This window comes from Phalacrocorax carbo, chromosome 7, assembly GCF_963921805.1.
Source record: "Phalacrocorax carbo chromosome 7, bPhaCar2.1, whole genome shotgun sequence".
NCBI lineage: Eukaryota > Metazoa > Chordata > Aves > Suliformes > Phalacrocoracidae > Phalacrocorax > Phalacrocorax carbo.
The window spans coordinates 34196088-34329250 of record NC_087519.1 but is presented as its reverse complement, the minus strand read 5'-3'; the positions used below and the strand labels follow the sequence as shown (position 1 = coordinate 34329250).

General features: G+C 42.6%; 3 protein-coding genes across 4 annotated transcripts; 1 reads left to right on the top strand and 2 right to left on the bottom strand.

Moving 5' to 3' along the window:
• Nucleotides 1-25110: 25110 nt before the first annotated feature.
• On the bottom strand, nucleotides 25111-47656 carry MOGAT1 (monoacylglycerol O-acyltransferase 1). The gene is made up of 6 exons (XM_009508691.2): nucleotides 47420-47656; nucleotides 36906-37084; nucleotides 36277-36478; nucleotides 33393-33567; nucleotides 29664-29863; nucleotides 25111-26599 (listed from the first exon to the last, which is right to left on the bottom strand). The coding sequence occupies exons 1-6, from the start codon at nucleotides 47511-47513 to the stop codon at nucleotides 26445-26447; spliced, it is 1005 nt and encodes a 334-aa protein (XP_009506986.1). The 5' UTR covers nucleotides 47514-47656; the 3' UTR covers nucleotides 25111-26444.
• A 1026-nt stretch (nucleotides 47657-48682) lies between these two features.
• FARSB (phenylalanyl-tRNA synthetase subunit beta) lies at nucleotides 48683-88036 on the top strand. Its single transcript, XM_064457363.1, has 17 exons — nucleotides 48683-48795; nucleotides 50032-50087; nucleotides 51270-51424; nucleotides 51948-52020; nucleotides 52509-52624; nucleotides 53073-53223; nucleotides 54487-54595; nucleotides 55976-56046; nucleotides 57369-57430; nucleotides 57517-57568; nucleotides 59091-59152; nucleotides 59577-59784; nucleotides 60213-60293; nucleotides 63230-63322; nucleotides 65357-65474; nucleotides 72532-72684; nucleotides 87763-88036. The coding sequence occupies exons 1-17, from the start codon at nucleotides 48738-48740 to the stop codon at nucleotides 87912-87914; spliced, it is 1770 nt and encodes a 589-aa protein (XP_064313433.1). The 5' UTR covers nucleotides 48683-48737; the 3' UTR covers nucleotides 87915-88036.
• A 4922-nt stretch (nucleotides 88037-92958) lies between these two features.
• SGPP2 (sphingosine-1-phosphate phosphatase 2) lies at nucleotides 92959-132009 on the bottom strand. 2 transcript variants are annotated; one of them, XM_064457361.1, is made up of 5 exons: nucleotides 131687-132009; nucleotides 117300-117458; nucleotides 104914-105093; nucleotides 102291-102380; nucleotides 92959-95777 (listed from the first exon to the last, which is right to left on the bottom strand). In XM_064457361.1, the coding sequence occupies exons 1-5, from the start codon at nucleotides 131906-131908 to the stop codon at nucleotides 95232-95234; spliced, it is 1197 nt and encodes a 398-aa protein (XP_064313431.1). In that variant the 5' UTR covers nucleotides 131909-132009; the 3' UTR covers nucleotides 92959-95231. The 2 variants fall into 2 exon arrangements, with proteins under 2 accessions (XP_064313431.1, XP_064313432.1); XM_064457362.1 differs by lacking the exon at nucleotides 131687-132009 and adding an exon at nucleotides 128437-128505.
• Between the last annotated feature and the right edge of the window lie 1154 nt (nucleotides 132010-133163).

Genomic DNA, 133163 nt, shown 5'->3' with positions numbered 1-133163 from the left:
GACAAAATAAATGAGCACCTGCCAAAGATAAGTAAAATAAAAACAACATATGGGAAGAAGGTTTCAAAGCCCAGAAGAAAGATTTAATTACAGCGGGTTGTGTGGTTGTACGTGCAGTGGTGGCAGCCACCGTTGCTGGAAGGGCTGGGTTTGTTTTGCTCGGTACGCGCGCTGCTCTCGCACAGCCCTCAGGGCTGAACAGCCCAGCGGTCTGAACTGCGTGGCACGACGAAGGGGAGAGTTAGGATTACAATGCTAAGGGCCGTAGTGTGAACACAGCCCTACCTACGGATCACCAGACAGTGAGTTACTTTGTACCATTTATAAACTATGCAGCAGACCACTGCACGTGACATGTGTCCCACAAATAGCCCTTCCTCCTTTACCCTCACAGATACCGACGTTTCAGAGGAAGAAGCGCTGTTTACGTTTATGGTCATCTGCAGAGTCCTCAAGTGGGAGAGAATATACTGACTCTTACTAAAAGCAAATTAACAGGGTACGTACTTCTAATCCAAAGACCAACAAAGTCGATGACCTCAGCTACTGGAAAAAATGCTTCCAAGTGTTTAGAACTGGAACAGAAGAGATGGCCACTGACAGTTCTGAAAAGCTATGAGAACTAATATTATGCTAGTGTACTAGTATAATATGCTGTTATACTACTATACTACCATGGTAGCTAGGTCATGAGCTACCCAAGCAAAAGTGATGCTAACTGAAATATGGGCAGGAGTATGGCAAGGTTGCACACTCACTTAAAAAAGTGAAAAAGGGTAAGCAGACTTGGAAGGAGAGGAAGCTCATTTTTCAAAGGTGGAGAATGTGGGCATTTCTGCAACAAGAAGGAATTGAGATGGCTTTCTGCCAAAGGATTCACCTACATTGGTAGAGACAGATTAAACTTACAGTGTGAATATTAGCACAGGGAAGGAGTCCTAGATTTGTGTCATTCAGTCCTTCACATTTCATTGAAGACAAGGAAGGTTCAGGATAAAACTGCAAAAGCAGTTCTGAAGGAAGATGGGAGATAAAGCACTGGACAGCGCAGCGCTCATCTGCTCAGCATTGGATCTCATGTTGTGCTCCCGGTTCTCTTGTTTGCTCCCAGGTAATCACCGCTGAACAGTAAAACACCTTGGCAAAAGCCTCCCTTTGAGAAATGCATGGAATCCATACGTTGAAATTAAAGGTGACCCTTATCAAACTGCTAGATCTGAATACTATCAAGTTTTATGAGCAGGAGATTCCAAAGAAACTTTAACTCCAGATATGGATTTGTTGTGAACTTTGTATTTCAGCCTTACCTTTATTGCAGGGTGCATCGATGTGTGTGTTTTAAGTTTGCCTGAACTTTTGAGTACTTTGAAATCCAAAAGCTAACTGTGTAACTACCTATATTTATTCCAGACACAGCTGTTGGCTGTATCCCTCATAGTCTTCAGGGTAGGTGAGGAGTTCATGATACCGTACACTCCAGCAAGATGTTTTTTGAAGAATTGTAAGGCCTTTGCTGTTGATGTCCCCCAGTTCTTACTGACTTTGTCTAGAGTGAGGTAACAGCTACATTTTCTAAACTAGTACTCCTTGCCTATTAGTGAGGAGCTTGCAAGCTTGTTACAGACACCAGCACAGCTAAAGTACTTCCACTGCCCTGCAAATACCAGCCATCCAAGCCCACCAGGATCTTCCTGTGTGCTGGACTGTGAGTCAGACGTTCATCACAGAGCATTTGTTATGTCCCAGAAAGCTGTCCAGTGAATTCCACATCTGAAGATAATTTAGGTAGGAGTAAGCCATTCAAATAACAACAAAAATACTGAGAACTAACTAGTAAATCCTAACAGGTTTTGAAGCTTTCATTCATTAGTGTTTAAACCAATTTCTAAGGAGTTATGATTAAAAAGACTAAACTGTGTCAAATCCACTAGTTTACAATGACATTTATTATGTTTTTACCTGTACCGTTTGGTGCCGGTGGCTGCCAGAGATAGTACCCCAGGCTGGATATCCTGGTCCCTGGCAATATCTGAGGCTCCTAATTCAGCTCAGCGTCAAGAGGTGAAAGATTATCTGCAGCCCACACTGATTAAGCAACTTCAAATTTAGAAACAACTAAGGTTTAAAAATATATACTTATATACACAAACAACAACATACCAATTCAAACCAATTCCTACATGCATTCAGTATTTTCTTGAGCTTCTTTATAGATTCCTGACATTTACATATAGCATAGGCAAAGCTTTTCATTATATCAGGGATTTTACCACATCTTTTTGCTTAGATGTAGTTTTTTACAGGGCAGGGCTTGGGAAGATACTGGTGTCATTTACACTGTCATACTTTTCTTGTATGGGTCTATGCTGAGTATCCCATAAGGAAACCAAAGAATTGGGGGATTTACAGTAGCCACAATAGTAACCTATAAAATTATGGATAACCTATGTTTATTATTGGAAATTTAAACCACACAAGACACATACACTAGTGACTGTGGGAGAGAGTGACCTTTCCTATACAGGGTACACACAATGATAGGAAATTATAAGTTAACATAGAAGCTGATTTATATTTTACATAAAAAGGCACAGTAGCACAATTAAAGGCAGAAGAGAAGTTCTTGTATCACCCTTGAGCATTCAGGCTGGGAAGGAAGGTCTCTGAAAACATTCATGGCTCCTACTAACCACATTCATGTATTCACAAATGCTTGTTTGGTTTTCTTTTAAATTTCTGGAAGGAAAAGCTCATTAACTTTTCTCACTTTCCCTTTTAAAAAGTTTCAGGCATCCAGTCGAGGGGGAAAAAACACTGCCACATGTTTTGATCAGCAACAGAGGATGAATAGCAAGTAGTAAATAGCAGGGAAGATTGCAAGTGATCTTATGAAAATACTGATTTGGGAGTATAGTCAACTGACTCATCAGGAAAGAGAACAGAAAGCCAATGTTATATTTGGCCAGTTCTAACTAATATCCAGGGGGAATTAACAGAAACAAAACCACAAGTCACACTGAAAGAGGAGAGTCTATGAATGGGTAAATATGTGTGGAAGGTTGACTTGAATCTTTGATGAGCAGGCTGCTGCCTACTGATACTCAGGAAGAAGTTAGAGCGGGGGAAAAAACCAACACTGTCACAGATGTAACAGATGTGAGAGCTTTTAGCTAAAAATCCCTGGAGGGATACAAACAAAATTAAGTACTTCAAGAAGGTACATATGGTTAAAGTAAAACCAAATTGACTTATGCGAAATAACAATTAAAGAAGGGCTTGGGTAGGATGAAGCTCATGGTCTGGATAGAATATATTTCATGGCAGCCTTCAAACTTGTGAAAAATAAATGACTATAATTAGCCAGCTTTCTCCATGACTCGTTAAAGAACTGAATGCTACAAATTAATACAGTATTACTCTAAATTAAATTAAATTAATTTTAACTAAAAAGAAGATAACGTTTTTAAACTGTTTCCTTAGAACTTATTTTGCTTTAGCTACTAACAATAACCAGTTCAACAAAGGGACTCATATCCCTGGACATTTTTAATTAAACAACCAAACCGGCATTGTAATATTCTATTTCTAAAGATATCCCGGTTGTATGCATTTTGAATGCCCTCTGCAAATGCAGAGAGGGCTGAGCTAATACTGAGGGATGTGGGTGCTGGCAGCAGAAACAGCTCGTGTTCCTGAAGTGATCATTCCGAGAACTGTTAATTTTGGGGTGTTGTTTTAAAAGATGGAAAAACATTTCTAGAGCAAGCAGCAGGGGGTTTCAATGCTAAATAGACTCCACATTCGTATCAGTATATTTGACTCATTTTTATCTGTGAAGCTTTTTGTTTCCGAATAAAGGAAAAAATGAGTAAGTTGTTAAGATTCAATTGGAAAGCTGCAAACCCTGGCAATGTGCCCCAAATGATTAATTATTTAGTAGAACATTTGGTAATATGGGCATGCCCAGAGCCACTTTTCACAGAGAGAGATTGACAGCGTTACTAACAAGGTGATCAAAGGTATAGTGTAAAATTTATCACCACTTGATACAGTTCAGCTTTGGTAATGCTTGAGTACTTTAAATTCCTCTCTTGTATTTTCTCATACCGCAGATATGTTGCCGACCTACTGCAATAAATCAGAGCGCCATTCAGGTATTAATAGTACAACTCCCCGAAACTGAAATTTCCAACTAGGGAAAGCATGTAAATGGGTTGAGATCTGTAAAACAACCTGCAAGGCATGCTCTGCAACACTGCCACACCCTGGAACTGGCATGCTATGAGAAATTGTGTCGCCCACGGAAAATCAGAGACAGGATTAAAAATAGAATTTATTTCTGCTCTTGAACTTTCTTGCTCAAAAGCCGCCTGTCATTTTCTAGGCCAATGAAACATTACAGTGGAGCTGACAGCATCAAAGGCAGCCAAGGGGAATCAAAAGCATCAAACAACGACCAGTGACTCGAGGTGATCCCCATGGGCCCCAAAGACAGCAATGTCCTGAGCAACCAGTATTTTACAATACAATTTAACCATCAAATAGGCTGTAAAAACACCCACGCACAGGTCCGAGTCCACAATGCTTGTTCACCAGTGGCCACCCAGGCCAGGCTCCCTGGCACCTCGCTGTGTGCCCGGGCTTTGCTCCTTGGGCACGGATGCTTTGGGCATGCTGCAGCCCACTCCGCTGACACCCCTTCCAGCCTTGGCTTTCCTGGGCACAGCACAGATTTAAGATTGCCTCTTAAAGGAGCACTGGCCATGGAGCCCTTCTGTTTTTTAGACCACCATAGTATGACTCAAAAGATTTGTCTGAATTACCCTGTATCTACCTGATACTTGGGAAGGAAGAAGGGAAAAAGCCACTTCCCAGGACAGACATGCTTTCTTCTGCAATTCTGAATGTATAAACACGGTAAAGAAGTATTGTTACAGATAGAGCCACTGGTTACAAACCCTGTAATGCAACAGTGCGTGGTTAAAACAATCCAAGAGTACCTTCCTGCTGTAGCAGGTGAACACAGCAGAAGCTTCTGATAGTCTGCTTTTCTTTAGTCAGCTACTGTGCAATGTTTTCATAAAAGAAAAACATTTTACAGTTTAAGTCTTCAACCAGGAAACAAACATGGCCAACGTTTCCAAAACAGAAGCTTGAATTCGGGCTTTTGTGCAAATCAGATGTTTGGGGTTGTTTCGGAAAATTGAGGTAAAGCACCAAGTATTTGGCAGTTTGGGAAATACTATTTCCCAATTTTCCCAAACTTAACTAGGTCCCTGACTGTACCTGAGATGCGTTCTGGGAAAAGGTCCCCCATTTACGTGTCTCCTGTGCAAACAACGTTCATGGTGGAACTTCTCCCCCTCATATTTGCAATGAGCTTTTTTTTGTCTTGAGAGGGACAAGGCTGTTTAACAATTTCATTAAATAAGTCACTACTACCCCATCATATTTGTATAACGTTACTTCCAACATTTAAATCTGAGAATCCTAACCAGCAGGAAAATTTCCAAGCTGAGAAGCAGAAAGAGGGTGAATGAATGTGTTTTCTTTCTCTGGGATATTAGGTGAAGCTAAATAACAAAGATGCTTCAGAGCAGACCAAATTTCAGACACAAAGTTGTGACTAAGTGTAACAGTACTGAATTAATGTATACTGAACTTGGTTATACTGGAAATTAATACAGAATTACAAAGGTAGGAGTGAAAAGATTTAGAGTCCTGCCAAACTATGAAGAAAGCTGTGAAATCATTCAAACAATGGATGCAAACACTGCAGATTCATCAGAAGGTGAACATCTAACTATAAAGAAGATATTCCTAGAAAAACAAAGGTGAATTCTGTATTCAGACAGGAATGTGCGTTGTCTATCTTGTGATGTGTAAGAACTAAAAGTACAGTGTACATTTTGAAAAAGAAAGCTATTGCAATAAGTCCCAGGCCTGGTGTGTAAAAATCAAGTGTTTTGTGACTCACATACTCCGAGGTGCTGTCACTCAATACACTCGGAATCTGATTATTCAGACTGCATGATGCATTCATAAATTAATTCTATTTTGAATCCAGGGTTGTTTGAATCCTAACACCTGCATCTGATTTCATTTTGGCATAACAATTCAATCATTTTAATACGTGTGAAATTTAGTCCGCAAAAATTAGAACACACTTGGATTTCCTTTGTAGTGGAGTACAGCAACACTTCAATAAAATTGTGGAACTTCAAAAGAATGGCTTTGAGTGTGCTTCATACAGGAGGGAACAACTCCTTTCCCCCTGCCAGAGACACGGAAGGGAAGCCATCCCACTGATTTCACTAAGCTCAAATAGGGAATCCTTCAAAAGGTTAGGGATATAGCAGAGGTGTCCAGTTTTGCAGGCTGTGCTGATCACTGCCAGGCTGTCTGCGGCTTGACACCTGCAAGACAATGGTTTGTTGTATTTAGTGCAGTTTGTCCATCTCACTTCTCCAGAGCACTGCGGAGACATAGCGGAGTAGTAGACCTGAGACATGCTGGTAGTGGATGGGAGGGGAAAAAAAGTTACCTATTTTCTTAAAGCCTCATTCAGGACATTTGTACATGTGTGGAAACAATGACTATTCGGGGGCTTACATGTCCTTGGGTTCTTCTGGGCAATGCTGAGCGGAATGTCAGATCCACTCAATTATACATTTACGTCGTTCCTTACTGATTGCACCAGACAATCCATACAACCTACTGCTTAAGGGAACTTTCGCTCTTGAAGTTACTCCTCAGTAATGATAAGAGGAGGTATATTTAAGTTTTGACTGATGGACATACTCCTTTGCTGCATAGCAATTACTTAGATATCGAAAATCTGGTATCAGACGCAGCAGGCAATGAAAGAGAATTTCTCTAGCAGCTAGATTTTATATGCCTAATAAAGAGCAATTGCCAAATTCAATAAATTCTAAGGCTGTTCCATTCCAGTACCAGATACAGGGGTCACTGGTTTAAAAACAAAGAAAAATAAATTTTAAATCAAATACTAATATGCTTAAGTACGCACTAACATTCTATTCTGTATTCTGAAAGCATATTAGAAAACATATTAGAAAGCATGCAAAGCATATGGAAAGCATATAGACCTGAGCACTCACAATAACAAGTAAAATCAGAAAATATAGAGAGAATAAAAAGAAAATATGCAGAGAATAAAGACAGGAGGATTTAAGAGAAAGGTCTCATTCAAGAATTCATAGCTGAAGGTGCAATAATGAAAGTATGATTTTATAATCCTCCTACGTCTTGGCATTATTCTGAAGTAAATCTAAGAAGGCATAAATAACTGAAGACAGTGTGATCTCTTTTATGGTTAAAGTGATATAACACTCTGAGTTCAGATATAGGGTGGTTTGGATTTAGGGAAAATAGGCCAGTAATATCTGGGAGCACCTGGAGCATTCATCCTCACCTGACACAGGAAAGGTCTAAGGATTAGAAGGATTAAGATTAAGGAAGACAGTTCATGCGTGAGGAAGAGTACAACCATGCTTGCTTAACAGCACGTAAGGAGGACATCTGTGTACCATGATCTGCATCACTGCAAAACGTTTGCTTCATCAGCTAATGGATCATTTGTGTGTTCTTCAAAGTACTGCATTTCATACCTCTTCTGTCCTCTGATATTTAAAAAACATGAGCATTTCTAAGAAATTAAAGTAGAATATATGCCAATGTCTATAAAAATTAGAAACAGCAAATACTTTGTATGTGCAGGAGTATTTTTTAGGGATTGTTCCCTTAAATCTTTCCCTCAGGAGACCAGAAATCTATTAAATTTGCAGGCAAACATCATAACTCAAAGAAATCTTAAGTCCCGAAAGGGTGATCCAGTTTAAACATGAGCAGTATTTCCTCCTGAATACTGTACGCTGGACCTTTCTGGAGACAACCCATGCCAAGAAGTCCTAACCCCAGTCCAAATATCTGTTGCCTTTGCAAGAGGACAACAAACATGAATTTATCCTCTCAAACTATAAAAAACTCACAAAATACATTTTGGGCTTGTCTATGCTAGCTGGTTAAGCATGGGAAGGGCCCAATGTGCCCAGTACTCAGTGTGGACAAGGACCATCGCGTTCCTGCGCAGCCAGCTGTCAGCCAACAACATGATAATGCAGGTATTCACAGAGAACTTCCATAAACAAAAATATGTGTGGTTTTAATATATTAAGCTTTCATGCTTATACCAGCTTGGGGGAAAAAAGTGGACATACTTTAGCTAGTGATCACCTAGTTACTCACTGTAAAACTTTTAAACTGTGTCTACACTTTGTTTAGTGTTATCTGGGTTGGTTTTAAAGGCATTTTGTCTCATCTATTTCTCTAGTTTAGTCAAAAGCCTGGAATTTTAAATGATAGTCATTAGCACAGCTCGCCAAGGTCATGTTCTCACATAACCTGTTTTGCTCCTGGGAGACAGTTCTGAGTGCTCAATTGCACGCACTGAGTCAGCTCCCTTTTCTTCCAGAATAGGTTGTTAACACAGGCAACAGCATTATTTTTGCTTGCAGTAATGTATTGCTGTTTACTGTGGGAGGGTTTGGCAATAATTATTTCTTATGTAAACAAGTCAAATGAACAATGTTTTCTGGAGGCCTAAATAAAAGTCTTGTTACTTTATTGAAAATATGCATAGATGTAGAACCTTGCGCCTGATAAATATGAAGTCATTATACACTTAAAGTTCTATTTCATCTCTTAAGTTGAAGCAATAACTGCAATTAGTTTTGTAGCACGCTGATGCGTAGCAATATCTGCAAACTCTAGGGCTGGTTTAGCATACAGTAGTCTTAGAATAATTAGAGCACTATTTTTTCAAAATTTTAAGTCCGCAATAGACAAGTAGTCTACTGTGATGATACTGTAGTTAACAGTGATGCAAACGTAATAGTGAATGATGAATGTACTTACTGAAAGTATATTGTGGAATATCTAACCAATGTGTGAAATCTGGATGCCTGTAGGATATGATCAGCTAGAAGAACTGTCATTAGGTGTCATTTGCTTTGCTCCTGCTGAAGCAAAGAAAGCATGACACAAACCATCGAGAACTAACATTTATGAAGAAACTGATTTTTAAGAGCTTTAAACTCTCCTTATTACCCCCTTATTTTTCTTGTGCAGGGGAAACCAGATTTTATAGCACTATTAAGTTTCCTCTGACTATCTCAAGGAACAAAATTCTGAGAAAAAAAGGATGCTTAACTGACCCATCTTTATTTCTACCTTCAACAGTTTGCAATACCAATTCATGAAAACCTTTATACTTTTTTATTACTCCATCCATCTCCTCCTCAATACACAGCACTGAAGGTAACAATCGACATCATAGTCTTTACACAATGAAAAGGGCAGGGTTCTTTTAAGCAAGAAAAAAAATCCAGCTTGCAGTTTGATTTTAGAAGTTGATTAGTACTATTCTGCAAACATACAAAGAATCACGTAGTGTGGCACAGAGTACACACCATCGCCCTTATTTAATAGCTTGATATTATATTTAGTAATATCTTTTGCCTGGAGGAATACTAGCCACGCTCTTAATTCTAAGGCACCAAACAATCTCCCAACTTGCTGAAAAGCACTGCTTGCAAAGCGCTTCTAGCTCTTGCAGTCAGCTTTGGGGGAACCTGTGGTTTTCCTACATTTAATTTACCAGAGCCAAGCACAAAAGAAAAACTAGTCTTCATCTTAAAAAAACCCCAGCAAATAAAACATCAGTGCTTGTATAAACAAAGCTTGAAATCTTGACAGGCTCCGAATCCAGAATGCAAAGGATGCAATCTTAGATTTACTATTAACATTTTTTGGATTTTCTGTGGCACAAGTAAAGATTTTTGGTTGTTTTTTTTTTTAATTTAGGCTTACAGTGTGGCTTTTGAGAGACACTTATTGTCTACAGAACCCAGTCCTTGATTTAGGAAATATATATATGCTACGTTAGCCAGTTCCCATGATATTGTAAGGCCCAAAGAAGTCATGTTTGAAGAGCCAGCTGCAAAGCAGCCTGGCTGGAAACGCAGGCAGGAGAACTGCCACTGCCATTTCAAGAAGGTGGTGTTATATTTCAACAACAGCTCTTTTTAAAGAGCACAACAAAACTGGTGCCAAGGAAGGAGAGGCCAACACACAGGTAATCCTCCTGTTTAACTAAACTTTTGGTGTCCCTGAAAATTTTAATTTTTCCCCTCCTGCAGGAACTCTAGTCCTCATGAGCAACTTTATCTGGAGCAGGCTTTTCCCAGGACATAACTCAAATGCTCCAACCCAGCTGCTGTAACCCTTGCTCTCCATCACCTTTGCCCTTTGTCTTCATCGCTTGTTGTGGTACATGGAACAGAGCACCAGACTAGGATCAAAGTTTAGAGGCTGGCAAATTAGCGTAGGAGACTCCAACCACAAGGAAAAGACCTTTTCATACTTGAAAAACAACATGCATACTTCTGCTGCCATGTAACTAAAAACATAGTTATGGTTTGACACATGATGATGAGTAACAAGGATACAGATTACTAGCTCTTGAGTGCATGGAGATGTGTTCATGCCACCCGAAATGCTGACAGTGCCAGGATTTATCACTTGATTTTAGTGACACCTCCCCCTACATGCTTTTATTTTTCCATCATGAGCTAAAATTTCAAAATGTGACAGTAAGAGCTAGTTATGGATGTCCTGAACTGACAAAAAAGTGGTTATCCACAGAAAGCTGGATATATTGAAAAAACAATGGGAAGCTCATGCATCCATATCTCGTCGGCACTAATTTTTGTAATAGCCCCTCTTCATGATGGGCTTAATGATCACCTGTCAACGGCTGCATTCCCTGCCCCTTAGCTCGGGTAACCGCTGGCTGACCCCTTGTGCTGAAATGAGACAGGCAGGGGAGTTAAAACCAAGTCTGGTTCCCCAGCTCTTGGTGGCTTAGAACAGCTCTTGCTGTTGGTTTTCATTCGGTCCTTCAACAGGTGACAGAAAAGCCCGGATAGTGGGCCTTTGATGTCATTCTCAGTAGTAATTCTGGGACCTACACCCGGTGTTGGCAGGAGGACAATTCTCACTGGGATCAGTGGAGGCACTGCTGCTCCCCAAAGCCAGTTATTTAAAGTCACATCTAAACAAGGAATTATCAGATTAAAATCAGCCTTTCTCCCCTGCAGCAGGTGCAACACTTGGTAACTGAAAAGCAAAATTATGTCCCTCTCGCTTGAGCCGGACTCCTGTTGGCTTCGGTGGGTGTTGGCTCCCGCTGAATTGAAGAATTCACAGCCTGGCTGCAGGTATGTGGATAAACACCTGGGAGGGTGACGTGCCTTGTGCGCCTGTTTGCATAGCTGGATACCAGCCACAGAGGCACAGCAGCCTCATTTCAGACACTACTCTGCGTGCTAATTACTGACATCCTTCCTGCAGGAGGGTAGGTGACTCTGCACCATTTCTCGTACCACCCGTCTGGCACCACATTGCTTTCCGGTGGTAGTTATTTGCCTGCTCTCTAGCTCATCCCCTGAGCAAAAATAACCAAATACACCAACAGAAACTATCACCGGACTCTTTACACTTCACAGCCTGCCCCATACACACTCATTTTCCTCCTTGCTCTCCATACCCTGCATTTTCAGTGGGTATTTGCTGCTCCAGGCATCATGTATTTAGTGGCAGCATATCTGCACCAGCGGTTTACATCTGTTACACGGCTATAATCCAAGCAGAGGCTAAAAACCCATTGCAGCCAAGGTCTTAGAAACATGAAGAGGCTTGCAATAAGGAAAACAAAACAAATTAAAAATGGTCTTAACACATCGGGGTTTTTTCTACGGACCTATTTTATGGTGTTTTTTTTTAAATCCATCACTAGGTCACCTATACAGTACTTTTGCCCATTAAATAAAGATTTATGTACCAAAACAAAAAGACATACTGTATTTGCTAACAATGAAATCCCAACATCTTTATTTTTGCCAGGCCCAGCTCAGGAAACCTCTTGCTGGGCTGAATGGCTAAACACCATCCAGGGCGTGTTGTGTTGGAACAGACCTTTAAAGGTCATCTAGGCCAACCTCCCTGCAATGAGCAGGGACATCTTCAACTAGATCAGGTTGCTCAGAGCCTCACCCAACCTGATACCACCCGATGGTGACAGCCAGCTCCAATGAGTGAAGCTCGGCCTTCCTTTCCTCACCACTGACCTAAAGAAAGAGTGAGTAAATCTCCTTCTCCCATAAGTCAGAGCATTTCTATTAACACCAGTTGGGTAAAGACTTCACACTATATCCAAATACCTCTGGAGTTCAGGTGGGTGCAAATCCAGGGGTGTCACTCATGTCTTGTTGACATCCATGATATTGCTCCTCAGCTTCCTTGCAGCTTTACCAGTCCACATCCAAGGCTGTGGCTTCACTGAGCATCTCCTCCAGCAAAGGGTGCTCACCCAGAGCCGCCTTCTCAGCTGATGTGCCCTCACCCCCGGTTAACCCCCTCAGCTCCTCCAGGTTGCTCCAAGTATGTCCGTCGTCTTGGCCAGATTTCTGAAATGATTCAGTTTAGGAAATAAACAAAACGGAGCTTCCTCCCTGGGGGAGAGGCATGAGCAATAGGTGAGCAGCAAGAATACCAGCAACCTGCTGTCACAGCCTAAGACTGTCATTACCTTACATTGCATATAATTAAGTCCGTGGTTTAGCCTCACCGAATTAATTTGTTCAGTCCTCATTCACTTGCTTTTATTGGAGGGGAATGATCTGAAAGCAGCTGAAGTCACAGCACTGGGTCACCACATTCAACTACACGTGGGCTTCAGCCTTGAAGTCAGGTTCCAGATTTGTACTCTTCAAACTTAAAACCAGAAAACTTCCATCCAGACTCCTCTCTAGTTCTTTGTGCCTATTTCTTTAGTTGCAAAGATTTGTTTGAAATTGATGATGAATCGGGAGACTTTTGAGGACTCTGACCAGAACAGAAATCCAGGTGAATTTTGTGTATATATACATTTTGAAATATTTCACTTAATTTTGTCAATATTGCTGTACTAAGCACAATACTTCTGAGAATCCATGTATGCACTTCATATGAAAACCTAGGACTGATGATGAGAATGTTGATAGAACTATTTAATGTGTAAAACATAAACCCCTTCCCTTCAGTATTACTCAATTTGATCTGGGATATAGTAGAGCAATGGCAACCCTCAGATTGCATTATACACCAGCGAGCGCGTTTCAAGTGCTTTATGAGAGAACTAAGAAAATTCATTAAAAGAAAAGCCATCACTCAAAATTTCTAAGAGCTATTAGGCATGGAAATTAGCTACAGGAAGTTCTACCATTTTATTACATATATGCACACACTTGCATTTAAAAAAATATGAGAAAGAATTGGAGTGTAATGTACAACCATCCCCAGTCAATGTTCCTGGGCTCCACCATGACCACCTGCTGACTTTTTCCCTCTCCAGCCCTGACTACAGAGGGGATTTGACTCCTCCTCCGTTTTCAGCTGCAGCCTTGATTGCACATGAAAACTCTTCTCAGAACTTATTAAAAAGCCACCAGCCGACCCTCTGTATCGTTTAATCTGTTCTCTGATCGTGAACAGTACAGAGGTATATTTTCCATGCGCCAGGACTGACATTTGAGGTAACACCAAGCTGTCCACCTGCACACTCCCCAGTGACAGCTGGTTTTGCCTTCTCACAGATTAAATAAAGCCAGTGAGTCTCTGCAACCCATTGAGACCACTGCCCATTGATGTCAGTTCCCGCTTCAGCCCCATTCTCACTCCACCCATTGACTGTGAGCAGCAGGTGACTCCAGTGGGACACCACCACGGCAAGTGCAATCTAGATGACTTTGTAGATAGGCCAAGCTGGGGAAGCTGTGCCTGGCTGCTTCTCAACCACTGTGGGCAGAGCAGCCCTCCCATTGCGTAGATGGTGTCAGGAGTGGCATCAAGCTGAGCAGGAATTGTGAATGAAGCCAATAATATCGTACCTAACAGCCTCACCTTTGAGGAGCATCTTAAATCTCAGCACACAGCTGAAATTATGCCCTTTTACAAATACCACTTTGTGTTAAGCAAAGAAGTTGCATTTACGTCAGAAGGTGTCACAAGTGCTCTGCAACATGAAACTTTACTGGAAGCAGAATCAGATTTTTTTCAATGCAACTGTGCAAAAAGTGCAATGGCATGTGATTAGCAATTTTACATGGAAAGAGCCAGTTTCATGCTCTTGTCTATTTTTTCCAGCTCTTACCATCTTGCACTGTGAAATCCTACACAGCAAACTTAGCAATATAGTCAAGCAATATTAGAAGAATATCTTTCCAATACTGAAAAGGTTACATCACATACAATGTTATCAAAATTGGTAGTAATGCCATATAAATATTAAGCATGGCAACATTAATATCCAGCTGCTGCCGTGAAGGACTGTAGACAAATAGTGTAATAAACATTTTTAAAACTGGGGATTTCCATGCAGGTATCCAAACCAGTAACCTTTTTCCCAAAGGTTTGGAGTGCCAGGCTGCCATCATACAAAATCAGGTGAGGAGGTTCTTGTAGAAACAAGACATGGGGTTTAGGATTCCAGTTTGTAAAGCAATTAGTTGAACTTCAAAGTCATTTTATGTTGTTACATTCATACTTTTGGTTTTGTTCTTTCAAGTGTGGATCATTTTCTTACATACTTTGTTTTTTACTAATGGCCTCACTGTAAATAATGCATCCATTTAATTTTCCCATCTCTTATAGAAAAGATCAATCATGGAGTTTATACCAGCTTTTCAAACAAAAATTACTGTCTAAAGGCGGAATCCAGGAACTCTCTATTCTATGAAGGTAAACTTCAATGCTGAAAAAAGAAGACCCAAGTTGGTGTCAATATCACTTACTAGTTTTACCTCCTCTGACAGTATGCCCAGACTGAGATAAGAATCAGAGCTTTTCACACTCATGAGTGGTTTGCTTCAGAGAGAGATGAGCTTCTCAAGGTACCCCTGGTAGGGCTACTCACCTTGCAGTGAGGGTCAGGTTTTCAGCACTGGATTCAGAGAGGCAAAGAAACTTAGCGTTCTCTGAGATCTGGCTACTAAAGTGCCTTACTCTCTTCTACTTGTTACACCAGTGTTTGTACAGCCTGGTTATTAGAAGTGGGGGTCCCAGATGCCACAGGGGGAGCAGCCTGTGACACGGTCGTACGTGTCCGTGAGTGCCAGCAGGCTTTGGCACCTACACTTTTTGCAGTTTGCAGCAGTGGATGCCTGGGAAGCAGTAACGATGCTGTGGCCAAAGAGGTAAACCGAGGCACAGAGGACAAGGGCCTGGTCTGAATCCCAAGGCAATCAATTAATGAACTCTAATTGGTTTATTAGAAAATGGCCAGCCCTTTGTGAACCTGTTCCCTGTTTGACAACCCACTGTCCTGACTTGTGGACTGTGTCCAGACTCCTGGATCAGACCCACTTTTACCTGGTTAAAAGGATTGAGAAGCCAGCAGAAGATCAATTTTCCCATTTGAATTTGGTTTTAAACACATAAAGGAAGTTGTTGCACCATCAGTAACTGTTACTGGAATCCTCCTGAGCTGATTATTCATTGATGCAAGTAACTTCTCCCAAGGTTACTAAGAGTTTTTAAGATTGAATTAGACTGTCTAAAGTGCTTCATTCCCACAGGGTTTGTGGCGTAGCGCTGAAGTCCATCATACCTAAGGTTTCTGTTTACTTCAGCAGTACACATTTTCTCAACGATTCCTAAGACATCTGGAGTGGTATGGGACTATCTGGGCAATGAGAAAGCTTCAAGTGCTTTGCTCTGGAACATCCAATCTCTGAAGACAACACTTCCTGAAAGGCAAAAAGGTCTTGAGAACACATTCCTGCGAGGCTTGCAAAGTCAAACAAACAAGAAACCCAGATGGTCTATGAGACAGACTGGATCAGCCCGTTTTCCTTGAGCCCTACAAATTTCTGATGACCTGCTGATGACTGCTAACTTTTACCTCATGTAAAACTGAAATCAACTTCAAACATAAGACCCAGGACAACAGGTTATCTACTGGGAGAGTGAAATCCTCTGAAGTTTTTCTGCTGACTTCAAGACCTTTCCCCTGGCATATGTTTTCACAGAAAGAGAAAATGCTACAGTCAAATGCATTTCAGCCTTCCCTGCTGTTTGACTGATTCAAAGCAAATCTGAATTAGCTGCATCAGATATATTTAAGAGTTGCCATACACCAGTGAAAAGACATGTTGCTCTGCACTTTTTTCTGTAGTACTTCTCGGGATGGACGCCTTAAAGGCTAGAAGATGCTTGGTCACTGAGCAGAGTCCAGAACCTGAGGATAGCGGCTGGGGGAAATTATTGACGTCTGCATTAGCATTTCAGTTCAGTTTAGGGTTGCGCATTTGAGCTGAATCTCTGAAGCATAACAGTAAGAATTAGTTAAAGGTATGATTTGTGATGAGTAAACACTATAAAACTGAAGGAGTAAATTCCTAGGTACGACTTCACTTCTCACCCCGGAATAACACTTAACATAGGTTTGGAAATGGAGCCGTTTCTTCCATAGTTCTTTGGATTCAGTGAGAGCTGTGGATACCAGTGGCCACACTGCCTTTTCAATACACCTGTAGGACAACCAGCATACCTTGATTCCTCAAAAATGACAATGGTTATTTGGGCTTGGCTGTGCGCATTTTCTCTCTCCCTCTCACTGTTACTTGCAGCAGAAATTTCAGCTTCATTTTCTTCTCCCCAGCTCCTCCGCAGCTTCCCACCTTACAGAGGCTCTGCACCACAATATACAGGACACACTGTAATTCAAAGGCCAAAAGTTACTAAAGCGCTTATGTTAGTTAATTACTGTGCCTGTTTAATCCCACGTAATGCAGATTAGCGCTGTCAGCTACTGTTCGGAAAGCAGGTGATGTAACAGGCTGGCCCGTCAGCAGGGAAACCGCTTTCTTCAAGAGCAGTGGAGTTGCTTCAAGTGAGCAAACACTAACCAGCACTCGGAACAGAAACCTCTCATGCTGTTCCCTGGTTGCTGTCAGGACGTAGGAGGCAGGTGCAAAAGCTAGATATGACAAACAGGCAGGTTTAAAGAAAGTATCACACCCCTTGTTTCAAGAGAAAATTGTCAGCCTTGACCCCTTGCCCCATTTCTGCATGCTCAGATGAAAAACTTCTAAGTTTCAGAGAACAGTCCGACAAAAGACATTCTTACATCAGGACATGAGCCAGAATGAAGTCGAGACACTACCCACTACTTTCATATCAAACTAAAAATCCTAATACATGTTTCTATCAAAATGAATACCAATAGGGCAAAGAAAGCCGTCCAGTTTGAACAGACAGTCATCCCTATGGGCAGGAGAAGGTGGAAGGTGAAGGGCTTCCGGGGAACTTCAGCTTCTCAAACCTGAGTCCAATCTAATTGGATTAATTTACAGTCATCACTCATGTAAAATGTCCTTTGGCATCAACGTGTGTTTACATAGGGCCTGCTTATTCCCCAAAAGAGTGCAAATACAATGTGTTCAGATGGGCAATTCTAGAAATTAATGGCATGTCATACTTCAGGATTTCCAACAATGCTTTTCCTGTTCTGGAGGGGTAAATAATACCGGTTATCTTGATTTGTAAGTGGTAGCCAGGACTACAGCATTTCATATGACACCATTGGTAACCGAGCTACGATAATAACCCCCATTTCTTCCACCCATGCATTATATGACAGTTAAGCAAATATTTTCCACCTCAGCAGATTTTATGGTCAAATTACAGACTTTTCTCTCTCCGGTTCACAGCTGACAAAGCTTTGTTTGATTGAGGTAATAATGACAAAATATGTGCTACGGCTGTCTACTGCTGGCTGAGAGTCAAGGCATGGGATACTAAACTTCCACATTTTTAAAAGCCTTTCTTATTCCACATGACTTGTAGATGCAAATTGAATCGTTATTTTAAAAGAAAGGATAATTAAATATAAATCACATCAATATTTTTTTTACATTGGAAATCTAAGTCTTCTGTAGTCTAAAAAATGAGATTTTGCAAGCAAGAGATGTGAGATTAAAGATGAACAAGTCTAGAAATTTTTAACCTCGCGCAACTGGGACAACCCCATGTGTGGCATCGCAGTGATGCTCTCCTGGGCTGACGCTCACAGGTGAACACGTACATCTTGGCAGCAGCCAGAGACGTTCCTGCCCACACCTGCCTCTTCCTCGCGCCTCTGCCAGTTGCTGCCAGCCTGAGTTTCAGTGATGGCTTGAGGAAAGCTGCCAGGCTGAGATGTGGACTCGCATCTTGTCCTACCAGCTCTGCAAAGGGAGTGCTGATGTCCGTCAGGGAAGTGGGGCAGGCAGCAGAGGGGTGACGTCTCAACCACCACAGCGAGACCTGCAGCAGCTCGTGTACCAGACACTCCACTTCTCTCTGCTTGTCCCCAAGGACAGTGTGTATCCAGAGAACGAGGGGACTTACCTCCGACTGTGCAGTAAGAGAAAGAAGGCAAGCATATCAGTCAATCATTAGCCACGCCACTCACTTCACACAGCACTGGAACAGAAATTTGCAGACAGGGAAGGCAAAAGCTTCCTGCAGAGGCAATGTGGCAAGTACAGCACAGCAGAGTGGGGCTTGGGAGAGAGGCTCAAAAGGGTAAATGCACTGAAAAATATACCCTACTGTAACATAAACAAGTTTCCAATTTGAGACTATTAAATATTTTTTCACAGTGTATTTTTTTTTCCTTTTTGCTGAAGATATATTTCAAATAGCTTCCAGAGCAATAACAGTTGTGTTACCTTTTCTTTGCCTTCCTTCCCCCTCCCCAGCCTCAGGAAAAAAAGAAGTCAAGCTACAAATATATATAGAGAGAAATTTTTCAGGCAAAACACTGAACCAGAAAGAAAAAAAATGGAAGAAGATGAGGTAGTGGCAGGGAATTAAGGCGTTCGAGCGGCAGCACCTTCCTCAGCAAAGGAACACAAACACGCAAACTCCCGAGCGCTCAGGAGGCGAAGAGTCTGGGCACAAGCTCCGTGAAGCTTGAGCAAGCGTCAGCCCCATTGCTGCCCCAAGCAGGAACAGCCAGACAAACTCGCCTCCTCGGCTGTTCCCTCTCATCCCACCTGCCTCGACTTCCTGCTCCGGACGCGAGGAGAGCAAGGAGCCGCTCCGCAGGCACGCACGGCAGACCACAGGCCTGCGGGTGCCGGGGAACCCTGCGCGGGCACCGTTCGTCCTGCTTCAGGCCTGCGAGTACGTGCCCAGTCCTGGTACCCAGGCACACATACTCAAGAACATCCCGCTCTCCCCTGTCCCTTGGTACTGGGGACTGGTTACTGGCTATTCTCAAAATACTTATTTGTGCCTCTAGTGACCAGGTTAACAACAGAATTCAGCACCGTTTTTAAAATGTGTTCATTGATGTTGGAGAAACCACAAAGCTGGGCCCTTAAGAAAAGCCTGAGTTCCAGGTCTTAATTTTCACAGATTCTGAGGAGTGACGATTTATATTGGCTTCACCTGGAGTTTTTTGCAGTGATCTCTGCTGAAAATCTGCCCCGCACACACCTCTAAAAGTACGTGCCAGCGGAAGGCAGGCGAGCAGCAGACCCCCCCCCGCAAGGCCCGGTCGGGGCAGCGCCCGAGCCCCCCGCGGGGCCCCCGCCTCCGAGGGAGCTTCCCAGCGCCCGCAGCGGGACGCGCGCCCGCAGCTGACTGCCTGAAGCGTTCATACGCCTATAAAAATCCACGGCTTTGGAGCACGCTGCAAGGCGTTACAGGCACGGCCGTGCAAGGGTTCAGCGTCCCGGTGGCGCACCCGGCGAAGGGATCCGTGACCCCGCGATTTCGGGCTCCTCGCTGGAACTCGCCGCCTGCGGGCGGGGCTGGCGCTGCCCGCACGCCTCCGCGCTGCCTTCACCGGTCCGAGGGCTCAGCCCCAACAGCGCCCGCGAGCAGCCAGCCGCCCCCCCCCCGGCGCCCCAAGAGCCCCCCCGGGGGGTGCGAGCAGCCAGCCGCCCCCCCCCCCGGCGCCCCAAGAGCCCCCCCGGGGGGTGCGAGCAGCCAGCCGCCCCCCCCCCCGGCGCCCCAAGAGCCCCCCCGGGGGGTGCGAGCAGCCAGCCGCCCCCCCCCCGGCGCCCCAAGAGCCCCCCCGGGGGGTGCGAGCAGCCAGCCGCCCCCCCGGCGCCCCAAGAGCTCCTCCGGGGGGTGCGAGCAGCCAGCCGCCCCCCCGGCGCCCCAAGAGCCCCCCCGGGGGGTGCGAGCAGCCAGCCGCCCCCCCCCCCCCGGCGCCCCAAGAGCCCCCCCGGGGGGTGCGAGCAGCCAGCCGCCCCCCCGGCGCCCCAAGAGCCCCCCCGGGGGGTGCGAGCAGCCAGCAGCTCCCCCATCCCGCCCCCAGCCGCGGCGCGGTGGCGCCACCTGGCGGCGCGGTCGGGCCACGCCCGCGCAGACCCCCGGCAGCCGCTGGCGCCGGTTCCTCGCCGCCCCCGAGGCCGCCCGCCGCAGCCTGCGGCCCCCGAGGCCGCCCGCCGCTCCCGCGCACACACGGCGGTGAGCGGGCGCCCTCACAGAGGCGCCGGGGCAGCTCCTTCGCGGGCTGTCAGGGGTTTCATACACCTTTCCTGAAACTGCTTTTAAAGCCGATGCTTTGTGACGTACGGAAGAAGCTACTTTTAAACGGTAGAGCCTTGGGCCCTCATTTACCAGAAGCACACGAACCGGCTCCCCGGGCAAAGCGCGCGCGCATCTCCGCGGCGAGGGTCGCCGCGCGAGGCCCAGGCCTCGCCCGCAGCCAAAGCCAGGAACTGCCTCTACCGGGCAGGAGTAATTTGGGGAAAATCATGAAAATACTTTTTAAAAGGTTTTACTTTGTACGTATGCAGCAAACAAATGCAGAGAAACAGCACATATATTAGCAACAAATAAAAACACCTAGGTTCTGTTCTAGTGTGGGCTTTTACTTCAGTGCATTTTAAAGCACAGATACATCCATATTATGATGCCTGAGAATTAGTCATACGCAATTTCCCCAGGAAAACACTATAATTCATGTACCTACAGGACATTCTCTGCCCCACAAATAGGTAGAGAGAATGCCCGTTTTCCAGTCAACAAACCCATCCTCTATAATCAAAATACTGCTCGCTGACAGTAGAAGGAAAAGATCAGACCGGTGTTGATTCGTGTTAGCCAAGAAAAGCTCACAGCCAACGTAAGCTCGCTCTTTTTCTGTTTGTTAAATTTCATCATAGCCTTTCAAAAAGCAACAGGGCTCCATTCATGTCAGCAGGAAATTTAACTGGAAATAAATTGTACAAACAGAAGGTGTCATTTGGCTGACAGTTGTAATTGTTACTGCTGCCCAAGGTGGAAGAGAATCCAGGTTAGATGTTGGCCAAACCGACCATACAAAGGCAACAAGTATTTCTCGATCCTTAAAGCACACTTTAAGGGAAGCTCTTCCTCTATGCACTGCAAAAGGATCTTCCCAAGCTTCTGCTATCTGTGAAGCTTACTGTTAGGGTATGGAAGGCAACCATAAAGGATACGGTTCCTCACCTTCTTTTAGTTGCTTTTTTAGGTGGACATACTTCCCCAGCATATGAACACATGAAGTAAACAAATGTCCTCTTTTTTTTTTTCCCCCTCCTCTTCCTTTTCTACAGCTCTATTCAGTCTGTTGAACTGAGAAAAGACAAGGAACTGACGGGCTCTGCAGCACAAGCAGTGCTCCAGCAGTTCAGCTCATGAAATTGATACCAACCTTAAGAAACATCAGCTGAAAAACCGTCCACATCCTTCAGTCCACCCGATTCCCTTTGGAGCCAGCTACTCGGGTATGCAGGTAACGTCACTTACCTATCACAAGCAGTCGTGATCAGGATTAGTGTTCCTACAGCACTTGGAGAAGCGTGAAGATTCACTTCCTCTCAATTACTCGTTTTTCTCCATTTCTTGCCTTGTAGGTATAACCTGCTTCTTTTCAGTATTTCAGCAAAACCAGGATGTGGTGTTGATCCATCAATAAACCATGATACCCATGTGTGCATAAATGGCAGGTGTATCATGAGACTACTTCAAAGCAATCCAAGGCCACTTTGTTACCCATTTTTCCCCTTTATAGTATAAAGATGCAAGGTGGGATCGTTCCATAAATAAAGTATTAAAACACTAACAAAACACAGTTAGCCTTTCCCAGGCTTGGGAATTCACACTTGTCACTGCAGCTGTTAGTATAAAACAGTGCCATACTTTTAAAACATGCTAAAATACATCATGGTTTTAAGGTGGCTGTTTTTCCTCTTCCCAACAGACAAATGCAACACTTCACTCCAAGCAGCTATTTAGTGCCCTAGTTCCTAGAGTGAAGCAGATCCTCTGCAGGGTTTGTTCTTTCTAAGGTACAGATACTAAGACTTGGACTCCTTGGTGCAAGTTTCATTTAAATTCAAACATAACCTTAAAAATTAAGCTGAATTCAACTCCAAAACCTATTATTTCACCAGTTCCTTGGAGGAGTAGCCCACCCTCCTGTGCTGCAGCTTCCCTTGGCACTGCACTCCTGGTTGTGAGCTGCTGCAGCCCAGCCCCTCCCCGCTGTGGATCACTTCTTCCTCAGACCCTCTGGAACTGCCAGCAGGAACCTGGCTTCAGGTGATCCCTTGGGAGACTGTTGTGAGCAATCCATCCATCTTCCTTGCCCCCTGATTTCTCTGCATGCTATGACCACAGCCCTATAGCTAGTCTAATATGATCTCCTGAGTTCAGTCAGGCTCCTAAGGTCCAAGGGATGAAGCCCGTACCCAACAGCAGTGATGCACATTTGAATTCCAATCAACACAAGCACACTTTGGTACAAACCTTTATTAACTCACACCTCCTTGCCACAGCTATCACTAAAACAACTGACATTCATATTTTACAGGTACCGTAAAAAGTTAAAGTGTAAAATATGCTTTGTAGTTCACAAAGCAAAAATTCTTGAGCATTGACTTTCTGTAAACAAAATTTGGCAGAGATGTTCACCCACAAGGGAACAGGCAGGCATCGTCATCCCGAGCATGTTGGGGCGGCAGTGATTTGCATGGTGTAGAGGCAGAGTATCTATCCTGTTGATAGATGACTGGCTTCCCTGGGATTACCCGTGTCATTGAAAGGCACAGAGAAACAGAGCACAAAGCAGGCCCCGGTAAGTACAGACACCCCACCAGAAAGCTGAGCACTACCCGATTCTTCTAAATCACAGCCGGGGAGGGGGGTGTCACCATTCCTACTAGCTGCTTGCTCTTGCTTTGTCAAGCATGAGCTGCAACTGAAGCCTGTGTCGGTACTTACTCTAGCAAACATGGCAAGCCTCCTCGTGGCTGCAGCAATGGCAGGATTGGTGCCTGCAGTAGCCGCGACAGGTCTACAGCTTCCAGGGCTCTGGCCTTTAAGCTCAGTATTGCAGGGCAGTTTTACAAATCCACATACTAACACAGAGGTAAATATTTTAGATGACACCCTGCCTATAAGGCTGATATTCTAATTTAAAATAGTCCTAGATACACTAGACAATTTGTTAATAAAAGGTAGTTTGGAAGGACAGTCATAAGCAATATGCAGCAGTTACTGAGCAATAATATGTATGAAGTACCTTGGAGATTTTGTTTTCTTTTTTCCCCCTCCATCTTCCTGTGTCACAAAGCAAGGAAAATTTCAGTAGAGTCACACAGCTTACTTGTTCCCTACTTGTTCTAACTGTCAGTTATGGATGGTATTCAGAGCCCACAAATAACCTTCTCAGGGAATTCAGAGGTAAGCCTGTTTGTAGGGTACCCTCTGGACCAAATATTGTCCCAAAATCGGTATCCACATATTCCCTAGAAGTTTTGGCTAATTCAATCAACAACAATCCATTATTATTTCCCATCCTCAAACCAATGCTAATGCTTTTAAATTTACATCCTGAGCTTCTATATCATTAAGGTAATGGGGAAAGAGCAGATTGAGAATGAGAGGAAATATCTCATTAGAGCAGATGATCTAGGAGAGAACAGTCTGACACAGATTCCACATTCTTCTTTCATGAATAATCAGCACTATTCATCAGGGCAGGCAGCATAACAAAAAAAAAAAACCCAACCAAAAGACAAACCCCAAACAAATCCAAAGGAAATTTCACACAGCTGGCTAAGCAAAAATGACTGCTCAGGGGTCATCACTTACTACAGTCCTTGGGATCTCTTCCTGGATATCAAACCTGCCATGTTTGACCCCCCTAGATACATGCCTTTCCAAGAGCTGAAACAATCCTGATCTAAAACTCGTGTTAAACTTGCAATCACAGTGCTTCCTCTTCTCAAGCCCTGCTCCTAAAACCCATTTCTGCTGAATGATAAGCCACCACTCATTATTTTGTGTGCATACACAGTCCTTCAGAGATCTTAACCCAGGGGAAGATGGACAGAGAGTGAGGAAGTAAGATGTCACGCACACAGTGATCATCAGGCAGCAAAAGCATGGGAAGGGAGGGCAAGCACATGTGGCACCAAGAAAGCTCAAGTAGAGTAGAGGTGAATTGTGGGCACATTGACAGCAGTCTGTCAGGGAAAAGGGGGCTACTTCTTCAGGCATCACAAATTCCAGCCCTGGCTCCCAGAAAGACATCTGCTGTCCTAGAGAAATAGCAGGAGCCACTGGCACAGTGCTGGTCGCATCAGAAGGACGGATAGGCACCGGAAGGAACAGCCCTCCTAAGGAAACCAACTTGTTGCTCGAGGTTTTTTTGAAGCACAATCAGCTGTTTGGCAAATATTTTTTCGGCTTTGGTTCACTAGGAGTCCACTCCATAGGAGTCATGATATTTCCACTCTTTTCTTTAAACACCTTCATCTTGCTAAGGGCTTTTCTTCGCAGAGTTTTAACTTTTCCCCAAAGTCCCAACAGTGTTTCTTCTAAGGAGAATCCAGCTCAGCAAGCACAGTGTGTCCAGTACCTTTTTGGAGCCAGTGCTGCTATTCCTGGAGCACTGCAGTGCTGAACTGACCCAGCTGCAGGTGCCCCAGGCTGCCTGGCAAGCCTGTGCTTGTCCTATCAGAGCACCTAACTGATGTAATATTCAGGCACCAAAACTGCTTAAAGCAAACCAAACACTTCCAATAAAACCAGATCTCCAAAGTCCGCATGCAGATAGAAAGCATTTACAAATACAAGTATATACCTCGTAAAAAATTCAGTAATATACTATAATTCTCTTCATATACCATAATCTCCAAGACCTGGGCATTTTAACTGAAAGAGTTTGGCTAAGATTTTTTTATTTTCTTAACTGGATATCCACATTTAGGATAAACGCTCTCTCAAGTTTAGGCTGCTGGTTTGTATATAAATCATCCTCTTAACCTGCTGCACCCTAGAGCTGTGCTCATGCTGACACGGCAATTACAGTTGTGTCACACTGCAGCACAGTTTTCCACATACTTCCCCACATCTATCAGTGGGAAAGAAAAAGGCATAGATCAAGTACACTTTCCTTGGTGAAATTTCAGAACTAGGCTGAACAAACTGGGCTCCCCTTCCTTCTGTGGAAGTGCTAGGCATATGATAATTTTTAATTTGCAAAAGATGTAAAGGTCACATGATTTTCTCCCCTAGCTTCCTCAGTACACTTCTGTCCTCTACCTGCCATCTCCTCTGAGGCTAGAACTACCAAACAAAGCTGCTTCATCTTCCAAACTGATGATCCAAAGCACAGCTTGTCCAAAAAAAAATCACATCATTCAGTGCTTCCCACCACCCAGCATATACATGCAGAGAAAACAACACACTCTTCTCCAAACAGAGGGTTTGCTCTGCTCCGTAACTTGGACAAACAATTTTTGCCAATATCCTACACAGGGGAGAAAGCTCCTATTTACTCTTGAATTTACATGTAAATGGCTTGTAATAGCCAGCTGCTGAAAACATACATCATTTCTATGGAAGACCAGCAGGGGTTTCTGATATTCAGAGAACAACCTGATGTCATGTTTGATACATGCTGGTAAGTCTCTCAACTTGTAATCAAAGACTTCTCAGGTTTATATTCTTCCATCTTGTCATCTCATGCTAGGGCAACTTCCTCTCTCAAGCTATGGTTAGGTACCATGGTGGTAAGAACATCTGTGTGGAGTTTCTCACTAGCAGTTCTGGTACGGATGAACCTAAAAGGACAACTCAAAACAGCATTGGCTTCGAGGCTCACACCCTAGGAATTTTTTTTTCCCCCCAGATAAGATAAAAATCAATAAATCATCTAATAATCCCTTCTTAAAATTATTCCTTACACAAGGATAATTACAGATTGCAAAATACAGATTGCAAGAAAGATATCTTTCACCATACACTGTTTTTTTTCCACGAGATTTGGAATTACAAATTTTAATTTGCTACTCGAAAATGAGAGATTTATGCTCAGGGATCCCATAATTTCCTTTGTGTTCTTCAAATAATTTTCTTAGTTTCTGGAGATACAATGCATGTAGCTGTTCAATCTCTTCAGTTGTGGGGTTCAAGTTCCTTTTTACGGGGATGGGGCTTCCCACTGTAAATCAAACAAAACAGCAGCATTAGCTTCATTGATGTCTCCTTTTAAGTAGGACTGCTCTCCCTCCTGTATCAGTTCCCCCACAGCTCCCAGCGAGGTGGCAGAATCACAGCACAGTTCTCTTGCCCTGAGGCCTGATCTTGCCTTTCACCAACCTGAGCCTTGGGTCTGGTTCTCCTCTTCTCTTTGCTCAAGTTCAGATAAAATGAATTTAAAACCCCATAATTTCAGTTTGGCAGTGAAAGAGAAAATGAGAAGGGGGTTAAGCTCTAACTTGAAGGAGCAGTTTACACTTCAACATACAATCCCATGGGCTGTGTGCTGTCTTGCCATTGGGTTAGTACTCCATGAGTTCAAAATAGTGTTTAAAAAAACAAACTACCTTTTCACCATCTTCTGTTCTAATCTGAATACTGAAGGTATTCAATGTAAGGGACATGCTTAAAAGGACAGTGTTCCCCTCAGCCACACAGCCACATGAACAAGACTGAAGAAAATACAGGTATCTTCCAACTTATTCAAAATGGGTAGTAGTCGCACATAAACCCCCCAGCGCCTGTAAGGTGTCTCTGAACCTACAAATGTCATTCCAATCAAAACGTTCTCCAGGCGCTGTGCAAAGCCTGCTACTGCTGTCAGAGAGCAAGAGGGAACATGGGAGGCAATTCCACAGAAGTCCAGAGGGCAGCCTCCTCCTCCACAAAAAGCTATAGCTAAAATGCCTGCAATATGCTAGGAGAAGCTTCCCATGATCTCAGTCTGTGCTGTTCAATCACTGCAGATTTTGACAGCTGTTCTTGCACTGGAAGCACTGAGAGCTTAAATAGACCTGACCGAGATCACAGAGGAAGTCTGTAGAAAAGCAGAGTTAAAAGCACCCCCCAGGAGCTTTTACAAAGGCACACGAAGATCCCTTTCAACAGATGTTGCCACTTCAAATTGGATGGTGTTGACTAAAGGGAAGGGAAGTCTAGCCAGAACCACAAAGGGGCTGATTCTGCATTTTCCTCCAGCAGCTGAAGCTGCCAACAGTTCTCGGGCCCTACACGGTGCTGAAATTCAGACTTTAGGTGGCTAGGGGTGGGAACCCAGCCCTGGATTGAGCAATACCTTAAGGAGGTGTGAAGTCAATAGACATCCAATACAGGATTTCCAGAAGCATGACTGGAAACACTAAACAACCCCAAAGCCCTTCTGCAGCAGTCTCTTCTCCTAAGAATGGAGATTTCTTGTGGAACTGGAAACTACACTCAACTCTAATTTTCTGTGCAGCTTTAAGCAGCCTGCTTAACTTGGTATTTCAGATTTGATTCTATTTCTGAAAAGCAGTAATAATTTTCAGGAAAAAACCAAAAGTACTTCACTTGTCAGGATCAAAACACTCAGACTCCACAGACCCTGGTTTTGCTGAATTGCATCTCCTCGCTTTAGGAACTATGGCTTCTGAACTAGGAGGAAACTCATGGATACCAGGCCACATTGTCACCACAGCTAACCAGCCTGGGTGGAGCTCAACATGACTCTGCAGCTTTCAGGAGCTGAGCTAATACTTTCAAAGCCATGTTGAGCCATACTGAGACCACCCCCTCCCCTGCCCAAGCAATGCAGGGACATGGTGATAGTTTTCAAACATGACCAAATAGAGGCACCAAAGGTAAGGGATTTCTTGAGATCATACAACAAATTCTGTTGCAAGATACTGGTCTTGCTGATTTGAAGTATTCCCGTGCTTTAGCCATGGACCACCTCTGTCCTTGCAGTAAATATTAAAACGATGAAGATTTGCCTCTAAGTGAAAGACATTTTAAGCTTCAGAACAGGCTTGATGTCATCAGCCCAAGGAAAAACTGCAGTAAATGTGTTGCTCTCCTTCCAATACTTTGAAAACTCTTTGGCTCTAAAATAATTGACTTTTTTAGCCTGCCTGTGCACAAAGTGGGCTTTAAAAATTAAATATTTTCTAAAACATTTAACTATATGCACTGATAAGATACAGAGTGGCATGAAATGTAACAGAAGAGCTACATTTTTGTCTTAAACACTTCGATCCAATACAAAATAAAATCAACCCTCCATTAAAGGGAGGGCCTTCTTAAATGTCCTCTGTGGAATACTAGAAAAGCTCAATTTACTTGTCTGTAGAAATAAGCTTCATTAGTTCACTCAGCTCAGAACCTGTCTAAAAATGATTTATCCAAAACAGCCAGCTACTCCCTTAGCATGACGCCCAGCACAACTTTTTTTTAAAGGTGTGGTTGTCAACAGCACTAGTTAAAGCCATTTTAAAAAATAATTAAAAAATCAAGACGTTTAGTCCTACACTCCAGTGAGAGCAGATAACCAGGGAGGAAAGCTTTTGGGGAAAAAACCCTCTCTTCCAAACTGCCTGTCAACATGTCATGCATGCCCTTAATCAAATATGAACATACTTTCCATGGGCAAAAGAAAACAAAAGGGAAAGAAACATTTTAGGGAGCAATGCCATCTAAGCAGCAGATGCAGGGATGCAGCAGAGCTGCCACAAGGTGCCCTCTCCGTTCCCTCCTCTGTCTCTCCCCTGTCCCAGTGAGCGCCGGGTCAGGACTGCACCAGCTCCTTCCAGTAGCCTTGCTTTAGAGCACCGATGTGGCAGCTATGCGTCAGCTGAAACACCCGACTGCTGCTTCTCTGCAGGGCTAAGAAATGAAGGTGCTGGACATCTTACAAAACTGCAGCATCCACAATCCAGAGCAACAGTGACAGAGCTGTGGCAGCCCTCTGGTATGCGCTGGACTACCCCTTGTGGACTGCTGAAGATAGAAGCCTGTGAATAACTGCAAATGAAGAATAAAATTTGGCCTGAAACAGAAAGGGAAAGGGAAAAAAGAATCCCCTCTTTTAACTGGGGGAGGAGAGGAATTAAAAAAAGGAAATATTTATTTTAATCCTCACATACTCACTTTAGATGCATAGTAACCAGTTGTTTCTGTTAGAACAGATGTATAAATTTACACAGATATTAGTAGCACAAATGCATTTTTAAACATCTGCAGAAGCATTAGAAAAGGCACAGGGAACTTACCAACAGTATGAATAGGTTGCCTGTAAGGTATTAAGCCAAAACTGTATTGAAATACTCCTCTAGCATGAAACAGTGGTAAAGCAAAGCCCATTATCTTTTGCAACTTCTCCTGTACATTTCTGAGCCATGAACCTTTAGGGTTTGCAACTTGCTTGAATAGTTCATTTTCACCAAAGGAAAACACTGGGACCAGATGAGCCCTGTAAAACAACGAGCACACTGAGAATCCCACTTCAGCCTACACTTGCACTGTAGTTTGCATCAGCAGCGTGGAAGTGGTTTCACAATAACTAGCACAGAAAGCTTTGGCAGCTCTAGACTTCATCAGCAACACACATTCAACTCTTCTGATATGCAGATGCTTTGGTTTTGGGGTTTTTTAAAAAAACCAAAGTGATTGATATATAACTAGCAACTAACTTTTGGGCAGTATTTAGCTGGTTGCTCCCCGTCACAACTTATTATGACTGTTCATAATCATAAAAATGAATAATTGTATATATCATAATTATTATTATTATGATCTTACCCACCATTATTTCAGCAAGTCCACCCTTGTTCCACTGCATTTTCTCCCTTGGCAAGCAAAGAAGCCTCATTGCTAACCTTACAATGCTCCCAGCTGGGTGGCGTCAAAACCAGATCTTGGCTTTCCGCTGCCTTTTGACTGGAGTAATGCACGCACTTGATTTCAGCACAAAAACCGTGATAAAAACCAGACATCCTTACAGTCATGAGTGCAATGCCAAATTCCTCTGCTGTCCAATTCCCAGTGAAATCCTGCTTCCTCCAGACTTCTTCAAAAACGCTAGCCTCAATACATGATTACTGGAGGTCAGATCCTACCCACAGAAATTATACTAACTCACTCTGGCTCCTAAACATCCTGATGAATTCTCATTCAGTTCATAAATTGGCTTGGGAGGAAAGGCACTGACGAGCTCCTGGAAAAACTACTAAGGCTGATGGAATCAGCGCAGTTGTCTCCAACAGACAAAAACACCACTATATTTAAAACCTTCACTGCAGTATGCTTTTTGATTAATACTTAGTTTCATTAAACAGTACTCTACACAGTTTAAAGAAAAAGAGCAGAGTAATCCTAAGCAGTCTCTGAAGGATACAGAGCTGTTTTATTTCCTTTAAGTCTTACCTTCTATATCTTAGCTCCATTCAACCCACACTATCTTTGAGAAAAACTTTTCTGTAAAATAATAGCAGCATTGCTATAATATTGTCAGGATGAATTACTGCAGAGCTCTGAATGCCTGAGGAGGACGCACTGAGGACAGAGCTTGCTGGAAAGTACTGTGGGCAATCAAAACCCACCTGTATGGAAAAAACAACTGCTTCTACAGCTTCCCAAGCCTGAGGACCCCCAAAGACTATTATTCCCACTCACTATTCTGACTGGTGTCTGCTCAAAGGTTCTTTCTCAAATACAGCATATGTCATCTAGCCACCTGTAAAGGAAATATCGGAAAGCCTGGTACACACTGTGGATGTGTAAATACTCCACTTTTTACTACAACACTGACAAACAGGAACATCTTGTGGTGCAACAGTACCCTGAGACTGTGGGATTTGTTTTAATCTGGTAAAGGCTTTTGCAAGATGCTCTGTAGGAGGTTGAGACAGAGAAATAAGTAACTTACGATTGCAAAACTAAAGCTAAGGTGGCTGATTCATCGTTTGTTTCATGTCTTTAGGATTTCTTCACTTCATATCAGGTATCTGTACTACCTTGGACCACAGTGTCTTTTCCAGAAGCACAGAGGACTTTTGCTGACATATTCAGACCACATTTGAAAAGCGTCTAGCTGAGGAACCACAGCTTTGCTGTGCTGGCAGTACAGGAGCCAGGGCCAGAGAGCACAGGTCTCTGCATTGTCCCCTCCTCCTGCAGATCAAAAGCACCAGGAACATATGCAGGCACTGATAGCAGGCGGTTCTTCTCATCTGCTTCCTGCAAACCCACCTTGCCCTTTCATTTCTGCGTGACTCTGAAGCTTGTTTCACATTTTGTTATTTGTTAGAAAATGTTAAAACCAGAAACAATTACTGGATGCTGAGTCTTTGGACAAGAGCTCAGGACTGCCAACAGTGCTGCAAGAGCTGTAACAGCTTGAGTCATGTTGTCCTACTGTCCCACAGCCCTGCTGTACAGAAATGAAGTCAGGATTCCTATGCTTCACGTAAAAGTGGTTTTTCTTGCCAGTGCTCAGATCCAGAATGACTTGTAGCCTGGTGGTTAAGGTGACCACGTGTGAGGTGTAGCTCCCAAGTCACTTGGACAGAGACAGGCGTTATCACCCTAGTGGAGGGCTCTAGACAGCTAAGCCTCTTTCTTAAAGAGGAGGACCATCAGTTGAAACAAAGGACTTCTTTCCTTATGAAGTGGCCATTCCTGTCTTTTGTAAGTGTCCTGATCTTGTTGTTGTGTGTTGGGGATGCTTTTGAAATCAAGGCCAAGAAAGGCACAGGTGTCTCTAGTTTCTCAATCCAAATCAGTTTAGATAAGAGATAAACACCAACCTTGGTGATCTGACAGATCAGACATTTATGGACGTGATTAAAAAAAAAGCACCTAGTCTTATAAACTTTATGGTTAAAAAAAATAAAAGCTACTGATAGTGTTTAGGATCCCACTGGATTAATCAGCAGCTGAACAGAAATTCAGTAAAGGCTCATTTAGCAACTGAAGTCCTAATTTAAATACACAAGTGTTGTTTCTGGGTACAAATTAGACTAAAATGTTATTTTCTATCGGTCAACAGGTCCTTTATGAGACTTCTAGCAATATGTATAGGAAATCCCCTTGGATTGTTTTGACACAAAATAGCTTCTAGAAAAAATGGACCTTAGCATCCTGTGTGAAAACAGAGCTCCTCTTCTCAGAGACCACCTTTTTTCCAGTTAATAGCTTAAAAAACTGTTACAGACTTCTCAAGACTAATATTTTTTTTCTTATTGCTTTCCGTGTCAATATATAATCCTGGGAGGTGTTCAGAAAGCTTAGCAGGAACAAGTCATTGGTTTCAATATTTCTTGCGTACAAGACTTCTAGACCAGTCCAGCACAAACACAATAGCTGGTACTGTGTAAATAACTCAAAAGACATTAATACCGTCTCTCTTTAGTTACACGCTGATGGCTATTTTACAGTAAAGGGTAACCTAGTTTTTCTTGAGATTTTCACCAAAAATTTGCAGAAACTTACTTTTGCAAAGAAAAATATTCAAAAGAAAGTCTTTGGATTAAAGGTGAAAATAAATCTTCCTAGAGCACAGTTTTAAGTGATTTAATAAGACAGGATCTAATCTTTTTTGTTTGCTTAAAATGATAATAAAATTCTATTTTAATAGAACTTAAATTTCCAGAACAGGAAATAGAATGTCTGCTCTACTTAGCAATAACAGCCACAGTTTACTAATATTGTTTCATAATTCTTACTCTTTGCTAGTGCAAAAAACAACTGAAACAAAGCACCAAGATATGCTAATAACACCTATTGCTTACAAATTATGAAAGTCAAAGGGAGTTTTTAACACTCCCAGATTGGATCTAGATAGGCAGACTGGCTCCTATGCCAGACATCTGCATGTTCTTAGACAAGTAACTCTTTCAAATTCTAATTCTATGAGTTTACTACATATAATGTGAACTATACTTAAGAATCGATCTATATTCAAAGCTTGCTTACTACAGCAGTCCAGATGGGAAACCTACCCGTGCTTCAAGGCCATTTTAATAAAACCCTTCCTCTTGAGGATATTCAAAGTTAAACTTCCAGGATGTGCATTCAGAGATTCCTCTGCTCCTCCGATCACAATGATGGATGCGTGGCCACCTCCTTCATTGTTCAGCACATATGAGACGCTCTCCTTGGATGCAGAAACCATTCCTTCAGGAGCAAACATTTTAAGAGTTCTTCATGTACAAATAAAGTGGAATTTAAGAAATATTTTTAAAATATCTATATGATGTTTCAGAATGATTACAGCATAGGTCAGGGTTCAAAGACTTGGGTTCAACCCCCTCACTCTGCAACAGGTTTGGTCTTAGGTAAGTCCTTTCATTTGACACTGATGAGCTAAATGCTGTTTGCCTGCCAGTGGAGTTGTGATATCTTCAGGGAAGAGTGTGCTTTTCTGCCAACTTAACTCCACCTCAGAGAGATTCTGTGCCTGAGAGCAGGAGAGCTGAATGGCAGCAGATACTGTTGAGAGGCAGCAGCTAAAGCCATAGAGCAGGTGCACATAAACACAGACACAGAGGGTTTAACAGAATGAATAGAAGACTTGTTAACTCAAATATGGATCTACAGTGCCAGGCTGATCCCCTCCATTCTTTTCAAAGCTATAAAGCAGCAGCTCCATCTAAGGCAATACCACAACAGTGTCAGAAGAAGCAGAAAAGGTTCACTTGTACCATTCCCAATGACTGCATCAGCTCATTCTCGAGTAACCAGAATGTGGAACTCATCTGTTTAGGCTAAAATAGCAGAATATATGAAGCTTTCCTGATTCTAATACTTCCAATCAAAGGCACACTGCTGTTCAAGCCTTTATGAGTGACTTAGACCTTGCTCTGAACTTGGTGCTTTGGAAAATCCCCTTTCTAACAGATATGCATCTGACCCCTTCAGAGTTTCTTTGTGCACTAAGTTTTATTTCAGAGGCTCATAGTCGTTTTTTGGTTAGGTTTTGTTTTGGGTTTTGGTTTTGTTGTTGGGTTTAAAAAAAAAACAAAACCCCCCAAAAAACCCAACAAACAGAGCTAGTATCAAAGCATGCTCTTTTGGATGCCAAGCAAATACTTAATCTCCTGTTACCCATTTTCTTTTTTTCTGCATTAGGGACATTACAACATGGATTATAAAAATCTCACAAGAAAAGCAAGATGATAGTCATCGTGATCGTCCCTGGAGACATTCAAAACCCGCCTGGATGCATTTCTATGCCCCCTGCTGTAGGTGTACAGGGCTTAAGCGGGGGCGTTGGACAAGATGATCTCCAGAGGTCCCTTCCAACCCCTGCCATTCTGTGATGTAGTTTTGAGAGCTGACCACCAAGACAAAGAGTCAGCTTCTGGAGCAAGTTTATAGACCTCAGTAAAAAGCTATTTCCATTTGCCACATGTGTCTTCACAGTCACTGTTGCTCTGAAAAATCCAGCTGACCTGAGACTCACAAATAATTTGAGTGATGCTTGTTCACCAGTTGGCATGCATTTTCTCTGGAAGAGAAAGCAAGAGCCACTGTCTTTTCTCAGGACAAGTTTATCTCCCTGCTGAAACAGAGGTGTCAGTTCAGTAGTGCTTGCAACTGCTCTTCCCAATGACGACAGCTGCAGCCTGGTAGGCTTCAGAGACAGGGAACAAAAGACCAGGAGATGAAACAATGTGCTAGGAGCATGGCTTTCAGTACATGGAAGATTTTGCAAGTATTTTAGGATTTGACTGATAACCTGCATTATACTGAAGGCCCCCTCTGGTTTATCAGCTACATACCTGTTAAAAACAAGGCAGAATGTTGACTACTCTTTCGCATGCTTTTTACTCAAGTTGTTTCTCATCTGGCAGGTAAATATTTGTTCCTGTGAGTCAAGATGCCAAAAATGCATAAAGCTGACTTCCAGGCTCGGCAATGTTTAAAATTGTCATCTTCCACCACTGCCAATCCCTTAACTTTAAAGCCTGAAAGAATCTCCTCACAAAAAACATGTGCATGGAAGGACATTCTCTAGTATGCTGAAGTATACATGGATAGGCAATTCTGATATTAGCCATGTTTCTACAAATGGAGCTGTTGCAGAGCTTATCTGAAATCACAGCATCTGTGTTGCAGTCAGGAATAAGAGCTAGATCTCTGCCTCCCAAAACTAGTCTTGTGCACCAGACTATACTTACTCAAATGTTCTAGTTTAATGAATTTAAGTAAAATAACTCCCGTATTAAACCACTGTGGGAGAACACTAGTCCTGATTTCACTATACATTTACCTGTTCCCCAAACCTTATTGCTTGTTATTTTTATCTTTTTTACTAAGTACCAGTCATGAATACCACCCCCTTTATGACAAGTGCTGCTCGCAACAGTGGAAAAAAAAAGTTCCTGTCTTTAAAGTTTGCATCTCCATTAAAATTACACAAATTTGCAAGATGGGACCTCACTCAGAAGTAGGTAGTTAACTTTGGACTAGAAAGACACTTGTAATGAGTAGGACTTTAAGCCTTTCAGGTAAGAGAATACCCTCAATTTGTTTTACAAGTGTCTATGCAATGACTAAATAATATTATAAATATGCCTTTCTCTTCTTGTAAATAACTGGTACTCAATACTGCTGTCTCACAGTTCAAGGGGAAAACAGCAATATTTTTTTCAGAAGGAATAAAAGCTCAGTGATATAGTTTAACAAAACCATTAACAAAACCTTTCAAATTGTTTTGCCATAATAGTTCATATTAAACATTAAACAGAGGTTTAATTTAGCAGCTACGTTAATCCTTCTGAAGCAAAATTACTTACCATTTATAGGTACAAGACTAGACCTTACATTTGAAGCAGAAGCTATAATATGGAGCAACAATTGAGACATTCTGCTTTTACCTACCAGCACTCATTATGTACTCTCTGAAGAAGGGACAGCCGAACCAGATGGGCATGATATGAAGATATGGAGTAAGCCCAGGAAACAAATTTTTGAAACTTGGACCAGTGCAAAAGTTTCCAAAGGCTCCAGCTACCAGGACTCCATGAGGGTGAAAGCCAAGTAAGTAGTTGTGATTTGGATTCAGATCTGAAGTTTTTATAAGCTGAAAAATAGTGACAGCAGAGAACATTACAATACTTACCACAGAAGGATTCTCAAAAACAAGTATGGAGATTGCACATTGACAGGACACAGAACTGATGACAATTCATTACCTTCTGAGCATTTTAAACTATTGTCCCATCTTACAGCTGAACAAAGTTTAAATAGATGTGTCTCAAGATATCATGTCTTGCATTTACTGTGCTGAGGCACTACCTTGTGACCCAAAGTCCAAGTAGAAAATCAGTCCCTGCCCCTTTTTGTAACTAAATCTCAGGCTTCCCATGGTTTAAAAAGGAGTTAAATTCACTCTGGATCAAGTATTAGAATTTTACCAAAGATGAGTGTTAAATGTTAGTCCATGCTCATGGCTATTCAAGCTGTCTCTGTTCCAATGTTTACAGTTCTGTGAGAAACCTTTTACTCACATGAATGGGAAAGTATTCCCTAAAGTATTTCCAAACAGTCCAGCTTCTGACCCATTGGGACCGTCTGCCCCCTGTGCATGGCGTTTCCCAGTCGAAGTAGAGCCACAGCAGGTACAGAACAGCGAGGAACCAGAAGTTGCCCAGGATCAGGATCACAAAGAATCCACAGCAAAACTCAGCTATAAGAGACAAAAAAGGAAACCATACCAAGCATTACTCACACCTGTCTCCTTTTAAGACCTTGAATTCCCATCCCTGACATTTTTATTACAGATGCTACTCCAAATGCATACAAACTGAAGTTAGCTTATTACACATTGTATAAATGTTGTTAGACTGAGGGTGAAACACCTAAAAGGGTGTATCACCTTAGTCTATATTTCTTACTCTACTGCACAACTGGACAAATAAGCCTAAGATGATGCTGGTTTACTTTAATAAAACAAAAGCATAAGCTGAGAACGAACACACTTTTCCCCATGGAGAGGGTGAACACTAATGTTTGGTAGGGAGCATCTGGTTTACCTAAGGCAGAATAAAAGAAGACAGCAAGAGCTAACAAAGATGTGATGCTCCAGTGAGCAAGAAGGGAGGAGAGCTAGGGAAGGAAAGAGGGAGAAAGGGGCCACAGCAAGATCTCTTTTCTAATGGGAGTGGTGTCGTGCAATCGTTTTCCCTTTCTGTTTCTTGATTTCTCTACCTATAAAATAGGGATGTAGCTCTACTCCCTGTGAAAAGTGCTCTGTGAGTGGCCAAGGAGACGCACTAGACAAGACCAAAACATTAAGAGGTTCCATTTCAGCCTCTAAACATGTCACTGTAAGTGGAAAATCACCATTGCTAAGGGAATGCAACAACAGTTTTAAGTCCTGGTACTTTCAGACCCAAGCCAGTAAGAATGTAACATCCTTCCACAATAATGATACATAGGAAGTGTATTATACAAAATTCAAAGAGCCAGAAAAAGTTGCTTGATTAAACAGAACGTGTTAGTTTGGGGCTCAACCCTGAAACAATTATTCAGGGAAACTCCCTGTGGAAACATTACCTTTGTAGAACTTGCAGAATTTTGTACTCTTGCAGCAACTCAAGCAGCTATGGACTCGGCTGAAGCGCAGTACAGCAGTACCTGCTGATCTCTGCCCTGTAGGACACCCTGCAGAGGCCTGCTCGCTCTGAAGTTTTGTGAACAAAATGCATCAGGCTCATGGATCAGAGTAATTCAGCAGATGCTGAATTCCAGGTTTGCAAGGGAGCCAGCGTTTTAGCATCATGTATTTATACAATGGCAAGCAAAGCAGGACCTGGTCCTCACTGGACAACAGGCAGAGTTGTATGAAACAGGTGCTGTGATGTTTTACAAAGCAGTAGTAGTACTTTGTGTGTCCCACAATTGACCGGCTTTCGTGAGGACAATATCCTGTTCTGTCCTAAAAGGAGTTACACCAGTGAAACATATTGAGCTAAATGCATTAGTAAATAGAGTGGAGTAAAAAAACAACAGAAGTACATCCGGCAATAGTTTGGCTAACACAATGTAAATATTACCAGAACTGAAAACTTTGAAATAAGCAGAATGACCAACAGTAAAAACCACTCATCCTGATTAAGATCAACTTCACTCAAGAGACTATGTGGCCATTGAAAACTCACAGCAGCTTCCCTGTACCAAGCAGGTTTCAAGCTGCTGAAATTCAGAGCTTAACTTGGCCTTCAGGCACTCTTGTGTTTCCTCCAACCTGAACACTTATTTTTTCTGGACTTCAGCCAACTTTCCTTTGTGCCTAGTTTGACTGCGCCTTCAGAGTGGAAATGGATATATTGTCTTGGGGTAACTAAGAACTGCTGCAGAATCCAGAAGCAGACAGAGCAAGCAAAGCTGCTTGTTAGATTGGGTAGGAAAGAAAGGGATGAACATTCCCATTTCTGGCAGGGAATGAGCAGAAAAATAAGGAATTGCATTTGCTCTGAGGAAGGGGGAAGGGAACAACCATAAACAAAACCAGAAGCAGGATCAGATCTACTATTTTGAAGGATACTCCATTCTTCAGTACCATCACTACTTGGAGGTCTAAACAGGCAACCCTGGTCTTGCAGAGAGAAGCACCTCAGTAAGAGCTCTAGAAAAATAGCACAGCTAACTGCAGGCCACAGACCTCCAAAGTTGATGTGGAAAACTCCCCAAAACTGCAACAAGTTCTAGGGAATATTGTTAATGCAGGACAAGCAACACAGGTGAAAGATGACACTCAATTCCACTGCTCCAGAGGGAGAACTCACTGGGAATCCCACCCCAGCAACACTTCAAAATTGAGCGCAGAAATATTTTGAGGAAAAGTCATTACCTGTTCTTTGAAGGGATCCTGAAACCATAGAAATTTCTAGGATTGTTAACCTGCACAGAATGCCAAGGTTCACGGTCTAAGCTTGAATAAGTATAAGAAGGTTTTTTAATGGCCATAAATAAATTAAAGTTGTTATGCAAAAATTGTTAAGTATTTAAATTTCCTACCCTTCTTTTCAGAAGGACTTTTGGCTCAGTGCAGAATCACATGGCTTTTTACTATGGGTTTCCTAGCCAAATAGCTGAAAGGTGCTTTGGATCAAAGCATCCTTTCTGTGAGAGCTAATTAAATCAGCAGCAGTAAGTGTGAGATACCACTATTCAGTATTATGCAGACAAACATACACAAGATCAGCAAGCTCACTGCTTTCTTCAGCTAGAATGCATTCCTGCGTGCATATAAGGTGTGGGGAGGTAAGTATGCTGTCAGCACTTCCTAAGGGGACCTCAGCATCTTACAGGACAAAGCCAATTTATTATTGCATTCGCAATGAGACACGCAAAGCAAATTCCTTTTACTGTACCTCCTTATTATTTCAATCATTAACAGCCCGCAAGATGAATTAAACAGTGATGACTCAAAACCAACGAGCCTATAAACACAAAATCAGTGTTTTCTCCTTCAGAGAAGGCAGTGAGTAAATAAATGGCAACCACTTTACCTAAATTCATGAACAAATTCCAGGCAAAAGGTGAATAACTTGGAATTTGGCACTTTACTATATCATTGCCTCCCTGGATGTAGTTCCACTGTACACTGTAAGCATAATTTTTTGCTTAAACTTTATTTAAAGCTTTGAAAATATCCCTGTGGTGTATTGGAACAGTGGGGGAAAAGGGAAACAATATGGATCAAAAGAAAAATTGATGCCATGGGACTCTGAACATCCAGTTTGCCAGCCAACATTGGCAAGACTTTACATCCCTTTTCCCCCATTTCCACATTAACAACATGTGGATACTCATTGGCTGCAGGAAACAGATGAAAAATATTATATATAGTGTTAGCTAGCAGTACTGGCAGCCATCCTGCTCAATGATGTTTGAAAACTTGATACTTCACTCATTAAATAGGCTCTAAGTTTGCAGCTGTGGGCACCAAATTCATAAAATAGTCAAATACCACAGAGATAGGAAGTAGGAAACCAGCACATTGGGTGGGGAAATACAGGTCATCCCAGCAACTGGAAGCTCTGAATGCATTTGCAGTTACTAAGGAGTCAAAAATGTTTGAGTAATATCTATTGTGAGGGCCACCAAATCTAAAATCATCCACTAGAAGAAAAGCCTCCCATTACTCTCAGAGCAGTCACAGACCATGTCTGGCCAGTGCAGGTATGCCCTAGGTGGCCAGGGCGCTCATCTATATGCAACCAGCTCTATAGGCTCTCCGTAGTACCCCACAAAGCCATGCAAAGCAGCTTGCACCAAGACCTCCAGACTGCTCCACAACTCAGACAGGTCTGAACTACAAGCCAGTTCCTGCTGTTTCCCACATGCCCTTAGCAAAGCTTTCTCTAAACATATTGTGCTGCTATGTCTTAAATGAGCTGGACACTTGCAGAGTTCAGTGATTTTAACCTCATCCCACAAAGGATGGGATAAACAGGACATCTTTATCCCACTGGCATTCTAGTGAATACACAGGTAGTGATGTGATTTTCAATATTCTACTTCACCAGGCTTTATGAGTACATGTGCATACCAATACAAAATGCAAGGTGAAAAGCTCGTTTTTACATCTACGGCCTCAAGGGAAAAAAACCTGAAAGATGGCATATTCTTTACAACCATGTTGATGTACCTAACACAGAACAGTCCTTTCCTTACCTTTAGTCTTCAGAGCAGCAATGCCTCTGAGCTGGGTGCCTGAGGAAGAGAGCATTGGATGGAACATGCAAGAATTGTACAGTGATGTTTTTCTCCCTAATGAACATTTGCTCCTCTCTATTATCCCTCAGTGTACCACTGTAAGTTGGTTTTGGTATTAAAAAAATTATTTTCCCTGCTTAGTGGATTCTTTCATTAGGGGAAAAGAAAAAAACAATTAAATCAGCCTTAATTTCTGGAAATACTTTCTAAATTATTTATAAATTGTGAAGACAGGGATAGAAATTTAAATGATGTAACACAGAGCAAATGGGACTCCAACAGTCCCACCAAAGGAAGACCTGAAACAACAGGCGACACCTGAGAGGAGGCAACCTGCCAAGGCAACAGCAAGCCAGTTCATGCCTCTGCAGAGTACTGCTCTGCAGCTTTTACATAGAAAGTCTTTTTTAAAAATGGAGATATAATGTCAGTACTATCCTGTTTACAGCTTACTAGTCTGTGCAATTCTGTCAATACACAGATTTCCACCAGAAGCACAGGAACTTGCTGCCACTTTTCACCTACGGCAGATATGGTATTCTCAGCAAAGAACAAGCTGGGAATTCATTTAAACTAACTGCACTGGAAAACTGTTGGAAGTCCACAGGAATTTGGTAGCCATCTCCAAAACTGAGGCGGTAAGGAGGTCAGCATTTGTTAAATATGTACCAGTTTCCTGTAGTGGAGGTCCTTTGTCAGTTTGTTGGTCACAACTGGGAGCCTCATTCAAAGAATATTTGAGCATTCCTACCAAGGGAGCTGTATTTCAACACTACTATGATAACAAATACAAACCCTCAGATGCCAAGGTTTGGAGGCTTGTTTACTCTGGAATTTGGTTCCAGTTCCCAAGCAAACAGACCTTCCATTGCCAAATACTGATAAACTAGCAATACAGACTATTAGGCACTATTGACTTGTAGATAAAGTGGTCTGTACACAGTAATCCTCAAATTACTAATTACCAAATCCTGAGACAGCATGCCAAATTAGTCTACATATTTCCCATTTCTTTCATTTCTCCTTAGGCACCCACTATCAGTTATGGTCACACACAGGTTGCCAAGACAGGGCCTCTGGCCTGATGCAGCACTATCATTTTTCTCTTCTTATTCTTGAGGGATACAAACAAATACAGAGGCATGGTTAAATTACCTCCCTAAGATGTAGGTAACAGAGGTAGCATTCCTAGAAATACTAGTCAGTGAAGCATCAGTAAGTACCATGTTATTCTCTGTGATCACACATCAGTCCCTGCCCATGGGCGAGCAATAAGCTTCAGGGATAGATGAATACAGACTGACAAAAACAAGGAGCAAAGCCAGCCAGCTTGCTAAGAAAGGCTCACAGAGCTTAGCTGAGTTTTCTTGGATATCAAAAGGAGATTTTTTTAAAAAGGCTTTGGGGAAGAATGAGACCATTTTAGTTAGCCACGTACAGCTGATGAATTAACTGAGCACCAGATAACAAAACATCATGACACGTTTGGGGAAAAGGTTATTTTTTGCTTTAGCACATTACACTGACACCTGCTTTCTCAACACATAAGTCACTTATACCAGCAGCAATATCGCACTCTGTAGCAAATGTTTCATCATTTCTGTTCCTTTGGGGAAGCCAGATCCACAACTCAAAACTGTCTCCAGCCAAGTTCAATTAACAAAGTGCTTCATCCCACGTGCTACATGCACAGGAGTTTAATCACTAGAGAACAGGATGTACTTTAATATACACCAATGTCTTTAGCATATTGTTTTGTGGCTTCATGCATATTAAAGTATACCTTTTGTAATGTACTGATTTTGTGTGATTAAGTATTTTGCAAATAAACACGGGTGCATGCACAGCAGTCACTTCCTAGGTTCCCAGTAAGGAGAACAACCAACATGGCACACTGCACCTAGAAAGTGAGCCATAGAAGATGCACCATTCTCACCTACCACCACCTTGTCTCAAAACAAAATGCTGGTATGCTTGTCATGTTGTTAAACTCTCATTTCCACCTCTCATTATTTGGACCAAGACACCACCACTCCACCCAAGTTACCTAGTTCTGCATTTGATTTTGTAAATGCTCAAATTCCACTGTCCCTTCTCACATCACATGCACAGAAGCTGGCAGAGGAGAAACTCACCGACTCACCTTCTAGCTTTATTTTCTCCAAAACACTGTCATTTGAGTTGTGTACATTAGAGGAAGAAAAATCAAAACAAAAAGCTAAAGCACCTGCAAAGCAGCACTTAAACCAAGTCTCGTTAATTTTCCTTTGTTTAAATTGTTTTGCCTTTGAATGAACCCTTTGATCTACCTCCTGCCTAGGTACCGACCACCTCCTGATATAAGATGTGCAGCACTGAGGCAGACAGCTCACCCCTGCAGCAGGCTTGCATACCCAGGGTAAATAACTGCTCAATTACTGTGCAAGAAACAGGAAACCTCCACTGGTTCCTAACAGGAGGATATCAAACATACCATTAACTGCAGCAAAATTAATTCAAAGTTTTTAAGAAAAATATTCTCAAACTTAAAAGCAAAGATTTCCTGCCAAACACCAGGGACATCCGTTGCATTCATTGACGGTGACAATTTCTTTTGTGCGCATGTACTGTGCAACCTACAGCACAGAAATGGCAGTGATGTGATCTCTTTGCTCTTGACCCCAGTAGTTCAGCAGCACTTACAGGCTTGGAGATTTCATTTCTCCAGGTGACTTTCTCCCTGGGGCTTGGCTGGACAATAGCACAGGGAGATCATAAGCAGATATCAGCACACAGCTTCAGAGGTGGATGCAAAGCAGGTGCTGCATGAGCTTGGAATGGGGCCAGATCTGCCCAGGGACTGTCAGTCCCTGGCCAAGCCGATGAACCTCTAATTAACAGTAATTACAGGCATAAAACTACATCTATCAAAACTGTCTGTTTCAGCTTTTTTTCCCCAAAGTAGGGCTCTGAAATTGCAAAACTTCATACATCTTCTTGTTTCAGCAGTGAAACACTAATGACTTGAACTTATGCTTTTGCCTGAAGCCGTTTTGGATTTCTGCTTCATATGGCAAGAAACAGCATCATTTTAGTATTTCCTTGTTTTCAGTTTTCATAGCTTCAGTTTTCTAGACTCCAGGCTGACACCTCTCTTCTTTTAAAAGAAGGAAGCCCATTTAAAACACTTTTCTTTTTCATGGAACTTTACCTGAACTGTTTTAGCTTGCTGCTCTTAGAGCATTTAAGATAGAAAACCATATGGCAATTTCAGCTGGTACACAGTGGGAAACTGTTAGATGGGCATTTCTCTCATCTAATCCAGAAGCTCTTCAATACAGATCATGGTACTTCAGAATTTTATGCTGTCACACCCCTGGATAACTAACAGAAGAACCACTCAGAAGAACCACTGCCCCAATGAAAGCTTGTCTTTTCTGCTTGAGGGCGAACTTTGGCAGCTTGCAGTACAGAGCAAGGAAGCACAGGAACTTACACCCAGAATTTTAAAGAGGTTTCTTTTGTATGTAATGAAATTCTGTGCACATCTGTACAGCTTTTTTGAGGTAGAGGCATGTTTATTCTGCCTAGGCTCTAGAGCAGAAGTAACGTATCTGTCGTGGAGACCCAGCCCAAGCCAGAATGCTGTGCGAAGAAGCAGAACTTTCTTTTTTGTACGGTGCTACTGGAACTACTTATCGGTTGATTGATTGGCTCTTTCTGCAAGTGGGGATGAGATTCAGAGTCCTCAACAACTATTGCATATGTGTATTTCAGGCCAGCTTGTGAGTAGCCTTTAGTCACACAAGCAAGTGAGCATTTTCAATCATCAATTCCACGGTCTCATAAAACCATGCAGCATTACAACAACGTAAGCCTGGAGAGCAAGGGGCAAAGACGGACAAACACAACATGCTTTTTACATCAAATTCAGCTACTCTTCAGGGCCTCAGCCAGGAAGATAAAACCAATGCCCGATTTTCAGAGTCTTCTCTCTAAGGCACATTACAGATTCTAAGTTGTAATAGACTTACATTCCACTTATGGCTTACTCTGTGTGCCAAATCATATTTTCACATGTCACTTCCCAGATTTAAAGGATATCATTACCCAACTCAGCTTTTGTCTTTCAGGGCACTAATTTTTAGAGCTATCTTACTTTGCCTGTTAGTCCTATCAGTCCATTTTAGTAAGCTATGGCACCTCACCACATACCTAGATGGACAACTTTATGAATTAAGCCAGTTACCCTGTTTATTCGCTGCTCTAAACAGAATCCCTACATCTATAATATGAATCATTAGTTATCATATGGCATTATCTGTTCATGTTTTCACATGCAGGTATTTTTACATAAGAAAGACTGAATCTACAAAAGATCTTGCTTGGTATAAACTAGTTCCAGCCATATGCCAACACCCAAACAACACCTACCCCTCCAACCTATCCTGTGATGAATTCACACAGTATTTTACTTCTACTGGGGCATCCCTTGTGCGATTTGAAAGTGTCACTTTCGAATTCAAAGGCTTACAAACAATGTTTCCATACTTCATCTGCTCAGCAGACAAAAAAAAAAAAAGGCTGAAAAATCCAGATATAACGGCAATCCAGAATGTCAGAAACCAACCCATTTTTCACTTCTTTAAGCCGTTTAGGATTCAGCCATCTGAATTTTCCTGGAGCTAAGTGACACTTTTTGGCCAGATCACTCCAACTGTCCTATGACTGAAAGGGTACACCCACAAAATAACAAGGTCACCTTGGTTAGCTCTAAAGATAAACACTCCCATGAAAGCACAAGCAGATTATTATTATTAGAATCAATTTGATTGCCAAAATTTGAGCATTCTTGCAGAGTTTTTCATGTTCATGTGCAGTCACTATGTTCAACAAGCTATAAGAGCACTTCCTTGTTGATTTTCCTTGATGTTTATCCCCTGGCAGTGCCAGCTGCAGAAGACAGCTGCCTACTTCTCCCACTGAACTGCAGCAAGAGTAGATTTTCTGCAGCCTGATCGCTTCTGGTAAGCACAGAACAATGATTTCTGCAGCAGCATTATTACGAACTAGGCTAGGATAAATTGTTTCCTTCCACTGCCACTGAACTTCCATTGAGTTATCATTGAGTGAAATAATGGGATATTCCAAGATCTAATTCAATAACAGAAAATTAAAAGCACAGCCTATTTACAATGTAACCACAAACATGACTTGTTTATACTCCAATCATACAGTTTAGAGGTAAAATAAAACAGCCAAGTGCTAAGGTTGTATCCGTGAAGGTGCTTCATACCCTCTCCATGCTTCCCCCACATAACTCAAATCTTTTATGTGTGGGCTAACAACCTAAAAAAAAAAAAAAAATCACCTGAAAGACATCAGACCACCACCTGAATGACACTAATTTGCAAGACATACAAGGAAGACATGTACACATACCTTTTCTCCTTCTAAGTCTTAAAGCATAGAAGGTTGTAACACCATTTCCAGTAACACAAAGGTAGTCAGCCAACACTACACCTCAGAAAGTTTTATCCCACACAGACTATTCAATAACTGCTTGCCAATTTACACAATCCATGGGTCAGGTCCCTGAGAGTTAAGGCTTACTTACCTTATGAAGTGACTCATTTTATAAAGTTAAAGATGTATAAACTTTTGTATAAACTTTTATGAAGTTCTTACCCATGAGGGTAAGATCTGCTGCTGTGAATAGATGATTAGTGATAGGAGTCTATTAAGATAATAGGAAAATTCACCTTAGAGAAATAATCAGTAGAAAAAGTTTACGAAGTAAAGTTGTTAGGATCACTTTCTAAAAGCAAGTGAGAACATTTTTTATAAATTTACAGAACTGGCTGCATTTAGGCCAGTTCACTGTCAATCCTTAATTTTCATCACCTAGATAAACGAGAAGTTTATTGAACTGCAGTACATACAGCTATTTTACAAAATCAGGAAGGAAAACAGCATCACTCAGCCTTTATGCTCATGTTCAATAAAAAGTTGTTGGTTGTCAGAAATCTAGTGGGCATCTCAATAAGAAAACACAGTCACTAGCTTTTTCAAGAGCATATTTTAAAAAAGAACCTATCGAAAGAAACAGACCCCCCAAAAAAAGAGAAAAAGCCACCAAAATCTTTCAGGGAAGAGAAGGCCCAAGCCCAGAAGTGCACTGCTCTCGCCCGCCCAGGGATAGCCAGGGAGCTGCTTGCCACCGTCCTGCGAGGAGCCACAGGTGACACCAGTTAAGGAAAAAAGCCGATTCTTTCCCTTTTCTCTCTAGGGCAAGGGCAGGAAGGAGGAATGCTGTTACCCAGCAGGAGAAAGGAGAAGATCCACTGCAGCACGGCGACTGTCTGGATCCTTCTCTTTAGGGGGATGTTGATAGGGGCAAACTCGACCTTCATGCTGGCGGCGGGAGAGCAACGCGGGGAGGCACGGCCCCGCCAGCTCCGGCTCCGGCCCCGGTCCCAGCCCGCCGCACCTGCCCGCCGCCGCGCCGCTCTGCCGCCGCGGCCCCGGGCTTGTGGGCAGGGACGCGCCCCTCCCGCCGCCGGCGCTGCCCACGGCCGCGGGGCGGCAGCGGGGCCCGGGCGCGGCCCCCGCAGGCGGGGACGGGGACAGGGAGGCGGCCGGCACGGCGCGGCACAGCCCACCGCGGTCGCAGGAAACCTGATCCCGAAGCAGGAGCGGGCCGAGCCCGGGCGAGGCTGCGGCCAGTCACCGCCACAACCGCCCTCACCACGGAAGGGTCCGAGGCAGCTTCTCAGCGCTGCCCCAGCAGCGAGCCGCGCCTGCCCCCGCCCCAGATAAACGGCCCTGGGCAGCAGGGGCGGGGGCACCCGCGGCTTTATCAGCCCGGGGAGCCCCGCCGCGCGGCGGGAGCGCTTCTCGTGGGGCGGTACCGGCGCTGGCACCGGGGGGGCTCGGCCCTTTGCGTCCCCTCGGGGCGGCCGGCGCCATTTCTGCCTCACCCTCAGCACCCCCCACATACCCTCCTGCTTAACGTTCTTATAATTAAAGAGCTTAGGGAAGTTGACCAAGAACTTAAAATTCATGTCGCATTTGGGTTTAAACTCCTTCGTTTCTAACTAAAGCTGTACATGCACAGCCTCCTCCCACCCCCAGCACTCGGCCCGGGCTGTCAGTAACGGGGATCGTCAAAAAACAAAAAAAATCCAATATGAAAAAAGCCCCCACCCCAAGACTTGCAATAGCGCTCCTCCGGTTCCCCCGTTTCCCCGCCGGGGCAGCCGAAGGGCGCCGCGGCTCGCCGCCCAGGGCGGGCTGATGCCGCCGCGGCGGGCGGCCCCTCACGCCGCCAGCACCTGCCGGTGCACCCCAACGGACGCGGCTGCCGGCCAAGGGGCGGATGTCACCGCCACAGCTGCCCGCCGCGCTGCCGGTGCTCGGCGCGCTGCCCGCCCCCTCCCTGGGCGCAGGGAACAGGCGGACCGGCTCCCGGGGCGTTCGGCCGAGCTGCCACCGCACCGCCGCGCCGGGGAGCGAGAGGGGCGGCGGGAGCGGGCCGGAGGGAGGGCGGGCGGCCCTTCAGGCAGTGCGGCAGGAGACGCGGCGCGGGGCCTGGCGGGCGGCGGCGCAGGCGCGGTGCGGGCGAGCCGGGTTCCGCCATGCCGACTGTCAGCGTGAAACGGGACCTGCTCTTCCAGGCGTTGGGCAGGACATACAGTGAGTGGCGCGGCCGGGCCGGGGGCTGCGCGGGGCCGCGGCTCGCCTCACGCCACCTCCCGGGTAGCCGGGCCGGGCCGGAGCGGGCTGTGCCGTGCCCGCGTCCCGAGGGGTTGCGGCGCGGTGCATCTGCACGCGGCGCCTCCTGGCCGAAGCGTCCCGGGGATCCTCCGGTTGTGCTTCAGGAGGTGTCCGCGGCTCCCTCCGGTCAGCAGTGCCTTCCGCCGGTCGCCCGGCCCGGCCCTGCCCGGTCCGGGCAAAGCCCCGACGAGCGGTGGAGACGGGGCGTTCCAGCCGCCCACCCAAAGCGCCCCTTCGCTCGTGGCTTAGCTCCCGCCCACGGAGCTGAGCTGACCGCCGGGGGAAGGCCAGGCTTCGGCCCAAGGGCGGTGTCTGTATCTGGGGCGCTCCGCGGCCTCTGCTCGTCCCAAGCCCGCGGCGTGCCAGGCAAAGCCACGATCTGGGGCCACTGATGAATTTCAGTGATGAAAACCACTCCCTGGGCCCTTGAGCCTTCGGGCCGGATACGTGCTGCTTGAGTCCGAATCACTCAGGAAATCAGAACCATGTAGTTCCAAACCACGGTTTCTGGTTGGAGCTTCACTGCCTGTTATAGGAACTGGTTAAGTCAAAAAGGAGAGAGAAGAGGTGGGAGCAGGCAAAGCAAACAATCAATACCGTGTTTCTGTTCAGTCCTTCTTCCCCGGCTCTTTAGAAGTGTGACTCAAGAACTGTTTGTTTGGCTGAAAGAGCGTTTAGGGACGTGACAGTAGTTTACCTAGTCCGTGCTGGGGTAGGTAGGCTCTTAAGTCACATGGGTGCAAATCTCCGTGTTCAGATCAGAGTTATGTTACTGAGATGTCACAACAGAGTTGATGCAAGCTCTCTATGACAAGCTGAATAAAAAAGTACCTGTTCGCAGATGCTGTCCAATCATTCCCTCCCGTTTTCATTATCTGTTCAGGTCAGAACAGGTCAGGTCAGGTCTGACAAACTTGGCTGAGGAGCTGGTATTGAACCTAGGATCCAAGGCTGTACTTGTAAGAATAACATGTTAATAAATGCAATATGTACTAAAGAAACTGCTACTCATGGAAATATAAGCAAAATTATTTTAAGTACCCTTTTTTTCAAAATAACATTTTTTATCTTGTTTGAAAACATTCAAAACACACCAAAAGAAATTACAAGTTTGAAGTCTGTTTATTAACAAAAATTCACCTTCTTTCATCACAGCTGATGAAGAATTTAATGAGCTTTGCTTTGAGTTTGGTTTGGAGCTTGATGAAGTTGTAAGTAACGTTTTATTTGTTATGTTTTCAGTAGATGTAGTGTACTGACAGCATTTATATTTGGTAGGAGTTTGTACTGCATTATTTCCAGAATATTCTCTGGTAGTGTTGGCCAGTGCCCTCTAGCATGTACCAAGAAATTATCCAGGCAAGGTTTGGAGGATACTGTGCATCAGGTATCCTCAAAAAGCAGTGTGAACAAGACTTGAAGGTCCCCTTGGTCTATACAATCTTTCAGCAGTACTGCAGCAGGCTTTTCGTTCTGAAACATCCTCATACCTCTCCATACCACAGGGCAGAATATGTGACACATACCTTTAGGTTCTTGCGATAAAATACTGTTGTGATAGACTGTATTAACTCAGGTGTTTTGAATCTGAAAAGAAAACCAGATATACAAAAATCACCATCTTGGAAGCAAGAGACCCCAAGATGGCATATTGCTATACTTCACGGAGGTCGGCAGCCTCTGCCACTTGCTTTTCAGTCTCTGGCCCTGTTTTATTTAGTAGCATAAATAAGGCCACCACAAACCATGTATTGAACATATTTTACAGGATCTGTTTGACTTTGGTTTGTATGCGTTCTTCTGTGCAATATCCACAAAAATGTGTTTGTCCTGGACATTGTTACCTAGGTTGTAACTAATTACATTTAAAGTTTTGATTTAAGATTCTGTACTCATGAAAATTTGCTGGCCCTGTTAACTCTATCCATGTAAATCTTGTTCAAGTAGACCTGTTTTGGTTTTGCTTTTTATTTTGAATTAATTGATTTTTTTAATGATGTTTATCAAGACATCTCAATATCATACGTTATGCTTTATATCAGAACAGACTTGATATGACAAGTCATTTGCCAGTCTGTTGCCACAACTAAGGTCTTAGCTCTCTACTGGGATCTGCTAGCCTGGAGACTCTTGCTTTTATAATCCCTTTTTAAAAAATTCACATTCCAATAGTGACTTTTTCTTTTGGTATACTGCATTACAGTCTCTGAATCGGAGAAGGTTTCAATTTTTACATTATTTCTGGTATTTGCTGTGTCCATTTGCTGTATAAATGCAAATTACACCTTTGAACTTTTATTTAATGTAATTTTTCCTATTATATTATCTCACTATCATACTCCTGTCAATGGAAAGATATTACAGGTTAAAAACATAATTTTGCTTAATTTCAGACATCTGAGAAAGACATCATAAGTAAAGAAAAAGGGGAAGAAAAGGCAAAGGGTGCATCTGATACTGTACTGTATAAAATTGATGTTCCTGCCAACCGTTATGATCTTCTTTGCCTTGAAGGGTTGGTCCGAGGACTACAGGTCTTTAAAGAAAGGTGAGGCCAAGTTGTGAGATTTGTTATTTGTTTGGATACGAGTGCACTTCTGGTCAATAAACAAACTTGCCACTTGTTTGGATTTTGAGTACGATCTCAGGTGTGTAGATAAGATTCATCAGATGTTCCCCTGGAGAGGATCTATTGTATATTTTTAAAAGACTAGACTAGAATGTTACTGGGTTTTGGATCTGTTCTGAAAATTTTTCAACTGCTGTTCCATTTGAGACTTAGCCTCTGTAAAGAACTCCTGCAGAGTAACTCCCTTGTGATTCTCACCAAAAATAATTTATTGCACTTTTCTGCTATGGCTTTATTGATATTCTTCAGTCTTTCCTTTCTAGTTTAGTAATCTATTTACCATCCCATAGGAAATAAGTTTTAAACAGTTAGCTAATTTACATGCCAAGAAATGTTACAAAGAAAATTTTCTACCTATAATTGTTGCTACATTTCTGAAGTTTCATGCATTTGGGGAACTTTCTTTCTTTCACTTACAGACTTATTTCTGGTTTTATTCTAGGATAAATCTCCCTAGGTATGAAAAGATAATACCAGCTCAGGGTGAAGGTCAGAGGCTGATTATCACTGAAGAGGTAAAAGTGTTTACTGCACCTTTGAAAATTTATTGAGAGTTTCTGAACCAGCAAGATAGGTATCAGTACAAATTTTAGAAGAGCAGTGAGACTGGAAATCTTATTTGCAGAACAAGAGCTGAAGAAATTGAAATATCTCTACTCATTGTGATTTATTTTTAGGGAAGGGAAGGGGGAGGAACAATAGACAAATTATTCTGCGTGAACCTAGTAGCAGATGAAATCAAAGTCTCAGATGCTGACATTGCATTAAACTTCTGGGCCATTACACAGTATACTGGAAACTTCCTTGTCTCGACCAGACCTGGAGTGGGTTTGTTTGGGTTTTTTTCCCCTTTGGGATTCTGATGTCTTTCCATGAATTTTTCTTTTGATTACTACTCTTTCCAAAAGAGGATTTTGTGAAGAAAAGTGCACATTTAATCAGTTTTGGGTTTGTATATTCCTTGTACTTGAAATTTATAATGTGTTGCTGTTGTAAATTGCAGACTGTCCAAGTCCGTCCTCATGCTGTAGCTGCAGTCCTTCGTAATATAACTTTTACCAAGGAACGTTATGATAGTTTCATTGACCTCCAGGAAAAACTACACCAAAATATTTGCAGGTTAGTGTGTAAATGTCAAGTACGGTATAGTGTCTATGCGTATGATTTTGTCTCATGTTGAGACTGCACATCCCTATTGCAGAGAGGCATTATGTTAATGTTTATGCTAAGGAAAAACCTTTTATAGCAGCTGTCTTGATCCTTCCCATTTCTTTGCCTCTTTCTGCCTCAATATTTTTCAACATAAATAGCTGTTACAGCTCCTACCACAGTGAGAAAGAGGTGTTTTGCAACAGTCCCATTGGATTTGCCTGTGACTGTTAGGTGTGGTGTTAACACTCATTAAAATGTTGTTCATGAAAATAATTTCTAGACTTCTCAAAATTGCCCTTTGACTTTTTAACTAAGTTCTATGAATGCAAAGGAGTATAGAGTATCTTGAGGTAATATCTCAGAGGAACTCCAAATATTACTAGTAAAAACATTATTTTGCCTTCTTCCTTTCTAGGAGAAGAGCGTTAGTAGCTATAGGCACGCATGACTTGGACACCATCTCTGGTCCATTTACTTTTACAGCTAAAGCACCTTCTGAAATTAAATTCAAGCCCTTGAATCAATCCCAGGAGTACACAGCTTCACAAATTATGGATCTCTATAGGGTAAGTGGGATTTTTCAGACTTGTTGCACTAAATGCAGGAAGATAAATTTCTAAGGCTTAACATCTCTCATATCCTTGTTATTAAGAGTTGTTCTTACAGCTGTCTTCTGTAGCTTCAGGCAGTGAACGTTCCACATTTTGCATATTCATGAGAAATGCATGGTAATACTTTATTTTTATTGTCCATGAAAGATACATCATGGTGTTTTGTGGCTAAGCATAACTCTTAGAATAGCGGGTTTGATATTAGCCCTCTGATTTATCAACACAAAGACTGTTTTTCATTATGCTTTTTAAAATACTGTAAAAGGGTTGTATATTTATCTATCTACACTGGTAAGATACTCAGCGTACAAAGCTGAGAAAAGCTCGGGGTAAATAGTGTCAGATTTTTTAATGTTGTTTTAATTAGGCCAATATACTTGAGGAAGATGTTGAATTATTTACCCAACTACGTATCAGGCAAGTATAGTTGTGTAAAAAGCTCAAATCTGTCACTGCTCTTGGCCCAGCATCTTGATGAGGCCAGGTTAGATGCTAGGAAAATATTCTATCTAATTTTACAGTGTTTATGTGGGCCACTTTAAATGTCAGCATTTGAAAACGGTAGTATTATCAGCATCATTACAATATACAGCGCTGCTGGAGCACACATACAGATAAGTACATATAGAGGTTATCATTCTCATACATTATCATGGAGATAAATATATTCTCAAAGATCTCTGACTAAAGAGGAGTAAGAGAGCTAGGAAACAAACGGGTATCAGAGACACTAAAAGTAAATTATGTTTTTGGTATGGCATATACCTATGTCATTGGAACAGATGTAAATTTTGAACCAAATTTAAGCATAAATGTGTCAGTATTCAGCAATTTATAACTAGAAGTATTGTAGTGCTAATTTTTATAACTTCTAAGGAAAGTTCCTATAAATACTAAGGGTGTGTGCCTATGAGTTTGGCAATGAAAGGTCTGCTGTGCTGAGAAAGGGCATCGTTTGGACAGCATGGCCTATGCATTTTTGAGATAATCCTTCAAGAAGTGTTTTTTAATACTTCTGAAGAAAAAAAAATCCAGTTCCCTCATTTCAAAGTTTTCTTGCTTCTGAGAGCAAACTGCTTTTGTTAGTGAAGTACCTGGCCCTCAGCCCAATCCTTCCCTCTTTCAAAATTCCCATTAATCTGTCAGCAAAGGATTGTGACATTATGGAAGTTCACAAGTGAGCTGATGTGAAATTTAGGTTGTGCTTTGTTTCTCCAGACTGACAGCCACCTTCGGCACTATTTACACCTAATCGAAAACAAGCCACTTTATCCTGTCATTTATGACAGCAAGGGTGTTGTTCTGTCCATGCCACCAATCATCAATGGTAAGATTACTTATAAGTAGTTTATACTGTCACTGCTATTTTGTGTGCAGGTCAGAGTATCTAACAGAAACACTGATGTGTAATAAGGATTATTCTGTTTTCTTAAAATTGTTTCACTTACAATTTCATGGTCGTCTTTGCTTCTTTCAGTTTAAACAGCCAGATTTTTTTGCTCCCTCCCTAGGTTGCTAGTGTTCCTCTTTTCTCATCCTCATCAAGAGGATGTAAAAGTCCCACTGCAAACCTCTGCATTTAGCTTCTCATGCCCTTCTAGAACTTGGGAAAGGTTCCTTGTGACAGGATACTATGTTAGGAAAGCATTTTGTTTGGATACATAAACAAGGGAAGGAAGAATGCCCATGTATATCCAAGTGTTTCCTTCCCTTTGCCTCCTGCGGGGTGCATCTGCATTAGAGTGAATGGTGCAATGAAAGGTGAGAAGGACAAAGAGGTTGGATTTGGCATGATCCCGTACAATTCTAGGACTGTGTATGTCGATGCTGCATGGTTACCGGCAGTGAAATTCATTCAAGGTATGCACTGCACATCTATACCTAACAGGCAATACAAGGCAGATTTCTGTACAGCTGCTCTGGATTGCTTGTGGCTTACTGACAGAACCCTGCTTTTGTAGGGAACCAACTACTGGGGGACTTTGCATCCAATTTGCAAGAGAGGTGCTTTAGGTGGTGTCCCTAAGTGTGTGTTCTACCTTGCTTCTTCTGGCTGAGAAACAGTTTTGAGAGCATCAGTGATGTACTTCAGTGCACACCTCGTGACTTCCAGTACAGACACAAGGCAAATTCATGCCCAGAAGGAACCCACACTAGGACCTGAATCACTAATGTAGACAAACCCATAGCGTATCAGCAGACAGCATCAAGAGGTCTTGGTTATTCACAGAAGTAGCTATGGGTATTCATCAGTCTAAATCACTTTTTAAAAACCATTTAATTCATTCCGGTCCAAGGCTGCTTTCTTACACACATCACTCATCAAATGCAAATATGTTACTAAAGCCAGGAAAAATTAGATGCTCTGGAATTGCAGAATCACTTTACAACCAGCAGATGGCCACTATTCTGCTAGTTTGCTTTTTCAAATGGATACTTAGATAGCTGTAGATCTGTCGCTTTCAGTGTAAAGCATAACCAGTCAGTGAGTCCGGTCTGTCTTTTTCCTCTTTTTGATTCATAAATTTAAAAACAAGAAGAGCTGCTATTCTGGTAAGAATTGTGAATGTTGGTGCAGTAGACAGTGGCTTTTTAAGCTGTGGAAGGTGACAATGCTCTTTCTGAATCACAAAAGGAGTCTGTATCAGTGTCATTACAAGAAAAGTAATAACATTTCTTAACATGTTTTTGTCTTCACATGCTTTAGGAGATCATACAAAAATAAGTGTAAACACCAGAAATGTGTTTGTTGAATGTACAGGCACAGATATTACAAAGGTAAATTAATCTTCCCTGCTTTTGATATGCTGTAATATCATTATTTTCCCTTTGTGTGGTAGGGCTCCAGTACAAAGACCTACGATAGTCAGGCATTTACTTTATGGAGCCAATCTCCCATTTCAAAAGGGCAGGATAAGTTGTAGGACTATGTGGAGTTCCCTCAGCAAAGTTTTAGGCTTGCTCTACAGAATGTTGTATTTTCATTGGATTTTGCTTTTACCGTGTCTTTACATTGACTCTAACTGTTCAGTTTGTATGAGAAAGTAATTTAAGCAAATTAGGAGCTTTTTTTGGTCTGAGCACTTTTTCTAAATCTGAAAGGCTTCGAAAGAGTAAAATTCACTAAGACTGACTGTTTTGCCAGAATACTCTTTGTAGAGGATTGTTTTGTCTCCTACTTAAAACTTGGGCTGAGGGAAGGAAGACAACACCTTTTTCTTCTTACTTATCTTTTTCAAGCAGGCATGCTGTGCAAATAATTGTCATATCGAAGTCTTTCCATATGGAAATTCCGTGACTCAAAGCATGAAAGCCTAGCAGTTATAATTGCCTGTTCTTGAATATAGGTTGTGCATTCATTGCATAGTTTCTCTAAAGTGTGTATCTTGATGCTTAAGAGCAAAGACGCTTTTAACTTGCCCTACTACACAGTGATATATTATCAGCACAAATCAATTTGCATGTTGGGGAGTGGCTTCTAAGCAAACTAATAAATAATTGCTTCTTGTTGCTGCTTGCCTTGATAGTAAAAGTAAAAATAGTGCTGTTCTGTTTATGTGAAGGAAATTACACTGTGAGGCATCAAAAACCAACCCTTGTAGATTGAAAGTTGATCTGAATCTCATTATTATGTTCTGTTATACTATCCTCTTAAAACACTAACTGTAAAACAAAAGATTTTGCAGATGAGGTTATTTGATAATATATTTCTAAACAGTGCATGGTCCCTCCATTCTCACTTGGAACTTCATTGAAATGACTAATTAGGCTAAAGATTGGGAAGTCTCAGTTCCAACTGGTAATAAAGACCCGGTGTATCTTCAGAACAGAGTTTTGCAAAGATATACAAATGCTTCAGAACCATGCAAACCAAAGATTTCAAGGTTTTGCATAAATATCTTTGCAGCAGAAGAAAAACATTTTTTGAAATTCAGTCTGGTGTTCTAGACTGCTAGGATTGTGGTTGTTATGTTACCAAATAGAACAGAATGAAGGCAGTATAAGAGAAGATTTTTTTCCCCATTTTTGTTAAGGTATTCTGTCTACTTCAACAAAAGTAGATGATAGATTTCAATGTGACTATTATTTTTATTTTGTAGGCAAAAATTGTTCTTGATATTATAGTCACGATGTTTAGTGAATATTGCGAGAAGCCATTCAGGTGAGTATAAATCTCCAGTCGGAGAGACATTAGATTTGGGCCATGTGTTAAAAACATTTTTACTTCTGTTTTTCTACCTCTATCAGTGTTGAAGCAGCAGAAGTCGTTTATCCTAATGGGAAGACCCACATCTATCCGGTAAGCACAGTGATGTATCTCAGTATCCCGGGGGAAAGGCTTTTATTTACACAAAGTCTGGTAAAAGTGACTGTGTCTTCTTTTTCTGCAGAGGCAGTATATGCTGGTTCTGAAGTATACTATAAAAGCTCAGCTTGGCACTGTCTATGTATTAGTGAGTCAGGACCTTCTGTAGCCCCATGAAAAAATAATTCCAGCTCCAGCTTCCCCTTATCTAGGAAACACATTCTGAAGCTCCACTAATTGATGATAAGGCTAAAAGTACAGTCTCACTGACGTAGCCTGATACTTTAAAAAATAAGGGTAGGGTTTAAAGTTATGAGTGGTGACCACTATTGTGGTTTGGAGTTCCTGTGATATGAACTTCTTCAGGAATAAGTAAATCTGCAATCAAAGGTCAAAATCTGTGTCTAAAGCCTTTAAAACCTACTAGTTCCAAATGAGGAAAAATGAATGTAGGAAGAGGTCCTTCAGGCCTAAACCAGTGGACAACTGAAATCAGCCTCAGCATAATTTACCAGACCTGGAAGCTTTAATGCTCTTCAGTTAAAATAAGCTTGTAACATTGGATTTTTCAGTCTTCCACTTTGCAGACTCCAACTATATAAAGGTCTATAAGGCAGGACATTGACTTCAAGTGCAGGTTTGCCTGCATTCAGCATCCCAGGCAGACCTCTTTGCAGTAATGGAGTTTTACTTTTTTGTCATCTTAGTAAGTATAAAGCAAGCAATTCCTCCTGCTTCCTGAAAGTAACTGAAGAAAAACAGAGATCTGGTTGAATTCATAAAATCAGATATATCAAGCAAGTACAAACTATTTAGAGGGAAAGAAACGTATGTTTACTGGGAGTTTTTCAGCTTTTTCTTTTACCAGTGTCAGCTTTAATCAACGAAGGAAAGACCTAGAATCCTGAAGAGATAGCCAACAAAACAGAAATGTCTGCAGTAACCAAAGTAGCTTCCCTAGCTAAAATAGAGCAGAAAATCCCCAAAGTTTTAGATGCTAAGGTTTTTAAGAAAATAACTTCCTTAAACATGTCGCAAACTTTCTAAGTAAAATACTAAAATAGATATTTCTGTGCCAATACAGAAATAGAAAGTTTTCTTTCCTTTTTTTTCCTAAAAGTCATTTGATCTGTGCTAGACCATGAGATCTCATGAATGAGCATTCACTGCTTTAGGGCTGTGACTTGAGATGAACTGGTGACTAGAAACTTTCAGAAACTCTGTTACTTGGATATATCAGAAATTATCGGAAGTTTCAATAACAGGGATTTCATGCTGCATTCAACTCTCTAGCTTAATTGAGAACAGCTTTTGCATCACGTACTATAATACATTTTCAAAAATCCTGCTATCTTAAAATATTAAGCTTAGCCTAGTATTCCACACTTGTCTTCTGTGGATGTCATTTTAGTATCATAATTAGAAGAAGCTAGATTACTAAGATGTCAAAATTCTGTCCTCTTATGTAGAAACAGCAGGCATTGTGTATGCTGAAAAGCTTTGTCTTTCTTTTTAGGAACTGGCTTACCGAAAAGAGAAGGTGAAACCTGAACTCATTAACAAGAAAATAGGAATCAGGTGAGTTATTGCAAATTAAAACATAGTTTTTACTCATAAACATTAATCATGAAAAAGGTACTAGAAAACATTGATTAGTGCATTGTTTTAAAAACATTTACACTGTGGGTTTTTTTTAATTTATCAAAAATCCAGGGTTATCTTGCATAATTAGATCAACTCTGTAAGACTTCTTCCCCTGTTTTCAAGTAAAATTAATGATTCTTTATGGCCTCACACAACAGTTACGAAGTAAAATAAAATTATCATCTCTAGAGTCAGAATCTGAGCTGGTTCTGATGGAATGCTCAGTCCATGTACCGTATATAAAGCACTTGGAAATTCTTTAGGATATAAGGCAATGCAGCAGAAACATTGATTACTTTAAAAAGCCAGTCAATATAGTGCAAGATCCATAAATTACTACTCTTTTGTTTTGTTTCAGTGAAACTCCATCAAGCCTTGCAAAGCTGCTGACTAGGATGTGTTTGAAGTCACACGTCATAGGGAATGGGAACAATATAGAGATTGAAATCCCTCCTACCAGAGCGGACATTATCCATGCATGTGATATCGTAGAAGATGCAGCAATAGCTTATGGTTATAACAACATTCAGATGACTATTCCGAAAACGTACACCATAGCTAATCAAGTAAGATTGCCCCTTCAAATAAACGCTCTGTTGTCAGTAAATGACTAGTGCATGCCAGAAGGGCTTTGGGGAAAACAGAACCTAGGAATTAAATATTTTGACATGCTTTGCCTTGAGAAGTATTTACCATGGATAGGATACAAAACAGATGCCCTACTGATCTGAATAAGTCCAAGACCAGTGGTTGCTGGTTCTTGAAAAAAGACAGGGTTTAAGTAGGGAGCCCATATTAAATCTCTAATTGGGAGATTCATTTCCTCAGGCAAGCCTAAAGGCAGCTGGCTGATGCTTTCAAAGATTTTGAGCACACCAGCATAGTACCTCCCTAGTGAATTTACTGTAATGTAACAGGCAGAGAATCACCTCGGGGAAAAAATAGAAGAATGTTTTTAGATGGAATTTGAAAACTGTCTTTTGTTTCATTCTAGCTCCCCCTCAATAAGCTCACAGAACTTCTGAGACTGGACGTGGCAGCTGCTGGATTCACCGAAGCACTCACTTTTGCCCTGGTATATTATACTGATTTCATATTTTTCTTAGTTGTGTGTTGGAAAAGCGGTGCAGCCAAAACTGCAGAGGATGGTCTGAGGATATGTTGTTTATAAATGTACCAGTATTATCTGTTACTGTTTTGGCAGGTGATTGTTTGATAGTGCTTTGGAATTATAGTATAATATTTTATAAGATTGTAGGTCAAAGAAATTGAATGAGTCACTGTTAATGTGGCATGTAGCTCTAAGTACAGAGGCGAAAATAGATGCTGAAGTACTGTTTTTACTTTAACTTGATAGGATGAAATTGTAAGACAGCAAGTCTCTTGAGACTTTGATCACCAGATGCAAAGTTCATCATAGTTTGATAATCTGGAAAACATACATAAAAACTTAATAGTTTCTGGTGGATATTACTACAGTTTCGAGACTACCCTGTTTCTATTTGTCTCTTTTTAGTATTGTTACTTGCCCATGATTCCTTGCATTAGATACCAAGCTGATATGTAGTTTTTCAGTCAGCAAAGAGTTTATTTTAAGAATACCTGTAAAAATTATAACGCACACTAAGGGAACACAAATTCCTCTGTAAATTTCACCGCAGGTGGGTTTTTTTCATGGAAGAACAAATAAAAATATAGTAATTGTTGTTACCAGTGGTTGCCAGTATTGTTCATATTAGTTGTTACAGCCATGCAAGTAGGCTTTTACCAAGAATAGGACTCTGCAGCAGCATGTGCCGCTCCGGGACTAACAGCTGGCATACTTTCTAACACTGAAATTTTGCAGCAGGATTGTTTTGTTGAAATAAAATGTTCAGTAGAAAACACCATCTTTGGCATGGCCACTTGTTCATACCCCTTTGCCATAGTTGTGAAGTGGATCAGAGAACCTGATCTACTATTTTTAAAAAAAAAAAAGTTAAGTACACGCCCATGCCCTTCAAATGTATGTAGTAACTGACCATATATGGAGATTGGCATAGTCAGCTATTGAAATTACAGTACACATTTTAGAAAATCCTTTCTTTTGCAAGATCTGCTCAAAGCCTTTGCCTTCAAGTGCAATTTGTGGACATTTTAGCATATGGGGAGCTACCATCACATTTTCTATTAAAACGTCTGTGGTATTTCTCAACCTTTTCCTGAACTCAAAACTTACTAGGTGGCCTGAAGTATACATCCCTAAAAGTACACAACCTTTTAAGAGATAGTTATCCGATCACAGGTTATTTTTTGATAGCTTATTCAAAGATTTTAAGATACAGTGATGCAGGCTCCTAATACACTTCCACACATTTGAAAAGTTCAGGTATTGTGACTAAAGTTGGGAATCCAAATGGATTGAATGAATTTTTAACAGTTTCAGATTTCATGGAGCCTCAAAAGCAAAATTTGGACTAATTCTAAAGTCTGAAAAACATACTCCAGTTTTAGTATTTTATTATTAACTCATTTAAGTAACCAGGATAATAACTAGTATTATTTCCTGCAGTGCTAGTATTTGACAAAGATATTTAGACTACAGACTGTGGTAGTACCAGTTGGGGAAATAATATGTATGACATGGTGCTTTCTAATTAATAAATATAATTCCATTTTTTCAGCACTGAATAGGTAATATGCTTAAAAACACTGAATGTATTACATCACTACAACTGAGGACCTTTATGAACTGCAATGGCAGAATTTTGTAAGATCACACAGTGTATCATGTTAGCACATTATGCATTTGTATTTCTGCTGTGACATGAGGAAACCCACAGTCTGCTGTGTCACCAACATTTTATTAAAGCACCAGAGTGAGGCCTATGACTACGAGAAATATCATTTATGCTACAACATTCTGTAGCCCAGTGTTATATGACAAACACTGTTTATGTGTTTGTGCATACAATCTGTTTCTTGGTTTAAGCCCCGAATTATACTTGTACATAATAACATCGCTTTCTGTGAGGAGCTCCAATTTAGCCAAAATGCATTTAGTTAAATCGCGGTAACATACGTAGTTTAGATACACATCTGAAAACTGTTTAACACAGTTTTCTCCTCCTAACGTCAGTATTCAGTTAAGATTTTATTTCTTTGTATCAATAATCTACTTTTTCAGAGGGGATCATCTGCTCGTTTTCCTCATATTTGGTCTATCAACACACTTTTCAGAGTGTGCCAGTGCAAAGGAAACACTACTGGGAGACTGCAGTATACTAGCAAATCCTCAGTTACATGCCTAGTCTGCATTGGTTTCTTTAATACATTAATAAAGGTATAAGTTCTGGAAATATGTAGTGTGGATCTTATCAGTAGCATCAGTCACTGTATGTGCACAGGCATCATCTGAGCCTGATAAAGTACATGTTTACTGCTTTACTGATTGCTTAAAAATACACCTTGTGAAGAAGGGTTTTAAAAATACTCCAACTCAAAAAAAAAAAAGAAAACAACAACAATGAACTATGAGAATCCTATGCAGCTGTGAAAACTGAAGGTTTGGCCATATGACCCGATTTTTCATAGACAGTGCTTCACTTCCTGTAAGTAGCCTCCAAGGGATTGTTTTCTTTGTGAGAAAGCTCAGGTACCATTCCCTTTACAAGTGCTATTTTCAGAATAAAATACCCACTGAAAGTCAGGGGGCAGAATCTGAGCCTGTTTTTAAAACAGATGACAGCAATCCATGACAGAAGCCTCAATAAGTACTTGCCTTTTTTTTTTTTAACTAGCTTTATTTTGGTTAGTAATTAATATTTGTACATAAACCAGTTTCCCTACTTAGTCTTAAGGCTGAGGCTTAATTTTTTATTCTGAGTGGGTGTTGCACATGAGAGCATATCTTATGGGGCCTCAGAGCAACTCCTACAATTGCATCATTCATTCTTGATATCAGATTTCTTCATTGGCTTACTGTCTGTTTTAACTACTTGACCTTGGTGGTTTTTTGTCTCTTCCTCTCAGTGTTCTCAAGAAGACATTGCAGATAAACTTGGCATGGATATATCTGCAACAAAAGCAGTGCGCATAGCAAACCCCAAAACTGCAGAATTTCAGGTGAGAGAATTCAGGTCAAATTTTGAGAGCAACTTTGTCACAGATTCTATATTTAAAGAGGAAAGAAAGGAACCAAAAGGAAATAAAATTTATAAACTGTAGAGCTACTTATTCTGCATTAAAGAGGATGTGCAGTTTTAAAGTAAAATACCATGCTCTGTATGACAGCATGTGGCAAAATTGAGCTGTCTTATTACAGAAAATCCCAGGTGATTGATCAACTCCCACGTTTAGAAAAGCCACTCAGTATATATGGAACTACTAGACCTGGCAATCTCTAAGCTTCCTGAGCTCTGGATAGGAAATGCTTTTTAAAAAACTATTAACCATTATTAGTCTTTTATTATTATTATTATTATTATGTATTGCTGTATTTTAATACCCATTTCAAGATAATCTGATCTTTGCTAGAACAGAGAGAGCTCAAGTACAGTATTCTCAACAATTCTGAAAATACCTAGAAGCGTACCCCTAGTTTTTGTGTTTCTTTTAGAGTGTTGTTTTTTTTAAAAAGATGCTTTCTTTAGTTTACAGGGAAGGTAAATTTAGAGGCTTTTTTTACTTCTAACCTAAGAAATACAAAGGTAAACACTCCTTAGGAAGGTTTAGAAAAGTTTCAGCAGCCTGTGGGTATTAATGTTTTGTGATTTTTGGTTTTTTTCTTCAAGATCTTCAGTAAGTCTGGTTTCTCTGAGTGTCTAAAATACTTTTCCAGACCTTATATCTAATACTGAAAACAGTGTTCTGCTGCTCTGAGATTCAGGAACAGAATTTTTGGGTATCTTCATGTAATACTAAAAACAGTGTTCTGCTGCTCTTCTATTTGGTATCACAAATAAGCAGTCATGCAAGACACTGTTGTTACCTCTTTAGACTAGTATCACCTGTTCATATATATGTTTTGGCATGGTAATTAGAGTGGAGCAATGTAGAACATGCCACAAACAAACAATACTGAATGTGAACAAAAAGAGAAAAAGTGGCAGCTCCTGTAGCCAGGTACAATTTCAGATTCCTGTTCTTCAAAGTGCAGGCCTTTGCAGTGGCAATGCTGCTAAGCACTTATATTATTGGCTGAATATTCATTGTGGCAAAAACAGCCTCAATCTTTTAAAATCTGTAGGCTTCCCTGAAAATTGGGAAGGATTACTCTCTGTGATGCACTATAAACTTTGAGCTCTGCCAGCAAGGCAAGGGCAGCATGATACCAGCACCTTCTTCCAGCTGAGTGTGCAGCTGGAACTCTTCATTGGTTAGGAAAAGTGGGATGAATAGACAGAAACGTTGCATGTCCAATGATAAGAAGTAACTGTGGCTGAGCACGTAGTAACTTTTTACCTGCAGTCAAGGAGAGGACTGTCACTCCCATCTCTTTTCCATTAGATTTTTTGAATCAGATTCTTCCAGTTTGAAAAAAAATAAAATGGTGCACTTCTAAGGAAGTATTTGAATGGAGAACACAGGAAATATGTGTGAAAGTATCTGTAAGAACACCAATATGATTGCATCCTGCCTTGGTTCTTTGCATACGTTTCTATGTATTTCAGTTTGTCCACAACTGCAATCTGAATATATCCATTTCTGTTACTCAGGTTCTGCCTGTATCATTGATTGATATCAGGAGGTATCAAGATAATATTTCAGATAGCATTTAATATTTCCAAAATAACATTCAGTATTTACCCTTTGCATAAGTGAGATTAAATTTATGGGAATATTTTTGCACTTCTTTCTGTATTATTTTTTTTACTACTACCTTGGGCTGCAGCTCAAGCATTTGTGAAATGATACCTATTCTTAAGCTCCACATACGTGCTTTTTCAGAAAATGCAGTGTAAAGAACGTGCAGAGAATGTACTTTTCTGGATTTAATAATTCTAAAACAAAGATGCTCAAACGTAAGAGATTAGTGCAGTATTTGCACCTGACTACTTTTAAACTCTTATTACAAGTGAGCAAAACAAAAAATTAAGAAATCTAACATCAGCTGTTTTGGAAGGTATTTCACTTGCAGTAACCATGTTTGTCCTACAGGTGGCACGTACAACCCTCCTTCCTGGGCTGCTGAAAACCATCGCGGCTAACCGAAAGATGCCCTTGCCTCTCAAACTCTTTGAGATTTCTGATGTTGTAGTAAAAGATCCTAATACAGGTAAGAGAAGGCTTCTCAAAATCTTTGACAATGGAGTTACATGTTTACATACTAAATCGTAAATAGTAAGTAGATCTATATTTCTTTAGAAATATAATAATCACTACATACTACACTGTGGTTTTTAATTTACATGCAAGAGTTAAGAGATTCATGTAACAGGCTAGATTTTAGAGTGGCTAGAGACAGGACTCTTGGAAGTGCAAATGGGTACCTTGTAAATATTTTTAGCCATCAAAATATCCATTAAAATCTGTCAAGAATACTGCAGGACTCCAAGGACTGCAAGACAGTTTTGCACCAAAAAAAGAACCTGCTCTAAATTGCTTATGTTGATGCACCCATTTTTACTTGCTCCTAATCTAGTGCTCCTTTGCATTCTTATGAGGGCTGTAACTCTTGAGAGAAACTCTTTGCTGGTAATGTTTTCAAGTGACACAAACCTTGGATAGTAGTAAATATTGGAGGCATGCTGCTATTACAGTACCGTGTCTCAAAGATGTGCAGTGCTGTGCCGGCTGAGAAGCAATATGTCTTGAGTCTGGAATAGCAGGTTGTACTTTCAGACTGATTGTATTCTGGAGAGCTGCAACTCAGAAGAAAATATTGGGGTCAGTGTGTCTCAGCATGAATCTCTTCCATCTTTCCATCCTCTTCAAACAGGATTGCTTGTAGTTGTTCTCTAAAATTATCTTCTGGAAAACTGACAACCAATATGAAGAATTAGATTTGTAGCACAGATACAGGGTAAAGAATGGACCATGTCTGTACATAAAAATGTATAAATAAATAAAAAGCTTGACAGTATAGAATTTCCCCTCTCATCTATAAAAAGATTTTCCTTATCTTTCCACTTCATCCAACTATGCTAAGAAAGTGTGGCTGCCTTTGAATTGTTCTATAACCTTAGTTGTTTTACATGAAATAGCCAAATCAGCTAGTTCAAAACCTTCAGTGAAATCCTTCCTGTGTGATGGGGCCTCTTTGCACTGATTTCACTGTATAGGAATAAAATCTCAGATTATCTTTTTTATCTGGAAGAATGTATCAAAGCATAATGAACTGTAAAATGGATTTTTAAAATCTTAAAACTTTGTCTAAAATTTACTGATTAGTTGTCGTCTATATGGTATATTGGGGGAAAAGGAGCACACAAGCTACAACTTTTGTGAGGAAGTGCTTTTACACTGAGTTACAACTCTGAATGAAGTTTTGCCTCTCAGTGCAAAAGGCTGATGTTACTTTAAATTCAGCAGCAGAAATGGTTCTGTTGTTTCATTATCTGGTTTCAGATTTTAGTGGTTGTGTTTAAGGTATCTGAGATCTGCAAAACAAAGGTTTATAGAAGGGATAAACAAAATGGCAAGTAAATTCCTTTGGTGATGAATTTAATTTGTAGGTTACTTTTTTTTTAAAAGGAAAAAAAAGCCTTGCAGTGCAACATAAGCAGTTTTAGCAAACCACGTAGACCTTTTTTTTATTAAATACAGACAGTTTGGTGGAGCAGCTCGTTCCTTGTTGGGCATGGAGTTAGCTCGAATGCAAAAAACATGGTACAGATGGCAGAATAGCATCAGCATTCTTCAGGACCAGGAGTGGGACTATTTATCTTAGAATAAGGCTTTATAAAACTTATAAAATATTCTGGTGTTATAAAATTTGCAAGTTAAATTGATTACTTTCATTTTGTGGGTGTTAACTGTAGCTCTTGAAATCTTTCATTTATGTGGATGGCTGCTTAACAGTTTTATAAAGACTGATTTTGTAGTGTGCTTCATTTTGATGGGAATCATTGCAACAGATGAAAGATAAAGACTTCTGAGGCAGCAGCTATGTACCCTCTGCTGCTGGGCAGCCTTCTCATGGGTTGAGCACTTGCAGACTGTGAACAGTATCTGAAATTGTTTTTAATGTTATGTTTAGAATAATGACTGTCTTTCCCAGACTTACTTCCAAAATTAAACTTGCCTAATAAACAGTTCGAAAGGGGACAGAAGAAAGAAATAACTGGTAACTCTGCAAACACCAAAAAATGTGGGGTTGTCCTGTCACATATGGAATGAGATTTCCTGCAGAAGGCTTATGTCATCAGATTGACTAATTTAATTTTATTATTTCATGATTTTGGCATGCAGAATTACCAATTAATAATTTAAAAAGTATGGGTCAAAAAAGTACTGACACTAACCGTATTTGAAATGGCATCTTGTAGTCATTCATGTGTGAATGAACCTAGCTCTTTTAAACACACTGGTTTTTAATAAAATACCTTCTTACACAGGACCAAAGTGAACTGAACACATTTCAGACATATCTGGCAGAAAGGTTTGACATACTAAATTAGCAAAACGTGTGCTAGATTTAATATTACTAAATGGAACCAAATCTGAGCAGAAATGTTTCTTCTCAAGGCAGGAGGAAATGTGCTGATTTTGAATATGTTACACAGCATTTGTATGGGTAGCTTGTAACACTAGCTAGTCACTTCTGGTAGGATAGTTACACTAGTTTGGCATATAAATCAGCACCTTACACCATGAGTCCTAACAGAGAATACCCTTTCTGTCCCTTACTGCAACGAAAGGAATTAATCCATTAGAAAATCACCTCTGACCAGTGATCTTTGAGAATCTGGCAAGCTTATGGTAGCACACATTTAGCATAATTTACATCATTTGTGATTACAGCTGCTGCCATATTTTGAAGCATTTTTTCCAAACTGTCTGGAAATGTTAGTTATATGCAGAAAATAGTTTGGGATTTCTGTGACGCTGTGAAGCAAGTTTAAATGAGCAGGTGCCTCTTTTCAGATCACACAGTCATTTTTCCGAAGCATCTCTAATTTGGAAGGGGGCAGCGTACAACACTGCTTTATCTTCCTCTGGCACATGTATTCCTAACCAGCTGCCCACCCTGTGGACTGGTTTTCAGCAGCATCCCCACGAAGTGCTTTGAAGTCTCAGAAATACATATAGACACACACACACACACACACACACACAAACACACACGTTGACACACTTGGCAGGCTCATATAAAAAATAGAATTGTTTCATGGCATGACACGAGAGATCTCTTTAAGTGAGTTATAAAGAACTGAAGCATTTCTAACATCTGCCAGCTTTTGCATACAGTTCCTAATACTTTCTTTTTTTCTTCCTATTGTCTGTTGTGAATGAACTGTGAAGACTGAGGGAGGTTCTTATCAATGCTTATAAATATCTGAAGGGTGGGTGTCAAGAGGATGAAGCCAGAGTCTTTTCAGTGGTGCCCAACAACAGGACAAGGGGCAATGGCATAAATTGGAATTCAGGAAGTTCAACCTGAATATGAGGAAAATCTTCTTTCCTGTGAGGGTGCCAGAGCAGTGGAACAGGCTGCCCAGAGAGGCTGTGGAGTCTCCTCCCCTGGAAATATTCAAAACCCACCTGAACGCGTTCCTGTACCCCCTGCTCTGGGTGTGCCTGCTCAAGGAGGGGGGTTGGAAGAGATGATCCCCAGAGGTCCCTTCCGACCCCTGCCATTCTGTGATTCTTGTGCTGTAATATAACTCTGTAAAGGAGTACATTTTGTAACAGTTTTTTTAAAATGCATGAAAATGTATAATTTCCTTTACCAAGGATTTTTACAGTTGGCTTGAAAAGATGAGGTATAAAAATTGTGTATGTTTATTTCTGATGCGTTAGTTAAGAATAGTGATCTGGAGACAGCATTGACTACCTGAATAGTAATGAAATGAAATTCAGATAGTTGTCACAAATTCTGCCAGCATAATGAATCACAGAAAAAAAGAAAATCAGTCTACTGAACATCTAGCCCAAAGAACATGCCGTCTTAGGAACAAAAACTTGGGTAAGGGAAAACATTTTCTTCTTTTCCATTGCTCAGTACAACAGGAAGATAGATGATCCGCCATCCATGACTGTGCATTACTTTTTGGTATCTTAGAAGAGCTAGAAAACAGAAATACAGAGTGATGGGACCGAACGGCCAGTGTACTCAGACCAGAAATCAGATGTTGCATTTATTGATATTTTCTCTGTAGCCTTTACTTTCTTGTGTTGCCATTTCAGAATTGGATTCTCCAGCATTACGTAATACTGCAAATTATTGTAATGACAGGAGAAGTTCCTGAGTGACAAAGTACAGACTTACTGCCACAGTTAGTTCAGCTTTCAGTGACTGTCAAGAAAACTTGCAGCTCTATTGCCAAATTGCTGATCTGGAAGTTTTGAATTACTTTTGGCTCAAAAAGGTTGTGCGTCCGTCCTTTGTGTAGGCTCTTGCTCCTGGATTTTGCAGACCTCCTTAATCCTTGTATTTCTAGCTGCTTGGTAAATGTTTTCTTGTTTAGTTTTTGATAGATTTTTTTTTTTTTGTTACTAAATGGTTAGTTGGACCAAATAAGCAAGATGAAAATTTAATTTAACAAAAAAAAGTCTAATTTCTTATATGGTAGGTATTAGCAGTTCAGGGAACACCCAATGAGCACTAGAGCTTCTGCTTGCATTTAATCTTACTGTACATCAAGCACAAAGATTGGCTATGGCGGGTCAGACCAAAGGCTCATTCAACCCAATAACCTGTCTGTAACACTAGCTAAAAAAGTGTTTGTCAAGGGAAAAGCATGAGAGCAGGTAAGTGTATATAATGCTTTTGGAGTCCTCCCCTGTTCTCTGACCACCAGTAGCTCAGGGACTTCCTGACTCGAACATGGTTCTTTGTCTCTAGTAACAAATAGATTGATCTCCTATGAGATTCCACTGCCTCCTCAGAGCCGTGTAAACTTCCAGCTTCCACAAAATCCCATACGGAAGAAGTTTCACTGCTTAACTCTAGGCTTCCTGAAGAACCCACTCCTTTCCTTGTTTGGAGCTTGGCCCCTGTTTATTTTGATGCCCCATATTTCTTGTATTGAATGCAGTAGTGAACGATTGATGCCTATAGAAAAGAACCTTCTCTTTCATATCTGAGGTGCTCAGTTCTGATACTTACATCCAGAACTATGTGGAAGTAAATTCAGACTGTAGGTGCAGTCTGAATCCCATGAAGTCACTAACTCTATAGGGATCTTTAACCAAACACTTCCTCTGGGCAGCACGCAGCACAATGCCTGTTTTTCTGGGACCAAGTCCAGATGAGATGTTTCATGATCAGAGATCCTGACAAAAGCCCACTGTGCACACAATTTGACTGTATAAAGAACACAATTTACCCTGGCATATGCTGGATTTCATGTACATTTCTTTTGGGTAATTTCCAGGAAAGAAATATGAAAGCCATACACATGCAACCTTATGTCACATGGTGCTGCCCTAACTTAACTTGCAGACCGGGGAGAGCTGTTCTTTTTAATGCTTCCTTCTCAATTCCTTCCTTCACTGCTGAAGAAGTCCTTATTCCCTCTTTCCCCTCAAACATTGCAAGTGTTAATAGATCCGAAGGGTTTCCTTTCTTTTTCTTTTTGAAGGTAATTCAGTTGTTATCAGTAAATGCTTTTCTTCCCCATATCTAACCATCATTAAGTGGAAGAGGTAAATATGAGAATGCCCATCTAGACATGAGCAACTAGGAGACCACAGACGCCAGAGGACTCTCTAGAAAGGGAAGAAATCTGTGCATGAACACCTGGCTGTAACTTACTGCACTGTATGTCAATATCACAAAGCAGTGCAGTATAGATCAGCTCAGGGATCAGCTGATGGCTCTCAGTCTGTGCTACATGCATTTAGTTGGTCCTTTTGACTAGCTCTAGTCTGATTATGTGTGCTGAATGCCCTTGAGTGGTTGAAGCTATTTAGGCGCCCTTCTGGAACACCTGCCCTGACTTGACTTGCAACTGAAAGGGCTCTGGTTTATATGCTGCAGGGTTGCTTTACAGTGTGAACAGAAGCATGGTAAGTGGGAAGAGTAATCAGGAGATTTCCTTCAGAACTGCAGGTGTGGACCAAACTGAAATGCAGTGTCTATACTTCACATGCTTTCAAAGCACGTAAATGTCCAGAAGAAGAGGACAGTCACACAGAGAGTCCTTCCCTGGTTTCGGCAAACTTTGCCCTTTGCCAACCTTGCTGAACACATGCTTGCACTTTAACCTCAGGAAGGTAAAGACCTGAGAGCAATAAAGAAGTTCACTACATTAATCAGTATTTTGAATTTTACTGCTACTAATTGGCAGCTTTGACAACAGATTTGTTAATCTGTTCCTAGATCATTCCTCTCAAAAAGTGGAAATGTTGAAATCCATAGTGAGTAAAGCTTTGAAGTAGGCAACAGTGGTCCTAGAGAGTGTATATTGCCACGGTGTAGCCTAAAGGTACAAGTATAACATCATATTACAAAGTTTAAAAAAAAATATTTTGATGAAATCAATAATGTAAGAAAAATCTTAGAGCAGGGAGAAGGCAAGGTTTTGACTTAAAGAACTGCCCAAAGTGGGAGACACTCATGTCACAGTCTTGAGGTTGTGAAACACAGCGCGTTTTTCACAGTCACTTGGGTTTGGGGATGTCCAACGTGATCATGAAAAGCGTCAGTTGTGATTTGGAAACCTGTGTGAATTTAGTTCTTTTCACAGATCGCTGTGCTAACATTATTACTCATTTCAAGTTATGGGCTAGTTGTTCTGTACTGGTAGTTAGTCTGCAACCAAGTCCTATAAATACTTTGTTTTCACACCAACATCACAAGTTTCCTGATGCTTACTGAGTATTTACATTTTGGCTAGCCTGCTTTTAATTTCTTTAACACTTAACTATACACTTGGTACCTGTCACTCTGTAGAAGATACTTGTATTTAACAAGCCTTTCCTGCTCAAGGCATGCAATACTTTAAATCTTTCTTTACAGTTCTGTCTGTGAAAGTCCAGTGGGTTGAAGAAATCCCGTTATTTCCTCAGATTTTATGACAAGTGTGTCAGAGAAGCCCTTTTACATACTTATTTGTCCTTTCAGCCACAAGTGCCTCACAGTACAGCAGAAGAAAATTGATGCAAAAGGCAAGATTAAAACCATGATAAAATTTTCCAGATAATGTAATTGTTTCCTTCTTCCTCAGATGTAGGTGCAAGAAACTACAGGCATTTCTGTGCAGTTTATTACAACAAGAGCCCTGGGTTTGAGATTATCCATGGTTTGCTGGACAGGGTCATGCAGCTTCTGGAAGTACCACCAAATGAAGAGAATGGATACACAATCAAGGCAACTGAAGGTAAGGAAATCAGAGCTGCAGGGTACAGCAGAGGTTGTTCTGGAGCTCAAATGTTCCGCTACAATCTGAGATGAATTTGTGGTTCTCAGCAGTAGGCACTAAGAATGAATAATATTATTATTGTATATACACTATCACACTGTGGTATAAGTGAAAAGGCATTAAAACTGCATTCGCAGATAGTAAATCAGGCTTGCTGTCTTTCTGTGAGCTGTTCCGAGTAGTTTTATATAAATCAGAGTTGACAGATTTTTAAGGAGACTTATAGTAAAACATATGCCGTGAACTTAATGGGCTGTTTATAATGAATTAATGTGCTGATTGCAAGGGTAGGTAGGAATTCACTGAATTGATGAATACACCAAGTACCCACTGCATTCTCTTTGCCTCACAGTAGCTGGAAAAGACAACTTTTTACACCGGATCTTTTAGTTTATAATTTTATCTGTAGCTTCTATTTATATGTACCTTTTATTTATATATTCATATGAACATATATGCCCTATATATCTTTTATTCAAAGACCTGCTCTCTTTGAGACTGAGCCTGCTGCTTAGGCATGTATTTGTATAACAGCCCTCTTCCTTCTCCATACAGGACGAGCTGCACATGAATTAAAAATAACATCCTTAAGTGCAAGATCTCCTCTGTGTATGTGCATACGCACATAAGGGAAAGCAAGCGGGCTGACCCCATTACTTCATTGACAGAGCGTAGGCTCATGCAAGAGAGCAAGCATCAGCAACTAATCTATTCTGCTACCTAAAATAACAATGTAGTAAATAGAGTATAGAAAAGCAAGACTGCAGGGTTAGCAGCTACGATTCTACTTATACATCATGCGTTGGTATTCAGAGATACGAGACACTGACTCACTTTGACTCAGCCTGAAGAAGCGCCTCCATTCTGCACTTACTCGAACAAGCAGCTCTGACAGAGTTCCCGAGCTTACCTATTCATAAAACTTTAATGAAAAATTGTTAGATGTCTCCCTGTTTTGCAGTGTTCTGCCAAGATGCCAAAGATGACACTTCAGCTGGTCTCCTAGCACTTTAATGCACGTTTGTGTCATATATTGACACTTTTTTTTCCCTCTCTCCTGTTTTTTGACAAAGCAGTATTTTGCTCAGTATTTACGCAGACTCACAAAGGGTTTATTAGAATATTAATAGGATTCCCAGGTTGACCAGAGAAACATTTAAACAATTGTACTTCTTGCTCTAGTTCTACCAAGCACAGAACAGGTAACAGCAAAGCTTCTTATTTGGAAGGAGGGTAGGGTGTCGGGGTTAGAGTAGCTTCTAGGAGCTGGGTACTCAGCTGCCACTGAAGACAAACCAAACTGTTAGATTCCTTTTCAAAATACTTCTGTAGCTTGTTTTTGAGCAGATGTATCAAGAGTTTGCTTTAGTAAGTTAATAAGTAATTAGTACTGAAAATACTTGCAAGTGTTTTATATTCTGTACCATAGTGGAAAAAAAATCTCCAAGAATAATCCTAACACAGTGAAGAAGTTATTTGTATATACTAGTGCTGTTTAGTATTCCTGATGCTGTGGGATTTGTAATGCCCATTCAAAATCCCTGCATTCCCATTACATTACTCCACAATGCATTTAGTGTAAAGGATGGATTATGCCCTGTCATATGCAATATATTAGAAGCAGTTTGTGGCTTTTGGCTGTAGACAAAAAAAAAAAAAAAAAAGGTATCTACTAATTTTACCAGTGGTTTAGAAACTCTCCTGGGATGGCACGTAGGTTCCTTACAGTTCTCCTGACATTGGAATTTAACCTTGGTAACAATGCAGGTGGCTGATACTCTAGTGCCACAGTGAATGCTGTGTCACTGCACCAACTTACTTATAAGGCCTGGGCTGCAGAAATGGTTGGAAGATTTTGTTTAGTATTGGGTGGTGTTTTGTTTTGTTTTGTTTTGTTTTAACTTGCTTCACAATCTGTCAATTAAGCATGTGTGAGAGGGAAAATGTCGGCAGATGATGGAGAAAGGTCAATTGATTAATTAAAAAAAAGATCCTGTAACATCTTCAGAGACTGCAGCATACTGAAATAATTCAGAAGAACAGTGCAAGTTACTTCAGAGGTTTTAAATCAGGACATTACACGTGGCATGGGTTTTTAGATGTATCTTTATGGAGCACGCTTTTTTATTGCCTGTGCCAAATTAGAATTTGTACAGTGAGAAATGGGTTTATCCTGTGACTCCGATTTAGAAAGATCCTAGATACTTTCTCTGTATGTGATCTTAAGCAAAACTTGAGACTAGTAAGCAACACAGTGTGAAGGCAGGGGTTTATTCCTTGTGTAACTGATTAAAATGGTTCCAGTGATTGTTGGAAAACAATACAGGGAAAAAAATGTTTTAAATGAGCAACAACGAACAAACAGACGTGGATTGGGCACATATTTGCCTCTTCCAAAATCACTTTGAAAAATGAAATGCCTGTACTACAGTCCTCTTTGGTCCATATGTGCAAATCATGGTTATTTAAGCTCCTTCTGTTCTACCAACACCTAAGTGCCCTGTGATTTGACCTTAAGGTCAGAGCCTTTTTGCCTTTATAGCAACACCTGTGAAAAAAGTACAGATGCTAGAAAATACGGGTGAAATTGTGATGTTCCCCTGGCCTTTGCACTACGCTTTGGTGTAATCTGAGCTGGGTAATAAAGGGAGAAGAGCTGTTTAGAGCAGCCTTAAGGAAGAGAAGGGTTTGAGTGACTGAATTCAAGGATTTCAACACACATTTGGCACTCAATGCTTTCATTTTCTTAAAGTTACTAATGGAATAATTTTTTTATTACCACTAAATATACAAAATTATAAAGTTTTAAAGACAGAACTCTGAAATGCTACCCACTGATCTAAAATGCATACAGTGGAATTCTTTTAAATATTTCAGTGAACCCTACAATTACTGGCCTCGAAAAGCATTTTGGCTTTTTCTTTGTTTTATAGCATAGGCATCCGTAATCAAACATAGATTGAAAAGAGTGCAATTATTGCATCAATCTTCAAATCTGAGTGTGCTCCATAATAAAAACGTTTGCATAAAACTCTTGAAATTTTAGCCAGTTCCATACCATTAGTAAAATTTAAAGATCAGTATGGATGCATATGATTCGGAGGTAAACAAAATAAAAATCAGATTTTTTTAAACAATAAAAATACAGGTTAAAAGACCCAACTAGTCATATATTGTCAGGTAATTGTATTTAATAAAATTATTCATTTTTGAGTTCACTTTCATTGGTTTATATTCCCTTGAATTGAAAATTAGGAAGCATTCTGATAATTATATTGGAAGATATTCTTAATTTCAAGTTTTAATCTCTGTAGGAATGTGTGTTTTCAGTAACATTTTGGTCATCTTGTGCTTCTAGATGACCATCTGTGATGACTATTTTCTTCCAGAAATCAGGACCATGATCACAGGAGGTGATGTTAATCATGGGATTTGGGTCCATAGTAAAGTCCTTCGTAAGCTAAAAAGAATTTTTAAAAAGGGCTTAGTAAATAGTGACAGGGGATTCTATACTGAAGTCTTCAAAGGAGTGGTGTGAGGTGTAAGGTGTAATTATCCTCGCTCGCATGATAACATTTAGGATGACTGGTCCTTACTTAAGGAAAGAAACCCTGGTTCTGCGGTACCTTCTGAGAGTCTCTGTACTTTGCAAATGGAAGTTAATTGGGCACAAACTGTTTTAAAAGGGAAAATAATATCCATATTTTATGAAAATGAAGCAATTTGACAGGTTCACAGAAAATCTTTATGGTAAATCTGTGCATCAATATTGCTTTGCAGGGCAAAATTGATATTTGAAGAAATAGCATTCATTCATGTGAAAATAAACAGTCCCTGAAGCGTGCGAGCTTGTGAAATTAGCTACTTTTTAGTACATTATTGATTCTTCTGAATTCCAGATAACTCTTGATTTTATTTTTTTTTAAGTAAGTATTCATGCCATTCATTCTTTTAAGGTAATCAACAGCTTAGTAAAGCTGGGAAGTCAGCCCATTTGTGTTCAAAATAAATGTGTACTTAATAAATGCATACTAAGTCTTGTTTCCTTCAGTAACCGACAGTTGTCTTCCAGAAAAAAAAAAAAAAAAAAAAGGAAATTGCACTCCCTTCTTTTTACTGCCCTTATTTAATTAAATGAAAGGTGTGGTAAAGTGTAGAAAATTTTAATTCCACAGTAAATCACAGTAATAGTTTCTCATTTAGTAAGGCTTAGCTGTGAAATTAGGGGTGTAATAGTTACCTCCATAACTAAGAACATCAGTAAACATTTGCTTTTATGATGATAATTATACAACAAACAACTTTAAAAGATTTAGACTGTGAACCTCAATTCACAAGACACGAGGCGGGAAGTCTGGGACTCATTCCGAATTACATGTATAGAATTGAACCCCAGCATCTATCTCTGGTAATCAGTTTAAATTGGGAGACCGTAATATACATAGATGTTTAGTACCCATGCTGAACTTGGCATTATTAATACCTGTTTTATTTTAAGGAACTGGAGCTTGATTCCTCTTAATGGGAAACCTGGCCTTTCAGTTGCCTGACTTGGCAGCCGTTGCATCATTCATGAATGTCAATAATTGTCTATTTACTCATAAATAACTAAAGGAAATGAGCCAATTTTACTGTGAAGCCTCCAAGAATAATTTGTGACATACTAGAAGATGTCAATTCTTAATCCATTTCTTTGGTATTCAAAACCAGATACTTTATAGGTGCAGTTGCATACTTGTATTTATCTACCAAACTTGTTATTTGAAAGACTATAATCAGATTTGACAACATCTGTTTCCAATAAAAACATATCAGCTAGTAATCAGCTGTATTCAGGTCCTCTGAATTTCACATTTGCCAATTCCCAAATAATTTTTTTCTCACCCGGGATCAGTCTAGATCACCCACCCACCTTGGAGTACTGGCACCACATTAACATTTTTCTAGTACTATAGAATTCCCTGTATTGTTACTGTCAGTTAACAGCGGCAGGCAGGATATTTGCTTTGAGAGTTACACCAGAATTTTGGTGCCTGAGACTCCTACCATTTCAGAAACATCCTAGTCCCGGTAGATGTAACTGAACATATTCTTCATTTTTTTAGTGAACTGGAAGACACCTTATTATATTCAAGAATACCCTTTTTCCCCTGGGTGAAAAGAAATATTTATTAAAAAGTTCCACATTTCTAACATTAAAAAGTTAACCAGTGTTATTAGCAGTTGAAAGTACTCTACCTACAATTTGTTTCCAGTATTCTCAAAAATCTGTCTAATGCTGTCTTTACTGCTGCCAGTCATTAATCTTTCCTAATTTAATCGGTTTCCATGATTAATTTTGAGCCACTGTTATTAATTACATTTTATGAAGTGCAATTCATTTCTCATTTTTGTCTGTAAGTAGCTTTTCTGATTTTGGCCACTTCCACTTCAGCACTAAATATGGGCAGCGTTTTAGCCGAAAATGTTCCCAGTTTTTGTTGTGAAACTAGTACTACTCATTTATCGTTCTTGAAGATCTCCCACTCCTATCACTCCTATTTTTCTGTTTATTTTCCCTCCCCACCGCCACCCCAGTCAGCTTCATGAATTAACAACACTAAGAAGTAAGGATTTTTTAAAAAAATCTGACTGATTTTAGTACTTTTAAATGTATTACCCTAATTCTGCAAGGGGTTTCAGGAGTTCCAGTGCTTATCATTACAATGGCTTAATTATAAGACATCTTGCAAAACTGCATGTTTGTCACTAGTGCTTGTGGCTTTTCCAGCATTGGCCACTGCTTTGAGATCTAGTGAATTACTAATTAATTTCTCATGCTTTTCTATTGAGCAATTTCCCCTGCAGCATCAAGGGAGCTTAGTTCAGTGAGGAACTACAGTTCTAACAACTCAAAATGAAATTATCTAATAAAATGGGTGTGGCTACTCACGTAATGTCCCTTTAATTGACTATTATGTCCGCTCTTTACTTCCTTCCTGTAAATACAGGACTTCAGATTTATAGGAACTAAATCCCTACAAACTTATGCCAAGTTTATTTCTGTCTTATCAAGTATCTTCCCACACCAATGGTGATGCCTCAAATTTTGTTGTAACCATTTTAACATCCAAGGAGGTGCCTGGCAAAGATATGAACATGGCAAGTCACTTACATTATTTAATTGGCCAAAGAGGGAGTCTACAGTGTCTGGAGTTTCTCCAGATACACCTGATTTATCAAAATTTGACAGCACAGTGTACCACAGGACATCTCAGAGGTGTCTTGCTGTTACAAGTGATGCAGTTATGCCAAGCAACACTGAAACAGTTTGTGGCAAAACCCATAGTTTGTTTCTGGAAGTAAGTCTCATTTCATTAGCTCTCTGTTATACAGTTGATCTTTATTATGAAAAAAGAGGCTATCAGAAGTGAGTCTGAGGAGGGCTTTTTCCATTCCTGTGGTCATTTCAGTTCCTCGTCCGAAAGTTTTTTTTTAAATGTTCCTTCCCAACACCCTTCAAATATAATCTGTTTTCACAAACCTCATCCAAAAAACCAAAAAAGATATATCAGGTAGTGGAAAAGTACATTATTTTAGCACTGCACAGGATAATAAAAGGTTTGACAGGCTTAGACTTCCATGTCTTTTAAACTTTCATCACCAAATTATGTTTGACACGCTTTTTGCCCACATATGAAATTAAGAAGTTCAATAAAAGAACAAAGAACATATTTGTTTCTCAAATTCAGAATATTATTTCAGAAGAGAAACTCCTTTGAATTGACTCATTTAGAAGTATGTTTCCTATCATATAATAGTGGGAGGAAAAATCTATGGTAACTGCAAAAATATTTTAGGGAGGGGCATCAAATCAACTTGTAAAGACACACAAGCTAACTTCTCATATTCCTCTTCTTGCAAGTACAGACTAATGAAGATTACAATGGTTTTCTTCCCATTACATTTTATTCTGACAGATTAGGGATGCCTCAAGAAGTAGTATGTATTAGAAAGCAGTAGATAGCAAAGAAATGGTGAGCTAGTGCAGAATGAACCCAGTACATGTGCCGGGCACAGATCTTCCTTCTTTGGGTCCAGAAGACATATAGCCATATCTGTTGTAGACCCAGCTTTGTTCTGGGCTGGGCTGGCTCACATTCGGCATTTATGCCGAATTTGAACTTGAACTCACAGTTCAAGCATTTATGTTCCTAGCGGTGCAGCCATGTGCTTTGGCCACAGGGCGTTGGTTTGCAACAGAAATCTTAATTGCTAAAGTGATTAACGGTTCCAGTGACTGCTGAGATTCATCGTTTAATTATGTATTATTCCATGCTAGTTTGTCGAGTCATGTTCTAAAAGGCATGAAATGTGGTAGCTGTGAAAGCATAACATCAGGTGGCTGTTATTTGTCTCAGCAAGTAATGTCAAGTCATTGGGAGGGGAGGACAGCTTGGTCTAGGAGGTGAAGTGAATAAACAACATGTAAACTAAATACAACATACTAAAGTAGACTCTCAGACTGACTTAGTGCTGGTTTTTGTTATTCTCTAACGCTTGTATGAAAGCAGAGCCTAAAAGCTAAAACCTGCTGCCTTACTGTGCGTACACAGAGTGTGTTATACCCACTACCATGAAGAATATGGTTTATTGTTTCCTAGTTTCAGACAGATTCTGATGTTTGCAAGGATTAATTATTCCTTTAGATATCTAAAGAGGGGTAAAAACAGTCATAGAACAGTAAGAAATGAAGTTTTTTAATATTCAAAGCTTTGTGTTCTCTAACTCAAGTGAAGTAGCAAGACATCTTAAAGCTTTATTTGGGATTAGGAATTCTGTAATTTTATAAAGAGCTGCGACAGTATCGGCTTAGGTTTGTGACTTTTAGACAGGATGAAGTATAACATTTCAAATAAGTCTGGATAAATCAGATAAAACTGGACTAAAAGCAAAGATTAGCTGCACTGTAGAGTTACCGTTACATAGGTGAAGTTCAGTGTATAGTTGCTGTTTCACATAAATGCAAATTTATTGAGCTTTATACACAAATACTGATTTCTAGAAAAATACACAGAATTTGATAGATTTCTTTCAAGGTTTCCTACTTAAGTTTTCTGTACACATTATTGAAGTGACCACCCTGATATTCCAGCACTGAATACATGAAATCCTGTTACCCAGATCAGTGACCCAAAATGCCTTAGCCTCAGCATCCACCCAAATATTACCTTCCATTAGGAAAGGCAGGAACACAGTGCTTTTACCCAAATAACCGTAAGTGTCTGACGCTGCTGTAATCCTGAGAATAACACAGGGAAATAGAGAGAAGCTCCAAACCTATTACATTCTTGAACCACTTCCTCACATCCAGCAACACCAAACATTCTCTCTTAAAGCTCCTGGGACACTCTACAGCAAGAATGAAAAATAAACCTAGCCTAAAAGTCTGCGTTGGTCTCTGTTCTCAAGGCAAATGAAGGAAAGAGATTGCTAGCTATACCAATCCCCCAGTCATCACTGCAGTACACTTCAGCATGGCCAGCAACAGTTGACTCTGGACCCAAGCAGTGTTACTATTATTTCCACACTGGTTACAGTGTATTGTAAATTTGTGTTTGTAAAACAATATCATTGATCCCTAAATAGTCTTTAATATGGTCAAATACAGAAGAGAATATATTCAGTTCTAGAGCTGTATATGAAGGTTCTTATAACATAGAAGAGTTAGTTTTTCCTCACACCCTCCCTAGGATACAAGTTAATTAAAATGCAGCCATTGACTTAGTTGTAACACGAGAAGATGATTAGTTGACTGGCCACTGCAAATTTGTGGATGATTCTCTGTATTCCCTAGCCTCATTGCCTGCACAGGGACTCTAATATACAGCTCTGGTTTTGGATATCCAGTGTACTAGTCCAAGTAAATAATTTGATTGTCCCTTCACCCTCTTCTGCTATGCCCTGTATGTGGAGGCTTTTCAAAAAACCGAGGAAGAAACCAAAATTAAATATGTCCTTTAGACAGAGGACATATTCATTCATATAATACAGATATTTCTTCTGCCATCTTTTCAAGCACTAATTATTTTCTTGGGGGGAATAAATCTAAGGCACTTACCTTAAATTTGATTGTACTGATTTGAATTTCCTGATGTGTTATTACAGTTAGGTGTGATCTGGGGAGTGGATGTTGTTCTGGCACAAACCAGGAAACTGACGTTAATAAATATCCCACTGATCCCAACATACGGTTTTTCTGGGCATGAGAGTATAGGCGGGAAAACTGCTGACAACGTGCAACTTAAAAGAGCAACTGGTCTCTTAATATGTTCTAAAAATCATGCAAGTTTTGAGATGTCTGTGGTTTTAAAAATTAGCTGAAGGTAAATCATCCCATGACGAGACTGGATTTTGAGGGTGCTGTTGCTTTGCAGAAGGTTCTGGGAGCCTGACTGCACTGCATACATGGGCAAGAAAAGGCAGTTAGTTGCCTTTTAAAATACTGACTGGTCTGATAGTGTCCTGTGACTTTGCATTTGGGCGTATCTGCTAAAAGAAGGAATTCATCAAAATTGTGAAGAACCTGATCCTAAAAAGAAAAACAATATCTAGCCTCACAAAACTAAATTCCATCCAATGTAGCACAGGTAAAATACTTCACCAGGTGAGTCAGGATGAAGTAGTGAAAGGGCAGCTGGAGTGACTAAGGGAATAGAGAATTAAGATGAAAGACTTCGGAGGCCAGATGAGCTCTGCTCTATCACCTTCTTAAGCTTCAGCTTCCGATGTTCCTTCAAATTATAGGAACAAACGAGTGGGTTTGAAGGCTTAGTGCAACTGTAGGCCTATAATACTGCTTTAATCTATTTCTTTTTGAAAAGGAGGGAGAGTAAGGTAGAGAAAAGAAACTGTGCAAGGTGTTTGACAACAAAGAGTGCAGGGAACTCAGAGCTCTTTGAGGGTCAATTAGCCAGAAAATGCGCTAAAGACTACATGCTCCACTGGATTATTGGCCAAAGAATTACCCCAAAGCAATCAAAGTGGCCCTGTTGCCTGAATACACAGAGGCAATTACAGATTTTTGAGGACATGCTACAGAAGCTTTAATTAAAGGTATTATTTCTACATCACTGAACATTGGAAATTCTTACTTGCAGCCACGAGAAGTAGCTTTTGTCTTTTGCTTGCGTGTAGTATGTCAGCATAAGACATGGCTGGCTTTGGTATCTCTTCTTTAGGAATGCATATTGTGTTTCACCCCACCCCTTCTCATAACTACCAGTTATAATGTTGACATATTAAGAGGTAGATTTCCATTGCTAGACCTTCTGGCTTCCTCTGGCACTGTATAGGTCTCTATCAGCAAGGACAACACAATCTCTGACTAGATTTCAAGGTGAATTTTATGAAGTACTGTTTGTGTGCAGAGCAGAAAGGATTAACTTTATCAAGAGTGATAAATCTGTTATCCTTAAAAGGGATGATACAGTAAACTACATTTTAAAAATTAATTTTGGCGCTCAATATAATTGATGGTCCAACGAACTAGACCTACAAGAGCAGCCTTTCAATATAATTGCACTAGCAGCAAACACAGTCCCTTCCTGGCACACCCACTGATAATGGTGCCTCCAGGTGTGCTTTGGTGACTGCTTCTTGACTAGTTAAAGCTTTCTTCAAGAAGACCATGCTTTTCACAACCATAGCATTCTTGATGATATTACATGCAGGTAGGACAATCTCTGTTGTCAACTTTGAACTCCCGCTCAAAATCTGCAGGTCACAGCTACTAACTTTTCCAGGAAGGCACCCTTTGGACTCCTTTTGGCATCAAGACTTTACTGAAGCTTAAGAGCACTGGGCTTCAGCTTATGGTGTTATATATTCAAACAAGATGGGTGCATTTTTTGCTGATTCCCCATATGCACAAGGAGCATAGACACGTCTTTCATACAGCCTTGATTCACACTCTAAATTTTTGTGCTTTATTTCGAGTTGACATGATAGTCCAGTCCATAACACAACCTTTGCTACAAATCCAAAACACCATTGCTATCTATTTAATAATATAAGAAACACACAAATCAGGGGGAAAAAAATCCTTGCTTTTGTTTCCTGGTTATTTTAATGAAATCATTAGTTTAGCTGTCCTGCTCTGTAGGTTGCTCAGGCCCTCCTGCAACTATGGCTTGTCTTCAGCACAGTGAGTTTCCTCCAGCTCAGGTCTCCTTTTCTCGTTGTGGTTAGTCCCTCAGTAAAAGCAATCCTCCTGGCTGCAAAATGCTCCTTTCGGTTTTCCCCCCTTTCTGCTCAGGTTTTTAATGTTTTGTCTGAGTTTTTTTTTCCTTTATGTGCTTCCCTTCCAATGTCTGAATTTTTTGATCTGAAATTTACAATTGCTCCAAATTCTGATGCCCTGGCAGAGATACATGGACCAACAGCACCCAGTATCAGGCATGAGGCAACTTCCTTCCCATACCACATGTGTGGTCAAAGGGAGAGTCACTAAGATGAGGAAGACATTAGATCGCCCCCCATCTGTGGGATGCAGTCTGGAGGCCCCTTTGGCAGGCAGGAATATACTTCAAAGCATTCTGTAGTGCAGCTGATTATCATAATAATAGTTTCATTATTAACCAGAGTTCATAAACTCTCTGTAAATCTATTCCTCAGCTCATGTTTCTTTGGTGCAAGAGCCAAGTGTTAGCTGGACAGATGGGGACTCTAAAGCTTTTGACAGCTTCTTTCATTTTTATTTGCTTATTGTCTGATCTCTCCAGTCACAGAATTACACCCTGAAAGTGCCATGTCTGCAAAGCACCAGGCACGCTAGCGGTTGCGCTGTGAAGTAACGAACATTTCAGGGTTAGCTTAACTATAATGGAGGGGTGATGTGAAGGTCCTGCTTTCTGCACTTTGGGGAGTTAAATGTTCCCACTTAATATTAATTATCTACGTACCTCTTCACTGCAAGGCAGCGCAAAGTAAAATAAATAACATCATGGTCCAGCATCAGTTGCTGCATATGACCTGGAGAATGTGGCCGAATGCCTAATCTGTGGCCTAGCACAGCGTATTCAGAGCCACGCTGAATGTATGGTTCCGTGGTAAGGGCTTCAGCCAAAACAACAGCATGTCCCACTCTCCTCCCCTCTCCAGGTGGAAAGCCACCACCTCCCTTTTCGCAGAGGTGATTCACGGATTCAGTTCACTTGTGTTATGAAGCTGTGCTGGAAGCTCACTCTAAGAAGGGATAAATTTTAGCAGTGTTAAGATTCTAGCTAACATAACTCTTTGCTTTATGCCATAATCAGTAAGCCATTTCATAGTTTCCGATATAGTGTCATGAATTGCTATCAGTTTTCAAAATTTATCACAAATGTATATTATTTAGTTAAATGCAAAGGAACTTCTACTGAAGTTAACCTTCTAGTGAGGGTCAGTAGTGGTAGATGTAAGGGTCAGGTAAGGCTTCAAGTTCCTCTGCGCCTGTCAACCTCTGCCTAACTTCTGACTGGGAGACCAACAACTGGTGATGCCTGGATAGCAGAGCATTTCTTGTGCCTGAAAACACAAAATTGTTCACACAATGGGAAGTGGCATGGATCCTGGAAACTGCCTTTGGTAGATTGAATGAGTGCAGTGTTATTTTAGACCCCGTGCAGATGTCTACAAGAAGTTTAAAAACAGTTAAGTCCCATGATATAATTGGGGCTAGATGTGCAAGAAGATAAAGTAACTTTCCCAAGGTTACACACAAGGCAGCTCAGAAGAGGCAAGTCAGACTCACAGCTTTCTAACTAACCATATTGTCAAAGCTCTTTTTTCCCTATATTTTATAGTGGGGTACCATGCCAACATTATTAACTCCTGCTTGGTTCTTGCTCTTGTGCCAGTTTAAGTTCACAGTCAAGTTTCTAAAAGAATGTCACTGTGTGCTGCTCATATCCTTGGTACAATACCAGCTTTATTCACAGATAGGAAAGTCTTTACCACTAACTACAAGGGTACTTTATTTTTAGGGTATGTTTTCACCCACAATCTGCAGAGTGATCTGTATGTGTGGCATTTGTTTCTTTTCTAAATTTGTTTCGTCAAGTTCTATTTTAACTCTTGTTTTGAAGAGTGCAGCTTGGCAGTGGCAAGTGCCTGTTTGGCTAGAGTCATGTGCCAGTAACATAATTTCACTTTTGTATGTCCCCTGTAAGTAATTGGTTTGCGCTCGTAGCTAAGACTGGAACTGGAGGATTTAAAAGATACTGGTTCTGAATATTTTTAAAAACAGCCTTTAGGTAATGTTACTGTGGTCATTTACTGCAGCCATCAGATTTCACAAGGCAGCCAGAATTGAAATACACATTTAAGTTAATTTGCACTTGCAGCAAGTTGGTCAAGAAAAAGAACTAATTGCTGTTCTTATTCTTGTAGCCACAAGTTATGGCTACAGACCTCACAGGAGACACTTCTTAAACGAACTATTTCCACTGGGGAGCTGGCAAAGAATGTATCTCTGGGCTTGACCACTAGTGATCAGTGTGTCATGAAAATGTTCCTGAGGTTTGAGGTTAATTTGGCCCTTTATTGCCTTTTTTAAATAGCTACTTGTAAACACAGTAAAATGTCCTGGGCTGATCTTGAACCTTAAATAGCATTTGGAGCAACCAAAGAGTAAGTTGCCATTAGGAGATTCTTGCGCTCCTTTCAGGATGCGGAGGATGCTGAAGGGCTGAGTGCCACGTCGGGAGCATGCAGGGAGCAGGACTGGAAGCAGCTCCTCAGCTGTTGTCTTCATATGAGCACAGAAGCAAGTAGAGCAGGGATTTTTCTCATCTGCACCGATGCAACCTCACACATACCCAACAACCAGCTCTTCTTGTAGAAGGTGCTTTGTTGGAGGTCAGCCTATTGAGATAAAGATGCAGAGCAAGGAATGAGGGCAGGGAAGCTGACTGGTCCCCGACATTGTCCCTGATGACTTGTTTAACTTCTGAGCAGAAATCTAGTAAAGAGCCCTTCCCTTTCTGCAAGGGCAGTAGCTTTAAAAACATGGCGGAGGCAGCTTTCAACAGGAGGATCTGTAGGGTTCAGTGGCCTTGTTTCATCCTCTCCCCTTTCCTCCTTTGAGTCCACAGCATTTTCTGCAGCACTATCCACTGGAGGTCCTCCGCACTGAGCCTTGCTTCCACACACTTGTTATGAAAGAGGTGGCTTCAGAAGGAGCAGCTTGCTGGTTTGGTTTGGTTTTGTCTTTTAAAGGGCTATCAGGTCAAAATGCCACTCACCTCAGGACAGAGACAAAAATATGCAAGTGTAGCTGCTATAGACAAGCTTGAATATATTGCTGGTGTAGCCACCACCCACAGGTAGGTTCCCGGGTAGGAAAGGAGGAAAAGCTTTCCATGAAAAAGTCTGCACAGCTCCTCCAAGTTCTTCATGGGCAATTCGACTATTTTTTTTTTTTTTTTTCTAACCTGCCAAATAACATCTAAAACTTGGGGCTTCATTTGAGGTAAGAGGAAGAGGATCTTCAACTTCCTTTGAGTTGTTCATTGTTCCACAGTTTTACAGTGTATATGAAAATGCTTAAAATCTCTTCTCCAGATGAGGAATGTAGGTTGTTTCTAATTATGTGACATGTAATCAAGCGTGACATGCCTACTTACCCCATAGATGACAGCGAGCTTTATTTCCTTAAACAGAGTAAGGTGGGAAGCATTCAGGTGTTAAATCACCTAAAGCCTGCAAAAGTTCTTCATTTCAGTAGCCCTCTGACTCGACCTATCTGTGCTAATTTCTATTACAGGAATAACTTAGTCAAAACAACTGGAGTGTGAAAAATGCCCATGCTTAGGGCTTCACATTTTATTTTTAACTCAGAGTGTTTCCTCATTCTCTATCAATCATGACAACTGTTAATGCAAAAAAGCGAGAGCCCCTTCTTAGCATCTCAGCACAGAGAAGGGTTTAATACTGAGAGCTTTGTTCTCCATGTTAAATGCCTATTGACTTCTTTGGCCTGGAGAAATATTGATTTTTCTCTCACTTTCTTTACAGGCTCTGCTTTCTTTCCTGGTCGCTGTGCTGAGATCTTTGCCAAAGGTCAAAGTGTTGGGAAACTTGGAGTCCTACACCCCGATGTTATCACCAAGTTTGAGCTCACCATGCCATGCTCTGCCCTAGAGATCAATATTGAACCCTTCATGTGAAGACAGGCCTGTTATCCTCCTACAGCCATCCACTGTCACATGCAGCACCCTCTGCTCTTCTGTCTTTCTCTGTGATGGGCATCTGGTTACACTTTTATATTCCAATAAACTAGAAAAACAGAGTCTGGCTCCCTGGATAAATATGTTCTTTACAGTGCAATTTGGCTAGCTTCTGCAGGGTAAGAATGTGGCATCTCGGACTAGACCATGCCGTCGATATTTTGGGCGGGGGGGAGGGGTAGAGAAAGAAGTTGGGTAAAAGCCCAGTGTTTTACAAGAGAAATGTAATGGCAGAGCACATGATTAGTTTTCAAAATCAGAAATGTTCCACAGACACAGCTTCATACTGTAACTGATTATGGCTGCGTAACAGGAATCTCATTCTTTTCTTATTGCATGAAATAAGATAATTGATTAGAGCAAATGTTGAGTGAATGTGAGCAGAACTAAGGAGTTGAGCTTTTATTCTGTACGGTTGTCATGTGCTCATCAATGGCTGGGGGAGGAAAATAAACTCCTTTCATGAAAACCAGAGCTATTTTGTAAGCAAGCTATGTGTAATATCTGCTTCCCTACTCCAGACATAACTGTTGAACCTCTATCATTCTAAATTCAGAAAAGGGAGGGGGCGGAATTAAATTTTTTCATGGTTGAAGTAAGCCTAGTGGGTTTTGAAGCTCCAAACCGAATTGGGGAAATGCATTTAAGAGCATATGCCAGTGGTCTTTTGCATGAAGAGCTGAAAAATATCAAAGCCTGTGTCTGACTGAGGCTGGCAGATTGTCTGCAGAAGTTAGCGTGGTCCTGCTGCACTCGCACAGCCCCACCAGTGGCTTTCTGACTCTCAGCTGCACAGCAGTGACCATGCAGCTTTCAGACAGGTCTAATTTTCTTGCAGTTTTGCCCCTGACTATTTCTGAAAACCTCTCACAAGTTAGGCTTTTCCTCTAGGTGGCTTTCCATCAGCAGTTCTGCTACAGCCTGGCGCATTGTGCCTCTGCTATCTGGTAAACTGAGACGCTCCATCCAGCACGGTGATGCCCAATACATCCCTCCTGCTGTAATGTCACTGAGTGGGTGGCCAGCTCCGTACACTGAAGCAGACTCTTCACTAGCTTGCTAATGAAGCTGGCTATCCCTCAGTTGCAATATTATAACCATTGCTAATGTTGCAGGCTAACAATAGCGAGTATTTTGCATTAGGCCAATACACTGTGGCTTATTTCTGTTGTGAGAGCCAGACCTCCCCTGATCCCAGGAGGGGACTTTCCAAGGGTGGACATCTGGGTGATGCTGGAGAAGGGTGTTACAATTACTGGCTCAGCAAAAAGAGAGATGCAAAGGTGAGGGTAAGGTAAGCTCATAGTTTTATGAGCTGCATGTCTGCACAGTACCATGTTGCTGAACCCACGATGGCTTTTCAATGGTAGCCCTGTTGGTAATCTTAACAGGTGGGAGGGCAACAGGCAAGGCTTTTTGGTGCAAGTGTTAATCCAGTATGAAAAATGCACTACAGTTACCCATCTGGAAACCCTACGGTTCCCCTCAGATGGAAGTGTAGATTTTAATTATCTCTGCATGACAGATGTGAAATGAGAATATAGCTATTGCCATACGTTGCACGACTGACTCCAGTGCCCACGGAGAGTGAGAAAACTGCAGCTCACATTTTAAAGTCTCCCAAGGGATTAGCCAGCTTGTCGTTTCAGGATATATCTCCCCGTGATGCTTACACAACTGTAACCAAGCAAGCTCACAGTGTGGGAAGCAATCTGTAACGCAGATGGTAAGTATTAAAACCCCCTGTTTATTAGTGTGTCATGCACGGGGATTAGGACGACAATAAGACAGATTTGCATTTCAGCAGAGGACGGGCATGTTTGCATGCACTAACTATATTTCTCTATACAAGATTTTTTCTACTCTTTGGGTGTCCCAATTCTCTTGTGAATTTACTGTCGTTTGAGTGTAAAGACCAGATTAGGCTGGGACTAAGGGCTTGAGCTGCAGTGGTATGTGTTGTGAGGCTTTTAGGGATCAGGTCTTCTTTTTCATACCATTTGCCTGTGTGTCGGCAGCTAAGTGCTCCACAAGCAGGGCATTAGCTCTGTCCCGAGCAAGTGGTGTTACTTGCTAGAAGTAGAGGAAGAGAATGGAGAGAAAGGTCAAAAAGCCTCTTCAGCGCCACCAACCCCTCCCACAGCTAAGACATGGTCCCAGCAGCCTCGCAGAGGCTGCTGTAGCTCTGACATTCAAGCTTTGCTGTAGTGCTGTGCTCAAGATTAGCTGTGAATCCTGATGAGCAGAACTCTTCATACAAATTTAGCATATTTATTGCAGTGCGTTGTCTTTTGTAGCCCCAAACCAGTTATCTGATATTTACAGCTTGCTCATAGCTGTGTTCACTAATCAAGGTCTATAGCCCACAGCTTTGCGCTAGAGAGCGCCACCGTGAGCATTACAATTTTGCTTTTACCCTTTGGTGTAGCTATGGTCTCCGGCAAAGGAAACTGTCTGCTGATGGTGATCACGTTCAAGCAATTTTTTAACATCTTTTGAACTTTAAGGAAGAATCACAAGTTGGCTTTTTCACTAGTGATCCCCAATTATTGATTACTGTTGGCCTGTTCCTGCTGGCTGTGGGTACTGGGTCATCGCTCGGGATCTGAACGCCAGCACAAAAGGCTGAGGAACTGGTGGTGGCGAGGTCAAAGCCTGTTTTAATGTGCTGTCTGGGCGACTGCTGGGTTCATTTCAGCTGGACAGGAATACTGACTCTTGGGTTTGTCTTTGCTGTGCTTTGGTCCTGCAAAGGTGCTTTTCCAAACAGCAGAACCCCTGAGGCAGCGTGGCTCCAGCTCCCAGCCACAGGTCTCCATGCTTGCAGGTCACTGTTGCTATTGCCTGTCAGTGTTAATGTAAAGGAAGTGCTTGGGACTGTTTCCATCTCCGGGCTGGTAGCGTACTTGCTTGCAATTTAAATCATTCTCAGTTTGGCAGGTGAATATGAAGGAAGCTGAGCAAAAGCAATGGGTGCTGCCAGGATGCTGCCACAGAAATCATGCCTCAGGCGCACACGACACCTCTGACCACCCAGCGACCTTGAAACCAAGCCCGGCATGGGGGAGGACGGGGGGGTGGGGGACAGCAGGCAGGCCATGGCCACGGGCTGAGGCGGGAGGGAGGGCGAGTGGGGTGGCAGGGGGACAGCAGGCAGGCCATGGCCGTGGGCTGAGCAGTGAGCGTGGTCCCACGCGGACAGCCAGGCAAGTGGTGCGCTCCAAAAAGAGCAGGAACTCAATGGCAGAAAAGGAGGGTCATGCTTCATGCATGTTTTAGCAAATGTGGAAGATCCCACCCACTGCTAGAGCCACACTTCCACCCTGTTTCAGAGATGTACCCGTATTTCCTGACTTCTACTTGCAGCAGGCAGTATAAAGGTTAAAACTGAAACCAAGGCTATTTCCTTTCTTTTCTGTCCCCTAAATCAAATCACCTGTATCCAGAAAAGCAACCTGCAAGCCTGCTTGCAGTTTTACACAGAAGCTTGGAAGGATGAGGAGCCTGGGGTCACAAGAAAATTACTGCTGGGGAATTAAACCAGGCAAATTCAATGCTTGCTGGTTTGGTTTTTAACCCCTGCTGAGGGCTGCAATAATATTTGGCCTCTGCCTTGAGTAGCTAGTTCTGCACTGGGGAACTGGCACACAGAGATGCCCTGCAACAGGAGGAAGCCTGGATCAGCACCATGTGCCTAGAAAGCAGTTTGCAATGCGAGCACATCAGGAGGAGGCAGCCTCAAGGCAGGACAGAGTGGACTAAGCTAAGGGTAAGATGCCTGCTACATCCCTCTTGACAGCATAATACAGGAAATTTAGAAAAAGATTGTCTCAGCACCACCACTCCAGCTGAAGAAGGCAGCAGGATGGAGAACTGTAGCACTGGAACAGGATGTACAGGACAGTACTGGGGAGAAGTCAACAGCCCAGGCTCCAAGGCTGATGCTCTGCATCTGGAAGTTATCTCCTACCCTGTTCACATCAAAGGCACTATTTCACTCTCAAAACCAAGCATGCCTACTCAAGAGGATTCAGCTGATGCCTTTGCAGTGCTGAGTACAAAACATGACCAGCAAACTGGTCACAAAACCTCATTTTCTACCATCGCACTGGAAATGCCAAGGCGCCCAAACTGCAGGGATGAAGAGGTGGGGAACATTTCCAGAGACAGCAAAGACACACACTGGATTGTAGCGAGGACCTGGCACTTCAGGTTAGTAAAACACAGAAAGGTGTGTCTTACCTTGTCAGAGGACTTGCCTCTTTATGCCTGGCCCTGCGGGAATGGCTGAAGTCCCGTGAGCATCCCACGAGCACAGCCTCAGCACAAAGCCCAGCTGAAAGGCTTGCCTCGTCCCAGCCAGCCCAGAGATGCTGCAGCAACTGGGGCTTGCCCCAATCAGCCGTAGGCACTTGGGTGTCCATGGGCACACCACTTCCAGCCAGGACCTGAGGCTGAGGGGAGGACATTGCCCTACTCGGTTTGAGATACACATCCGTGACAACAAAACATTGTTAGGCTCCTCAATGAACAGAAAATATTCTGCAGTTTATGAAATCTCAAGCTATAATTGCATACATTCATTTAAAATCAAATTTGGCTTCCAATTAACTGTTTAGTCTATTAGAGGTAGATATTGCAGGTGATGAAGATTCCAGATGCCCAAGTGTCCCCCATCACTGATACCATGGCAACTCACACATTTTGATTTGCACAGGACCTAACAAATAGTTGCGAGTACATCAGTAGCCTTTTTTCATGTTTTTAAAAAAACAGCAGGATGTTGCTGCTGTGCCTGGAGGAGCCGAACCTCACAGCTACACTGAGCAGGGGGCGAAGGGATACAAGCAGGCTAGCTTGGAAAGGGAGGTGGGTGGTTGCATTTGGGAGGCTTTTTAAACTGCAACTCATTCCCATTACATCAATCATTTACAAATAGCAACAGAGGACGCAAAATGAACAGAGAAACACCAGATTTTGCAAAATAAGTATATTTTAAAATTTGAACCAAGTACAGTTTGCATGTATTGCATGAATCACATGCAGGTGAATGCTATAAAAGATAAAAATACCTGTGCACCTACTTTATAAATTCAAGCATTTATATATAATTTATAAAATTTTCATAGCATAAAATAGCTGTGATTCAGAACAGAAATTTTACAGATAAAAACTGCATGAATGTCCCAATCAAACCGTGCCTTTCTTGGGACCAACTGATTTTACCCCACGGGTTCAACACTCAGCTTGCTGTCAAGTTTTTTCCCAATTTGGTCCCATCTGGTGTGATGTGCTCACTCCATGGGGCTTCAGCTCTGCCCTGCAGCCCTACATCATATAAGCACCCTTAACAGAAGGTGTTTAAAGGTGTTTTAAGGCCTGATGGCAGTGCTCCTCTGCTGTGTGGGAGGGAGGGGAACTGAGGACAGGACCCCGTGGCTTTGGTGGCCCAAGTCTAGCACTCACCAAAGGGCCCATGCCCTGCTGAAAGACTCATTGAAGCTGCTTGTGTGCACTTGTAAAGTCCACGCAGCCTGATTTAAAACAGTTTATCCACAGCCTGGGCAAATCTGAAAATGGTAAACATTTCTGCCTGCATTTCTTAAGGAGACTATCAACCTGGTTTTAGAATTGCACCGCTCTTTCATGTGCACACCTCCCGCTCCTCATACAAAACACCCAGCTATGTTTTTTTAACTTGATGATATTTATCCAAGCAAACTGATGGCAAAGCACCTCCTTTACACTCTTCAGGTTAACTTTTCTTGCACCCAGGAAGACAAGCGTACATGGTTAAAAAGCTGGCTTTTATGTACATTCTGCTAGGGAAAGGCTATGCTTGAAGCTCCGCGGTCATAGCGTGTTACATTTTTCCAGCCAAGCAGACCACATTCACCGCTATATTTCCCAACAGCTCATTGGTCCAACAGCAGATATAGATTTTATTTTTTTTTAAATAAGCAGCCTTAAAATAAGACCACCCTCCTACAAACACTCCTCAACTGCTATTCTACAAGTGTATACACGGTAGTGCAAGATGCATGGAAGACCAACCGTAATGCTGTACAGCACCAGAAAATTATGGCATCTTACCATCAGCACACATTGTAGTCACTGGAGTCACCACTCAGCTCCTTCCACAATGCAGTTTAAGGACACTACTTGTCACCAAGCCCCTGCATGATGGAAGGGCTTTGTCCCATCTCCTAGACAGGGAAACTAAATCAGAGTTACACAATTTGAACACAAGCCTCAACATTGTGGTAACAACTCTGCTCGGTTGTAGGTAGGTAAAGGATCTTTTAGTGGAGGCTTTCATATTACTATTCAAGATGTATTTGTTAGAAATCACTTAAAATGTTTTGTGTTGGATTTTTCTTTCCACTGTTTAACTTCTTTGTTTGTTTTTTAAAGGATTGCAGTGGGTAAAACCACACACACAGAACTAGCCATGTCTGGCAGTGCCGTCAGAAGACACTATGACAAGCAACAAGTACAATAATCATCAGATTTCTTTAGGGAAATGCAGAGCCATACCCGGGTGTGGCCATCTCTGATCTCTGCCAATGCTGGCTGCTGAAGAAACCTGCCATCTTGGCCAGCTGGATGCTCCCACTGAAGCCTGAGCGGGGGAAGGTGCCAGTGCTTGAAAAGCCTCCACCTCCCTCCATCTTCACATCACCTTTCCATCTTCAGCCACTCTTCCTTCACCCTCAGTCCTCAGGGAAAAGCAGGGTGCAGACAGAGCTCTGCACACCCCAAGGATAGCGCTTTGCTCTTGGTTGGTTGCCTCTTCACCCCACCCCACCAGTCACTCGCTCCTCCATGGCCCAAACGCAAGCCGTTCCTTGGCTTGCTCTCCTTTTTCAGCAGGAGCAACCCCCCATGGCCAGGCAGGCATTTTCACAGCCCATGAGGCTGGCATCCCACAGGCATAGCCACACTTCCCAGCACCCCCGGCCCCACGGCAAACCAGCCACTGCTGCTGCTCCAGCAGGGATTTTGGCTTTGTACTCTGTGCTTGTCATCTTTAGTCGTCTGGGCCAGGGGCCTCTAAGTATGGGACACAGCAGGGTCAGCAATTTATAACCCGAAGTTGTTTGGGTACAGTGATTCCCATGACTCTTCCAAATCAGGTATTTTAGGCCAGTGCAGAAAGGCACAAAACACTTTTTGGTCAAGTTACCAGCCTTGATCGACTCATCACATCTCTGAAATGGTGATGCCATACGTTACTTTGTAAGGAAGGCGCTGCACTCACATCAATCCTAACAGCTCGTGCAGCAGCGGCACAATCACAGTAGCACTGAAGCCAACTGAGGAGTACGTTATAAATTTATATGGCACTTCGACTTCCAGTCGTCTTCGGGCTTCCAGGTCACCAATGGGAAACTTGTACCGATAACGCAGCATGCCAAGGACCACACGCTTCATGAGCTGGCGTGTCAGTAGAACAACAAAGATCCCTATGAAGAACCTGGCTAGCACAACCACTGCTATTTTACTGGTAATCAGAGGAAATCCAAGCTGAAGATTTTTGCTGGTGTAGGCTGGCGCGGCATACTGGTTATTTAACCAAAATCCCACAGTTGCTCCAGCTCCTGCTCCTAAGATAGTAGTGGTGTCTCCCCTGGTAGGGCTGTAGTAGTCTAGTTTGGGGTAGTTGTAACATAAGACAAGAGGCACAACTACGGAAAGCAGTGGACAGAAGGGACTAGTTAACAGCAAGTGATCTATCGTGTCCCATGCAGGATACAAGAGCACGAGCAGCACAGCCGAAATCAGCGCTCCGCCAATCACGTCCTGCAAAGAGATCATGTTCAAAAGCTTTGTGAGACCTGGAAGGTAAAACAGATATTCCTGGGTGATGATGAAAGACCAATATATGCATTCGTGAGTGCACAGCAGCAGAGGAACGCCCTGAATTCACAGCGATGGCACTGCCCATGCACAGTGACAACCAAAGCTTGTGCTAAACAAAACGTGACAATCTGTGAACCCATCCTTAGCCTTGTCCATGTGAATATATCTATTGACTCATATTTTTCCCCTGAACAAGTGAGATTCTTCCCCTCACCTGCTTTCATGTTTTAAGGGCATTCTCCACCTACAAGCTTACTGGAAAAGGCATACTGGAAAAGGCATATCCCCATCTCAGGGATATCACAGTAAGCTGCCTTCATACAATCCTACAGTGTCTCCCATAATCCTACAAGTAATTCCATCATATCAGTAGGATTATCGCTTGCTTGTTTTACATAAATCGGAAGATGCTGCCTTTTGTCAGAGACAAGCAGCCAGTCCAGGAACACAGGATCCAGGGGAGAAAAGCACAAAGCTGTGGGACTTGGTGCCATGATTTCTGCCAACCTCAGCGAGAGGTAGGCACCACTGGGCAAGAATACATCAAGGAGAAATTTGTTGCCCAAGCCTCTGAAATCCAGTTCGTAGTTAAGCGCCCGAGGCAAGCGCATAGTTAAAACCTAATTTATTAACAGAGGCAAATAAGGTGTTTTGAGAACTTGATTGTTGTCGACCACAAGGCTGGGAAAGGAGACAAGAGCTAACCCTTAACAAAAGCTGTCTGTATGACAGCAGCCAGATAAAAAGCAATATAACAAGTTTCCCCATATTGCTCTCCTGGCATCGCTCAGGAGGTAGCAGTATTTGTATTCTGACCATGAAATGCCCTGCAAAAGCTAGAGTTAATCAGAGGCAGAAATGGCCTCCTCTCAAGATTGTCTTTTTCACCAAGTCATGACCATTGACTACTACCATGCTTGGTCACAGTCAAAAATGAATTATTTATAAGAACTTCATTTATAGTTAGGCAGGAATGAAGGGACTTTTTCACAACAGAAATATTTAATGACTTTCTGGTAAATGCATTACTCCAGTACGGCTGAACTCTAGCTGTTTATAACTTCCAGGCAATAGATTCATAGCACATTTGGTTTTAAGCAACTCCCAGAGCTATTTTGCATCTTCCTAATACAAATTTCCACTTACATTTATTCCCTCATCCATGGACATGCACAAAGTTGTTCATAGACGTCTAGTATGTAAAAATACTATTAGGTGTCAATATTTCACAACATCAAGATTTTTAGATGATAACCTTACACACAAAGGCATGTTTTGGCCTAACAGTAAGTGACTGCATCAACTAAGACCTGGGGGTTGCTGCCATCACCACTATACCCCTCCACTTCCCACCTTACTGTTTTCACACTTCATATTAGAAGAAAAAAGTCCTGACATCTCCATACCCCCTCCACGTGTGATTAGGAGTGAAATTCAAAAGCTGTTCAGGTGCCTTTCTGTTCCAACTGAAGACATTTAACCAAACATTAACATTCCCCTAACAAATGCTTTGCTCAGATTTACCCAGCTGACTCCAGCAGTTCCTGGCCAGGGTGCAGACACCCTCTATTTACACACCTGATTAAAGTTTTCTGAATTTTATCAGCCTCCCACTCAGCCCCAATGCAGTAACATGGCACCTGTAGTTTTCAGGCAGGACCCAGATAACCAGCTCTGCTCCCAACCAGCAGCTTATGCCAACGGTCTCCAAAGCGGGTGTGCAAGGAAACCCACTGGGCTGTGGGAAGAAAAGACTTTTTGCACCACTAATAAGTAAAATAAAAAATATCTATTTATTTTAAAAGTACTGGTTTTTTCATCCTTATCCTTTTTTAAATTTCTATTTTTCTGTATGTTTTATAATGTATTTATCAGTATAGTAATACATGTATATAATTCATAAATATACATATATTGGGCATGCAATCTAAAAATTTTTTTACTGATAAGGATGCATGATTTAAAAAATTTGGAGTCTAGAGGTTTATATTGTTTTTCCCCCCATCCACCAATATACGGGCTTCTCATTTTGGAGTCTCCTTACTAGAGGCTGCTGGAGAGTGCAGGACATACACAGCCGCAGCCCGTCAGCAGCGACTCCCTTTGGTTCTGGTACACATGGGCAGACGTTTGATTTTCTGTGCACTCAGAAGAGGCGGGCGTGTTCAAGACCAACACTTTATGAAAACATTTAGCAATGCACAATTAATGATCTCCCCCTCACCTGTTAAAATAATAAGAAGATGGGAAGAGGAGGGATGGCTCTAATATCTGTGAGAAAAACTGTTTTTCTGAACTACGGTGCTCCCAGGAGCAGAACCTCGGCTTTTCCTGGCAGTGGAACTGCTGTTAGCACTCCCAGGAAGCACATTCTTGCCTGTCTGCCTGAGTAAACAGATTAGCCTCTTGCCAAACCCACAATTATACAGGCATTTTTAAATTAGGGCAGGCACGGATTTCGCTCAAGGTGCAGCACTACCAGCAAAGCTTAAAACCTCCCGTTTCCCTGCTGGGATGCTCCAGCTCCCTCAATACTAACAAGGGCCACAGCAGTCCTCCACAGGCTCCATCCCTCCCAAAAAGCCCCCTGCCGCCATGCAGCTCAGCCTTACACCCCCACAGCAACGCCCTGCCTCCCCCCCAGTGATGAGTATCTGCCAGGGTTTGACACAAGGGAAGCCTCACTCCAGTTAATTTTAACTAGAAAGCTGTCATTTTGCTTTGCTACCTAAAGAATAGGCCAATATCAGGTTTCTAATGCTGCAAGCCCTTCAAGTTATTTTCCTGTGCTACAGGTACATAAAAAAACAAACTGAGGTAAAATCCAGTTGCACGCGATGCCTGGGATGCAGGACTGGGGCGCTCCAAAATGCTTTCTGCCCATCACCAAGGAAGCATGGCGGCGGTGCAGTCTGTGGATACCGGCACCACTGCTGCCATTCTTGCACCGGCCTGGTTTTTTTGTTTCACAAGGTCTTAGAGCACAATTTGTTTTGGGATTGCAAAAGTGTGTGGTCTGGCTTTCTGAAGGCAAGACTGGTCTATGATCTTCCTATTGAAACTACAATTGGAGATGTAATCACTCAAAAAAGGCCCCCAGAACATCAAACCAGCACCCCGAACACAGTGGCACTCAAGAATCTTCCCTGATGTTTCCAAGCAAAGCAGAAATAACATTTTTCTATTCTGCCTTGTATTGCCTGAATTCACTTCACGTTTTAATTTACAGTGTGAGATGCTATCCACTCTCCTAAACAGAAATATCTTATTTGCTTTCTACTCCCCTAGGTTACTCTGTTTCGTCCCACAAGGACTGTAGTGCCACAGTGCGCAAAGTGATGTCAATACATTGTTCGTTTGTCAGCTTTAAAGTATTTATGATAATTTCAGGATTAATGGTGGTATTAAAAAACCTGAGAGACAGCACAGCAAAGGAGAAGGTGTGGGCTACAGAGTACTCTCTCCTGAGGGTGACGTAATCAGCAGTAAATGCATCAACACTGAATCGGTATATCTCAGGGGAAAAAAAAATTACTTTGTTTACAGAAGCAACTTTCAGGTTTCTTTTTGGTCAGAAAAAGTGACCTCTTGACTTCTTCCTGCATCCTATCCCCCACACCGGCCCGCACAGGGCATTTAACTCAGGGGAGCACAAGTGGGAAGCTGCAGTACCAGTAAGGTTGTCACAACATCAGCTGTGGCTCTTCAGTGATTCTCTGTTTCTCCAAGCCTCCGTGAGCGGCTGGAGACAGGGGAGTATGCATTACATCAGGAGGAGAACCAGCTCTGCCTCTGCAGCAAATGCCAGACCCATTAGCTTGGTACATTAAGAAATTCCTACGGCTGGCCCTGAAGGGTTAAAAGAAGGCTAAAAGCCTCCCCTCCTCCTCCCCCGTGGTTTGGGGGCTGCCCTTGGCTGATGAAATTCTTCCTAATAAGATTTGCAGTGATCTTGCTGGCATCTTTTTGGAATACTGTGCACTCACATGAGCACCATCGCTCATCGTTTCAAGCAGGAAATTACTCAGATGTGCTCCAGCAATGCTGAGACAGAAAAACTTGTTCATCTCACTGAAACAGGGATCAAAAATTGGGCCAAAGCTTTAAGATAAGGAGTAAAGGGATATTTTCTAAAATACAACTGTCTGGGGAGAAAAGCAAACAACAACAAAAAAACACCAGTCCAAATGTCTCCAATTGCATTTTGTTCCTTAAAAATAACCTCTATAAAATTACAGATTCTCTGCTTCAAAATGTGTCAGATTCCCCAGCTCCTCAGACTTCATCATTTAAGACCTAAAAGGAAGGACCCTGCCTTTCCCCCGCTTCTCCACGCACATGGGATATTCTTGTGTTGAGGTGGTGAAGGTGGATTGTTGTAATTAAATTATCTCTCAGCAGTGCAAGTGTATTGCTTCCACCCCATTCTCTAGCTGGGTGATGCTCTCCTGGTAACAGCCCAGGCAATGGGTGTTTATTGCCCTTTTCCTGAAGCATAGTATTCATTCTGATATGGCTATAATGATGCAGATAGCTCTCATACCAGTTTACTGCCTCTCCAGAAGGTCTTTAATGGTAGTATTTCTTCTACTGACGTTACCGTGCTTTTTGAGGCCTCTCCTGATCCAAAAGCAACACCAGCAATGCTGAAATACAGACCAATTTATAGAGCTGAGGCTACAGAAGACAGGCCCCCACACCAGAGCATCAGCCACCGCTGTAGCAAAGCACAGTGCAACCACCTTACCACTCCTTTTCTGGTTCCTCAAATGGGAAAAACTCAGTTACACTAAGTCTGTGGGTATATTTTACCCATTCATTTGCTTTACTAAAATATTATGATTGCTTAATACATAATTATATCCTGTCAGTATTCATTTTCTATTAAGGCCTCAGTTAAGAATTCATTAGATAGAGGCTGTTGCAGCTGGTGGTTTGGCCGAGCGGCCACCATGACTCAGCCCCATAGTGTCTCGGGCAGCTCAGGGTGGGAGCCATCCCTCAGAGCGTGGTAATATCTCTGAACCTAACTTTTCCCCTTAAAGAACCTTGTCATTGCAGGTAGGACAGACGGCGCCACAGAGGGAGAGGGGTTGCATTTGGGCAGCTGTGATCATTAAGTCGTTTCCCCAGCTCCATCTCCACCATGGCACGCATGGGTTGAAGACCCCAGAGAAGTACATTTTCCCTTTTGAAAGGCAGCATTGCTCACAGTTCAGCTAAGGAGCTTTTTTGATTTTAAAGTCCTTTATATCATGTCAAAGGCACAAAGGACTTTTTCTTCTTTACCCTAAAATCCCCTAAATTTAGAGGAGTCTTTCATTACGATGGACCAGCAACGGAAGTATGCGAAGAATTTTTACTGATTGACTGAAGGTCACCAGTCAAGAAAGGATTTCTCCTAGCTTCAGTTTAAGATATTGTTTTGATTCACTAGGCCTGGAAGGGAAGGTCAAGCTATATTTTACAGATAACGTTAATCTCATAACAGTTCCCTTTTTTACGGTCATCAAGTCTCTTTACTACAAACATAATTATTACTCAGTAAAAAAATGCAACTATTTATGCATATGCAGCCAACAAACAAACAAAATACATATCAGACTCCTGCATGGAAGTAGCCACGAGTTTTATGCTGGACCACCCCTCTGACCATTTATATAACAGATCAATAAATGTTCCCTCTTGTCAGGAAGGAACCAGCTACTGCCAAATCCAAGTTACTCTGAAATCTCTTCTTAAGGCAGGGCTGACGTCTCTAAACAACTGTGCCCAACAAGTTTGCCATATAAAGCCACAGTTATTTTATGATTATTTTTGAACGAAGTATTTGTGCATCTCAATCCTTCAAGAATGAACTTCCTACCCAGTGAAAATGAGAAGCTTGTCATAATATTTTTTTAAGTGCCATGCCTTTGTGTGGTAACACGAGACACGGTGTCCCCCAGTTCCCCAACGGCAGCTCACTTGTCATGTTTTACGCTCTCCTCCTCTCTCCACTGGTTGCCGGCGTGACTCACCCACATGCTATTCCTTCCCTGACACTCCCAGGCTAAACCAGCCTGGAGTATTTCTTGCTGACAACAATGATACTATTGCACAAAAGGCTTAGCTAAGGAGCAGTGTCAGTTGCCCAAGTGCATTCCTCACAATTAAAATTTCAGAATAGAGAACTACAATTCGGATGCCACACTGACCTCACCCGGCTCCCCAACCTACGCACACTGCTACTTCCCTAATGGTATAAATAAGTCTCCTGCGGATACAAATAGCAATAGCCTGAGGGTTTCCTCAGAGCTGCCTTTGAATGTACAGCCTGAAATTTAGTGGCATGACTCCTATATTCCTGCAGTGGCATGGCCAAGGCAGGACGTGCATCACTGGAAGAGTGGGAGATGGGAATTGCTGTAGGTAAGCAGAGCTGGAGGCACAACCAGCGCAGCGCATCCTTACCAGGACCGTGTGCATCCCCGTGTAGAGCCTGCTGAGACACACCAGCGTTGAAAACACAAACGCTGCTACCAGGCCTAGTTCAAATGGATACTGTGAAAAGGGAAAAAAAAATAAACACACGCATTACACCGTTATCTGCTTTAACATCAGTATATATTTGAAATAAAACAGCCGAACTGACGTAAGGATCTCGTGTTGGGAAGCGGCTCCTGAGCTGTACTTTCCCAGAGACATTAACATCACCCAAGATGAGACCTCATATCAGCCAACATGCAATCCTGACAGACGGTTATTTCATTACCTGTGGTATCCACTTTTGCAAAGGTCTAGTCTTAGCATGGGGAAACCTGGGAAATAGATGGCATTTGCAGAGTTTTTCCCCACGATATCCACCTGCAAATCCACGTTAGCACTGAAGACCTTAAGGAAAAAAGGCACAGCACATAGTAAAAGCGATGCCCGAGGTTGAACTGCAGCCTCAGATCACCCAAGGGAAACATGATAGCCGCAGACCCTGACCAGAAGCATGATCAATAGTCCTCAAGCAGTGGGCTGCGAGGGGAAAATCAATGTCTGGTCTGAAACCACAGTCTGGCTACCAGAGCAGTCAGGACCACTTATCCCTGTGACACTTAAAGTTTAATCGTCTTCTTATGAAGCTGGTCTTGCTTAATTCCCTCTCTGAGTTGCCTATGAACATGGAAAGAAGTGTTGAAATAAATCAATTAAAAAGGAAAAAAACCCATGCATTTGGTAAAGAATAAGCTTAACATATTAGCCCTTAATGCGCTCACTCAGATCCTGAAAATGAGTAGGCTGGTTGGCTCCTTTCAGTTCATTTTCTGAAAAAAATAAACCAACCCAAAATATAAATAAATGAAACTAATTCACCCAATATGACACGACGTCTCCATCTACTGCCGAGAGGCTGATGACTGACCAGGGCGGCCACAGGTCAGCGCAAAAATGCTTGTGTGGAAATTTTAAGCATAACAACTGTCTTCTGACCCTTTCCCCCAGGCATACTCTAGCCCCTGGAATAGAGAGCTCAGACCCGGCTGCAGATGTCACTCTGAGTTCATAAAATGCTATTTTTTCCTCACTTCTCTAACTCTTCAGAGGATTTACGCCCTCTTTATTCCCCTCTCAGCAGGCAGCCTGGGAGCTAGTCCAGGTCGGTAATTGATGACTAAGGGCAGCTTTAGAAGATAGCAGCATAATGTACTAGTAGATTTTTCCTTCTTAATAGAGGCAATTAAATCATTTAATTAATTTACAGCAGCTTTATTGTTTCATGGCAGTTTCCAAGAAGTATGAGACAGCCCATGAAGAGCTGCGTGTCCCACTGGTAGCTTATCGATTGAGGAGGAGGAGAAAGTGCTGCTGACCTGTTTTTTTTGTCAGATCCGACACATGGGATGGATCTGGCCTTCCAGGGCTGACAAATATCCCATCTTACAGCTTCTCCTCCCCCCTCCCACCCCACTGCCAAGCTGCTCCAACCAGTTACCGTACAATTACCAGGGAGCAGGGGGCTGGCAGCACAGCTTTGGGCACCTGCTCACTCATCCCTGCACTGTGGGCAGTAGCAAAGCCCACTGCTTCACAGCTGGGACCAGATGAGTCTGGAAATCAAATTAATTCAGAGATCTCAGTGTAATTCAGAGATGTCAGTTTCTATGAGATATGGCCCCAGGACTCCGCATCTTTCATCAAATGGGTGGCCACCTTTTGTCCCTGCACACACTGGCACTGTGGGGAGGACACCCAGGGACACTGCAACAGCGAGACCCCTGGCAGTACTGCAAGCCCTCTTGGTTTTATGGGTTTATCTTTGAAATGCACTTGAGAGGGCTGAGAAACATGCTTAAATCTGATGCAGCCAGAAGTTATTATTGCTAGAGTACAGGAAACGCATGTTCGGATTCATAAAATGAGACAAAAATAATCATCATGGAGAAATGAGTTTCCAGGAAATAAACCTTTCAGAAAGACAAAAGGCTGAATGTTTGCAGAAAATAATTATGAGATCTTCCCAAGCAGCCTACAGCTCCAGTGCAGTGAAACTGCTGTTACCTCTCTGATGAGCAGGCTCTCAAATCATGCTGTATGCTATTAGTCTTAACACAGCTTAGAGCCAGGGGACTTCCGCGGACGCTTTTCCTGCATCATACAAAAAACAGGCAAAACGGAGCTCTTTTGGTTTCCCTTGGGATCTGGTGTTTCCCAACATTTAGCGTTGGCTTGGCAGGCACGGGGTGAGCACAAAACGCTGACGCCAGGCATCTTCCGCAGCAGCACCACAGGTCCCCTCCACGGTCGCCCCACATGCAAAAACACAGCAAACCTACCAAACCACTGCAGGGCAGCGCAGCCCACCTGTGGCTCTGGGCAGGGTGCATGCTAAAGAAAGGAGACTTCTGCTAAATTTCTTCTTGTGTCTATTATTGGCCAGCTATGGGTAACAACAGGGAAAAATACACGTCTCTGGAAAGAAATACAGAGCTCCTCTGGAAGTGGCAGCAGCTTTGGATTTGCTAGTTTTCTGTAGCTCGCTGGAAGGAGACACATGGGGGGTTTTTTATTTTCTTTTTATTTTCTTTTTTGTTTTTGTACCCCCTACCTTGTACAGGTTCATGGTTGCAATGAGAAAGGAGAAGGAGATGGCAGTGGCTGCCATGGCGTGGGTGGAAGGCATCCCGTACTCTGCATCCGTCCTCATTTCCAGCTTGACGACAGGTGGCGAGAGGGGCCGAGGCCACTTCAGGATGTCCTTGGAGACCTGGCCTATGTACATCACTATCTGGGGAGAGGAAAGGCCACAGGGCTGTCAGTCAGCCTGAGCAACCCCCACTCAGCCCACCCGAGAACTACCTCTATTTCTGCACTTCTTCCTGCAAAATCCACCACCCCAAGTGCAGAACATATCCCCTGAATTATTAAAGGGGTTTCCATTATCCTGGCCAGCAAAGGGAGCAACTGTTTTACTGCACCAGCTTGTAACCTGATCAGAAGTGGGACCAAAAGGAGGGTTCGCTGATGAGGTGCAGCAATACAGGATGGCACGAGATGGACAGCTGGCTCCTACCCGACACTAGAGAAGTTTAAGTTTCCTCCCTATCCCTTACAACCCCTCTTCTACAAATCAAACAGATATATGAGAATTTTTTCTGCCACCACCTTCAAATTGCCACCTTGCCCAGCCACGTCCCTCCCAGCTCCATATAGCAGCTGTCCAAGAGAAGCATCAGCTCTCCCGTTCCCAGCAGCTCCCACTCCACCCACCGCACAAGGTGCTGCAGGAACCCTGCTGGGATGCACCACCAGTGTGGTTATTGAATAATAACCTCGGCATCCTTGGGGAGGCAGCAGAGAGGAAACTGGATGAGTAACATAAAGTACCAGTTCTCCTGCCTAACTCCCTAACAACGAAGGGCTTTTGTGCCGTGCTTGGGACACCAGAGGTTTAAGCAAGGGCTCCATTAATTAGCCACTGAGCACTGCAATGCAGTGATCTTTGGGAGAAACGTCGCATTCTCAGGTTGCTGCAAGCAGTAGCAATGGGAGGCAGAGGGAAGAGGCAAGGCTGGCCAGCATCCCCAGGAGGTACAGCCCATTCAGCAGTGCCCAGGGTACCCACCATGCTGACATCCTCTGCTCCTCAGCACCCCCTTCCCAAAGGCAACAGGCTCTCAGCATCCACAGTGAGAAGGATATGAACAAGTCACTCAGGCTGTCCCTGGAGGATGTATTTGCTTTCTATTACCCCCATCCTTCTTTGGATAATGCAGTGAGACATATGCAAAGCAAGCTCTACAAAACAAAGCAAACCTTTTTTCTTTTTTTTTTTTTTAAATACAAAAATCAAATTATCTGACATCTGCCATGAAAGCTCAGTTGCTGTGTGAGACAGCTTGCTGTTCTGCTTCTCACACTTCCACTAGCAAAGGAGGGGTCTTAAAATAACACCCTTCCCATGCTGGTGTTAGCCATATGCCAGAACAGCAACACAATCATCCGCTGCCACAGTTTCACCAGCCACATTGCATCCCTCTCTCTCCCACCAGCCATTTAAAAAATGGCTTCACATTAAACGACAGACATCAGGATTCACAAATCAGGACCAGGAAAAAGTCGAAATGTCACGTCCCTTCGTCTGCCTCTCTACAGCAAAAGACATGCTGCCAGCACCAGAGCCTGAAAAAGTGACTGCTACTGCCTTTGCATCCTTTATCCTTCATCACATGAATCACATCACTGCCTTATTATCAGCACCACCTGTGGCACACCTGGCTGCTCCTAATTCACCCTGATATATGGGGCATAAGGCAGTAAGTAAATACCCTGCCCACACTGTTCACAGTAAACAAAGGCTCAAGGAACCAGAGGCTTAAAGAAACCGCTGCATGGGTTTATTTGGTTAATGCCATCAGTTTCCAAATGGATGCAGGCACATCTTTGGAAGTTAATTAAATTCCAGGGTTGAAAGTAAAATTACTCTCCAATAGAACATAAAGCATTGAGGCTACCATTTGTGATACCATCTGAGAGGTAAGGTAGAATAAGCCAGTTTATCAGCAGTCCTTTATAATAATGACTTCCACTTGTAGAAGTATTATTAGCACTAGTACGTAAAAGCATTACAGAAAGGGAAATGACTCATCTTTGAAATGAAGGCCATGCTAGGAGTTCTCTGATGGTGAAAAACAGGCTGAATGCTGGAGGTGGTATGGGTAAGCAAAAGTAATAGGCATCCTCACGCCACCTTCCTTCCTGGCATTCCAGATTAAATGCCGACCCTTATATTTGTTAAAAACAGATATTGTATAGACACATACAGAAATGAGAAGTGAGACGACCTCCATAAAATATGAAGGGGAGTGCAGAATACATTCAGATTAAGCACTGCCCTCTGAAGCAACAACCTTTGTCTTTAGCTTACCGGGGTGCTGTACATGTGGTTCTACGTGCAATGTCCTGGATTATTTGGCAGAAGTGGCAGTTGTGGGTGCAGTAAAATACCCCCATCAGCCAAACTGGCTGGCTTCCCTGAGAAGGTGACAAGTGTACCATTGCTAAAAGCCACCCAGCAAAGGTGTTGCTCTGTCTTGCCTGCCTCCCCATATGCTGCTCACAAGTGGCTGGAGGAGCACAGGACTACCCAGGCTCTGTGTGGGCTCTTCAGCGCACAGCACAGAAAAGCAAGCAGCCCAGTGCTCGTGCCAGATCTGCCTGTAGTGGGCAAAGGGGTGCCCTCCCTGGAGAGATGGCCCCGCAGCACAGAGCAGGGCAGGCAGAGCACCCACTCGGACCTGTGCATCCCACCCAGCCCAGCCGCCAGTCCTGCTGGGGACCATCACACAACTGGCAACTGGGGGCAATACCCCTGCAAGTGTGACCGTACCAGGCACGAACTCTCAGAGCTCAGCCACAAATCGATTTCAAAAAAAGCAGGCCACTGCAGATGCGGTCATTACAAGTATGTTTTGCAGAAACATACTTAGAGCAGTATATGAATTGCACTCTACTGTGGCTTGCAGCATCTGTGGGTGATAGGTATCTGTCTTGGTTAAGTGATATATTGTCTCTTAAGCGACCTTTCATTATTTCCTGACCTTATTTCTCTGTCATTTTGGATTTACTCTCTAACAGTCCCCAGAAAGAAAGCAAGCACTCTAAAAGTTTTGGTCTGTCATCAGCTTTTTTCAACCTAGCAGATGAGAAAACCCCAGTAATAATCATCGTGAACCATAAGCACTGAAGCACTGGAAAGGAGAAGAGAGATGGAGAGGTGAGCATGGGGTACAGGCTAAAGATCAACACAGAGCTAAGCTTCACCTACATTTGACTTGAATTACCTATTTGTGCAATACTAAAAATCTTTGACGGCCCTGGAAAAAAACTTAGCCTGAGCAAAAATTACCACAAGTCCAGACCAGCAAATAACTTGGGATTGCTTAGGTCCACAGGACTCAGTAGCTTTGCTGTGATTTCTAGCCTACCCTAGGTAAGCCAAACAGCATATTCATGACGGCTTCAGAGAGACAAAGAGGGAAGGGTAGGTTAAGGTTTGACCCAGGAGCACGTCACCTTGTAGCAGCTGATTGGCAGCAAGTTTATGCATTTCAAATTCTAAAGCTGGGTGATCCCTCAAGCCTGTGGTGTGAGGCTTCACCCAGCTCCCCTTTCTTCACACAGGCTGGGAAGATTTAGGGAGGAAACAGGGGCCAGGCTCAAACCATATTCACCTAACATTTAAATAAAACCCATTCCAAAAGCCTTTACATGTTCATGGGCTTTTCCACCCAATGACTGTCAAGGCCCAAAGCTGAACATTGGAGAGGAGGGAGCAGGCCTTGAACACTAAGTGAGCAGACAGCATTTGCTGCCTTGCAGGCATGGCAAAGAAAAGAAACCTTGAAGCAAATAGTTTTTTCATGCTTTATTGTTCTGTTTGTTTCTTCCTAGGTAGGCAAAAAACATCAGCAACATAGAATGCTGTATTATGGCTCTTGATGCTATTTTTCTGTGTATTTCTAGCACAGGCTCTCTTCCACTCCATTCACGTGACATAGATAAACCAAGTCTTCTGCAGTTCTCGTGGAAAACAGTCTGCAGACAACTTCAGCATAAATATTTTTAATTTGCTCATTAATAAGTACCTCTGTCTCTGCATGGGGAATTTGTCTGAACCTGGAGACTTCTCTATTACTGAAATCAAAGCCGTGATGGATTGTGTAGAACACAATTAGCTGGAGAAGATAACTACACAGGAATGCACGGGAATTTAGTTGAGATTTCAGAAAAGTTGATAGGCATGCCTAATTCCCTTTACTCTGAAAGCTGACAGCAGCAATTCTAACTACCACATACCTCAGACTGTTAAAACTTTCCAAAATGAAACTTAACCGTTCCACACCTGAGTTACAAAGATGTGTTGGCAAACAAGGGGGTTGCTCAGGCTGGCAGGTAGGGAAGGGAGCTGGAGTTCAAGGATGGGAAAGGGAAAAGCACCACAGGGCAGCACTGCAGCCTTCCCGTGTCACTGGACACCCAGAAGCGGTGCCCGAACCTGGGCAGAAGCAAAGCAATCCTCTTGGGCAGACAGGCCCATACAGGAAGCCCTCACCCCCGGACCTTCACCACAGTTTCCCACAGGAACACCCTGTTGGGGGAGGCAAAGGGACTCTGCTCTACCTCTGTGTTTGCAACTCCTACAAGCATTTGTGACAAATGCCATGATATTGGTCCTTACTAAAGAAATGATGGCAAAAGGAAGGTGGACCATGGCAGAGGAGCAGTCATGTGGTGGAAGGGTCACTAGCAACAACCACACACACACAACACATGGAAATGCTGCTTTCCCTTCTTTACTGAGGTGTGCACACACACACGCACACAAAAGTTGCTCACATACCACTGACATGGTGGGGACCCTCAGGAAGTCATGCCAGCTCCCTAATATCTCCAACATCACTTGACAGTGACTCAGCAGCACCAGCTGGAGATATAGGAAATAAAACACATCCTCCCAGCCCCTTCTTCCCAAGCTGCACAGGCACGGCCCATCGCTGTGAGGCCCCGGGAGCTCCCTGGCTGTATGCTGCTCCGCTGCAGGCTGCACAGCTCCCGCATCCCCTCCTGCTGCTCTGCCTCAGTGAAACACAAACCGGGCGCTTCATTTATGTGGCTGAATCCCTGAGCTGCGTTAACAGGCAGAGGAGACCCCAGGGCTAGGCGAGGCAGGCTTTTCCTCCTAGGGGTTCCTGCCCCTCCGCTACAAAAGAGTATATTACCCACATCTTGTTCTGCTCCACAGCGAAGCAATAAGCAAAGCCTGGCTTACTGAGTCACGCTTGAAATCTAGAGTACAACTACCCTAAATCTGTTCAGAGTTGAACTAGTCTCTACTGTTTCTGCACTGCCAGGTGCTACCGCATCAGCTCAGCGTGCTACAGCTGTGCTGCGAAGGCAATGCGACACAGGCTGCACCGAGGCTGCCATCGCTCCCTGGGGTCCTGTATTTACAATCACACAGGCTGAACACGTGGGCCAAGGCAGCAAGCCTGACACATGAGGACATTTTTCTAGCCCCAAGCCCACACCACTATTATTTGGTTTGAGATTATCTAAATTTCCAGTGCTATGCAGATGACTCTGAAGCCTCCAGAATTAAATCCTTCCAACAAATGCAAGTAGCATTTAAAAATTACTTGGGTAAATACTTCTTTCTTGTTGGAGACACTTGTTCCCTTCTCAGAGGGTTTTCCTCTAATTCTGTAACTAACTTAAAATCAAGACTTTCCTCAAACTCTGCTGCCTGCCATACTGCTGGGGTAGCCTGGGCTGTGCGAGGGGAACAGCAATCCTTCAGAGCAAACCCATCAGGTGAAGGAAAGGCAAAGCTTTATTGCCACTACGGGTCAACAGCATTACATTTTACAACACAAATGTAATCAGCAATTGCTAGCAGCACAACAGCCTTTTTCTGAGGTTTCCTCTGACTTTGCTCTGAGTCATAAATATGGTCCATCTCCACAAATACATCCTCACCTGGGGCTTTGTACTGGGGTAAACAAGAGGAATCTATCTTTGTGCTTTAACAAATCTTGCTTTAGTGAACGATGACAAATCAAACTCAAGGTGTTGGCCAAAGGTGCCCAGACATTTGTCCCAACATCTGCAGGGGTCCCCTCTGGGGTGAGGGGCTGTTCTCTTCCCTGTGGGCATCAGAGTCCCACAAAGTAACCTGGATCCTTAACATTTGCATAATGCTGGTATTGCTTCAATAATTTAAGAAGTGGTTTTGCTCACCTGCAGGTGTTGGCTGGCATTTTCAATGGTTTTCCCTCACCACTTTTGCAACCACTGTCTGCAGCCCTTCTGTGGCAGGAAGAAAGAGAGCTGTGCATATTTACCACTGCAGCGCAGACATGTATTGAAGGCACATAGACAAACACAGCCAAGCCAGCTCCATATGCAGAGGTATGGGACTGGTGCTTCAAGGTGCAATTTCCCCTTCAGAACGTTTACATGGCAGCTGCCCAGACCCCGAATCTGACAGGTCTTAGGAAACAGGCCCAGTACTGCAGGTGTGCTCTGTGTGTGTAACACCCTCCTCACACGCCAGTCGTCCCTCCTCTGCCACAACCTCTGCACGGGGATGGACACACCCAGCTGTCCCACAGGCACGCAAGGGTCGGGAGGAACAATTCTTTTTGCACTTGGTAATATTTCAGCTAACAAAAGTATGTTCTGTTTCACCTATTTTCAACTTCTGATTTTGCAGCTCTCCCATCTGCACTATTGATCTACGAAAAGAACAAGATGAAATTCTAGAGAAGATGTTGGGTCAAATGGAAGAAGTCGCCAATGCTAAGACTCACACTGTGGCAGCTTGACTTTGAATCTGCTCTTCTGGCTCCAGAACAGAAACTCTATAACCTGGCTGTAGAAACCCTGCCCTGCAAGAGTATTTGTCATCTTCCCAGAAAGGAAATTTACAGTTTGAAAATGATGCTGCTTTTGGTTTTGGTTTGTTTGTTTTTTTTTTTTACAGTCTGTGTGCCAATAAGAGTGACAGAGCACATCGTGAACACTGGGAAGGGGGGAAAAAAAAAATAAGGATGCACTATTAATAAACTGGCATTTGCAGGAGATTAGTCAAGCAGCAGAGACTGTAACCTGAAAGTGCCAGCTAGTTTTTGTGGTTGTCAAGGCAGGTGTGACTTTGATTCACCATACAGAAATCAAAGGTAGCATCCAGTCTGTACTGTTCACAGCTTCTATTCTCAGCATCCCCCAATTAAGGCTTAAGTGAACAAATAACACTGCAACAGTTAATAGCTGTGGCTGTGCCCCTGAAGCATCGCTTGGTTCACAGTGAAAGAGGAGTAGAGAAAGGAAGAGTATGTTGTTCTGGAGATGCTACCCCTACCCCCCAAGTCAATGCCAAGAACTAAGGTTTGACTTCAGGGAAATAACCATGGAAGTCACTGAGCAGCACTTCTGGCCTTTTGCCCTGGTGGCAGCCCAAGTGGAAGAAGCCCCACAGAGCCCCAGGCACCCCCAGCCTGGAGGGCCCTAAGCCACCCTCTGACAGCATCCAGCTCCCCATCCCCTCCCAAAGCCACCTGGACACTGCCCACATACAGAGATGCCAACAGCGAACACAAAGCTGGGCGCCTCCTTGAGGCACATGCATCTTATGGGACAGGGCAGCTGGTTAGGGGAGCTTGAGGATCTCCCATCTCCAGCATGGTTATTGTTTTCCAGAAAACACATCAATCTTATGCTAGCTGCACAGGAACTTTACACAACATTTGTCAAGGTTGCATCAAGTTGGTGGGATGCTCCAACACTTATTCAGGTTGTCCCAGCTAGGAGGTGAGCAGCACATCCACGAAGCAGGTCTCCAGCCTGCCACAAGCAGTACCATGCTCAGCAGCAAGCATGCCATGGCCAGGGGCAGCAGGGGACAGGAGGAGGGAACAGACAGCACAGACAGCTTCTTAAAAAAAAAATACATATAGATATATATGTATGAGGGAGGACTTTGGCACTCTCAAGTCAGACTTCAGAAAAACAAAACCAGGACAAGAAGATCAAGAGAGCCTCATGCCTCCAGAGGTCTAACCAACCAATGTCCTGGGATGTTCTCTGTCTTTAAAAGAAATCTTCGGACAAAAACTATAGGAGTGTTTTTAGCTGACTATCTTGTGATGGGTCTAAGTAAGAGAAATTTGTGCCCAGTCTCCTGGTAGCAGAAAAAACTACTGTCACATTGATATGGTTTACCATCTAACACCCAAAACTGAGAAACTGTTACACCTTGTAGTTCTAGTGAAATACAAAAGGTTTCCAATTTAAACTTCACCTTAAGTTACTCTGAGTGAAATTTAGCAGCATTGAACTGACAGGAGATATGCAGCATTCACCTTAATTCAGCATTTCAGTTATAAAAGCTTCACTAGCACCTTTTCTTCCAGGGTAGACTACAGGTACCAGCACGTACATAATTCTCTCTCAACACACACTTTATCATCTTGCACATGGCATTTGCTTTTAGGGACCATTTATTTTTGTATTCTGACATTTTGTAGTTACTTACGTGCCTGAACACAGTCTTACATGTTCTTAAGCAGTGTAATATATGGCACTTTAAAAGTTTTGACTTTCCAGTGACTATGTTTACCAGCTCTTCCAAGCTTGTTTAGTGAAATGTTGCTAAAGCACAAAAATGTTTTGGCAAAGCATTGCAAAAGCACAACAACTACCAAACACACAAGAATCACTAACCCCAGATTTTGCTGCAAAGTGCGTTTTCAAAGCAGCATCCAGGGATTCAGTTGCCACACATAATGACTGCAGGTAAAATCCTGCTGGCTATTAAACTCCTGGTTACTCCGAGATCCAGAGCTGAGGGCTCATCACTCCCAAGTAAATAAATGCTGACAGCCTTTGGAAAACTGCTCCTCTGAAAAGCAAGATGGGAAACTAAATTGCCATGGATTCAGACCCAGGACCTTTTCAGACCTGCCCGTGCTGCGCCCAGCACCACTTGGGCCCCAGCTGGGGGAGCCCAGTGGGCACCCACCTGGCACTGCCAGCCACCCAAATTCTGCCTTCCTTCAGAAATACCACTTTCACCTGAGTCAGCAGCTTATCACTGTCATACGCCAACAGCTTCCACACCTGTCCCAACAAAGCCCGCACTGGGCAGCCCTGATTTATAGTGTACAAAATTAAAGTTTTTTAGGCTTAGAAGAGGTGTGGGTACATTTTACAACCACGCTCCCTGAAAAAATAAAAAAAATTTTGAATGGCAAGCAGAAACTGTTAACTATTTTTTCCAGGCTGAAATTCCACACCAATAGACAACTTTCAACCTTGAGAGGTGCAGAGATTAAAATAACCAAACTGAACTTCCACCTCTCGATCCGAGGTGTGCAGTAAGTTTAAAGCACATTTAGGGGCTGGTTCATGTGAAGTTATTTTTCATCTTTTCACTTCCTGGTTGAAGTAGCAAGAGTCACAGGCATCAAAGCCTCATCTGTGCACATTCAAAATTTTTTACTTCGAAGAGCTGAAGAAGGGAAACAAAGACACCAGGGTACCTTTGGCATCTTGATTGGACGTTTCAGGCTGTTATTTCACTTATCTATCCGTAAAGTTAAAGGTAAAGCCTACATATACACTGTGAATCCTGGGAGGAAAGGCACCGTGGATGCACAATGTGCTGCCTTAATCTCCCAAAGCACCTGGATGTGGCCACAGCCAGCATTTCCCAGAGCTGTCCAGCTAAACAGAAAACCATGAGCAGCACTTTTTGGGGACCCAGGACTGGAAAAGACATCCCAGGGCACCAAGTCCGCTCATCTGCTGTTGCTGAAATAAATTGTTTGTAATTTTTCTTAACTGCCCTTCACACTTCTAGAGCTATTTCACACCTCTTGGCTTCAACTTAGCTTATTTACAACTGTCTTATGCAAGTTTCTCCTCATGACTGTACTTTTATTTTAAGAAGCTCCTTCCCTTGGTGTTTACAGCCAGCCCCATTCTCCCTCTGACTTCATTTTGATACAGACTTATCTAAGCTTTCAGTCTCTGCTCAGAAAATAGCCTGTTCCCTAATCATCCCTGGCCCTGCTCCAGTTCGAATTTATCTCTTTCAAATGTGGGGGACTGGCTCTGCATAAAGTATGACAGATAAGATGGCAGGAAGGCCTTGTAAACATCATTAATACTGCTTTAATTTTTAAGGGAAGAAACTCCCCTGATTCATCTTGGGACCCTGACTTTTTAATTTCCAAATTCTCCCCTGCGGTGGTCGAGCCCCATCATAACCATTCCTGCCAACCATGTTTTACCAGCCCGTGTTGCCTGCTTTGCACCAGGCTCACGGGAAGGTCATTGCTGGTCCACTGCCTCTCTCCCTGCTGAAGAGCTTCACTAACAACCTCTCCTCATCCTGAACAGTGTTAAGAGGAAGGTAGCAGGAGCTCCCTTGTAGGGCTCTCCGTCTGATACCAACTCCTGTCCCCTAGCCGGATAAGAGCCTTCTGCTAGACAGTGCCTGGGTGCTGCCCTTGCCCCTTAGTGCTCTTTGAGCCTTCTACTGGCATAGAGACTATTGGGCTACCTGGGCTTTTACTTTTATCTAACATGGCTGCACTCAGCCCCACATCGTCATCCATGCAGAAACAGAGCATTTCTTTAAAACTCTGAATTGCAGATAGCCTGCACATCTGCTCTCTTGGTCACCACGGTGTCACCAGTCAGATATCCTTCCAGTGCTATCACCAAAAACCTTCCATAAGTTAAAAGCACAGCTTTGTCACATTGAACACTTCGGCATCTCCCAAGCAGCTAAGCTGCTTCTGCTGTTGCATACATGACCAAGGTGTCTAAGACAGACCCACACCACTTACAGCACCATGAATGCTGATTCCGGTTCACAGCCTGCTCGCCAGCAAATGAGCCACCCAACTGAGCTTGGCATAACATTAACACATAGCATGCACAGACATTTTTAGCCATTTCACAATTACATCTAATTAAAATGTTTCCAACTACAGATTGTCAAAAGTCTGTGTATTTAAACGAGCTTCTCCTTTGCAGTAAGAAATGCAACTCCAGAACTCCCTAAGTCAAAGAATAATATTAATAATCATAATATTACATGCCTTAATACTCTAATTAAACCAGCCTAGATCTGGCCAGTACTCATACAGACTCCTTGCAAGGTAAAGGCAAGGCAAGTCTGCAGAAAGGCGTGCGAGGAGCTCTAAAGAATCACTTTTTGAGCAATATGCAAACCCAGAAGGCAGTGACTACCAATTATCATCTTCTGTGGCACATTTCCAGAAGCAGTAGGTGTACTCCTGGCCAAAACCCAACTCTAATTATACAGTGTCCACCTACTTCTAAATTTCATCTGCAAGTTATTTTTCATGTTCTCTTTATAAATGTTGTATTGACTAGGGTTGCTGGCACAGAACAACTGATGCCTTCTGTCCAAGACCGGGTGCATTTGAAGCGGATGACCCAATTCAGATTGGTTTTATTATTTCTCATCATATTATTTGGACAAAAGACAGAATATTATTAACTAGCATTGACTAAGTCAAGAAGAAGCTTACTGTAAAGAAACAAAGCTAGATATCACATCCAAGTTTTCACCAAGCTTCAATTTCTTAAATCAATGTAGATTGACAGATAAACCTCCAGGGTCTGCCATCTGCCAGAGATGCTTCCTACCTCCCTTCTTTGTTCTAAAATGGTCTTATTTGAGCAGCAAAGATCTGATCAATACAAAGATGAGCAATGGCAGTGACAAAACAACAGCCATTCCCAGACTCAAGTGCCTGGTTTTCAGGGCCAGAATGGAAATACGTTATTCTGGATACCCCAAACCACATTTGTGAAGGCTGAAGCAATACTGAAGGCAGTTAATTTGTGAATGCTCTGGTGTTAACAAAAATCAATGCTTTTAAGTCTTAGCCTTCAACAGAGAATCTGATTTATCCCCCCCCAAGTGACTGCAGGAGCACCCTGTTTATTCTGCTGCAGCCTGCAATCCCCCTCCTATTAGATTTACACTGATTTCAACTGAGCCAAAACTACATGAACAGGTTATGCAGAGGAAATTTGGGTAAAAAATATTTCCTGAAATTATATGGAGGGATCCTTAAAATACCATGATACATTTGGAAGGAACTGTTTTCCCAACTATTCTATGCAAACCCTATCAAAAGCAGCTCAATCAGTTATTGGGCTGAAAAAAATAAGTCAGTGCAAGACATAATGGAGGTGAACAGGCACCCTGCGTCAGCTAACGCCTCTCACCTCCTCCCAGTGTTGCAATGCTGCTGCTTCATGAACACACAAGTTACACAAATAACGTTGGCTTTTTTTTTGTTTGAAGGAGTAGTCTTACTCTTAAATATTCATTTGCTACAGTTACAGAATTAACAAGCACACACTTAAGTAAGTCACAGAAATACTTACAGACCAAATGATTATCATCCTTCTAGACACAGAGTGATCTATGTTCCAGTAGATAAATGGAAGGAAAGTGATATAAAAAATCTCTTCACCCAAAGCAGCTGAAAACTTGAACAAGTAGTAGTAGAAGTAGTTCTTCACAATATACTTCTGCGTGCAACCCTGGAAATCAGAGGATTTTAGAAAGTTTTAGTGCATTAGGAAACTATATCAAACATTTAAGATATTTTAACTGTTACAGTTTCCAGCCCTTAAACCAAATAATTTGTCGGAACAAGAGTCAAGAAGTGAATTTCAATTTTTATAATAAAATTAAGACTATAGTGATAGCTCCATTACATTTCCTTCAGATCAGAAATCTCTCCAAACTAATCTTGGCAAAGATTTTCAAGATACCAGATCAGTCTTTCCTCCAAGGAAATCAAGTATATTTAAGAAAGGACACCGACTCATTAATTTTGAGGTTTCTAGATCTGTAGATAAAAAGAGGCACCACTGCTTCCGCTGGAACTGTGTTTTGAGAGTAAAAAAGTAAACTACAATCACTGAACCATTTCATTTAATATTTGCCTCATTATAGCAGGCAAAGTTTACCCTGCTAGTCCCTAAAGTTTATCATCAGGCGCTGCTGGTAACAGCATCCCCTGCATTGCCCTCAACGTCGGGCTCTTCCATGCGCTTCCGACCCTGTGCTCCCCCACGGCAGGATGCTCAGCAGACTGCCCTGCGCTGAAATGCTGCGGCTGGAAGCTACGCCCTTACAGGTGAGTTGGCTCAGTAACTGCAGCTGCATGAGCTGATCCAGGGGAAACAAGGCTGTGAGTGGGCAGAGGGAAGAGCTGCCCCTCCAACCTCTTTAAGTAACAGCAACCAACTTTAAACATTACCAGCCGATATATTGCCAACAATATCAGGTGACACTGTTTAAGACTTCATTCATTTTATTAAGCTAGAGATTTCACTGCTGTCTGGATTTGGTGGCTAGATGATTTCATTAGACGCACCCCACCTAACATACTCATTTTCTCTCTTCTAAAAGGCTGCACCCAGCCAGCCAGAGCTGGGAAGCCAGGCGGCAGCATATATTATTAAGGCCATGACTTTGGTCACTTGTGGTGGGGTTTGCTGTTGCCACCATTTGGGATAGTATACCACTACGAAGCCTCCCACCCTGTTCACAGGAGCAACATGCAAGTGAATCACATTTTATATAAACACCTCTACACTTCATTAAAAAAGGAGATATATGAAGAGGATTTTTGATTTAGGAGCAGGAGCAAGGGAACCATCATAGTCTCTCTCCATCTCCCCAAAGAGAAAAAAAATAAAATATGGAAGTTGGCTGTGTAAATATGAGATGAAAGAACTTCCTGAAGGTGAGAGCTGAGAAGAGATCATGAAGGTTTCAGCACAGACACACTAAGTTAAGATACAGCTTTGACAAACTCCTAAAACTCTTTTAAGAGGAAAACTATTATGCTTGAACTTGACTGTGTAACTACCCTAGCAGAGACAAATTCTCATCCTACCTGCTAGTGAGAAAATGTAAAAATCACCTAAGGAGTCTAGACATGCAACTGTGACTCATTGTAAAAGCCATTAGAAGTTCCAGGCCCTTAATATGCTTTCAATATGGAGGATGAGGCAAACTGCATGAAGACAACAAAAATCAAGATGGAAAGAAGTTGCATCCATTCACCTATCACAGAAAAAATGCCAACAACTTAGTGATTTTTGCATCAATAAACAGAAAAGATGAGTCAATGCTTTCAAAACACGGGGGTCACAGGAGTGTTACCCCATGTATTAGTAATAGGGGTCACAGCTGAGTTGCTAGCGTCCCTCTAAGATAATTCAGCAGTATGCTATGGCTGGCCAAATGACAGAGCAATCAGTCTAAGCCTCCTGAGTCTCATATGCCACTTAGAAAACACTCCCAGTGCAATTAGCAACTCTGATGATTCTGTCTGAGATCCTGAAACCATATTTGGCCATACTTACATTGCCCCAGAGAAGGGTCTCTTCTGGCATCGCTAATTCCTCAATTAAGCATCAATCTCCAATGTATTAGGAATTATGTGCTCGTGTGCTTTAGATCAAAGATGATCAGACATATCCCTAAGGTAACTCTTTTATACTTGGACACATGGGATGAGGGACCAAACTTTCTAATTCCAGTTATCTATTTTGTGGGGGCAAAAAAAGATAATTTTCCAGGTTCTAAAAGAAATCTGGAGTTAAAAATATTTCTAGGCAGAAAGCAGGCCCAAGTCTTTCCACATGACTTTAAGAACCTTTCATTTTCTTCTATTCTTTTTCTATGAGAAATCATTCCCTACTTGTTTCAGGTTTTTGTTTGTTTTTTTTTAAATACTTTTTTTTTTCTTTAAACACCACCCCAGCAGTTGTGGACAGCCCAGTGTGTGAATTCGGGCACAAACAGATCACGCCTGTGACACACAAGGGTAACAACCACATGTTAGGCATGCACGGTACCACAGAATTGCTCCACTTCATTTTAGGTAGTGTACGATAACTTAAAAGGCAATGCTTTCATTCATTATGATGCTAAAGCATTGCAAATACAGGAAGTCCACTCCATGCACCTTTGTACCTGGCCCATGAGAAGTCTATCTTTGGTTGCAGCAGTTAGCTCGCATTTACTATTTATATCCATTATTTCTGCAGAAAGCAGAGTGTGCTGTGCTTTGTGAAGTGCCTTCCCTTTTTATTCTCATTCTAACCCCAGCGCAGGAAAAAGCCATTACAACTATTTGTGTGAATGTTTAGCATCTTATAACACACTCAGAAATTTATTCAATCTCTACTTTTAAATAACTCTGATCTCTAGACTTGTTTATATTTAATGTACAGAAGTGACCCGACACTTTCCACAACTCTGAAGCACTTCCAGTGAGTCATCCCCTCCATCCATCTCCATTACTATTTGGTCCAGATCAGAGAAGTGTTGATGGGCAGTAATTAAGGCTATAGAGAAAGCCAGAATTTTAAGAACATTTTAGAAGCAAGGTATAATAAGCCACGACATTTGAAGACACAGAGGACAGGTGATCTCACCAAATGGCCCTTCTCAACTATAAGAGATCTATTTTGGAAAAAACTTAACTCCTCAAATTACAAGAGACTCATTCACATATTCATGTGTGTCTCCATAGACTAAATACTCACCTGAAGTATTGTCACAGAAAATGGCTATTGTAGGTCATCCTAATTTCACACAGTCTTTGCACACTGGTCGTGGGTGGTCACCCACACCACGTACTGCCTCACGCATGCTCAGGAGTCCAAGTTGCAGCACCTACGCTGCTGCAGCACCCACCCAGCCTCCCCCGGAGCACAGGAGCATCCCCAAAGCCTCCCCATGGAGTGATAATGACAGGGTCAGCAAAGCAGATCAACCACCACCGTGGTGACTCTAGGGAGAAGCTAACACAATGACACAGTATAGCAGGAATCTGTAGATTTAGACAGTACATACATTAAAAGTATTTATCCTTTACAGCTGAATTTAAGGAACAGCAGCTGAACCACTAGTGTAATGGATTGAAAATGTATTTTTAGGCAGAGGTATACCACCTGCAAGGCAAAAGGAAAAAGATACTCTCCTCCCAATTCCTGTAGGATCTCTTTTGTCAAAGTGCTAAACAGGCATCTGCTTTCCCTGCCCTGTCTCCAGAGACAAGCTTTGTAGCATCAGACATCTAAGGCTCAGAGCCTGACCCAGAGATACCATTAACCAACATTTTGTTCTCAGCTCTCAATTACTTTGGGTCTTTCCAAAGATGTGCATGTTTAATTAAAGTTCTTGAGGTCCCTTGATTCCAGCAGAATTGCCTTGCAGAAGATCAGGAATTTCCCTCCCAAAGCCCCTAGTTAATGCATTGTGATACTTCTCATGTAAGGGAGGGGGTTTTTTGTGCTGTGAAAAGGCACAAAGTTTAGAGAAGCCACCACAGACCAGGCACAAGAATAAGAAGCCAAAGATTCCAGTCTAGATGTTGCTATATGTAGAGACAATAGAAATCAGACAATTCAGGCCCACAATGCAGTACTGTGTGGAGTATAACCAGTGGGGAAAAACCTTCTGTATTGAGTATTTTGTATACGCAGTCAGTTTTACATCACTTCCATGTTTATTAACTGGGTACAGTTAATAAAGCAACTTACCATGTCATAACCAAAAATTAGGTAACAAGGATCAGATTTTGGAAAATAAGAAAAAACAAACTCCATTATATCAAGGGCTTCAGGTCTTCCACCCATCTGCACAGTTAAGTGTCAAATAATTTCAGAGTTTTCTGAAGATGTAACATGCAGCTGAGAGCAGCCAGGAACATCTCCAGCACCTACGCATTCACCTCTCCTGGGAGCACCAATGCTAGATACTCACCAGTCCAAGATGCAAGTCAACAGGGTGGCCAGGAAAAAGGCACTACACCCCAGTGGGAGATCCTGGTGTGGCCACGAGCCCCTCGCAGGGCAGGGCTGGGGACACAGGACCAGTGGTGAGCGAGGAGGCAGCAAAGAATGGGTACAGACACATGGAAGAAATTGCAGAGATGTCAGAAAGACAGCAGAGGGGAAGACACACAGACCCTACAAAATGCACATAAGGAGCCCCAAGGCATGAAAAGCTTACCTAACCAAGCTCATATATATATATATATATGCAGCTTCCAGCTCTGTTCAAGCATTTTCATTCAGGTAATTATTTGCTTTTTCTTTCCCCCCCCTCCAGAATGTGATGCAGCCAGTTAACAAGAGTTGTCTGGGTTTATTTAGCATCCTTGTTGTCAGAGAGACACCTAGAGCTAACAAAAACCTGAGAAACACAGGGATGGAGACAAACAGAAATCACGAGGAAACCCTCCTCCAATGCTACCAAGTTCTGACCAGCTCTGCTGTTAGCAGAAAGGTCGTGTTAACTACTACACAAATAGGCAACATCCAACTGGCAGCTGTTGTGCACGCATTTATAGTGGCATGCACTAATGGCATAATTATTAGGGACACAGCCTTGAGTCATCATTTGATGCAGAAGCAAGACAATCTCTGCTTGAGAAGTAACAACATGTGAGCTTCAAGCCAGACTACCATAAAGCTTTTGATAGTCTCAGGCACAGAACGAGCAGGGAGTCTAAAAATCAGGTGGATTTCTGGTAGCATTTCAGTAGTTTCTTAATTCATTCAAAGCACCAAAAAAGACCATTATATAAAGCTCTCAGCAAGGTACTTCGGCAGAACAATGCCACATGGCCAGCAGCACCAGGGACAGCTGGAAGCTGTCGGGCTGAAATGGGCCAGGCTTTGCAGGACCAAAGGCTGAGACCAGTCAAGTGGGAAACAGGAAAGGTATGTCCTGAACTCCCACTAGACCTGGCACAATGCTCGCCCAATAGGTGTTGTGCCATTCATCACATCGTACATCATTGCATCTTCATCCAGAAGTTTCCCCTTCAGTCAGTAAAAGACAGTCGGCTGAGACAGATACACACACCTGCACAATCAACAGGCACTCAGCACGCTGCAGCTAGGACAGGTCCAGGACAAAGTTAAGACACTGTAGTTTATCCCTGAAGATTTAATTTTTTCAATCTTCAGATGATTTTCCCTTCCACTCTGATTAGTACTCAGGAGGTAGACTTAATTATAGGTTATATTTCTGTACGTTGCTCTTGAAGTAACTAATTAGCCATCCTTCCTTCTGTTGAAAGAACACGGGTAGATGCATCAGAATCTGCCAAATCACTTAAATATAAAGTGGACTAAAATAAGACTAGAGTTGACAGAGCACTTGCTTAGGCAATTAATAGGAAGAATCAATGAAGGAAAAAATTGATCATGTAGTTTTCCTAAAAGAAAACCTTCTTAATAAAAAAAAGAAAAAATAAAGTCTAAGTCTCTTTCAGAGACATAGGGGAATGGCTGCTGATGAGACTAAGATTGCTTGTGAAGAACTATGCCTGCAGTCATCTGGAAGGACAGCCTTGTGTTTCCTGAAAGACAACCTAACCAAAGTCTAGCTTGTCCACCAAGGATGGACAGTTTACACTCCCATCACTCTGACAGAAGTTTGTCTAACTTGCCCTTACCAAAGCTGGTGGTGGAGGCTCCACTGCTTGCTCCAGGCAATCTCTGTGTGCTTTGCTCTCCCTAACACCTAGCCTGAAAACTCTCCCACTGAAATTTAAACCTATGACTATTTTCTTATCTACTGCAAACAAGGAACAAATTGTTTTCTTCCTCTGAAGGCTGACACAGGAGAAGCTTATTACAAGTGTTCAAAAAGGACATAACTGTCTTCTCTGCCACTGCTTAATCACCTGGCATTTCTTACAGAAAATATTTCGCATTTTCCAGACACAGCACTTAATGTGCCTGCCTTGAATTACGGTGCCCAAAGATCAGACATGACACAGTAATGCTGAAGGAACAGTCCTGCACAATTTCATTCATTTCACAGGCTGTTTTCAGAATAGCATGCCACCATAGAACCATGCTCAACCTGTGATCTCCTCTAATAATTTTTTTCTCCATGAAAGCACTACCAAGCCTATTGTTTCCCATTCTGTAGTTGAGTATTTACTACACCTGCTTGTTCAGTAGGTATCTGCACCTAGCAAATAAAGTCAGTTTTCAACTATATCTTCAACATGACAAGACCATTTAATTTCTGTTCTTGTCCTCCAGCATACCCCACAACTCCTCCTAAATTCATCTCACAGCCAGTGTGCCTCTCACACCTACATTTCCATCTAGTTACTTCCACGTGGCTACAAAACCTATTCTGAATAGCCCATGTACTCACCACTTTCCATCAAAAGGCATTCTTCGTGGCACTCAAACTCGCAGGCCATTCAATTTCAGGTATTCCTTCTTAGCAGATGCCTGGAGCGTTGATATCCATGACTCCTACAAGCTCATATGCTTTGGAACTTGTGCTAGTTGCTAATATGAAGGCAAGATCATCTGATCTTCTTCACACAGTAGTCTCATGGTATCAGAATGATGTTTCAGCCATTTTCTTCCAATATCATTCAAAGAAACCGAAAGAGGTCTACCTTCCACCACAGTCTTCAGACTTGTAAGGAAACACCTATACACACATCCCTGACGTGGAGAGTAATGCCTTTGTCTTTATTTCCTTGCACGCTTTTTATGGAAAGTTGGCCCTCTCATGGCCATTCCCGTTGCCCAAATAACACCTTGGACATCCAGTTCTTATGCTTTTGATTTTAACCACTGATGAACGTCAACAGCAGTTTCCTGCCAAGAAAGCTGCACAACACCAGCATAAATAGGGCTGCGTGCATCTGCTTCTTGATGAGCATTATAAAGGCAGCTCAGTTCCTTCACCCTCTTAGCAAGGGACCAGCCCTGCTTTGCCGGGCAGAGGTTAGGCAGGTTGGACACAGCTGTTTCAGGTGCTCCCGACAAAAGTGGTGGGTGAGCTTCGCATGCACTTCAGAATCCTCCTACATTCCAGGAAGAACTGGCTGATTTGTGCAATAAGGAAGTAAGAGGGCAAGAGAGAGGCAGGAGAGGGAAGGGCAGAAGGCAAAGGCTTCCTTCTTCCCTGGTTTACAGCAGGAGAACAGGTTTGTTTAATTGCATTTTAATTTGCAAGGATTATATTGTCATTTTATGAGTGTACCCCAGAGACTACTCCTGAAAGTGTCTGAGGAAGTAATTTTAAGGGTTAGGTAGCTGCAATGTCTGTAGACAGAGGAGAGGAAAAAACGTGAGTTAAGAACCAGAGAAAGTAAGTTACAGATGGCTCAGAAGGACAGAGATTCCTGCTTTGAAACAGAGATCAAAAAAATTCCTCTGAAACGCAACCATATTTCATATCTCCAAAGGCTTAGTGATACTAAAAGTGTTTTTGGATAGGAGAAGGATGCGTCACACAACAACAGTTTTCAAACTGCACAGCATTAGAGAGCCACCCTGCCCACACACCAGCTCCCTGCAAACACCACCACCTCTTATTTTTGACTTCCTGCCAAAACACATGAGTCAGAGCATTACTAGGACCTGTAAGGCTGCTAGATACCCAGGCTGCTCTCCAGAGATCTGGAGAAAGAAGAGTAGGAAGCCCCTCAATTTGCTTTCCCCTCAGCACGCCTGGGTTTGGGGACCTCTCAGCTGACAGCAGCCTAATGCAACAGAAGCATACAGGAATGGCCAAATGACCAAGGACTTCAATATTATGTTTCTTTTCAGAGCAAAAAGCTTCTTCTCATCTTAAGACTTGGTTTCAGAAATTAACTATAGCCTGGAAATTTGACACCATAGAGTCACATCTCGCAGCCTCGATTCATAGTCCCTTATTTCTACCCAGCAGCATCATGAACCCAGTCAGCCCGCTTCTGCACAAAGATCATTTCCACAGTAGAAGTCTATTTTGAGAGGCATAGAGCAGCAAGGCTTCTGGAAGATAAATGGTATGGTGTTACTCTGCCCATTTTCAGACAACTAAATTATTTTTTTTATTAATCTGTTATAATTGGGCAACAGCACAGGGAGAAGCGACTGTTTCCCCAGCAGATAGTTCCAGGATTCAAGTCAAAGAGCAGTTTTCTAAGGTATTGCCAAATAATGCTTCAGGTTAACTATCACCACAAATATGCCAGTCCTAGGTAGATGTGCTCCTGGAAGGTGGAGACCACTGTAAACAGGAAGGGACATGGTGTTCAAATTGCAGCTGTGACTGTAGAGAGGCATACTGGAGGACACCTCAGCAGCCAGCCAGCCCCTGGTGATGAGAGCTGTAAGATGTTCTCAATTCACTTGCTGGCTCATTATCAGTTGCAATCAGTGCAGGCCATGGCTATGTCAGCTCTGTTTCTGATGGTGAAACACACAAGGAGACCAACTGGTGACCTGATATCACCAAGAAGCACTGTTCAAGCAGATGGCCAGGATCTCTTATGCCACTGAACAAGTAACTGTGGCTGAAGCTCCCTTGGCACCCTAGCAGCTTCCATGCACCAGCAGTGCTTGGCACAGTACTGCTGGTACAGTTCGGCATGTACTTGCAAGGTTTAATGCTTCAATCTGTGCCAGTTCACTATTCACCCTGGCACCTCACAGGTAGGGGTGACATTGGCATCACAGCAGCCCTGCCATTCCCTTTTCTCCCTAGACACCTTTTATTTTGCTTATTCTCTCCTCTGCTTCATGCTATACATCCTGGTCCATGGGCCTTATATTTGTCAGGGAACAGGTTCCTCACTACTAATGCCTCTGAGCTCTTTCCCATGCAAACATTCAGTCTTTGTGGCATGACTGAGGTGTCCGACACTCTTCTGGAAAAGACAGTATCTCAATGCTCTCCCTTTGCACAGAGAAATGTCAATAGGGAACACTTAAGGCAATACATCTAATTAAACTGGTTAGCATAAGTAAGCAGTTATAATTATGTCAAGTCAAGCTAAGGCATAACAACAGCCTGGTCTGCTGTTACAGAATGACCACACAGCTTCATGTGTGCCAGAACTGGCAGGCTCAGGGAACTCTATTAGCAGTAGTTTGCAAACAGCCAATTGTCTTCAAAAGGAAAGATTAAACTTTTTTTTTTAATCTAGTAATAAATATTAACAAATACAGTAATAAAATAAAATAGTAATAAATTAGCAATATAACCCTATATTGAAGCATTCATGTACCTCTAAAGCTAGACCAATGGCAGTTTACCTTGGAAAAATAAGCTAAAGGTGCTAACTGTACTGAACTGATGTGAAGCCCTATAAAGCAGGAACCGGAATAGCCATTTAAAATAAAAATCTCATGGTTTAGCCAACGCTACCTGTACATTTTAGACGTTGGATTTATTTGCCATAGCAGTCAATAGTCACCTTCCATTGCCCAGATGACCCATAAATATTTCCTGCAGAGTATATATATGAGGTAAAAAAATCGCCTTTCCAGGGAGAACCGATTTTCTCTGGCTCCTCACCCATCAAACCTACCCCTGTTCTCCCAAGATCTAAACGAGAAAAACGAGAGCAGATGTGCTTTTATTCTTCTGGTTGATACCTGAACTAATGGCCTAAGACATTCAGCAGAATTATAAAACAGTAAGTGGCTCACCTCCAAGCACTGGAATTAATCCTAGGATCCTGAAAGCTCCTCACTATGAGGTCCAGTAGCCTCCAAAGATGACTCAGGCTGTGAGCCAGGAAGCGCTGAGTCACAAAGCACCTAATCATCAGCGTAAGGACTCAGACTCCTGGCGTAGCCCCTCACATGCCCCCTGCACCACCAGCAGCAGCTTCCTGAGCAGCAAGCACCCCACAGGATACCTATTACAATCAGCAAGTGAAGTCTCACAAAGTTTTATTGGCATCACTGGGTTACCACACACTGCTTGAATCTTGGATACAATTGTATTGTCATCTTCCAAAGGACCATCACTCAGAGGGCTGGCCAAAAACCATCCGATGAAACGGTATTATTCATACAGGCTAACAACATCCTTTACCAGCTGCTTTCCTTGGGAACCTTAAAATGAAAATTGGACATGTGCAGGGCTGGCAAGCTTCCTTGGCCACCACACTACGTAGGGGAGAGCTGAACACAAAGTACCAGAGCACCGGGAGTGATGCTGAGGAATGTGAGCCTCATGCTCAGCCCATCAAAATAAGAAACTGGATCTCATGTTTCGCTAGCTGCAGCTCCAAACTGAGGAACTTCCAGAAGTTTAGTTATATTCTCTAGGAGGACAAAGTGCTAGCGCTTGAGGCATAAATGCCTTGCTGCCAGCTCTCCTCATGGTGCTCGTGGGCTTTTCTCACAAGGGTTTGCATCACCTGCTGAACCTACCACAGCTACTGTCCACTTAGTGCTCCATGGAAAGGGACACAACATGAAACCAAGTAAGACAGTAATAGTAATATGATTTAAAAAGGAAAAGCAAGACTCTGAGGCTGATGCAAAATCTATTGAAAGGGAATGCCACAGAAGAGAGACTTTGACTCATGCTCTAGAGCAAGTCTACTTCAAGTTACCAGACATCCTTTGACAGCAAAAGCAGTGCTGTCATCTATGTCTTGTCAGTAATTAACTACATTTTTGGGGACTGCAATACATCTGAGATGGATGTGCAGTTTTTACTTACCTTTTCTGTTTCTGTTACCATCACCTTGCTGTTATCCTGGTTATTAGTCTCCTCACCTAAGGCATGAGTAAGAACTATACAATCACTAAATGTGATCAGCCAGTTTGTAAACATTGCACCAGTTTGGAGCAGTTCTGACAGTTAAGGTATAACTACAGAGTAAATAAGAACTGTACTCTTTCAAAGGCAGAAAGATAGATCTGAAGAGATGATAAAGCATCGGGGAAAACGAAGAGTGGAGAAAAACAAACCCCTACAGAGAACTCTGAATAAGAGATTTTGTGGGGCTTTTCCCCCCCCTTGGTTCCCTCTAATTCAGGCTACCAATTTTCAGAGCAAAAGTCCATCAGGAGGTTACAGATAAGCAGAGTTCTACTTTTTAAATATATGTAACATTTATTTGGCCACTCACTAAAACCCTGAACAAATCTTCAGTATTATTAACGGTGCAACTTAAGGGCTTCATACAGAGCATCAGGAAAAATATATCTTCCAAGCAGTTTCAGAAAGAAATTCCCTGCAAAACAAACCGATATTAGAAAGGAGCACAGAAAACAAAGAAGTACTAGCTAAAGACAAGATAATTACAAGAAATTACTGTCTTGTCTTCCATAGTAATAAAACCCAACAGTTCTTTTACTAAAAGCCCATGGGTTCAATATGAAGTCTGAGCCAGGGCCTAAGTCCAGCCAGGGTGTTGGACTAGCACCATTTTGTATCACCCTCAGATACCTGAGTTTTCATCTGAAGTATTAAAAAGTATTTCTAACTGATCTGGTAACCAAGGGGACATCAAGAACATGGGCTAAGCAACTGATTTAATATTTAAGAAACACACACAGCTCTTGCTGTCACACCTAAGCATTTCATTCCTTGTCTCATCATCTCAGGGCAGCGCCTGTGGGGCAGACAGGACTGAATTACAAAGATTCAGAAATACAGCCCCTCATTGTGCTGCTGACCACTGTCATGAGGCCTTCTGACTTTAAAAAAAAAAATAAATCCCAAAACCAAAAAAACCCACACACAACCCAAATATAGTCTGCAGGTTATACATAAAAGACACTGATGCATCATAAGTAGCACTTACAGCAATAAATGCATGCAGCTAATTAAAGGCATCCTTCTCCCAGATCATGGGCTGTCCCGTCTCATTACCCTCCTGAGGGATCTCCCCTTCTCTCCAGGCAGTACAGCATCTATCTGTACCAGGTGTGTCCATCACCTCCCAAACCACCACCATCAGCTTTCACCAGAGTCCCTCAAACCGGGCCATCTCAGCACACCATCCAGCCCACATCAGATGCAGGGGCCTGAGAGCTGGCACAGAAGACAGGGGAATGTCCTACGGAGATGGAGCTGCGGCAGCCCCAGCATCTGGCCAACCATTCACATCTTCTTCACTCAAGTACTCAATTATATATTCTGTTTTCACAGGTATAACCTACTGATCATTCAAAAAGCTTTTAAGACTACTGCATTGCGACAGCAAAGGCAAAGTAATATAATCTCATAGAAAACTTCCGTCCTGATAACAGACTTTGAAAGCCCCAAACTTGAGAAAGGGATGCTCGAGCTGAGCACACAGCCATCCAAGGTCACCAGCAGTGAGACGGAGGGGCAGTGCTTCAGCACCTTTCTGCAAATGCCTGCAGCCGAGAGCAAGAAAACACCACTACCCATAGGGAGCTTATGGTCAGACTTTGCTATCTGCATTAGACTCCTCCACCTCTTTGCAGGTACATCAAGGCAACTCCCATTCACTTCGCAACAGAGCAGTGAGTATGTTTTTTGGCATAAGGAAGATCCAAATTCACTTTCAGCATCTCCTGGTGGGTTGCAGAAGACCCTCTTTGTATAAACGGATTTTCACAGAGGCAGAAAGAGCCTGTCTTTATAACTCTAGCACTTAAATGAAACATCGGCGAAGCCATTACTCCCATCTGCATTTTCTTTGGATTTGAACCCAACTTTCACAGATTTCAGAAGTGAATGTCCAAATTATGTGGAAACAAACTCTCCCACTTTTATCTCCAGGTGTCATGAATTACTACCCAGGACATACTCACCCTTCAGTAAAGGTAGTTGTTTCTTATTTTGTGAAACCCAAACCAGTTGCTCCAGGTGAAGTGAATGGCTCCATTCATGGAGCACTAACTTGGATAGGATTTTAGTATTAACACTGTTATGTTAATCCTGTCACTTTTCAAAAGCAAGTAGTGAAAAGAAATCTTTTAGTGAATTATCTGCATAATTTACTGAAATAGTTTCCCGTAGTTCAGAAGCAAATAGACTGAAGAACTACCCCAACTTTCCTGATTTTTTTTTTAAAACTGAGAAAGAGTCAAACAGATAAAGAATTTTAGGTGCTTAAAATGGGAAACCAAGCAACTAGATGTAGGTCAGAGAAAGGTAAAATAGTATGGGAGAAGCGGCAGAGTTGTGGCATACATGGCTGGCCCGTGTTTACTTTGCAGGTAGAATTTGGAAGACCATTATCACACATCCTTTCCAGAAGGCACTACGAAGTGATGTGCTAATGAATTAAAGTCATTACAGTCAGAGAAAAAGCAGGTCATCCAACCTGTACGCAGCGGTTGCGTCACGCCCTTCCCTGTTCCCTTCAGAAACACACGCGAATTACAGACCGCGCCATAAAACGCCGTGACCTGCTTGGCCGGGGAAGCGCGGAGCGCAGCGCTACGGGCGCCGCGGCTGCAACGCGCGGAAGGGAGCTGGCGCAGGCCCGGGCAGCCGCGGCGGCTCGGCTACCGGCAGAGCTCCCCGCCTGCCGCGGCCGCGCCCCGCGGGAGGCCGGCGGCGAGCGGGGCACCACGGCAGGGGCGCCCGCGGAGGCAGAGGGGTCCACGCGACACGGGCTCCTGCTCCCAGCCGCTGCCGCGGGAAAGCGCGCGTCCCAGGGTGAGGCGGCGCTGCTGCAGAGCTCCTGCGGGCACCGCGGCAGGCAGAGCCGCTCCCGCACCGAGCATCTCATTTCGGGGGCGCCAGCGACGGCGGGGTGTAGCCCAGAAATGCCTCCCCGGCGGGGCCGGGATGGTGCCGGGCGGCGGCCCCCGCGCAGCGCTGCCCCGCACCGGCGCCCCTCGCAGCCCAGCCCCTCCATCCCCGCGCCCGGGCAGGCGGCGGGATGGGGCGGGAGGGGGACACGGGGAGCCCCGGCGCGCATGGCCGCGGGGGGCGGCTGTGCTGAGTCACGGCCGGGCCCGGCCGCCCCCCGCTCCGCACTCACCTGCGGGCCGCGGCCGCTCCGCGCCCCGTTGCGGGGGGGGCCGCGGCCGGCGGCTGCCGGGCGGCGCTGCGAGCTCACGCCGTTGCAGGCGCCGCGGTCCCGGGTCCCCTCCGCGGGGTCGCCGCCACCGCCGCCTTCTTCGCCTGCGGGGAAGAGCCCGCAGCAGCGCTGGAAGCGCGCCACGGGCTGGGAGCTGCGCAGGGTGCCCAGCAGGCGGGCCATGCTACCGACAGCCTCCGCTCCGCGCCGCGCCCCGGCGGCTGCGGGGCAGCGGGCAGGTGCGTCCCGTCCCGCCAGGTGCGCCGCGCCACGCCCCGCCCCGCCCCGCCCCGCCCCGCCCGCCAGGTGCGCCGCGCCACGCCCCCGCCCCGGAGCGTCCCCTGCCGGCCGGGCCGTGCGCCCCCCTCGTTGTCCCACCCGGCGGCAGTAGGAAATGCAGCAAGTTCCTCTTTTTTGTCATTTTTCCTCCCATGACAACCCCGATAAAAAAATTGATAATAATCTACCTGGATATAAAGCCAGCCCACTTTCCTAACCTAAAGATAAACCTCCCCAGTTGTCACCAAGAGCTTCAGGATTTCCCTGGAAAATGCCCAAACGTGGGTGCCATGAAAAGGCAGGCGAGGAGGACTGCAGGGGAGAGCCTCCTCCCTCCCCACCCGATGCTAGCACTACAGCTCCTCTGGATGGAAAGGCAACCTGTGCTCACCCCCCATCAGTTCTCCTCTTGGGTGTAAAACATATCCTGGGCTGGCCTCAGTTCCATTTCATCCCATCTTGGAGCCAGCATTTTTTTTTTACTCCTGAATATTTACACATATACATATTGTATTTCTGCTCAGGAAACCCTAAGGTCCTTGGTTCTGTTGGTTGATCACAGAATCACAGAATCACAGACTCACAGGTTGGAAAGGACCTCAGGGATCATCTAGTCCAACCTTTCTAGGGAGAGCACAGCCTAGACAAGATGGCCCAGTACCCCGTCCAGACGACTCTTGAAAGTGTCCAATGTGGCCGAGTCAACCACTTCCCTGGGGAGATTATTCCAGTGGCTGACTGGCCTCACTGTGAAAAATTTTCCTCTCGTGTCCAGTCGGAATCTCCCAAGAGGAACTTGTGCCCATTCCCCCTTGTCCTCTCCATGTGACTCCATGTAAAAAGGGAGTCTCCATCTTCTTTGTAGCTGCCCCTTAAGTACAGGTACATGGTGATGAGATCCCCTCTAAGCCTCCTTTTCTCAAGGCTGAACAAACCCAGCTCTCCCAGCCTATCCTCATATGGCAACTTCCCAGTCCTTTGATCATCTGGGTGGCCCCTCTCTGGACCCCTTCCAGCCTGTCCACATCCTTTCTGTATAGCGGGGACCAGAACTGTACACAGTGCTCCAGGTGTGGCCTGACAAGTGCTGAGTAGAGTGGGATGATGACTTCTTTATCTCTGCTGGCGATGCCCTTTTTGATGCAACCCGGCATCCTGT

Excerpts from the sequence above, each read along its gene's own strand:
- FARSB (XM_064457363.1), top strand. The coding sequence starts at position 48,738 with ATGCCGACTGTCAGCGTGAAACGGGACCTGCTCTTCCAGGCGTTGGGC. Across the intron at positions 56,047-57,368 it reads CAGGCACAGATATTACAAAG|GCAAAAATTGTTCTTGATAT; the intron begins GTAAATTAATCT and ends TTTATTTTGTAG. Across the intron at positions 63,323-65,356 it reads CCAAAACTGCAGAATTTCAG|GTGGCACGTACAACCCTCCT; the intron begins GTGAGAGAATTC and ends TTTGTCCTACAG.
- MOGAT1 (XM_009508691.2), bottom strand. The coding sequence starts at position 47,513 with ATGAAGGTCGAGTTTGCCCCTATCAACATCCCCCTAAAGAGAAGGATC. Across the intron at positions 36,479-36,905 it reads GGGAATACTTTCCCATTCAT|CTTATAAAAACTTCAGATCT; the intron begins GTGAGTAAAAGG and ends ACTATTTTTCAG. Across the intron at positions 29,864-33,392 it reads AAAATGGCCTTGAAGCACGG|GGCTCATCTGGTCCCAGTGT; the intron begins GTAGGTTTCCCA and ends GTTGTTTTACAG.
- SGPP2 (XM_064457361.1), bottom strand. The coding sequence starts at position 131,908 with ATGGCCCGCCTGCTGGGCACCCTGCGCAGCTCCCAGCCCGTGGCGCGC. Across the intron at positions 117,459-131,686 it reads GGAGCGGCCGCGGCCCGCAG|GGTTGCACGCAGAAGTATAT; the intron begins GTGAGTGCGGAG and ends TCTGATTTCCAG. Across the intron at positions 95,778-102,290 it reads CGGGGATGCACACGGTCCTG|GACGTGATTGGCGGAGCGCT; the intron begins GTAAGGATGCGC and ends ATCTCTTTGCAG.